This window comes from Hyla sarda, chromosome 3 (genome assembly GCF_029499605.1).
Source record: "Hyla sarda isolate aHylSar1 chromosome 3, aHylSar1.hap1, whole genome shotgun sequence".
NCBI classification, from domain to species: domain Eukaryota; kingdom Metazoa; phylum Chordata; class Amphibia; order Anura; family Hylidae; genus Hyla; species Hyla sarda.
The window spans coordinates 165,174,562-165,318,740 of NC_079191.1; the positions used below are offsets into that span (position 1 = coordinate 165,174,562).

At 43.4% G+C, this 144,179-nt stretch overlaps 2 protein-coding genes across 3 annotated transcripts in view; one reads left to right on the forward strand and one right to left on the reverse strand.

The window, feature by feature from the left end:
• Positions 1-2,887, forward strand: part of UTS2B (urotensin 2B) — a 48,088-nt gene extending 45,201 nt beyond the window's left edge. For both annotated transcript variants that reach the window (XM_056563215.1, XM_056563214.1), the window contains exons 4-5: positions 1,690-1,783; positions 2,524-2,887. In XM_056563215.1, coding sequence (XP_056419190.1) covers positions 1,690-1,783; positions 2,524-2,549 — 120 coding nt within the window. In that variant the 3' untranslated portion in view covers positions 2,550-2,887. The remainder of the gene's footprint in view (positions 1-1,689; positions 1,784-2,523) is intronic.
• Positions 2,888-10,502: 7,615 nt separating this feature from the next.
• On the reverse strand, positions 10,503-111,406 carry OSTN (osteocrin). Its single transcript, XM_056563216.1, has 5 exons — positions 111,355-111,406; positions 43,067-43,153; positions 42,766-42,980; positions 12,664-12,760; positions 10,503-10,627 (listed from the first exon to the last, which is right to left on the reverse strand). Exons 2-4 carry the CDS (start codon positions 43,151-43,153, stop codon positions 12,676-12,678), a joined length of 387 nt encoding a protein of 128 aa, XP_056419191.1. The 5' UTR covers positions 111,355-111,406; the 3' UTR covers positions 10,503-10,627; positions 12,664-12,675.
• Positions 111,407-144,179: the final 32,773 nt, after the last annotated feature.

Below are 144,179 nucleotides of genomic sequence, written 5' to 3' on the forward strand. Positions count from 1 at the left end.
GAGCAGGGTTTGGGGTAGCGCCATGGCCATAAAGTTTTGGTTTTCAACACAGGCTGCCTCCAGATGTTTCACCACTACAACTCCCAGCATGCCATGACAGCCAATAGATGTCAGGGCAAGCTGAGAGTTGTAGTGGTGAAACAGCTGGAGGCACCCTATATAGGTAAACTAAGGGCGGAAGTGTCGGCCCCAGCAGGCATCAGTGACGTTGCACCTGGGGAAGTCTGCCTGGTAGTGAGCACACTACCAGGCAGACAAAAAGGCATTTCTACCATAGTAAAAAATTAAAGGCAGGGAGGGGGTTAGGGATAGATGGGCAGTAGGCAGGGACAGAAAAAAAAAAGGATGGTGGGAGCTACTCTTTAAGTTATTTGTATTTCACAGGATAGGGGATAACAAGCTGATTGATGGGGTCTCACTGCTGGAACCCCCACAGATTAAAGAAAGGGATGACATTGTCCTGGAATCAATGGCACACATGTATGGAGCTACTGGACCCTTCTGAGCATTGAACTGTTGAGTGGCCTCATAGTGATAAAATGGACCTCTGGCAGACACCCATGGTGATCTTCATTTATTCTGGGGACAATTTTTTCCTTGTTTTCATGATCTGAGGTCAGCTTGTTGTCCCCTATAATGTGGATAGAGGACAATGTATGAATAGCTTCATGTGATAGGAATACCCTTTTAAGTAGATTCCTGTGGGTCTGGCAGCTACAATCCTTTGATATTACTCATTTTCTCTGGGGTAATATTTGGGCAGCTACACATTTCTTCTGCAGTGATCACTGAGGAGGAATGTAGCATTGCCTAGTGCCCATTCAGATGGATGATCATCCAAAAGGTGGTCTTGAATCCTCGAAAGTGGGAAACACTCTCTCTACCAGGCTAATAGAGGGAGACATTTTAAGAGCACAGTGCCTGTCTTTGTGACACAAAAGGGTATATGAGCATGGAGATATTTATCACTTTAAACGGGTGGTCTGAGTTTACAGACAATGATCTGCTTGAATTACAAAAGCAGCACAATCGTGTATATGTGTTTTTGTGGTATTGCCGCTCAACTACAATGGTAGTTGTGCTGGTTACAATATTGGTTATAGATCATTAGATTGGTCTCAATTGAGGGATTTATTTAGAATCAGTGTTTAGGAAAAGTGTTCTCTACCTCATGGAGTTTTTTTTGCCATCAACTAGATACAAAGTGGAGGATAGAAGGCTGAACTGGATGGACATATGTATTTCATCAGCCTTCCAAACTATGTTATGTTACTATTTTTGGAAACAAACAGCCCCTTTACTTCTATTATCAGAAAACCTCATACATAGTGATATTGTTTAATTATTAGTGGGCAAAAACACAATTCTACTCTCTACAGAATTGTTCTGAAAGTATACTGCTCATAGCTATAACTAAGTAATACAATTGCATGACTTTAGACTTATCTCAATTTGAAACCTTGTTTAAGGGGTTTTCTAATACAGTACATGAAAGATCTTATTTTAATTATATCTGTATTGATGCCATCCATTTGGCACCCATATCATCTCTCTGGAGCACCTAGTATAGGAAAGTAAAATTAGAAGGTTTTAATTAGTTTTTTCTTCTTCTTCAAATAATCTTTGTCACCCTAGCCATTACCATATACAACTCGATTAAATATACTTAAAATTTTGTTTTACAAACAGCTAGAAAAATTGAAAGAACAACTTTTGGAAGAGAAGTCTGGTGATATATCATACACTATGGACAGGCTCTCACCTTCACATCCAAACAAGCGAGGTATGCATTATGTGAAAATATGGGCTCAGCTCCAATGGGAGCATAATGGATGAAGCTGCTCAATCCGGATCTGAGGGTCTGCATTTATCAGGGCATGCTGGGAGGTGTATTTTTTCCCAATCTGTGGATCCTAACATACTTACCTCAATCTGGTACAATTGTGGCTGATACTGTACTAAACAGTTTCAGTCACGAATTGGAACTCAACAAGTAGTGTCCTATGTAGCAGCTCCCCTGCTCTCTTATGCTCATTGGCCCACAAGCTAAAAGAAGGGAGGGATCAGTGTCCTTCTTTTTATTATGGTCGGCTACATTTTTAGTTCCCTGCCCTCACACATAAATGGATCCCTGTTTAAAAATGTATACAAATTTCGTCATAAAAAATATGAATTTTGTTAATTAATTTTTTTCCCATCCCTTTTGGTACCCAACAAAATTTGAAATAACGTCAAAGGGGCCAAAAATACAATTTCCACTCAAAGGCAATAAACACCAGAAAAAATGCAAGCAAAAAAAAAAAAAAAAGCCAAACACAGGAAAATGCTGTGGTGTTTTTTCTGGCATTTTTTTTCTTGCGTTTTTTTGGGGACACAAAAAAAAAAACAAGTAGAAACTTAGCCTAAAAAATTTTGACAGCAAAAAAAATGTGGGTGGTTGCCTGACATTATACAATAGGTTTTTTATCACTCGGCAATGTGCATTTTAGCATTTTTATGTGTCTTTTTCTTGTCTTTTCACAGCCTGCTTCTGGAAATACTGTGTGTGAAGATTACACTGCAGGAAAGAGCATATTACGATTCTTACCACAGCTTCGGCATATAGACCAAAATTTTGCAACAATGAAAAACTGTGAAGTTATATTTTTATGCAATGTTTGTAATTTATTTGTGTAGTTTGGTGTTCTACATATGAGACATTACTTAGCCTTTTATTCCCCTGAGCTTTACAAGCCCACAATGCATTAAGAATATTGCATCACTTGACCCATAAGAAGTTATGAGCTGGATTTACTATTGTGTTTTCAAATGTCAGCTGCTATCCATTACATACTTTTATTTTTATTGGACTATGTATTTGATTCCTTATATTATAACCAGATACTCATTTTTGCATTGATTGAATAAAGATGTATCAATTATATGTAAGCTGTTCTCATAGTAGTGTACTTGGTAATCATGTACAGCAATAGAGGGTGGGAAACTACTCAGCACAACCCTTTATGAGCCAGAACAGAGAGTCGCACTGGCAAACTGAAGCTGCCCGTATAGTATGTGCATGACCCCTTGTCTGAAGAACTAACATGTAACACTGCAAGAACGACAGGCTTAAGTTTCCCATATATTATAAAGATGGCCATTTGTGTCTAGGGATGACTTGACCTGACAAAATCTGTCGTCCAGGAGCCAGACTTGGTAGCTGCTCCAGTATGGGAGGGATTGTCTGTGATGGGACAACCAATGTTAATTTTGGACAAAGGAAGCAAAGTCCAGCGCAGTCTCAAAGCAATGCGTGTAGTTTATTCAGCAATCAGCCAACATGGAGAACAGGTGACGCGTTTCGGCCACAATAGGTAGCCTTAGTCATACCTTAGTAAAACGTGTCACCTGTTCTTCATGTTGGCTGATTGCTGAATAAACTACACACATTGCTTTGAGACTGTGCTGGACTTTGCTTCCTTTGTCCATTATCGTCAGGATAGCTGGTTCCGGTCTCGTCCGGGTCGCGGTTTAGATGGGATGGCGAACTGTACCTATTAGCTTCGGTCAATGTTAATTTTGGTTTATAATACATCATTTACAATTACAATGCGGATTATAAAGTACTGAAAATCCACTGATCTGCCTTACCATAAAATAAAGGTAAAGTGAATAACACTGGTTATCCTTTAACAATGGTACTTGTCGAGGAGTGAGATATATTAGACAGCAAGTCAATAGTCAGTTCTTAAAGTTTTAGTGCTGGAAGCAGCAAAATGGGTGTCAGGAGTGATGACTATCAGGCTTTGTGGGGTGTTCCCACTTTATACTCATTAATACCTAGAGAAAATTGTCTAAGTAAGAGGAACTGGAGAGCTGGTGGAGGGTCTTAAGTGTTTAAAGCTTAATGATGGACAATGGGAGCAAAGATTAGCCCATCTGGTCCAAACCAACAGAAGAGCTACTGCAGCACAAATTGCAGAAAAGAATTATGCAAGCTATGATAGAAAGATGTCAGACCACAAAGGCCCAGATCAATCTTTTCAAGACAAAAACTAGAAAGATTTTGCCCATAGTGACCAGTCACAACTCAAATGTTATTTTATTTGCTAAGATATGAAACTTAAGCTGGGATTGGTTGAAATGGGCAAATCTCTCCAGTTGGACAAATTAATAAATATGGTCCACAGTGTTTTATAGATTTCTATGTGTGGGGATGTATAACCGCAGACCTGTCAGGGTGCCCATGCTAACCCCTGTCCACTGTCAAACCACCTTCAATGGGCACCTGAGCATCAGAACTGGGCCCTGGGGTGATGAATAAAGGTGGCCTGGTCTAATTAATCACATGTTCTTATATTTCCTATGGATACCTTGGTGCATTTACATCACTTACTAGGGAAATATGTAACAATTGACAGGATGCATTATAGGACAGAAGAAAGGCTAGCAGAGGCCAAGTAATGTTGTGCTGTATCCTAGCATTCATGTGGATGTTACTTAAAAACGTAGTTACCACCTACCTTAACATTGTTGTAGACCAAGTACACACCTTCATGGATATGGATTTTCCCAGTGGTATTTTTCCTTTTCAGCAGGATATTTTCCCTGCCACACCACACGTATTACAGTATATCATTGTTTATAATTGTATTTTAAAGGTATGCATATGTAAAAAAGCATTTGCTTTTTTTATTCCTGGAAAATCCTTTTAGAGTGTTTTCACACATACAGTATCCAGTGCATCAAATATTTGAAGCTGCAGATTTAAAGCTACAGATTTCAAGTAAACTAAATGACTGAACACAGATTTAAATCTCCAGCTTCAAGTCCCTGGCATCAAATATGCGTAGGATACTGTACGTGTGATTAGACAGTGAATATGACAACCCCTTCAAGCTTGACGATGGACCAGCTATAAGTGAATAGCTGCAGCCTTCTTGATGGCCGGCAATCTGGACAGTCATACATTTCCACTACAGCTACTGCTATATCAGAAATTTAGTATTACATGGTGGTTATTCAATATATGACTGAGCTGAGTTTGCCAGAGTGAGCACTTTTGTTCACCTTGGCTTCAATCTGGCTAAAAGTAGCAAAGTAGATTTTCCCCTCTACATCATCCTTAAACTCTAAAAGGGGATGGATTTGGAATAGAGTTGTTTGAATATAACAACTCTTTTAACTTTTAAGGGTATTTGATTTATTGGGCAAGTACATGATAGAAAAACATACAAAAAATTATTTTCATAATTCAGTTTTATTTCAAACAATTTTTTTTTTTTTTTAAGTCTAACAGTAGTAAAAAGGCTGAAGGGTGTGTCAGTATATATGTATACACATAGAAAATGAACAGAACAGTGCTCCCATAGTATACTGCCAGCATGAAACAAGTGACAACAGTTCATGGTATTGGGACTGTGGCTTTATCACAGTGGTATTAAAAGTGAGTTAACATTCCAATGTAATTGGATTACAACAGAAAATGATAATAGAAGAGGTCCAAATGAAAATCTAATTTATATCACCAATGCACTGTATATATGCATGTTTTGTTTTTATATATATTTTGTTATCCATCTCCAGATTACTTTATAGGTTTACACACATCCTCCACATTGTTTGCAATTTTAGAATGCCATTTAAATGTCATTAATACAGGGTATTTATCTTCACCTACATAAATCATATTTCTTGGACAAGCTGTAGATATACAGTATGAAACCAAGAAAAGAAATAAACCTAAAGATGCACATTCCCTTATACAGAAATGGCTTAGGGAAAGGACAGTACAGTCAGTTTTGTCACATATTACTGTAGACTGTGCTACAGCCAACACAGTTGAATTACATTGCCCTGCAATGTGTTCCTTGTTACCACCCTCATAGTAACAGTATTTTATGAAACATGAAATAGGAATACAGTATTCTGTCTACATAAATACTAATCTAAAATCTGTTACATACACCAAAATATAGTGGTAAAACAATATTAATATCGCTTCCATCTAGCATTCAACAAGAATGAGTGTCAAAGGTATTAGTAACTACTACAGCTATGATTCATTCCTGATAGGGAATATGTAGTCAAATATGTTGTAAGATGTTACATGAAAGCATTGGTAAATCTATGATAATTCTATAACATAGAAAGGAGCTGCCTTGGAAACTAATAGGAAAGTCTGGCAACACTTTGTACTAAACAATTTCCAGCCATACATACTATTCCAGATGTCCTCTAAATTCTCAATTGACTTTATGTTACTATAGAAGTCAAATTTTCGACTAGGCAGTATTGTTTGGTTTATATATCATCATTCCTCCTGGATATAGTTGGTCATCCAAAGTTACTGAAAAATGTAAAATGTATCTTCTGATGGGCTAATTCCAGCTGAAAATGTTGACTGTAGTATGGTATGTTTACGGAGAATCAGTTGTTTTTTGTTAAATAGTGGACATCTGAATCTGGTCATCCATATTTATCTCTGAATTAATCACTAGAATGAGCCAGGTGAAGCACAAGGCTTTGTGCTTCACTCTCCATCCAGTTGCATGAGACAAGCTCCATGTATTTATAATGATCATCTCCTGCAACTGGACAAAAATTGCTGAGAGCTGGGATTTATTCTGATGTGATATTTGGAGTTAGAATGATACAGGGCAATTGACATCAGGCTCATATTTTTTTTTTCTTTCCTTCTGGATCAGCACAACAGAGAGACAATTGGAATATAAGTTGAACTTGATGGACTCGTCATTTTTTTTTACTATGCTTCTATATCCATTGCCAGTCCATATGGTAGTAACTCAAAACTCCTAAGATGAGACACATAGCAATATCTGATGTGGCTCGCAAGTCAATGATTTATAGTATATTTTTCAGTTTGGGCCTTTATCTGAAAATTATGTAATACTATCAAAAATATAGCTACAAACAAACACAGTTCACATACATAATGTGGATATTGATAGCTTGAAAAAATGGCACCCATGCTGTGATTAGTTATATTTCCCAAATGTTTTCTTTGCGGCAAGTCTTAGAATGACTGATGCCAGTGACCTGTCACATAGGTCAAGTAAACTAAAATTCTAAGCATTGCACAATGTTTAATAAATGAGGGTGGTCCAGCCACTTCATGTGCATAGTCTAGCTACCTTGGTTCTACAGTACCTGTACTTAACAAAATAAAAATGCATGGAGTATTATTGTTATAAAAAATAACATGGGACATATAATATAATATATATATATATATATATATATATATATATATATATCTGTATATCTGTATGTGCTGTCACTAATATGCGTTGGTCACATTTAATAATATAATGCACAATAAAGGAATTATGTGAGTAATGGAAATTCTCCAGCTACAAAGAAAAAGGAAAAAGAATTGCTACATTTAGGCTACAATGCAATCTTACGGTCTTCACAAATAAAATTCATGTGAAGTTGTCACAGTCTCCCATAATCTTGTTTCCCTTTAGAAAATGTAGTGTTGCGGTTATCACTTTTATTACAGCACTTTTTGGAAAATGCTATGTCACTGTGTAGTCCTGCCTTTAAAGTGGTACTCCGGACCTAAGACATCTTATCCCCTATCCCACCGCTGGGGACCCTCACAATCTCTTATGCAGCACCCACCTGTTTCAGCTACACAAAGCGATGATTGCTCCGCGTCTGAAGACTCACAACGCTGGGGCCGGAGTATCGTGACATCATGACTCTGCCCCCTTGTGTTATCACACCCCGCCCCTCAATGCAAGTCTATGGGAGGGGGCATGATGGCCCTTTAAATCTATTGATCATACAAAGGCATGGTTTTCATGGTTGGACCATATACTCATTTAACACACAGTAAATGTATAAATCTAATATTACTTTAGATGAGATACCATTACCCATAGGGGGTGAGATTTACATGAATGCCTTTTTTTATACAATGCCGCATGATGTACTGGAACGGCATAAAACCAGAATAATATCTGGAATTTGTGGCTGTCAGTTTCTGGGATTTTAAGAAAGTTCCCAATGAGATTGATCTGGAGAAAAATTAATACAAATTTTTTTTAACATACAGTAAGCCGGTGATTCTCCGGTTTCCCCTGTCATTTACTGGCCTTAGTGGTACATGCTGCACATGCAAGCTAAGACCTCTGAGACCTGTGACTAGCTACAGTGTCACATGAACAATGTGTATGCGATGTCACTGTTGTAAGCCCAGCGTGAAACACCAGAGTGGTGTTTTTTTTTTGGATGGTGGCATATTTACATTGGTGTCAGCACACAGGCAATTTCCTAAACATCACAAAAAAGCCTTAAACTACTGTCTTGATTTCTTCTGAACAAATATTAAGGGCCCATTCACACTATGTATTTTCTAAGCAGGATTCTGCTCAGAAATTACTGTGCAGCTAACTCCCATTATTTTCAATGGGGTTCTTCCGCACCATTCACACTACGGAATTTCAGCATTGGACATTGTGCCACAGAAATTTTAGATCCCAGACTCTGCTGAAAGAATCAACATGTTCACTCTTTCAGCTGAATTTGTTCTGGCAACATCATGATGTGCTTTAAACAATTTTAGCTTTTGTGTTTGTACATCATATGTATTTTTTAAATGTGTAAAAAACAGCTTTCATGTATTTTTGCCATAAAGTGCATGCACACAGGATTATAGGTTTTAATTTATTCTACAAAAAGACAAACATTATTATCTTTTTTAATGGGCATTCTGCAGAACGTTTTCCATATTACTGTGCTCTGGGTGCAGTTCAAGAGCAGAAAATCATATACTTACCATCCTTGTTCCACTGCCGCCACTATGGTCACTATGTCAGTTTTCACTGTGAAGCACTTCCTTGTGTCAGTGTTGGCACAAGCACTTGCCTGCTCAGTGTCTGAGGTGGGGCACAATTGCAGTCAATGATTGGCAGAAAGAGGGTCCCTGTGCCAACACCAACATAATAGGGTAGGTAAGTATAGGTTTTTTTGCTTTTTAAAGTAGTATTTCTGCATAGAAAAAAAAAAAAAAAAAAAAAATATATATATATATATATATATATATATATATATATATATATATACCGTATTTATCGGGGTATACAACGCACTGGCCTATAACATGCACCCTCATTTTACCAAGGATATTTGGGTAAAAAAGTTGCCCAAATATCCATGGTAAAATGAGGGTGCGTGTGTGCGCGTGTATACCCCGATATACCCCAGGAAAGGCAGGGGGAGAGAGGCCGTCGCTGCCCGCTTCTCTCCCCCTGCCTTTCCTGGGGTCTAGAGCCCTGCTGCCGGCCCTTCTCTTCCCCTGGCTATCGGCGCCGCTGCCCGTTCTGTCCCCCTGACTATCGGTGCCGGCGCCGCATTGCTGGCGCCGATACCCAGGGGGAAAGAAGCGGCACCCATTGCCGGCGCCGCTGCCCCGTTGCCTCCCCCATCCCCGGTGGCATAATTACCTGGGTCGGGTCCACGCTGCTGCAGGCCTCCGGCGCGCGTCCCCTGCGTCGTTGCTATGCGCTGCACGGCGCGGCACATGATGTCAGTCTCACCCAGTAATTGGCTGAGTAGGCAGATCCTGCTCAGAGTGCCAGTCTGAAGAGACAAGAATTGTGGGACTGGAAGCAGAAGAACCAAAGCTGCAGCAGTTCCAGCGGAGAGGCAGGTAAGTATAGCTTTTTGTTTCTATTTTTATATGGTCCCTTCATAGCATTATATATAAATTTTTAATGCTGGAATACCCCTTTAATTCACCCAGTGCAGATTAAGATAGTAAAAATTATGTTTGTGTTAATGGTATTTTATAAAACCTCATCCACAGCAATGTAGCAGGGATTGCTGAGTTATGTTATGATTGTCCCATGCATATTAATGGGACTTGAAAAAATGAATGCGCTGAAAACAACTCCATTGCTACTCCAAATTTACCACCTTTAAATATATCCTTTGACCAGGTTTGCAATAATATTTTAGTTAGTATTTGGCCCTCATTTTGATCAGTAGTTTTAGCCAAAGCTAGGAGTGAACCCCCAGAGTAAAATTAGAACGGAAAGATTTTCGCCTTTTCTGTGTTTTGGGCCCAATTCTGTCTTTCTCTCTTTGGCGTTCACTACCTTAGTTCTGTATCATGCCCACAGGATACAAGATGCATGTAGGTATAAAGTAGATAGTCTTGTCTCGAATGGTCCAAAATATTTTACTATAACATATTTAATATGATTATAGTCTTGTAGACTACAAAATGAGTATAAGTTGTGCTTTTAGTAAAGTAGGCAGGAAATGTATTGGCTTGGTAAAGTTTTGCTGCTAGAAGTGCAGTAGATTCATCTGCAGAATATATTTCTTCTGCTCAGTACAAAATGTTGCTATTTCATGATGAAACACAAAACCTACTGTCACAAACCAATGTAGGATTGTACATACATCCCGCACCCTGAACATACACACCCTGGCTGTGACGCTGCCCATCTGATGGATTGGATCTATTATTGTTTTGACAGTGGACATGAAATAGATTTATAGATGGTCAGTTCATCAATCAATGTAACATAAATCAGGATCCGGAGCTCTGTAAGGTATTAGTGGGTTTTGGTGATGTTCGAGATGTATTATATATCATCCAGGGTGTATTTACCTGCAAAGATGGAAAAAAAAAGAATGTTCTTTTAGACAAGACATGTACTAACCAGCATCCTGTTTCTACTCCACAAAAATGGGCTGGAAACATTTATTGGTGCTGAAATGCTGATTGTCTATGCTTACACAACTTTATGACTTATTGAACCTTCTATAAACCGTCAATTTGCTTAAAAAGGAATGTGATTTAAACCATAAGAAATAGATACTTATACTAAGTAATTGTCTCCTAAGAAATCTACAAATGGGGACATTTTTACTGCTGGACTTTTAGGGCAGTTATTCTTTAGGCATTGGTTCATTAGAGGATCTTCTCATACCCTGGTGGGCTTTCAACTTGTCATTTCAATGCATGAGATATCAGAATGGGTTAAGACCTATCAGACTCAGCAAACATTTTCATTTTGGACCAAGACATTGCCATTCTGAAACAGGGCAAGGCTTTCTCCACACTGTTGCCTCGTAATTAAAAGCATACATAACAGAACAATAACAATGTTTAGAAACCATAATAATATTCAGTAAAAAAATTTAAAATATATTTTACCCATGCCCTCACTACTAATAGATACTATACTAATAACTGTTAAACCAGTAGTCCAATATAGACAACAATGTTATCACGGTGCTACCATAAACATGTACACAAACTTTACAGATCTATAGATATTGTAAAGCTGACCATACATTTCAGATGTAGTGAAGCCAACATCATTATCAATCCCCACATACATGTACACACTCACCCCAGCCTGGAGAGGGAAGAAAGCTGATTTTTTCTGACAGCTGCTTATCTTCCCAATAACAAGAGGATCTGGTGTGTCAAAATGCAACATGCCTGACTTTTCTCTCCCCAACACCTGCCAGTGGGAGAGAATCTGGAAGTCCCAGTCAGTGGGTGCAGATGACTTTAGTGTGTCTAGCCAGCTTAGGTTTCCATAAAAATACTTAGTGATTTAGGGGTGCATACTAAAATGAATGTATTGTGACACTGAGGCAGTGAAAGAGTGCTTCTGTGAAGTTGGAATAGAAGACTCTCCCACTGGTGGCCTGATTAATAGGGAGGGAGCTAATTTGGCAAGACCAGGAAGCGTAGTCTGGATTCTATTTATGACAGCAAGCTGGCTGGGAGGGGAAGGCAAGGGTCCTTGTGCAGGAGACACAGCAGGGGGCTGTGAGTGACCCATACACTGTGGATGGTGATAAGTGTGGCCACACGGGCAGTACTCTTTTCCCAGTGCTAGGAACAGTTGGATGGGCCAGCTGAGGAGTATATATACTGCAGTATGAACAGTGAGTAAAGATTGCAGGAACATGTATTTTTAACTGGCAGGGATCAGTCCACCAGTTAGCAGACAGGAACTGTATTGTGTAGTCAGTGGCTAGACGGCCTAGCTTTTATTTTGGTTGCTATGTTTTTGTTTTGTATCCTGCAACCTGTGTAAATAAACCTGGCAAGGAGCCAATTTGCATGAAGCTGTTGGTGGGGACCTGCTGTAGTAAAGTGAAATGTGTCCTTTTGGCTGTGGCGAATAGCGATCCCAGAATATAACTCACAGTATATAGTGTCTTTTTTCAGATGTCCCTTTTGATCCTGGCCTGAATATTTCTAGATTTTACATGGCTAAAGAAAAATTGATCAAGTACCTTAGGATTTTTACATTTGTATCCAGATTTTAGCCTCTAGCACTATATTAAATGTTTGTTTTGATTTTAGGCATTTATTTCATATTCTCAAAAGTGCAGGTCTAACCTGTAGGATCCTAACTTATTAGAAGAACCTTCAGGATTCCCAGAAGAGAAGGAACATGTACCTATCAAGTACTTATGATATGCCGTCAGGATATGCCATAAATAATTAGATAGCAGTAGGTTTATTTTTAAACACGTTAAATCCTTTTAAATTTCACCAGATAAATAATAAATTTGGTTGTAATTCTATATTTCAGCAACTTTGATCAACGTGTATGGACATCTCAAGATGGAGACTTAATATAAAGCAAAATAGGATTTTGTAGATAATAAATTACTCACTATAGGTATCTGTTAACCTCTGGTATTGGCAAGGCGATTCATGCCAATCCTGTCAAGGGGAATTCCAAATCTTCTTTTGGGAAGATCTGCTACTTTCCTGTAAAGACAAAAGCAAATGTATCAGGTCTTAAGCGAGTTTAACATCACAAATATCAGAATGTGATCCACGGTATACAGAGCTAAACATGACACTTTATATTATATAAAAGCTATATTCTATTATTATTCTACACATTAAAAAGAAAATTGGAGGAAAATATAGTAATGCTTTAAAACTTAAGTAATGCAATAAACTGTGTAAAGCTTAATTCCCTGTATAATTGACTATTTTGTACCCATTATGGATATTAGGGATGACTCATCCGAATTCGTTGTGAATTTCAGGAAAAATTCACTTCGCAAAGAATGCCAATATCACTTCATTAAACTCCATTTAGTGCAGTCCAGGCTCCAGGGCATCTAAGATGGCAGCTCCACATGTCAGGATATGGGGCAAGGAATGCTGGGAAGGCGGGAACAAGGGTAGGCGGGATTACCCGTAATCCCATGCAGAATGCAGCCTATCAGAAGCCAGCCACCCCTGTGATGTCACAGCCCTATACAATCGGCAGCCATCTTGCGGCCACTCACATCAGCGTTCTATTGCAGAGAGAGAGAGAGAGAGAGGGGGGACAGAGAGCAGTGTGTGTCACACTGAATCAGGAGTCACAGCGAGAGGCCTGAGCTCCTTGTATCAGTTGGCAGTCGTGTTCCGACTAGCAACCTATCTGCTGTCATTGACTGGTTAACTCAGTCATCCACTTCCTCACAAGTGACATCTGACACCGCTAGTCAACAGTTGGTGTGGCCCAGGAGCAGTCCCTGTCTTCCAATTGCCTCTGTCCTATTCTGTTCCCTCCCCCATAGAAGTATCCTATGCTGTGGGTTCAGCTCCACTTTTTAGTCAGGATGAACTACTAGAGACAGTAAGCATATACTGCCCTGCCAAGAAGGGGAGGAGACATTCCCCACTTCCTTCGCTAGGCGGGCAAGAAGTGATGAGGAGAGTAGAGTGGTAGGTGGTGTTGGGAACGTTCTGCCTCCAGAAGCACACACTGTGGAGGAACCTGAGGAGCACATCCGTGACGTGCAGACACAACTCGATGATGATGAAGCCGCACTTGGGAGGCCCTTTGGTCTGGTCAGGCTGCCACCACCTCCAGGCTGTGTCATTCTGTCACCATATGGTCTCCTCTTGCTGCTGCCATCTCCAGGCTTGGTCATTCTGCCACAGTTTGGTCTCCTCATACTGGTGCCACCTCCAGGCTGTGTCATTGTGCCGCCATGAGGTCTCCTCATGCTGCTGGCACATTACATAAAAATTTTTGTTAATCTTTTTAAAATCTTCAATTTAAATTTGAAAATATATCTTTATTCTTTTCAATTGTGAGGCCCTATGGTGTCCTCATGCTGCTGGCACAGTACATACATTTTTTATGGTAATCTATTTAAAATCTTCAATTTAAATTTAAAAATATATCTTTAACCTTTTCAATTGTGAGGCCTTATGGTCTCCTCATGTTAATGGCACATTACATAAAAAAATTATGGTAATCTATTTAAATTATTCAATTCAAATTTGAAAATATATCTTTAATCTTTTCAATTGTGAGGCCCTATGGTCTCCTCTTGCTGCTGCCACCTCCGGGCTTGGTCATTCTGCCACTTTATGGTTTCCTTATGCTCCTGCCACCTCCAGGCTGTGTCATTGTGCCTCCATGTGGTTTCCTCATGCTGCTGGCACATTACATAAAAATCATGGTGACTGACAACGGGAAGAACATCTTGTCTGTGCTGCTTCAAGGAAGCCTGAGCGGTGTGCCCTGCATGGCACATGTGTTCAATTTGGTTGACAAGTGATTCCTGAAGTGTTCCCCCCATCTGCAAGACATCCTAACAATGGGAAGGAAACTTTGCATGCACTTCAGCCACTTGTACACTGCAAAGCACACCCTCCTTGAGCTGCAGTGTCAGAATGGCATCCCCCAACATAGTGTGATTTGTGATGTTTCCACACGTTGGAATTCCCCCCTCCATATGTTGGACCGATTATACGAAAAGAGAAAAGCCATCACCGATTTCTTCATGATCAAAGTGGATAGGGGGACTCCCCTGTGTAACTTCAATGTGAACCAGTGGAAGCTCATACATGACATCTGCTGTTTGCTCAGGCCCTTTGAAGAACCAACATTATTAGTCAGTTGCCAGGATTATGGGATGAACCACGACATTCCATTGCTTCATATCCTACAACACGAGTTGGAAACAATGGCTGGTCAGGGCACTGGAGACATGGCGCCTACATCTCAAGGCCACATGAGCCCTGTGGGGGCTGAACTGGAGAAGGAGGGGGAGGGGACAGTGAAGCACAGACAAGGTTTGGCAAAATGGGTATTTTTTATAGTCATCTAACAGGAGAGGAGGAACAGGAGCAGGCTGTGGAGCTACAAGGTGATGAGGAAGACGAGACAGAGGACCCAGATACACTGTGGCTATGTGGTCTCCTCATGCTGCTGGCACATTAATTAAAAAATGTTACATTAATCTATTTGAAATCTTCAATTAAAATTTAAAAAAATATATTTAATCTTTTCGATTATGAGGCCATATGGTCTTGTCAGGCTGTTGCCATCTCCAGGCTGGGTAATTTTGCCACTATATGGTCTCCTCTTGCTATCGCCAATTCCAGGCTGTGTCATTCTGCAACATTATGGTCTCCTCATGCTGCTGCAACCTCTAGGCTTTGTCATTGAGCCACAATACGGTCTCCTCGTGCTGTTGACACCTCAAATTAAACTTTTAAAATTTTCATCTATCTAAAATCTTCAATTGAAATTTTACAAAATATCTTTCATCTTTTCTATTGTGAGGCCCTATGGTCTTGTCGGGCTGCTGCCACCTCTAGGCTCTCATAGCGCCATCATGTGACTCCTTGTTAGATTGGGTTTTGTGGTCATACAGTATTAGTTCAAAGTAAACGCTTCGAGCCCCAGGGACATTAAACTTGTGAATCTAATCAAAATCTTAAATTTAATTTTTAAAAAATCTATGTAATCTTTTCAAGACTGAGGCCCTATAGCCATCAACATCATATATTACCTGTGGAATTACCACAAGAATCAAATGAAACAGGTTGGAGCGATAACAATGAACCCTAACTGATTAAACATTGGCACTTTCACAGTCGGGGGGTGCTGAGAGGCAAGGGCTGAAACAGGTGGTAGCTCGCCTGGCGGGGGAACCGCCAGCTCTATTTTAAGATACAGGTACAAGCTTTTTCTATTCTGTAGATCTGCCACAGCTGTTGCTGCCTAGTGGCCATCCCTGGCTACTGCAGCTCAGCTCCAGTTAACATTTACACCAAGTTTAAGTTGTATGTCAACAATATACATTGGGATGCTGATAAAAATGCATGTATAGCGCAACAAGCCTACAGCTGGCCCATTGACTACATTTAGTCTATTTTCTAAACATATATTTTTACTTTATGAGCCTCAGAAGTTTAGACTGTTATGCTTTTGAGCCCTGTGGTAAATAGACCAAACTTAGTTCCTAGCAGACTACTTTTGGTGCATTAAAGTCAATGGGCCTGCTGCTGGAAGACAGGCCTCTAAGGCATTGTTCACATCACTGCTGAGCTCTGCTAAATGGAGCTCAGTTACTAAAAGACAGGAGTTGAGTGGAGAAAGAAAGTACTGCATATTAGGAAAAAAATTTCTGCTCAACTCACCTACAATAACGTACACCCAAAGGACCTCATTCAAGTCAATGGGATCCGTTGGGACCAGACAGTTTCAGCTGTGCTCCAACCCATTAAGTGTCTGTTTGGCACAAAATAAGGAGCTGAACGGACCTTCAATACGATGAAAATGATGTGAACTTAGACTAAGATTGTAAAAACTCTAAGAAAGCTGGGGACAGCCTTAATAAGGTCAACATTGGGAGCCATATTGGTTCACATTTATCTGTCTAAATGTAAAATAAACTAGGAAATGGTTAAAAACTACTGTTAACAGGACAACACAAAAGTTAATACTCAATGGTAATTTTTTAGGGTCATTTTAGGGTCATCGTTTACAGGAAATGTACGTTTAGCATTCTTAAGATGACTGGACTATCAAACATTTTATTTAGGTAGCTATTTCATGCTAGGCAGCTGCTTCCTCTTGTTTGATGATTTTACCTCACTTAGGTGTGAATTGCAGAATACTAGCTGTGTCTCAAACCAAACAGTGTGTAAGTAATTATAGTTAACATAAACACTGACGTCCGCAGGCTGTTTATTTTTGTGTGTTAATAAAGAAGTGATTCTGGAATATGTGCTGTAAAAATTCCTCTGCTTGGAAGTGTTATTTCTGTGATAGTTCTATATCTTGTGGAGAAGACAGGGAAAATATTGGACTCCACCTTTGCTTTTACCTAAAATATTAATCATCATGTCAGTACAAGGACAAATTCTCCTGGCACCCAAGGCCAAGATGGCAAAATATAGTTTTACTATGTCCGTGATGAGAACTCATTACTGCCATGCTCCTTCTTCACTTAAAAAATATAATTAATTTATTCAGAAAGTATTAAAAATAGAAAAAAAAGCTTCTTGCATATATGTCACGCAACAGACTTTTCCAGCACTTCCTTTTCCTGGTCATAGTCTACATATAATTGGACATACAATGTAGGTGTTACTGTATTGCCAGACAAGCCAAGACTCTCTGCAACATTCTGTGAGCATACCAATAATCAGAGATTCCTAACTAATTGTCCACCATATATCCAGGTCCAGGCAAAAAGTCATTTAGTGTCCTGGCGCTGCCCGTTAGGTCATCAGAATAAGAGAAGGAAGGCTAGTAATAGACTTCAAACAAAACTTTATTTCTAAATGATAAAAATAATAAAAGTGTGGATGATGCGTTTCGAGGGGGGGCTCCCCTCTTCCTCAGATACACACATGATCTGAGAAAGAGAGGAGCCCCCCAACGAAACGCGTCATCCACACTTTTATTATTTTTTAGTATTTTTGCCTGCACCTGGATATACTCTTCTGGATAAGCATATGCTTGTTTCCTGGGACCTCCCGGCACAGCAGCTCCGTGGACATCAGTGAGTACCCCATTTACGGGGTGATATGCACTTATTCTAATATTATCTGGTGAGCACCCACCTATATGACCTGTGGATTCCCCCCACATTATTTGTCTCTCCTTATTTGAAGGGTAATACGCAAGGCGCAGCTTTCGGCTTTTTTAATTTCTTTTCTCACATAATTGTCCACCATGGCATTTTTTTCCTGTGGTAGCAGACATGGCACCATGTTGAAATTCACCAATAAAACAAATGTATTTTCCACAAAAGCTACATAATTAAATCTTCCCTCAGCCATCAAGATCCCTTTCATAGAAATAAATGGAGGGGGCATGGCATGTCCTCACGACCATAGGTGCCTGAAGGCGATGTTCTGTTCAGAATGCCGGTGTGAGGTGGTTTTTTGCGCCCCCGTAGATCCATGCGTCCGCTCCTCCCCCAGCTCTCCGAACATTTCCGAAGCTAGAGCTCAGGGAGGGCAGAGCAAGGGGAGGGAGGAGGTTCATGCCCCCTCCCTCATCTCCCCTCCCTGAGCTCGGCTGGACGCAGATCTCTACAACACACCCCCTCCCTGAGGACATAGATCGCCACGGCAGGTCCCCTCCCTCATCTCCCCTCCCTGAGGACGTAAATCTCCACGGCAGGTCCCCTCCCTCATCTCCCCTCCCTGAGGACGTAAATCTCCACGGCAGGTCCCCTCCCTCATCTCCACTCCCTGAGGACATAGATCTCCACGGCAGGTCCCCTCCCTCATCTCCCCGATCTGAGGACGTAAATCTCCACGGCAGGTCCCCACTCTCATCTCTTCTCCCTGAGGACGTAGAGCAGTGCTCCCAATGAGCTCTATGTGTAAAGGGGGACATTTGGCCCGGGCAGTATGTCCCCCTTTACACATAGAGCTCATTGGGAGCACTGCTCTATGTCCTCAGCTCGGGGAGAGGAGGGAGGGGACCTGCCGTGGCCATCTATGTCCTCAGGAACGGGGCGTGCCGTAGAGATCTGCGTCCAGCCGAGCTCAGGGAGGGGAGATGAGGGAGGGGGCGTGAACCTCCTCCCTCCCCTTGCTCTGCCCTCCCCGAGCTCTAGCTTCGGAAATGTTCGGAGAGCTGGGGGAGGAGCGGACGCATGGATCTACGGGGGCGCAAAAAACCACCTCACACCGGGGTGCCAGCCTAGCGATTGCAGGGGTCCCAGCGTCTGGCCCCCCGCGATCAGACATCTTATTCCCTTTCATTTGGATAGGGGATAAGATGTCTAGGTGGTGAAAGTACCCCTTTAAATTGTCATAGTGAACTTCTGTATCTTCATAAAAAAAATTATGTTTGTCCTTCATGATGATATGCGTCGTTTCGAATATACACATGTGTGAAAAGGTGACAGCGAATAAGAGTTTTTTTTTTTTTTTGTTTTTGTTGATTTTACCTCACTGTATTATCTCTTCCTGTTTACATTTGCATTCAGGATTTAACTGTAGTCATTCCAGTTCTTACCAGGTTAATATTTACTAATCTGTATCTGTGTTTGTATGTTGTATTCATCAGGTGTTTCACTGTCTTTGTTTGATGATTGGAAACACTGGCGGAGATTCTCAAAAACTGCTGTAATTTCTGTTCCGGTGATATTATTCGCACCTTTTTTTTTCTCCTCACATTTTCAAAGTTCTTTTGTGATGCTTTGAAAACATGAAAATATGTGAAAATTGTTTTTTGCGCCACTTAGTTTTTTTCGTGCCCCCAATTTTTTTTTGCAGCCATATTGGATTTTTTGTCGGCAAAACTGCCGATTTTTGCACCAAATTTTACATTCCAAAAGATTCTGGCTGAAACACCTCACAAATTATCCCATGGTTACTAGTGTCCAGACAAGCGATAACTGTATAAATAAAACATTTCTGAGCTTAAATGTGAGTGCAGCTGCAGTGACTAAGAAAAAAATACAATAAAAAATATATTTTTTAACAACATTTTTCAATAATAATAATTTCTTTTTTTTTATAATTACTTAAATAACACCTTTTCCCAAAAAACAATAAAACTACAACCATTTCTGCAATTTCTGAATCAAAAAGCTGGTGTGAAATATATGATGTAAACTGGACTCTCACCCCTTTGAAAATATCATGTAAAACAGACAATATACGTGGACACGCCCACTTTTACAAAACTGACGTGAACAGTGTAAACCGCGGCACAAAATGTGGTCGATAATTTTCGTGCCATTTTTGACACAAAATTATTTGAGAATCTCCCCCTCTGTATTTGTGGCTCAGTCCCTAAATACACAGGATATCACAGGATATCCTGTGACTTTTTAGTTGTGTAGTGTTTTTTCTGGCACCTTTTTTCCTTTATTTGTACGTGTATCTTTTGTACTCATATGTTCTTGTATTGTGATATTGTTTATATGTAGCCATGGCAACCTTCACTGAGGCCTTTTTAAACATGCCTTCTGACTATCTATGTAGTAGGGGCCTGATGAAGCGCAAGAAACGCAACTTGGTTCCATAGCCTGTGAATACCTATCCCTATACTGTGACATCGCAGTGTATATTATCCCTGTACTGTAACATCACTCTGTATATTATGACAAACTTTAGGAATGAGATCTCTGCAGCACACGTCATAGATCCAACATAACTTTATTTTCAGCACATGCAGCACACAAGCCTGTGTGCTGCAGACATCTCGTTCCTAAAGTTTGTCTTATTGGATCTATTGCGGTCTGAGCCGTGCACCGCCTGGATCCCGGAGCAATTACCCGTGAGTCTGATCACTCCTTACCCTGAAGACTCAGAACTCAGTAGTGCCAGCATACTTTCTATATGCACTCCGTATATTATCCCTGTACTGTGACATCACTGTATATATTATTCCTGTACTGTAACATTACTCTGTATATTATGCCTGTACTATGACATTACTGTGTGTTTTATCCCTGTACTGTGACATCTCTGTGTATTATCCCTGTACTGTGACATCACTGTGTATATTATCCCTGTAGTGTAACATTAATCTGTATATTATCCCTGTACTGTGACATCACTGTGTATATTATCCCTGTACTGTAACATTACTCTGTATATTATCCCTGTACTATGACATTACTGTGCGTTTTATCCCTGTATTGTAATATTACTGTATATTATCCCTGTACTATGACATTACTGTGTGTTTTATCCCTGTACTGTGACATCACTGTGTATATTATCCCTATACTATAACATTACTCTGTATATTTTCCTTGTACTATAACATTACTGTGTGTTTTATCCCTGTACTGTGACATCACTGTGTATATTATCCCTGTACTGTAACATTAATTTGTATATTATCCCTGTACTATGACTTACTGTGTTTTATCCCTGTAATGTAATATTACTCTGTATATTATCCCTGTAATGTAATATTACTCTGTATATTAGCCCTGTACTATGACATTACTGTGTGTTTTATCCCTGTACTGTGACATCACTGTGTATATTATCCCTGTACTGTAAACATTAATTTGTATATTATCCCTGTACTATGACATTACTGTGTGTTTTATCCCTGTAATGTAATATTATTCTGTATATTAGCCCTGTACTATGACATTACTGTGTGTTTTATCCCTGTACTGTGACATCACTGTTTATATTATCCCTGTACTGTAACATTAATCTGTATATTATCCCTGTACTCTGACTGTCACGATGCCGGCTGGCAGGAGGTGGATCCTCTGTGCCAGAGAGGGATTGGCGTGGACCGTGCTAGTGGACCGGTTCTAAGTCACTACTGGTTTTCACCAGAGCCCGCCGCAAAGCGGGATGGTCTTGCTGCGGCGGTAGTGACCAGGTCGTATCCACTAGCAACGGCTCAACCTCTCTGACTGCTGAAGATAGGCGCGGTACAAGGGAGTAGACAGAAGCAAGGTCGGACGTAGCAGAAGGTCGGGGCAGGCAGCAAGGATCGTAGTCAGGGGCAACGGCAGGAGGTCTGGAACACAGGCTAGGAACACACAAGGAAACGCTTTCACTGGCACAATGGCAACAAGATCCGGCGAGGGAGTGCAGGGGAAGTGAGGTATAAATAGGGAGTGCACAGGTGAACACACTAATTAGAACCACTGCGCCAATCAGCGGCGCAGTGGCCCTTTAAATCGCAGAGACCCGGCGCGCGCGCGCCCTAGGGAGCGGGGCCGCGCGCGCCGGGACAGGACCGACGGAGAGCGAGTCAGGTACGGGAGCCGGGGTGCGCATCGCGAGCGGGCGCCACCCGCATCGCGAATCGCATCCCGGCTGGAGGCGGTATCGCAGCGCACCGGGTCAGTGGATCTGACCGGAGCGCTGCAGTAGCGAGAGTGTAGCGAGCGCTCCGGGGAGGAGCGGGGACCCGGAGCGCTCGGCGTAACAGTACCCCCCCCCTTGGGTCTCCCCCTCTTCTTAGAGCCTGAGAACCTGAGGAGCAGACTTTTGTCTAGGATATTGTCCTCAGGTTCCCAGGATCTCTCTTCAGGCCCACAACCCTCCCAATCGACTAAAAAAAAAGTTTTCCCTCTGACCTTCTTGGAGGCCAGTATCTCCTTTACGGAGAAGATGTCCGAGGAGCCGGAAACAGGAGTGGGAGAAACAAGTTTGGGAGAGAAACGGTTGATGATGAGTGGTTTAAGAAGAGAAACGTGAAAGGCATTAGGAATACGAAGAGAAGGAGGAAGAAGAAGTTTGTAAGAGACAGGATTAATCTGGCACAAAATTTTGAAAGGACCAAGATAGCGTGGTCCCAATTTGTAGCTAGGGACACGGAAGCGGACATATTTAGCGGAGAGCCATACCTTGTCTCCAGGAGAAAAAATGGGGGGAGCTCTTCTTTTCTTATCAGCAAACTTCTTCATGCGTGATGAAGCCTGTAAGAGAGAATTTTGGGTCTCTTTCCATATGGTGGAAAGATCACAAGATATTTCATCCACAGCGGGCAAACCAGAGGGCAAGGGAGTAGGGAGGGGGGGAAGAGGGTGACGGCCGTACACCACGAAAAATGGGGATTTGGAGGAAGATTCAGAGACTCTGAAGTTATACGAGAATTCGGCCCATGGTAGAAGATCTGCCCAGTCATCCTGGCGGGAGGAAACAAAATGCCGTAAATAGTCACCCAGGACCTGGTTAATTCTTTCTACTTGCCCATTGGATTGAGAATGATATGCAGAAGAAAAGTTTAATTTAATCTTGAGTTGTTTACAGAGAGCCCTCCAGAATTTTGACACGAATTGGACGCCTCTATCCGAGACGATCTGCGTGGGCAACCCGTGAAGACGAAAAATGTGTACAAAAAATTGTTTTGCCAACTGAGGCGCTGAAGGAAGACCAGGAAGAGGGATGAAATGTGCCATCTTGGAGAATCGATCAACGACCACCCAAACAACAGTGTTGCCACGGGATGGGGGTAAGTCTGTAATAAAGTCCATACCAATCAGAGACCAAGGCTGTTCGGGGACAGGCAGAGGATGAAGGAGACCAGCAGGCTTCTGGCGAGGAGTCTTATCCCGGGCACAGACAGTGCAGGCTCGCACAAAATCCACAACATCCGTCTCCAGAGTCGGCCACCAATAGAAACGAGAGATGAGTTGCACGGATTTCTTGATGCCCGCATGACCTGCGAGATGGGAGGAGTGACCCCATTTGAGGATTCCGAGGCGTTGGCGTGGAGAGACGAAGGTCTTCCCTGGAGGAGTTTGCCTGATGGAGGCTGGAGAAGTGGAGATCAGGCAGTCAGGAGGAATGATGTGTTGCGGAGAGAGCTCTACTTCCGAGGCATCCGAGGAACGAGAGAGAGCATCGGCCCTAATGTTCTTATCGGCAGGCCGAAAGTGAATTTCAAAATTAAATCGGGCAAAGAACAGAGACCACCTGGCCTGGCGAGGATTGAGCCGTTGGGCAGACTGGAGATAGGAGAGGTTCTTGTGATCGGTGTAAATAATAACTGGAAATCTTGATCCCTCCAGCAGATGCCTCCATTCCTCAAGTGCTAATTTAATGGCTAGAAGCTCTCGAACCCCGATGGAGTAGTTCCTCTCCGCCGGAGAGAAGGTCCTAGAAAAAAAACCACAAGTAACAGCATGCCCGGAAGAATTTTTTTGTAGAAGGACCGCTCCAGCTCCCACTGAGGAGGCATCAACCTCCAATAGGAAGGGTTTAGATGGGTCAGGTCTGGAGAGCACGGGAGCAGAAGAAAAGGCAGACTTGAGCTGTTTAAAGGCGTCTTCCGCTTGAGGAGGCCATGACTTAGGATTGGCATTCTTTTTGGTTAAAGCCACGATAGGAGCCACTATGGTGGAAAAATGTGGAATAAATTGTCTGTAATAATTGGCGAACCCCAAAAAACGTTGGATAGCACGGAGTCCGGAGGGGCGTGGCCAATCTAAGACGGCAGAGAGTTTGTCTGGATCCATTTGTAGTCCCTGGCCAGAGACCAAGTATCCTAGGAAAGGAAGAGATTGACATTCAAACAGACATTTCTCCATTTTGGCATAAAGTTGATTGTCACGAAGTCTCTGAAGAACCATGCGGACATGCTGGCGGTGTTCTTCTAGATTGGCAGAAAAAAATCAGGATATCGTCCAGATATACAACAACACAGGAATATAAGAGATCACGAAAAATTTCGTTAACAAAGTCTTGGAAGACGGCAGGGGCGTTGCACAGGCCAAAGGGCATGACCAGATACTCAAAGTGTCCATCTCTAGTGTTAAATGCCGTTTTCCATTCATCCCCCTCTCTGATGCGGATGAGATTATAAGCACCTCTTAAGTCCAGTTTGGTAAAGATGTGGGCACCTTGGAGGCGATCAAAGAGTTCAGAGATGAGAGGTAGGGGGTAGCGGTTCTTTACCGTGATTTTATTAAGACCGCGGTAGTCAATGCAAGGACGTAGGGAGCCATCTTTTTTGGACACAAAGAAAAATCCTGCTCCGGCAGGAGAGGAGGATTTGCGGATAAAGCCCTTTTTTAAATTTTCCTGGATGTACTCAGACATAGCAAGAGTCTCTGGGGCAGAGAGAGGATAAATTCTGCCCCGGGGTGGAGTAGTGCCCGGGAGGAGGTCAATAGGACAGTCATAAGGCCTGTGAGGAGGTAGAGTCTCAGCTTGTTTTTTGCAAAAAACATCCGCAAAGTCCATATAGACCTTAGGGAGACCGGTTACAGGGGGAACCACAGAGTCACGGCAAGGAGTACTGGGAACCGGTTTAAGGCAGTCCTTGAAACAAGAGGGGCCCCAACTCTTGATCTCCCCAGTGGACCAATCCAGGGTTGGGGAATGGTGTTGAAGCCAGGGTAGTCCAAGGAGAATTTCGGAAGTGCAATTGGGGAGGACCAAAAACTCAATTTTCTCGTGATGAGGTCCGATGCACATTAGGAGGGGCTCCGTGCGGAAACGTATGGTACAGTCCAATCTTTCATTGTTAACACAATTGATGTAGAGGGGTCTGGCGAGACTGGTCACCGGGATGTTGAACCTGTTGACGAGAGAGGCCAAAATAAAATTTCCTGCAGATCCGGAATCCAAGAAGGCCATAGTAGAGAAGGAGAAGGTAGAGGCAGATATCCGCACAGGCACAGTAAGACGTGGAGAAGCAGAGTTGACATCAAGGACTGTCTCACCTTCGTGCGGAGTCAGCGTACGTCTTTCCAGGCGGGGAGGACGGATAGGACAATCCTTCAGGAAGTGTTCGGTACCGGCACAGTACAGGCAGAGATTCTCCATGCGGCGTCGTGTCCTCTCTTGAGGTGTCAGGCGAGACCGGTCGACCTGCATAGCCTCCACGGCGGGAGGCACAGGAACGGATTGCAGGGGACCAGAGGAGAGAGGAGCCGGGGAGAAAAAACGCCTTGTGCGAACAAAGTCCATATCCTGGCGGAGCTCCTGACGCCTTTCGGAAAAACGCATGTCAATGCGAGTGGCTAGATGAATGAGTTCATGTAGGTTAGCAGGAATTTCTCGTGCGGCCAGAACATCTTTAATGTTGCTGGATAGGCCTTTTTTAAAGGTCGCGCAGAGGGCCTCATTATTCCAGGATAGTTCTGAAGCAAGAGTACGGAACTGTACGGCGTACTCGCCAACGGAAGAATTACCCTGGACCAGGTTCAACAGGGCAGTCTCAGCAGAAGAGGCTCGGGCAGGTTCCTCAAAGACACTTCGAATTTCCGAGAAGAAGGAGTGTACAGAGGCAGTGACGGGGTCATTGCGGTCCCAGAGCGGTGTGGCCCATGACAGAGCTTTTCCAGACAGAAGGCTGACTACGAAAGCCACCTTAAACCTTTCAGTAGGAAACTGGTCCGACATCATCTCCAGGTGCAGGGAACATTGAGAAAGAAAGCCACGGCAAAATTTAGAGTCCCCATCAAATTTATCCGGCAAGGATAGTCGTAGGCCTGAAGCGGCCACTCGCTGCGGAGGAGGTGCAGGAGCTGGCGGAGGAGATGATTGCTGAAGCTGTGGTAGTAGCTGCTGTAGCATCACGGTCAGTTGAGACAGCTGGTGGCCTTGTTGCGCTATCTGTTGTGACTGCTGGGCGACCACCGTGGAGAGGTCGGCGACAACTGGCAGAGGAACTTCAGCGGGATCCATTGCCGGATCTACTGTCACAAGCGGGGACCCGGAGCGCTCGGCGTAACACTGACATTACTGTGTGTTTTATCCCTGTATTATAATATTACTCTGTATATTATCCCTGTACTATGACATTACTGTGTGTTTTATCCCTGTATTGTAATATTTCTCTGCATATTATCCCTGTACTATGACATTACTGTGTGTTTTTGTCACATACCGGCAGGACTGGTAGTGGATCCTCTGGACCAGTGAGGCGATGACGCGAGTTGTACCAGAGGACCGGTTCTAAGTGGTTACTGGTTTTCACCAGACCCCGCCGCAAGTCGGGATGGACTTGCTGCGGCGGTAACCACCAGGTCGTATCCTTCAGTAGCAACTCGACCGCACTGGTAGCTGATATGGCGTGGTACACAAGGACTAGGCAGAGGCGAGGTCAGACGTTGCAGAAGGTCAGGGCAGGCAGCAAGGTTCGTAGTCAGGGGCAACAGCAGTAGGTCTGGGTACACAGGCTAGGGAACACACTATAAGCTTTCTCAGGGCACAAAGCAACAAGATCCGGCAGGGATAGGAAGGGGAAGTGAGTTTATATAGGGTAGGGAGGTGATTGAACTCATTGGGCCAGACACCAATTAGCGGTGCGCTGGCCCTTTCAATCTTAGAAAGCCGGCCCGCGCGCGCCCAAGGGAGCAGGGGCCGCGCGCACCGGGACGAGACAGACGGAGGAGGAGGGTGAGTGGAACGGGGTGCGATCCGTGAGCGGGCCTGACCCGCCACACGGATCGCGTCCCCGCCGGTATGAACACATCAGCGCTCGCGGTCATAGTCAGAGACCGGAGCGCTGCTATTAACAAGACGCCGCGAGCGCTCCGGGGAAGCCGCGGGACCCGGAGCGCTCGGCGTTACAGTTTTATCCCTGTATTGTAACATTACTCTGTATATTATCCCTGTACTATGACATTACTGTGTATTTTATCCCTGTACTGTGACATCTCTGTGTATTATCCCTGTACTGTGACATCATTGTGTGTATAATCCCTGTACAGTAAAGTCACTGTGCATATTAACCCTGTAATGTGACATTACTGTGTAAATTAACCCTAGCAAGGTTGTGGGTCAGATTTTGGCCCGCCACCAGCGCAAGTCCTTAGGCAGTGGCCTAAGTAGCCTAATGAAAGAGCTGCTTCTGGGGGGGGGGGGGGGGGGGCTATTATATAGAGAGCCTTGTGCACATCCTCGAAGCCCAAACCTGATACTTTTTACAGAGAATGGACAAACAGTTGAGTCTCTAGGTGTGCAAGGCTGGTAGAGACATACCGAAAAATACTTTCAGTTGTTATTGCAGTGAAAGGTGGTTCTCCCAAGTATTGACCTATGCATCCAATAGATGCTAACTTTTTTGTTCTTATTTTTTGCTTCTGTGACAACAAAAGATATTTTACACTTATACTGTACTACTAAAGAATTATGCATGATGTGTAAGTCAAATGGTAAAAGTCTATTTAAATCTATTTGAATTCCAGTTTGTAACAATAGCAAAATGGGCAAAAAAGTTCAAGGGGGTGAATACTTATGCAGGACACTGTACGTCATATGATGCTTCATATAGCTTACTGCCCTGTAGTAAGGAGTCAGAAGGACTCAGTACTAATAGTAAGTCATATTACCCAAGGCTTGTATACTTGAGAGTGCACATGACATATATGTCATGGTGTGAAGCTTCTTATAGTGATGTATATTTATATGTAATGTAGTCTAAACACTAATTTACATTAATTTATCTATTTATGTATATTTAGCATTCTATTTTAGTACATTTATGTATATATTTATGCATTTTTTATCATATATTTTTTTTAGGGAAAATGTATATTCTTTAACAAGTTTATACATAAGTGAAGCAATCCAATGAAAGAAATCCAGTGTTACCATTAACGGTTTCATTGCTCTCTCTACTGGCAGAATCTTAAAAGTACAGCTTTACACTTGAATGGTCTGAACTGTATACAGATTTTTATTTAGCTTCAAGGATGAAAAGAATGAGATCGCACTCACCAGTCTTCTTTATTGTGCTTTCATTTCATGTGAATGAGGTGTACAATTCAGCGGGTGCAGGAGAGAGCGACACGTGTTTCACGCTATTCAGCCCATCGTCTGGCTCTACTTACCTGACACCACACCTCTCCTTAAATAGCGGCCTTCTAAACTCACCTGATTAATGATTAAGTGCCGGTCCGTTGTGTTTCCTCTGCGCAGGCTCTTTGTCTTCCCCAGGATCCCAGGTAATCCCCGTGCAGCCGCCTCCTCTGACGTCATGTGATCCAACTTATGTGACAGCTAACACTCTTTCCCAGCGCGGAGAAAGTCTCCATCACTGGATCGGCTGCGCCGGTGTCACTGAGGTGTTGAACACGTGATCGGGTTGCATAGTAGTCGGGGACACTATGAGGAGTCTGCGCATTCAACATCAACCTGATTTTGAACCTTGCATTAATGACAAGGTGTATGAGCGGAAATGAAGGGAAAGGGGAGTCTTTTTAAAAAAAGAAAGAAACCCATATTTATTTCTTATACTACCGAAGGAGAGATGTGGATAAGGCAATAACAAAATAATTACAAAGAATTCCGTACAATATGCTCCATGCAATAACCATGGAACAGTGTATGTTCTGATCAGAAATAAAAGAATAAAGGAAGGTATTCATATAATAAAATTAACATCTTTCACAAGTAAATGGACAGATCTGTTGACCTAGGCAAGGAGCCCCTCTTAATAGAATTCATTTGTGAATCATTATCATTTATATTGTCCCATAATGCATTCAGATTCAATGAAAAGTGGTACAATGAAAAGTATGGGGCAATACCTGCATGTTAGTGTAAAAAAAAATCTTTTTTTACACTAACATGCTGGGATATAGCCCAACTTTTCCTTTTCATATGGGGTAAAAGGAAAAAAAGCCCCCAAAGTGCTCCAGAGTACGGAAATACCCCATATGTGGCCCTCAACAGTTTCCTTGAAAAATGACAGGGCTCCGAAGTGAGAGAGCACCATGCACATTTGAGGATTAAATTTGTGATTTGCATAGGGGTGGACTAGGATGCAAGCGCTACAATTGCCTCCACTACCAAAAATATTCTACGCCAGTGATTCCCCAACAGGGTGCCCCCAAAATTTGTAATGCAATTTATGGAGTATGGAAATACCCCATATGTGGACGTAAAATGCTCTGCGGGTGCACAACATGGCTCAGGAGTGAGAGGGCACTATGTAAATGTAAAGCCTAAATTGGTGATTTGCAGAGAGGTGGCTGATTTTATAGCGGTTCTGACATAGATGCAAAAAAATAAATACCCACATTTGACCCATTTTGGAAACTACACCCCTCACAGAACGTGGCAAGGGGTATAATCACAAGGGAAAATAGGAAAAAATCCCACAAAATTTGTAACCCCATTTCTTCTGAGTAAGAACTTACTCCATATGTGGATGTAAAGTGCTCTGCGGGCGGGCTACATTGCTCAGAAGAGAAGGAGCGCCATTGGGCTTTTGGAGAGAAGCTCCAACATTTCAGCAAAATTCATTCTCCAAAATCCCATTGTCGCTCCTTCCCTTCTGAACCCTCTAGTGCTGCCGCAGAACACTTTACATCCAAGTATGAGGTATTTCCTTACTCAAGAGAAATTGGGTTACAAATTTGGGGGGGGTTCTCTCCTTTTACCCCTTATAAAAAATTAAGATGTTGCTGTTATTTTTGTGAAACACCTAAAGGGTTAACACACTTTCTGAATGTCATTTTGAATACTTTGAGGGGTGCAGTTTCTATAATTTCTAGAGTAGTCTGGGCAGAACGGGGGAACCGACGGGGACCGGCGAAGGAGGTCCTCTTACCATCGGCAATCGACAGCGGGCACCAGAGGACGGTGGTGCTGCTTCCTGGTATGGCGATCCTAGCCGGTGAGTAGTGTCCTAGCAACATCTGGAGGGCTACAGTTTTCAGACCACTATACAGTGATCTCTAAACTGTAGCCCTCCAGATGTTGCAAAACTACAACTGCCAGCATGCCCAGACAGCTGTTTGGGCATGCTGGAATTTGCAGTTTTGCAACAGCTGGAGGGCTACAGTTTGTAGATCACTGTGCAGTGGTCTCTAAACTGTAGCCCTCTAGATCTTGCAAAACTTCAACTCCCAGTATGCCCACACAGCAGTTTGCTGTCTGATTATGCTGGGATTTGTAGTTTTGCAACACCTGGAGGGCCACCGCTTTGAGATCACTATGCAGTGGTCTCTAAACTGTGGCCCTTCAGATCTTGCCAAACTACAACTCTCAGCATGCCCAAACAGCAAACAGCTGTCTCCTCATGCTGGGAGTTGTAGTTGCGTACCTCCAGCTGTTGCATAACTACATCTCCTAGCATACCCGTCGGCGATCAGTACAAGCTGGGAGTTGTAGTTTTGCAACAGCTGGAGGCACATTGGTTGGAAAATACTCAGCTAGGTAACAGAACATATCTGAAGGTTTTCCAACCAGTGCACCTCCAGCTGTTGCAAACGTACAACTCCCAGCATGCACAGTCTGTCAGTGTATGCTGGGAATTGTAGTTTTGCAACAGCTGGAGGTTTGCCCTCCCCCCATGTGAATGTACAGGGTAGTTTGAGCTGCGTCAAATTTTCTGCCGCAGCGCAAACTCCTAGCAGGAAACTCACCGTAAACCCCCGCCAGTGAGCATGTATCCTAAAAACACTACAGTACACTACACTAACACAATATGAAGGGTAAAACACTACATATACACCCCCTTATACTGTCCCCCTAAATAAAAATGAAAACGTATCGTACGGCAGTGTTTCCAAAACGGAGCCTCCAGCTGTTGCAAAACAAAAACTCCCAGCATTTCCAGACAGCCACTGATTGTCCAGGCATGCTGAGAGTTTAGCAACAGCTGGAAGCACCCTGTTTGGGAATCACTGGCGTAGAATACCCCTATGTCCACCCCTATGCAATCCCTAATTTAGTCCTCAAATTTAGTCCTCACTCTCTCACTTTGGAGCCCTGTCGTATTTCAAGGAAACAGTTTAAGGCCACATATTGGGTATTTCCGTACTCAGGAGAAATTGAGTTACAAATTTTGGGGGCTATTTTTTCTTTTAACCCTTATGAAAATGAAAAGTTGGTGTCTATCCCATGCCCTATACTTTTTATTTTTACAAAAAGGAAAAAAGGAAAAAAAAAGGAAAGGAAAGGAAAGGAAAAAAAAATGATAATTTGTAACGCAATCTCTCCTGAGTACGGAAATATCCCATATGTGGGGGGAAAATGCTCTGCGGGTGCACAACAAGGCTCAGGAGTGAGAGCACACTATGTACATTTGAGGCCTAAATTGGTTATTTGCACAGGGGTGGCTGATTTTACAGTGGTTCTGACAAACACAAAAAAATAAATACCCACATGTGACCCCATTTTGGAAACTACACCCCTCACAGAACGTAACAAGGGGTATAGTGAGCCTTAACACCCCACAGGTGTTTGACAAATTTTTGTTAAAGTTGGATGGGAAAATTTAAAAAATATATATTTTTTCACTAAAATGCTGGTGTTACCCTAAATTTTTCATTTTCAAAAAGGAAAATAGGAAAAAAAGCCCCCCAAAATTTGTTACCCCATTTGTTCTGAGTAAGAACATACCCCATATGTGGATGTAAAATGCTCTGCTTGTGCACTACAATGCTCAGAAGAGAAGGAGCGCCATTGGGCTTCTGGAGAGGAAATTTGTCCGGAATTGAAGGCCACGTGTGTTTACAAAGCTCCCATAGTGCTAGAACAGTGGACCCCCTCACATGTGACCCCATTTTTGAAACTACACCCCTCACGTAATGTAATAAGGGGTGCAGTGAGCATTTACGCCCCACAGGTGTCTGACAGATTTTTGGAACAGTGGTCCGTGAAAATGAAAAATGTAATTTTCCATTTGCACAGCCCACTTTTCCAAAGATCTGTCAAATGCCAGTGGGGTGTAAATGCTCACTGCACCCCTTATTAAATTCTGTGGGGGGTGTAGTTTCCAAAATGGGGTCTCATGTGTGGGGGGTCCACTGTTCTGGTACCACGGGGGGCTTTGTAAACGCACATGGTCCCAGACTTCCATTCAAAAAAATTCTCTCTTCAAAAGCTCAATGGCGCTCCTCCTCTTCTGAACATTGTAGGGCACCAGCAGAGCACTTGACGTCCACACATGGGGTATTTCCATACTTGTAAAAATGAAAAATTTGGGGAAAAACCAGCATTTTAGTAATACATTTTTTTTTTCATTTACACATCCGAATTTAACAAAAAGTTGTCAAACACCTTTGGGGCTCACTATACCCCTTGTTACGTTTCATGATGGGTGTAGTTTCCAAAATAGTATGCCATGTGTTTTTTTTTCTTGTGTTTCTGGTACCATAGGGGCTTCCTAAATGGGACATGCCCCCCAAAAACCATTTCAGCAAAATTCTCTCTCCAAAATCCCATTGTCGCTCCTTCCCTTCTGAGCCCTCTACTGCACCCACCGAACACTTCACATACACATGTGAGGTATTTCCTTACTCGAGAGAAATTGGGTTACAAATTTCGGGGGCTTTTCCTCCTATTACAACTTGTAAAAATTCAAAAACTGGGTCTACAAGAACATGCGAGTGTGAAACACTAAAGGGTTAACAAACTTTCTGAATGTCATTTTAAATACTTTGAGGGGTGCAGTTTCTATAATTGGGTCATTTATGGGGTATTTTTTATATTAAGGCCCTTCAAATCCACTTCAAAACTGAACTGGTTCTCTGAAAAATTCCGATTTTGAAAATTCTGTGAAAAATTGGAAAATTGCTACTGAACTTTGAAGCCCTCTGATGCAAAAAAATAAAGTAGACACATTGTTTATGTGAATAAAGATATCTTTAATTTGGAATATTCATTTTCCTTACAAGCAGAGAGCTTCAAAGTTAGAAAAATTCTAAATTTTTTTTTTCATACAATTTTGGAATTTTTCACCAAGAAAGGATGCTAGTATCGACAAAATTTTACCACTAACATAAAGTAGAATATGTCACGAAAGAACAATCTCGGAATAAGAATGAAAAGTGAAAGCATCCCAGAGTTATTAATGCTTAAAGTGACAGTGGTCATGGGCTTGGTCCTTAACCCCTTAAGGACGCAGGACGTAAATGTACGTCCTGGTGAGGTGGTACTTAACGCACCAGGACGTACATTTACGTCCTAAGCATAACCGCGGGCATCGGAGCGATGCCCGTGTCATGCGCGGCTGATCCCGGCTGCTGATCGCAGCCAGGGACCCGCCGGCAATGGCCGACGCCCGCGATCTCGCGGGCGTCCGCCATTAACCCCTCAGGTGCCGGGATCAATACAGATCCCGGCATCTACGGCAGTTCGCAATTTAAATGAATGATCGGATCGCCCGCAGCACTGCTGCGGGGATCCGATCATTCATAACGCCGCACGGAGGTCCCCTCTCCTTCCTCCGTGCGGCTCCCGGCGTCTCCTGCTCTGGTCTGTGATCGAGCAGACCAAAGCAGGAGATGACCGATAATACTGATCTGTTCTATGTCCTATACACAGAACAGATCAGTATTAGCAATCATGGTATTGCTATGAATAGTCCCCTATGGGGACTATTCAAGTGTAAAAAAAAATGTAAAAAAATGTAAAAGTAAAAGTAAAAAAAAGTGAAAAATCCCCTCCCCCAATAAAAAAGTAAAACGTCCGTTTTTTACTATTTTACCCCCAAAAAGCGTAAAAAACATTTTTTATAGACATATTTGGTATCGCCGCTTGCGTAAATGTCCGAACTATTAAAATAAAATGTTAATGATCCCGTTTATTAAAAAAAAATTATAAAAAATATATTAAAAGTTTTTTATATGCAAATGTGGTATCAAAAAAAAGTACAGATCATGGCACAAAAAATGAGCCCCCATACCGCCACTTATACGGAAAAATAAAAAAGTTAGAGGTCATCAAAATAAAGGGATTATAAACGTACTAATTTGGTTAAAAAGTTTGTGATTTTTTTAAGCGCAACAAGAATATAAAAGTATGTAATAATGGGTATCATTTTAATCGTATTGACCCTCAGAATAAAGAACACATGTAATTTTTACCATAAATTGTACGGCGTGAAAACAAAACCTTCCAAAATTAGCAAAATTGCGTTTTTCGTTTTAATTTCCCCACAAAAATAGTGTTTTTTGGTTGCGCCATACATTTTATGATATAATGAGTGATGTCATTACAAAGGACAACTGGTCGCGCAAAAAACAAGCCCTCATACTAGTCTGTGGATGAAAATATAAAAGAGTTATGATTTTTAGAAGGCGAGGAGGAAAAAATTTAAACGTAAAAATTTAATTGTCTCAGTCCTTAAGGCCAAAATGGGCTGAGTCCTTAAGGGGTTAAGGGGTTAAAGGGTTACTCCACTGGAATTTATTTTTTTTAATCATTTGGTGCCAGAAAGTTAAACAGATTTGTAAATTACTTCTATTTAAAATTCTTTATCCTTCCAGTACTTATCAGCTGCTATTATGATCCACAGGAAGTTCTTTTCTTTTTGATTTTCCTTTCTGTCTGACCACAGTGCTCTCTGCTGACACCTCTGTCCATTTTAGGAACTGTAAAGTGCAGGATAGGTTTTCTAAGGGGATTTGCTCCTAATCTGGACAGTTCCTATAATGGACATATGTGTCAGCAGAGAGCACTGTGGTCAGACAGAAAGGAAATTAAAAAAGAAAAAAAACTTCCTCTTGAACATAAAGCGGCTGATAAATACTGGAAGGATTACGATTTTTTAATAGATGTAATTTACAAATCTGTTGATTTAAAAAAAAAGTATTTTCCAGTGGAGTACCCCTTTAAGGTGAAAATGAGCTGAGTCCCTAAGGGATTAAACACACTTTTGTTGAAAATTTTTGCCCTACTTTAAAAGTGGTACAATAATTAAAAAGTACATAAACATGTTTTTTTTAACCCCTTAAGGACGGAGCCCATTTTGACCTTAAGTACCAGGCTAAATTTATGTTTTTGAACTTTCGTTTTTCCTTCTCCCCTTCTAAAAATCATAACACTTTTAGTTATGCACCTACAGACCCATATAAGGGCTTGTTTTTTGTGTCACCAATTGTACTTTGTAATGACATTAATCATTTAACCCTTTAAGAACACAGGGCATACAGGTACACCCTGATGTCCTGGTACTTAAGGACACAGGACGTACCTGTACGCCCGTGGGAATTCTGGTCCCTGCCGCTCGCCGGGCGGGGACCAGACTGGGATGCCTGCTGCATTCAGCAGGCACCCCGTGCAAACCCCTGCAGATTTGCAATTTGCAGCGATTCCTGGTCAATCGTGTCCCCGGTGACCCGGAAAAAAGGGTGATAGGTGCCGTCCGAGAAAGCACCTATCATCCTTTAGCAGCAGGAGTGGGATGGTGCCACATCACTGGTGCCACCTCACAAATGTCCTAATTTGTAGGCCGTTACTGGCCGACGAATCAGGATTCCTGCTGTGGGAGTGTCCCTGTTATGCAACAGCAGAAGGTACAACTACAAGTCCCAGCATGCCCTTTGATAGTTTGTACATGCTGAGGGTTGTAGTTATGCTACAGCTGGAGGCACATATTTTCTATGAAAAAAGTACCTCCCAAATGGCATGCTGGGAGTTGCAGTAGTGTGCCTCCAGCTGTTGCATAATTACAAGTCCCAGCATGCCCTTCGGCTGTAGGTGCATGCTGAGAGTTGAAGTTTTGCAACAGCTGAAGGAACACTGGTTGTGAAACACAGTTTTATTTTACCTAACTCACAGACCACACATGCTGGGAGTTGTGGTGTTGGAGGCACACTGGTTGCGAAACACTGAGTTAAGTAACAAACTCCCAGTGTTTTACAACCAGTGTGCCTTCAGCTGTTGCATAACTACAACTCCTAGCATGCCCTTTGGCTGTTACTGCATGTTGAGAGTTGTACCTTTTGCAACAGCTGAAGGCACACTGGTTGCAAAACACTGAGTTTATTACCTAACTCAGTGTTTCGCAACCAGTGTGCCTCAAGCTGTTGCAATCGACATCTTCCAGCATGCACTGATAGACCGTACATGCTGGGAGTTGTAGTTTTGCAACAGCTGGAGGCACACTGGCTGCGAAACACTCAGTGTTTTGCAACCAGGGTGCCTCCAGCTGTTGCATAACTACAACCCCCAGCATGCACGGACAGCCAAAAGGCATGCTGGGAGTTGCAGTTTTGCAACAGCTGGAGGTTTGCAGGGTACATTCACACATGTGGGAGTTTAAGGTGAGTTTCTCGCTGCAAATTTGAGATGCAGCAAATTTTCCACTGGAGCTCAAACTCTTAGTGGGAAACTCACTGTCAACCCCCGCCAGCGTGAATGTACCCTAAAAACACTACACTACACTACACAAAATAAAAAGTAAAGCACTACATATACCCGTACACAGTTACCCCCCCCCCCCCCCCAATAAAAATGAAAAACGTCTGGTACGGCACTGTTTCCAAAATGGAGCCTCCAGCTGTTGCAAAACAACAACTCCCAGCCATTGACTGTCCAGGCATGCTGGGAGTTTTACAACAGCTGGAGGCACCCTGTTTGGGAAAAACTGCCATAGGGTAATTTTGGCGAGAGGCAAGTGTAATTTTTGCATCCGGGTCCATCCCTGTGCAAATCCCTTATTTAGGCCTCAAATGTGCATGGCGCTCTCTCACTTTGGAGCCCTGTCGTATTTCAAGGCAACAGTTTAGGGCCACATATAGGGTATTTCCGTACTCGGGAGAAATTGCCTAACACATTTTGGTGGGCTTTTTCTCCTTTTACCACTTATGAAAAGGTAAAGTTGGGGTCTACTTCAGCATGTTATTGTAAAAAAATTATTTTTTACACTAGCATGCTGGTGTTGCCCCATACTTTTCATTTTCACAAGAGGTAAAATGAAAAAAAGACCCCCAAAATTTGTAACGCGATTTCTCCTGAAATACCCCATATGTGGATGTAAAATGCTCTGCGGGCGCACATCATGGCTCAGGAGTGAGAGCAACATGTACATTTTCTCCTATTACCTCTTGTAAAAATGGTAAATTTGGAGAAAAAAATGCATTTTAGTGAAAAAAATGAAATTAATTTACACATGCGACTTTAACGAAAAGTTGTCAAACACCTATGGGGTGTTAAGATTCACTGTACCCCTTGTCATGTGCCAGGGGGGAGATGTAGTTTCAAAAATAGTATGCCATGTGTTTTTTTTTTTTGCTGTTATTTCACCATAGAGGCTTCCTAAATGCGACATGCCCCCCAAAAATCATTTCAGCAAAATTCACTCTTCAAAATCCCATTGTCGCTCCTTCGCTTCTGAGCCCTCTTCTGCGCCCGGAGAGCACTTTACGTTCACATATGAGGTATTTCCTTACTCGAGAGAATTGGGGTTATACATTTTTGGGGACTTTTTTTTCCTTTTGCCCCTTGTAAAAAAAAATAAAACTGGGTCTACAAGAACATGTTAGTGTAAAACATGGAGATTTTGAATTTTTTTTCTTCACTTTGCTGCTATTCCTGTGAAACATCTATAGGGTTAACACACTTAATGTCAATTTGAATACTTTGAGGGGGTGCAGTTTCTATAATGGGGTAATTTATGGGGTATTTCTAATATGAAGTCCCCTCAAATCAACTTCAAAACAAACTGGTCCCTGAAAAACTCTGATTTTGAAAATGTTGTGAAAAATTGCTGCTGAACTTTGAAGCCCTCTGATATCTTCCAGAACTTCCAAAAAATTATGCAAACATAAAGTAGACATATTGTATATGTGAATTAATATAAAATGTATTTAGTATGTCTATTTTCCTTACAAGCAGAGAGCTTCAAAGTTAGAAAAATTCTACATTTTGGAATTTTTCATGAAATTTTGGAATTTTTACCATTAAATGATGCAAGTATCTTTGAAAATTTACCACTATGTTAAAGTAGAATATGTCACGAAAAAACTGTCTTGGAATCAAATTCATAAGTAAAAGCATCCTAGAGTTATTAATGCTTAACCCCTTGGAGATTCAGCTCATTTTCACCTTCAGTACTCATCTCTTTTTTGCAATTCTGACCACTGTCACTTTAAGCATTAATAACTCTGAGATGATTTTACCTTTTATTCTGATGCCGAGATTGTTTTTTTGTGACAAATTCTACTTTAACATAGTATATTTTCGTCGATACTCGCATCCTTTCTTCGTGAAAAAGCCCAAAATTTCATGAAAATTGACATTCCAAATAAATGATATATTGATTCACAAATACAATATCTCTACTTTATGTTGGCATCATAAAGTTGACATGTTTTTACTTTTTGAAGACATTAGAGGGCTTCAAAGTATAGCAGCAATTTTCTAAATTTTCACGAAAAATTCAAAATCTGAATTTTTCAAGGACCAGTTAAGTTTGAAGTGGATTTGAGGGGCCTTTATGTGAGAAATATCCCATAAATGACCCCATTATAGAAACTGCACCCATCAAAGTATGAAAAATGACATGAAGAAAGTTTGTTAACCCTTTAGGTATTTACACAGGAATATCAGCAAAGTGAAGGAGAAAATTCAAAATCTTCATTTGTAACCTAATTTCTCTCGAATAAGGAAATACCACGGGATTTTGGAGAGTGAATTTTACTGAAATTGTTTTTGGGGGGCATGTCACATTTAATTAAGCCCCTATGGTGCAAGAACAGAAAAAAAAAACACATGGCATACTATATTGGAAACTACACCCCTCAAGGTACGTAACAAGGTGTTTGACAACTTTCATAAAAGTCGGATGTGTAAATGAAATAAAATTTTTCACTAAAATGCTGTTTTTTTTCAAAAAATTTTACATTTTTACAAGATGTAATAGGAGAAAATGCCTCCCAAAATTTGTAACCCCATTTGGAAATACCCCATGGGTGTACGTGGAAGTGCTCTGTGGGCCAACTACAATGCTCAGAAGAGAAGGAGCGCCATTGAGCTTTTGGAGAGAGAATTTGTTTGGAATGGAAGTCAGGGGCCATGTGCGTTTGCAAAGCCCCCATGGTACCAGAAGAGTGGCCCACATGTAACCTTATTTTGGAAAGTACACCCCCCCACAGAAGTTAATAAGGGGTGCAGTGAGCATTTACACCCCACTGGCGTTTGACATATCTTTGGAAAAATGGGCTGTGCAAATTAAAAATTAAATTTTTCATTTTCACGGACCACTGTTCCAAAAATTTGTCAGACACCAGTGGGACATAAATGCTCACTGCACCCCTTATTACATTACGTTAGGGGTGTAGTTTCAAAAATGGGGTCACATGTGGGGGGGTCCACTGTTCTAGCACTATGGGAGCTTTGGAATGACACCCCTAACGTAATGTAATAAGGGGTGCAGTGAGCATTTATGTCCCACTGGTGTCTGACAAATTTTTGGAACAGTGGTCCGTGAAAATGAAAAATTTGGGCTTGGGCCATTGGGCTTTTGGAGAGAAAATTTGTCAGGAATTGAAGTCCATGTGTGTCCATTGTTCTGGCACTATGGGGGCTTTGTAAACACACATGGACTTCAATTCCTGACAAATTTTCTCTCCAAAAGCCCAATGGTGCTCCTTCTCTTCTGAGCATTGTAGCACACCCAAAGAGCACTTTACATCCACATATGGGATATGTTCTTACTTGGAAGAAATGGGGTTACATATTTTGGGGGGATTTTTCCCTACTTTCCCTTGTGAAAATGACAAATTTAGGGTAACACACGCATTTTGGTGAACATTTTTTTTTTTCATTTTCCCATCCAACTTTAATGAAAATTCGTCAAACACCTGTGGGATTTTGAGGCTCACTATACTCCTTATTACGTTCCATGAGGGGTGTATTTTCCAAAATGGGGTCACATGGGGGTATTTATTTTGTGCGTTTATGTCAGAACCACTGTAAAATCAGCCACCCCTGTGTTAATCACCAATTTAGACCTCAAATGTACATAATGCGCTCTCATTCCTGAGCCCTGTTGTGTGCCCGCAGAGCATTTTACGCCCACATATGGGGTATTTTCATACTCAGAAGAAATTGCTTTACAAATTTTGGGGGTCTTTTTTTCCTTTTACCTTTTGTGAAAATGAAAAGTATGGGGCAACACCAGCATGTTAGCGTAAAAATTTTTAATTTTTGTTACAATAACATGCTGGTGTAGACCCCAACTTTACCATTTCATAAGGGGTATAAGGGAAAAAAGCCCACCAAAGCTATTTCTCCCGAGTACGGAAATACCCCATATGTGGCAGTAAACTGTTGCCTTGAAATACGACAAGGCTCCTAAGTAAGAAGGCGCCATGTGCATTTGAGGCCTAAATCAGGGATTTGCATAGGGACAAACCCGGATGCAAGAATTACACTTGCCTCCAATACCAAAATTACCCTATGGCCGTCTTTCCCACACAGGGTGGCTCTAGCATGTAGTGTTTTACTTTTTTTTGTGTAGTGTAGTGTAGTGTTTTTAGGGTACATTTACATGGACGGGGGTTTACAGCGAGTTTTCCCGCTGGGAGTTTGAGCTGCAGCGGAAAATTTGCTGCATCTCAAACTTGCAGTGAGAAACTCACTGTAAACCCCCGCCCGTGTGAAGGTACAAACCTCCAGCTGTTGCAAAACTACAACTCCCAGCAAGCCCATTGTCTGTCTGTGCATGCTGGGGGTTGTAGTTATGCAGCAGCTGGAGGCCCACTGGTTGCAAAACACTGAGAGTTTGTTACTTAACTCAGTGTTTCGCAACCAGTGGGCCTCCAGATGTTGCAAAACTATAACTCCCAGCATGTACGGTCTATCAGTGCATGCTGGGAGTTGTAGTTTTCAACAGCTGGAGGCCCACTGGTTGCGAAACACTGAGTTAGGTAACAATCTCTGTGTTTTGCAACCAGTGTGCCTTCAGCTGTTGCTAAACTACAAATCTCAGCATGCACTTACAGCCGAAGGCTATGCTGGGAAAGGTATGCTGGGTATGCCGGCACACAACTGCACCTCCCAGCATGCCCTTTGGCTGTCAGTGCATGCTGGTGGTTGTAGTTATACAACAGCTGGAGGCACTGTTCTTCATAGAAAAAATGTGCCTCCAGCTGTTTCATAACTACAGCTCCAAGCATGCACAAAGTACCAAAAGGCACGATGGGAGTTGTAGTTGTGCCTTATGCCCTTTTGTGCATGCTGGGAGTTGTTGCTAAGCAACAGCAGGAGGCACGGCCTTACCTCCCGCTGCTGCACTCTGTCCTCCTGCCTGCCACCGCCACGGACTGCGCTCCAGGGGACCCGAACTCGCTGGGGATCAGGGGCCTGCTTCAGGTACTGGCACTTCATAACTCCCGGCACCCCCTCTCGCCCCCCGGAGTAGGGGAGGAGCAGGTGCCGTTAGGGACACCCCCACAGCAAGAGTCCTGATTCATCAGCCATTACCGGCCGACAAACCAGGAGGATCCTGCTGCTAAAGGGTGATAGGTGCCATCTCAGACGGCACATATCCCCCTTTTTTTCCGGGTCACTAGGGACCCAATTGACCCGGCAATGCTGCAAATCTCTGACATGGGGCATTCTCAGGACGCCCCAGGGGTTTGCACGGGGTGCCTGCTGAACAGGTACACCCTGGGTCCTTAAGGATTGGGGATGCAGGGCGTATGCCTACGCCCTGCGTCCCCAAGAGGTTGACCCCTTAAGGACCCCTTAAAAAAAGTTTTCCACCGGAGTACCCCTTTAAGAACTTCTGTCTAAAAGCAAACAATCATATTACAGTAATATTTTATTTATATAGTGCCAGCATAATCTGCAGCACTTTCTAATTCTAAGGCCAACAAATATAGACAAATTTAAGACGTGACAAAATTACACACTAAGGGCTCATTCACACGGACGGGTCCGCAGCGGATCCGATGACAATGGACCCTACAGTGCTACCTCCTCTGTGCCTACTCATACCGGCCATCCGCCACTATGAGCTGACACGCTGCAATGTGTGAGTTGCCGCACACATGCGCGGCCAAGAGCTGCCGCGATGTGTGCTAGTATACTGCGCATGTGAGCAGCGACTCACACATCGCAGCGTGTCTGCTCGTAGTGGCGGATTGACGCTATGAGCAGGCACAGAAGAGACAGCACTGTAGGGTCCATTGTCAGAGGATGCGCAGTGTAAAATACTGCGGATCCGTCCGTGTGAATGAGCCCTTAATGTTCAAACAAGAGGTGTGAGGACTCTGTTTGTTAGAGCTCACAGTATATGGGGACTATCTATATATAAGATAATAATATAGAAAATCACAATCTTTACAACCTTTCTCCTGTTGTGTGCTATATACACTTACCTTTGCTTTCCCTTTATTTCAGTGGTGCTTGCAGAAATTCTGTCCAGTGGAGATCCAAATCCAGGGAAACTTCTTTTCTTTTTGGTCTCAATTACATCATTTTCCAGAGAAACTAGTTCATCCAAAAGTAAGAGTTTAGCTGCCAGATCTGCCGACTTCTCTTCATTCGAAACTGTTCGTTGACCAACATCCAAAACTAGTGGAGAGTCAAACCTCTGTTCAATAAAATGTAATGTCAATGGTAAAGAAAAATCCCAAACACATAGTCATTTAAATTTTTCTATAGTACTTACTCCCCTACCTGTAAAGATGCCTCAGTAAGACCAGTCCACTTCAATATAGTAACAGCAAGAAAAAGGTAGACACTCACATTGCTCCAGTCCAGCATCTGTACAGAGAATGGCTAATATTAATAATAAATAATATATCAGGTTTTATATATATATATTACATACATAGAAGATAATAGCCCTCATAACAAATGCTATGTCATCATGGTTGTAAGATTGATTACTCTCTTATTTATCCCATGGAGCAGAGAGGAGACTTGGGCTTCTTCTTTATTCCCTATCCTGGAGACTTGCACAGGTTTACAAGTGGAAGAAGGATTTTGTTACTAGAGAAGGACCTCCTCCTACATTCAGCCCCATAGCCTCCACCTTGTTTGTCTCTATGATGTACAGTATGTAGGTAAAAAAATCTATAATCTAAAATATAAACATAGAGGATGAGGCGTACATAGACAGGTAGCCATATAGTACACAAAAGAGTTTTACCACTAAACATTAAATGTTACTGTGTTTTTCCAAAATGTTGTTAATCTTGGAAAAATATATTCTGGAAACATTTTTATAGTCACTGGCTCCAGATCCACATGAAGTGAAAACTTACATCTAATTCTAATATTTGAGGAAGGCATTTGCTGTATTATATTTTACAAACGTATTAACACATCCTCAAACTTTCATAGTGTACAGTGGCACTGCCATTCACCATAAAATATGTGGATTCAGAACGGCATCATTTCTGCGAATAATATAACTAACAATACAATAGTTTAGGAAATTTTAGTTTTCATTAAAGGGGTTGTCCAGTAAAGATGATCTAATCCCCTATCCACAGGATCTCTGGAATGGGACCCCGGGTCTCAATGAGAGTGCATGTGTTACGCCGAGCGCTCCGGGTCCCTGCTCCTCCCCGGTGCGCTTGCGGCATTCTCCTCTCTGCAGCGCTCCGGTCAGACCCGCTGACTGGGAACGCTGCACTGACACTGCCGACAGGGATGCGATTCGCATAGCGGGACGCGCCCGCTTGCGGATCTCATCTCAATCCACCTACCTGTCCCGGTCCCCGGCTGTCACGTCCTGGCGCGCGCGGCTCCGCTCTCTAGGGCGCGCGCGCCAGCTCTCTAAGATTTAAAGGGCCAGTGCACCACTAATTGGTGCCTGGCCCAATCAGTGTAATTAGCTCCCACCTGTTCCACGCCTTTATAACCTCCCTTCCCCTACCCAGCATTGCCGGATCTTGTTGCCCTTGTGCCTAGTGAAAGCGTTTCCTGTGATTGCCTTACCAGTGTTTCCAGACCTTCTGCCGTTACCATTGACTACGAACCTTGCCGCCTGCCCTGACCTTTTGCTACGTCTGACCTCGCCTCTGTCTAGTCCTTCTGTCCCACGTCTTCTCAGCAGTCAGCGAGGTTGAGCCGTTACCGGTGGATACGACCTGGTTGCTACCGCCGCAGCAAGACCATCCCGCTTTGCGGCGGGCTCTGGTGAATACCAGTAGCAACTTAGACCCGGTCCACCGGTACGGTCCACGCCAATCCCTCGCTGACACAGAGGATCCACATCCAGCCTGCCGAATCCTAACAGCATGCTGTAGATGGCACACGCCCTGTTTATTTGTATGGGAGCGCCAGAGATGCACGAGGGCTGGACTCTGGTGCTCCTATACAAATGAATTGTGTGTGTGCCGTCTACAGCATGCACTCTCATTGAGAGCTGGGATTCTGTACTGGAAATCGCTGGGGGTCCCAGCAGTTGGACACTCCATGATCAGATTCTTTTCACTTATTCTGTGAATAGAGGACGAGATCATTTTCATCGAACAACCCCTTTAACAGTTTTAGAAACAAAAATGTTTAAATACCATTACATACCCTTGCTTAGTAATGTCTAGGTTTATTCTGAAGGGTGGAATTTCATTATCACTATCATTTAAAAATGTTTTGTCATAGAGACATGTCAAAATGGGAGTCTATGGGAGGGGGCGTGACACTGTAACGCCCCCTCCTATAAACTTGCATTGATGGGGCGTGGCTGTGACGTCACAAGCGTCCGACGCTGAACCTGACACTCTAAAGGAACGCCAGGTGCAGCACAGAGTTCACGGGGGTCCCCAGCAGCGGGACCCCTGCGATCAGATATCTTATCTTATCCTTATCTTTATCTTATCCCCTATCTTATCCTTTGAATAGGGGTTAAGATGCCTACTCACCAGTCCTGAACAGTGAAACCACCTCTCTATAACAGAAATAGGTAGCCAGTGGTACGATGAAAAATTCTGTTTATTCAGATCCCATAAAACCGCATGCAAGCGGGACTTAGCCAGGTAACAAACAACCAATGATCAGCGTGGACGCGTTTCGGGTATGCACCCTTTGTCTCAGCACACCCTTTGTCTTATTACATAGGTACGTAAAAATTACTTTTCCATACACCTATTTCTATGTTTTTGTTTTATATGTGTCATGCTAGGAACATTTATTTTGCTGTTGTCGTTTTTTGTGTATTGGATGAAAATTCTTAACTTATACAAAAAAAAGACTTTACAAAAAAAAAGATTACTTTTTCAACCTAGATAATTCTTTTTAAAATGTCATTTTAGAAATAAATTCAGCTATTTTTGATGTTAGAAAACAAAGCAGTTTGTAGTCAGATTGTGTGATTCTAAAGTCATAATTGAAGATTTTCATGTCTTCCCATAAACCATCAGTAGAGGAGATTAAAGGGGTACTTCCCTGGAAAACCTTTTTTTTTTTTTTTTTTATCAACTGGTGCCAGAAAGTTAAACAGATTTGTAAATTACTTCTATTTAAAAATCTTAATCCTTCCAGCTATGTGCTCCACAGGAAGTTCTTTTTTTAATTTCCTTTCTGTCTGACCACAGTGCTCTCTGCTGACACCTCTGTCCATTTTAGGAACTGTCCAGAGCAGGAGCAAATCCCTATAGCAAACCTCTCCTACTCTGGAAATGAACAGAGGTGTCAGAAGAGAGCACTGTGGTCAGACAGAAAGGAAATTCAAAAAGAAAATAACTTTTTGTGGAGCACATGGCAGCTGATAAGTACTGGAAGGATTAATATTTTTAAATAGAAGTAATTAACAAATCTGTTTAACTTTCTGGCACCAATTGATTTAAAAATATATATGTTTTCCAGGTGAGTACTCCTTTAACATCTTGATCTGTTGCTCTGTTAAAACTTGCAGGATTAGTTTTGTAAACTTTTCCATATTAGTTCATTGAAGTTTTCAGATCACCAGCAGCTGTTAAGTGATAATGGTTTCCCCTTATATTTAGTTCTCTTGATTGGTGGAGAAGAGACTCTGAATCCAACAAGCATAAAATGATGGCATATTCTAGCGATATACCCTGGTGTACAAGAGGGCAGTTTCAAGGTTTTTACTGCCACTTGAGCTACTTTCATCTGTATACAGGGGGGGGGGGGGGGGATGTTTCTGAAGGGGGGCACTTTAGTTCTCTTTTTTTCTTTTGCAATGTAATTTGCTTTTTTTTTTTTTAAATTAAAGATTACCTGTCATCAACTAAACTTTCCCTGATCCCCCTCCCCATCTGTCCCTTACTCTAACTATGCCTATCCCTGTGTTTATTGAGGTTTAACCACTACAATGTGAGCGGGCTCAGCAACATCAATTAGAAGAGGGGTGCTGCTATACGTATCAATTGTAGTACAGTATCCAGAAAGAAAAAGAAACACGCAAAACAGCGCACACCCTTAAATATCAAAAAGTACTCTTTATTAATACATGAATCAAAAAAACAGACAAGATTCTTAAAAACATTTAAAACAGGCCTAAAGCGGCCAAAGCACAAAACAGGGTGAGCCCCCTCAACAAAGGAACCCCACCCAGGGCACCTGCCTATTACAGTACATCAATATCGTCACTATGTCATACAAATAAGCTACCGCATAACACTATATTCATCACAACAGCCCATATACAACCTGTATTCTCATGTAGCAAGTGATGATGAAGTGACACAGGACGGTTAGTGGAGGTGTTACCAGGCAAGTGCCCCCCTAAAGACCCCACGCGTTCCGTTGCCCGTCGGCAACTTCCTCAGGGGTGTTGTGCTTCTATTTCCTTACATCTGTAATGTTTATTGAGGTTTAAAACGCTGTAAGAAATACCTTTTTTTTTATCCCTCTTCATTAGCTCAGGAGCACTGTCTTTCTGAGGGGTGGAAGGAGGCGGGTCCCGGCAGGCATGATGTCACATGAAGCCTGGCTGGGACTCTGCTTTTGCCAGTCTTCCTGTATGCTGCTCTCCCTCTGCAGCAGTGTTTCCCAACCAGGGTACCTCCGGCTGTTGCAATACTACAACTCCAAGCATGCCCAGACAGCCAACAGCTGTCCGGGCATGCTGGGAGTTGTAGTTTTGCAACAGCTGGAGGCACCCTGGTTCGGAAACACTGCTCTTCAGTGTGCATACAAAACTAAGTAAGGGGAGGGACAGCAGCCTCTGTCTCTCTCTCTCCTGTGTCTCTCTGCACTAAAAAGTCAATGCTGAAAACCAGGGGCGGTGGGAGCAATTACAGAGACAGTAATTAAGATGAATGTCAGGGGGGGGGGGGGGGGGCACAGAGCAGGGAGTGCAGTGAGATAATGCAATGTATAAGATAATGTGTGGTGAGGGGCAGGGAGAACACAGAGCAGGGGGGAGGGGGAGCTTGTAGCTCACAGTGCTGCTCCAGGCTGGGAGCGAGTCCTGAGCTGAGAGTACTGAACATCCTGTGGAAGGACCAAAGCCCTTTCAGCATTAGTCCTAAAAGCTGTACACTTACTATGAAAAGCATAGGAAGCTGCCTGCAGACCAGGCATAGAAGAGAGACCCCTAGTGGCCAAAAGTATAAAAAACAACTGGTATAAATATGAATATTTTTTTAATGAAGATATATTACAATATGTCTTCATTAATGATTATGAACAACATATTAAAAGTTTTTGTTGATGAAAGGTACTCTTTAAGTATATTTTACTATATTTAAAGGAAAACAGTCAGCAGAGTCACCCACACTAACCAGTGATACTGTCTGGTATTGCGGGTGATACTGATAAAAACGATGTCTACCATGCCCGCATCCATTGCTCTGTTATCCTCATTTTTCAAAATATGCAAATGAGCAACAATTGGCATGGCCAGAGTTACAATCCTTCTCTAGAGCACTGTGACATCAGCTCTGTTTGTTCAGCGCTCGGGCCGGCTGATCAGTATTCATTGCCTTCCTCTGCCTCTCCCCGCTCTGTATTATCATCTACTGCGCATGTACAGCTTCCTGGGTACACCCGGAAGCGGCCTCAGCGTAGCTTCATAGTGGGTCTTAAAGTGTGTCTCCAGCTGTTGAAAAACTACAACTCCCAGCATGCCCAGACAGCCAAATGCTGTCCGGACATGCTGGGAGTTGTAGCTTTGCAAAAGCTAGATACGCACTGTTTGGTAGAGATACATACATAAACACATAGGGGGACATTTATCATTGGGTTTACACCACTTCAATGTACTATGGTAAATGTCCCTGCAAATTTTGCGCAATAGCATTTTTTTGCGCAATTTTTGTAGAACATCTTTTAAAGTTATCTACTGTTTGGTGCACTGTACCCCACTTTTTGCAGGAGAGATGTATTTATTATTTGCGTAAATTAAATTTAGAAGTGTTTTTTTTTTTTTTTTTGCGCAAACCTACACCACCTAATAGGACAGGTTTAAAAAGTCTCAGATGCCAGAGCACAAAGCTTAAACCTAAAATTTATCGAGTCCTGTGCACCCTTTTGGTAAATTTTGAACAACTGTGCAAACAATACACCAAGCAAACAGGGGTAAAATCTTTACTACCTTACACCAACATTGATAAATGTCCCCAATACAGTACACGGTAGACTAAAATACAGAGCACTCTGGAGGCAAAGGAAGGCAATGAATATAGATTAGCCTGGCCGAGCGCTGAACAATCGCTGAGCGCTGATGTCACAAGGATCGTAATACCGCCCATGCCACTTGCTGCTCACTTGAATATTCTGAAAAATTCAAATATTGGAAGAAAGGAGCGACAGATCCGGGCATGGTGGACTTCTTTTTAATCAGAGTCACCCGCACTACCAGCCAGTACCACTGGTTAGTGTGGGTGACTCTGCTGACAGTTTTCCTTTAACTACAGTTAAAGGAAACCTGTCATCAGTTTTATGCTGCCCAAACCACAGGTAGTATAAAGCTGGTGCAGTCATTGCGTTTGTGGGACACTATGAATTACATTGAGACACCCAGGTGTTTCAGAGTAATTATAATTTTAAAATGCCGCCATGACCCAGGTACTAGTCCTTAGGGTGGGTCCTGTGACTTGTTACCCTGGTCCTTGTGCAAAATATAGCTGGGAAAATAGTGGGGAAACAAAAAAACATATTTAAACAACCACCTCTCAAAATCTGAAACATTGTGCTGGTTGTTTAAAAAATAAATCCTTTTTTTCCCCCCAAACTTCCTAGATTCAAAATAAATTTGTTAAAAATACTCCACTATTTTACGTGTTCAGTTGGTTAAGATGTTGGGCTGGAATGGTTTGGAAGGGAGAATGGCTGGGGGGGAGGGGGGTCTAAATGTATGTATGGTGTGTATATGTATGATGTGGAGGGGGGGCAGGTGTATGTATGATATGTGTATGCATGATGTGTGTATGTATCATGTGTGCATGTAGGTATGCTGTGTGTTTGTAGGATGTGTGTATGTATGATGTATATAATGTATGTATAAGGCTTCTTTCACACTGCCCCATTGCTCCGTCATGAACGGCCATCAAACTGTCTTTTTTTGCAACTTTGACAGCCATCAAACAGTGGGTCCCGAAGGACTCATTATAGTCAATGGGGTCTGTCGGTCTCCGCTGTTTTTCAGCAAGAGTAGTGGGAGGAGAAAACATTGCATGATGTATTTTTACTCCCGCTATTTTCCCCGGCAGCCCCAACAGCCCAGACAGCTGTCACACTGCCGCGTGACAACGGTAGTGTGAAAGGGGCCTAATAGATGTGTGTATGTATGATGTGTGTATGTTTGCATTTATGTAATGCATGTATAATAGATGTGTTTGTGCTAGATGTATGTATGCTTGAATAATGTGTGCATGTATGTATTATGTGCGTAAATGTATGATGTGTGTGTATGTATGATGTGTGTATGTCTGTATGATAGATGTGCGTATGTATGATAAATGTGTGTGGGGGCTGCAACTATATACTGGGGACTTCAACTTAATAAAGGGGGGCAGCCATCTACAATGGGACCTACCTACAGGGAGTAACCCCTACTTATAGGAGGCTGCTACTGCCTACTGGGAGTAAATACTAACAGGTATCTACATAGGGACCTACCTACAGGCACTTACCTACTCGGGGCACCTCGGTAATGGGGGAAAGGGTGTGAAGGGATCTTCTTAATGGGAGATACCTACCTACTCTTTCCCCAATTCCCATATCTACTTACTCTACTGTGTGAGAATCCAAGGGTTTATTATTACTGTATGGAGTGCTATAGGTGCTTAAAGAGAAGGATCCTAAAATGTTTGTCTGGCAGGTTCTGTGGAGACAAACTGTGGATGGAAGAATCGGCATGATAGTCTGGGCCAGATGGAGAAAAAAAAAGGGAAAGTGAATGACTCAGATCACAGACTACGTCACCTGGTGTAACTGTATGTTATCACTCATATGGTCTGTAGAGCCGAGGTCACTACTATATCGTCACTGTATGGGGGGATATTAGTCTGTTTACAGTGGTTTTATTCAGTATCAGTATGGTAATATTATCCTAACATTATATGGTGGTAATGGTCATTTTGTTGCAGCATTATTTGTCCCTTTTATAGTGGTATTATTGGCGATAATGCTCTGTGTATAGTGGTTTTATTGGCGATTCTGGTCTGTGTACAGTGGTTTTATTCAGTATCAGTATGGTAATATTATCCCGTCATTATATGGTGGTAATGGTAGTGGTCATATTATGGCGGTATTATTTGTCCCTTTTATAGTGGTATTATTGGCGATAACGCTCTGTGTATAGTGGTTTTATTGGTGATCCTGTTCTGTGTACAGTGGTTTATTTAGAATCAGTATGCTGGTATTATCTCATCACTTTATGGTGGTAATGATGGTGGTCATGGTGTGGTGCCCCTTGTATAGTGGTGATAATGGTCTCTGTATAGTGCTTTTTAGTCATATTATCCCGTCATTATATGGTGGTAATGGTCATAGTGTGGCGGTATTATCTGTCCCTTGTATAGTAGTGTCAATTGGTGATAGTAGTCTGTGTACAGTGATAGTAGTGGTGTTAATGGTGATATTGGTCTAACATCTTATCCCCTATCCTTTGCATAGGGGATAAGATGTGTGCAGCAGAGTACTTCTTTAACTTCTTAAGGACCCAGGACGTATGAGTACGTCCTGGGTCCCGGTCCTGCGATATAACGCGGGGTCACACGGTGACCCCGCATCATATCGCGGCGGGCCCGGCGTCATAGTGAAGCCGGGACCCGCCTCTAATAGCGCGCGCCACTGATCGCTGTGCCGCGCGCTATTAACCCTTTAGCCGCGCGCTCAAAGCTGAGCCGCGCGGCTAAAAACGAAAGTGAAAGTTGCCGGTTAGCTCAGGGAGCTGTTCGGGATCGCCGCGGTATAATCGCGGCATCCTGAACAGCCGTAGCACAGGAGGAGGTCTTCTTACCTTCTCCTGTGCTGTCCGATCGCTGAATGAATGCTTCAAGCCTGAGATCCAGGCTTGAGCATTCAATCGCCGAAAACACTGATTGATCCATTCCTATGGAGATGGATCAATCAGTGTAAAAGATCAGTACATGCAATGTTATAGCCCCCTATAGGAGCTATAATATTGCATTAAAAAAGTGTAAAAAAATCATTAACTCTTTCAATTATCCCTTCCCCTAATAAAAGTGTGAATCACCCGGCATTTCCAAAAATACAAAAAACATTATGTAAATAATAATAAAAATAAACATATGTGGTATCGCCGCGTGCGGAAATGTCCTAATTATAAAAATATACTGCTTTTTAAACCGCTCGTTCAATGGCGTACGCGCAAAAAAATTCCAAAGTCCAAAATAGAGCATTTTTGATCAGTTTTTATACCACAAAAAAAGTGAATAAAAAGTGATCAAAAAGTCTGATCAGAACAAAAATGGTACTAATAAAAACTTCAGATGACGGCGCAAAAAATGAGTCCTCAAAGCGCCCTGAACACAGAAAAATAAAAAAGTTATAGGGGTCAAAAGATGACCATTTTAAACGTATAAATTTTCCTGCATGTATTCATGATTTTTTTCGGAAGTGATACAAATTCAAACCTATACAAGTAGGGTATCATTTTAACCGTATGGACCTACAGAATAAAGATAAGGTATTATTTTTGACAAAAAATGTACTGCGTAAAAACAGAAGCCCCCAAAACTTACAAAATAGTGTTATTTCATCAATTTTGTCGCACATTGATTTTTTTTCCCGTTTCACCGTAGATTTTTGGGTAAAATGACTAATGTCATTACAAAGTAGAATTAATTACGCAAAAATTAAGCCATTATATATAATTTTAGGTGCATTTTTTTAAGTTAAGGAGGAAAAATTTAAAATGAAAAAAACGGAAAAAGCCCGGGTCCTTAAGGGGTTAAAGAGGCAGGGATTTTTCATTTTTGCACTTTAGTTTTTTTCCTCCTAGCCTTTTAATGTTTTGAATTACCCACCTACCCATATGGGGCTGGTTTTTCCCACCAACAATTGCACTTTGTAATGACTTCACGCGTAATAGATGGGAAAAAAGTAAGGGGGTGTTAGAAAAGTGTGGAGACTAAGCTGTTTGTCTCTCGTTCTTGAGAGATTAGTTGTGGTTGGAAGAAATCATCCTGGCGGTCTTTGCTAGGTGGACATGCTAAAGGGAAAGTCATTAACTTCAATCAGAGAAGATGTCGCAGGATGTAACTGCACTGTAATCGCTTAGACGGTCTGCAGAGACCTTGGTATTTACCACTATATGGGGAAATATCGGTCTGTGTATATAGTGTATTTGTTAAAAGGGTACTCCGCTTGAAAAGTTTTTTTTATCGAAGTCAACTGGTGCCAGAAAGTTAGACAGATTTGTAAATTACTTCTATTAAAAAATCTTAACCCTTCCAGTACTTATCAGCTGCTGTATGCTCCACAAGAAGTTATTTTCTTTTCGAATTTCCTTTCTGTCTGACCACAGTGCTCTCTGCTGACACCTCTGTCCATGTTCGGATCTGTCCAGAGCAGGATAGGTTTGTTATGGGGATTTGATACTACTCTGGATGGTTCCTAAAATGGACAGAGGTGTCAGCAGAGTGCACTGTGGTCAGGCAGAAAGGAAATTAAAAAAGAAAAGAACTTCCTGTGGAGCATACAGCATCTGATAAGTACTGGAATGATTAAGATTTTTTAATAGAAGTCATTTACAAATCTGTTTAACTTTCTGGCACCAGTTGATAAAAAAAAAAGAAAAAAAGAAGAAGACATTTTTCCAGTGGAGTACCCCTATAAGTAGTAATATAATGATATGTGGTCATGCTGAGAGGTAATTGTTTATTTTTTTATTTTTATATTTTTTAAATAAAATAACTTCAATCAATCTTAATGACAAAGTTAACTTGTTGTGATCAGTGTTATAAGTTCTAATAAGTTTAAATACTATGTAACCCCTTAAGGACATATGACACACAGTTATGGAATGGTAACTGTAATGTCAGTGCTCCGGTCAGACACGCTGGCCGTGAGCGCTCTCCTGTCATGTCCCTGCTGTTGATGGGTCTGGGATTCGAATCGCGGAACACACCCGCATGCGAGTCCCAGCCTGTCACTCTCCTCCCTGGTCTTCCGTGTTCTCAGCCCCAGTGTGTGTGCCCCCGCCACCTAGGGTGGGCATGCGTCGGAGCTCTTACATTTAAAGGGCCAGTACTCCCTTCATTAGTGAATTCACCTGCACCTTCTCTTATAAGTATCAGTTCCTTCCATGACTCACTGGTAGATCTTTGTTGCCCTATTGCCTGAGAGAAAGCTTCTGTGTTCCATTGTTCCTGTTATCCGTGTACCTTACCCTAGTTCCATGTCCTTACCCTGCTACTGTGCCACCAGTCCTGTCCACCAGTTATCCTGACCACATCTTGTCTGTATCCTTCTGTGCCATGCTTCATCCCAGCAACCTGTGTGGATGGGTCATGCCAGGGGTTGCGACCTGGGTGCCGCCTGCTGCAGCAAAACCATCCCGCTTTGAGGCGGGTTCTGTTGAAAACCAGCGGCACCATAAACTCCGCTCTCTGGCATGGCTCACGTCATCATCCCCACAGGCCCAGGGGATCCACCACCTGTCGTGACCCTAACAGTAACCTTGGCCTTAGCGATCCGTGCAGTAAGGCTATGTTCACACAATAGAATGTCCACACGGAGAATCTCCAGGCGGACATTCTGCAAACTGGAACCGCACGAAGAATGAACAGGTTTATTCTATGTGCAGACACAGAAGATTGAATTTCCGTGCTGGAAACATCTGGCATGGAAATTTTGCCATGTGCACAGTGCAGCACAATCCTGTTGAATTCAACTGGACTCTGCTGCAGTGGAATTTCCATGTGGACATACCAAGAGAAATTCCCCAAGGAAATTTCAACATGTGAACATAGCCTTACTGTACATCACGCAGTTACTGTTACACAGGAGCTGAGCTCCCTTCATAGACGGTGAGTGTCAGCTGCCAACACTTGCTCTCAATGAATGACATCAGCTATCATGCTGGTTCATTTAACCCTTAAATGCCATGATCGATAGCCATGTTTCAATTTGTTCAGACTGATGTAAAATGACTTTAGTGATTCTGTATGGCGGCATAAAAACTACAGCTCCCAGTACAAAAAAATAGCTCTCACACAGGTCTGTAGGTAGAAAAATAAAAAAGTTATAAAGGTCAGAATATGGCAATTGTAAGCAAAGTTTTACTTTTTCTTTAAGTAGTAAAATAAAACAAAAGCTATAGAAATCATTGTTATTGTATTGACCCACAAATTAAAGGTAACATGTTAATTTTACTGTACAGTGCCCTGCGTAAAACAGATCCATAAACAACTAAGCTTGCAGGACTACGCTGTTTGTGCAACCCCCATTAAAGTTAGACAAATTGTGTAACTTACCCGCTACAGCTGTTTACTTTTAATAAGACAGGACGAGACTGTAACAAAACAAGAAATCTTACTAAAGTTTTTCTAGCTTTTATCACAGTAGAGTCCAGTCATTTTTTTTAAACAGCTGAGAATGTTTTAAAATAAAATCCTGCCCATCCCTACTCTCTTGCTACTTTGAATATGTGGACATGTGACCACAGTAGCAAAATCAATGGAGGAATGTCAAATATAGCACATTGATACAGCATCTTGGGTCATAAGAAATACTGCGTAAGGCCATGTGTAACTTTGTATGTGGAGCAGGGACTCTTGTCAAAATCTGACAGTAAATCCCTGTCCCACTTACTGTAAGTACATTTGCTTGTCTAGGCGTTGGCAATCTGGCAGGCTTTTACTTGTGCCTCACCAGATACAGCCACGGGCCTGGGGAGTCCTCAAAAATAGCAATGATTCTCTGTGCAAAACCCCATGACCAGAGAGTCTGCTAACATTGTCCCAGCCCCTATTTCTCCTTTCAAAGCACACTAAGCTGATAGCATTTGTTTGTGTCATTGTGACTTATATAAAGTAAATCTCTTAACTGCTGTTCATCACTTAGAGATGCCGCAAGATAGCTGTCCCCATAATTCCAGAATAAAATGAAAATAAAAAAATAAATGTAAAAATAAAATTAAATATCAGAAAATGTAAATGAGTTCAAGAGAAGAATATGAAAAATCATAGCTTTACAGATGAGTCAGGAACCAGGTATAAAGTAAAGCCAGCTCTCTTGCCAGATTCTCTGGGCTTTGCTGACAGGTCGTGCCCTATGTGTGTACAGAGAGAGACCGGTCAATCAAGACCAGCTCCGCGGCATTGGCTTGATTGACGGATTTCTCCCAATGGGTGTATCGAGAGTGATGTATCAGTCAGAAGCTGACAGAGAGCTATCTCCTTGACTGTATCCTTGGTGAATAAAGAATAACTATATATATATATATATATATATATATATATATATATATATATATAGCTGCTGGCAGATGCTGGCAGATATTTGTAATCTAAAACAGTGTGTAGAATGCCTTATTATGTAATGCCTATGTACACTATAAACCCAATGTTAACCAGTGTGTGCCTGGTCATCAGTGAGTTCACCTAAAAGCATGCCCTTATGTGTGTTTAGCTTTGGTGTGTCTGATTCTTACTTATGCTCTGCTTCTTCCTACAATAGACGATCCGTGAATAGCTTTATAATACGCCTGTATGCATGTAGCAGTATAAAGAGACTCTATCACCCCTCCGATAACCACATCCTGATTATTTGGACGTGAGGATGTAAAAATAAACGGCTGCCTAAATACACACATTTAATATGGCTTAATGTGCTTGCTTGGGTTTATTCATCCAAAAGACTGAACCTCTAAAAATAGGATATGGTATACTAACAAAAATAAACCATAGCACCTGCCTTACAAAAGACACTTGATTAAGTGGTTGAAATTAGACTCGTGCAGCATTTGGAAGTGGTATCATTTGCTGCCTCCTACTTCCTCACCCTGGCGCCCAAAACAAAATGACGAGGTTAAAGGTGATTTAGGGGAAAGCTATTTTAAGCCTTTGAGGCAATTTTTGGAATTTTTGGGGAGATCCAACCTTGTGACCTCCCTTGACTTTTTCTGGGACGATGTATTGACACATTCCGTTCTGCCAGTTGTTACTCACATATGCAAGCACTCCTATGGCAGACTGTGTAGAGTTTGATTACATTACCCAAACACCTAATTCTGGAAGATTTAGGTTGCGTTGACACAATTCCTTTTTGATACTGTTACTGCGCAGTTTGTTCCAACTAAAGATAAGATTTGATTCAAATCAAATCTTTTTTTATTATCTGATTGTTGTGTAAGTCTGTTGTGTAAGACTTTTTTTTCTGATAAGATGCAGATACTGAAATACGTTTTTTCTAATCCTCTTTTATTTTATAATTGTTTCTTATTTAATTATTAGTACATTATTGTCTGAGCTATCTTTAAAGGGGTACTCCAGTGGAAAATGTTTTTTTTTTTTTTTTTATCAACTGATGCCAGAAAGTTAAACAGATTTGTAAATTACTTCTATTAAAAAAATATTAATCCTTCCAGTACTTATTAGCTGCTGAATACTACAGAGGAAATTATTTTCTTTTTGGAACATAGAGCAGAGAGCTGACATCATTAGCACAGTGCTCTCTGCTGACATCTCTGTCCATTTTAGGAACTGTCCAGAGCAGCATATGTTTGCTATGGGGATTTTCTCCTACTCTGGACAGTGACAGAGATATCAGCAGAGAGCACTGTGCTCGTGATGTCAGCAGAGAGCTCTGTGTTCCAAAAAGAAAATAATTTCTTCTGTAGTATTCCGCAGCTAATAAGTACTGGAAAGATTAAGATTTTTTTGACAGAAGTAATTTAGAAATCTGTTTAACTTTCTGGCACCAGTTGATAAGAAAAAAAAAATTTAAAAGTTTTTCACCAGAGTGCCCCTTTAACAGCATTTAGAGATACATTTTACAGCAAGCTACATGGAGGGGACCCTATTCACTTGCATTGAAAAAAATGTAAAGAATGATCTGAGACCTGTGCAGAGGTCAATGTCCAGGTAAGGGGTAGAGGCTGAGCTCTAAACATCACCTACTGTGAAGGAACTGATCCTATCTTATCTATGTGTTGGTGTAAACTTTAATTATAATCTGTACAGAAGAGGAAGTCTTGGCTTATTATAAGACTTAGTGGCCATAATAAAAATATGTCACTTTTATTTTTGATAATACAGACAGTGTAATAGAAAATTAGAAAAAAAAATCACCCAAAAAATTCTTCAAAAATATATTTAACATAAAAATTGGATTAAAATAATAGGTCATGTTCTGCGAACAGATTCTCTTTAAGTGCTTGGCTATTTCCAGTATATACAGGTTAATTTATTATTGTCTAGACTCATTACATTTACTTTTTATAGACATCCAGATATAAAATGTTGCACAATAGGTATAATGTGTGCAATTCAATCTACAAGATAAATTAATTCCCATTATGGATTTAGGACAACATATCCACAGCACCAGGATTCCTTGGATAACATTGTCTGTTGACAGCTTATATTACTATTACTGAATTACTCTCCTGTGTATATTACATTAGATTAAATGTTCCTTTTAAGAGAGAGAGGACATTTATGGCTCAGTCTTAATCGTCATTTATGTGTCAAGCCTTTATTGCTTTTCCAGCTAAAGCAGAAACACAAGGAAACAGGATCACATATTTCTTCCATAACAAGGCACAATAAATTTTAATTCTCAAAAATGGTAGCAGTAAAGGGGTTTCGAGGTCATAAAATGTGGAAGTTTAAGGGAAAAGCTGAATATTTCAGAATAAACATAAAGAAAAAGAAAAAAAATGCTGCCAGGGTTGTTCAAATTGGTTTGTCTATTTCCTGGCAATCAGCTTTTACATGTTAAGTGTTATAGGTTGCACTTAATGAAGACCTTATGCTTGTCCTTTCCCTCTGAACAAACTGCATCCCCTTTAACCCCTATGTGTATGTAAAACTGTTATAAAGGATTATTGACAGACCCCACCAAGCTACGGGTTTTGAAAATGTATGTGCAGGCTAACAAAGAAGTGTCAGGATAGGAAACTCAAAGCAACATTCCATCAAAAAAAGTAAACTTACAGTTGAACAAATCTAAAAGGAGTAGAAACAAGAGTCAAAATTTATGACAATGCTTAATAATATACTAAATCAAATGCCATTTACATAGAATATAAAGAAAAATATAAAGAATCCAGCATAAGCATCTATCCAGAAGAAAACAAAGTTACAGTGGTCAAAAGAGAAATTATCTTGAAGTGTGGAAGATTGTCTAAAAGTGATATTTTGTGGTGAGTCACCAATCTGCATTGGTCAAGGAAATTATGTTAGAGTGTTTGTCTGTGTGGTTCTATTTAGAGATTAAAGGGTTTTTGAAAAATTTGATTCGGCCGATTCGCTGAATTTTCCGAAAAAAATCTGTATTAAAAACTACTATATCTGGCATACAATAGGGATGTAGAACACTTTGCCATGCTGTAACACGCATAGGGTGTGTACTGGGTTAGTGAAATAATACTGTTATTCAGTATGACATGCAGGTTAGAGGCGTCGCTATTATAATCACTGTCGCAGCATGAGGAGACAATATAGTGGTTGAATGACACAGCCTGGAGGTGGTGGAAGCATTAGGAGACCATTTAGTTGCAGAATGGGACAGCTTGGAGGTGGCAGCGGCATGAGGAGAACATATGGTGATAGAATGAGACAACCTGGAGCTTGCATCAGCATGAGGAGAACATATGGTGGCAGTATGAGACAGCCTGGAGCTGGCATCAGCAGCATCAGGAGTCCTGAAAGTGACCCGATGACATAGTGGGTGGCAATACCAGTACCCAGTGACGAAGGTGGGTGAAAAAAGGAGAACTTGGCATCAGATGTGTGGCATCAGGTGGGTGGCAGGATCAGAATAGTAGCTGAGGCAGGTAGGCAGAAGAAAACTGTATCTTTTGTAAAAGTGTTAGTGTTAGTATTGAGGATATGCATTACGTAAAAAATGAACTTTTAATAATATTCTTAGGATAAAATATATGTACCCCAAATTTTTTTGAAATCCAACAAAAGGAAAGGTGTGCAAAAAACACATTGTGCCACCTACACCACCAAGTATCGATGTGATGCAAAGACCTCTAAAAGGTGGAAGGGAACAACGAATGGTCCATTGTAACTGGTGGGGGGTAAAAACTTCCCCTATAAGGCCCGCCTCTCGCATTATTAATTGCTTTCTTGGCAAGTGTTACTCACCCTAAAAATGGTGGCCCCACAAAGGAACCTCTCCCTATTTCCACCTGCAAACACTGCCATTTCCCAGGGTTTTTAATGTGGAAATAGGGAGATGTTCCTGTGTGGGGCCGCCCTTTTAAGACATGTAACACTTTCCTTGAAAAGGTGGAAGGGAGCAACCTATTGTCCATTGTAGCAGGTAGGGGTAAAAATATTCCCCTGTAAGGCCCTACTTTCGCCCTTTTAATTCCCTTCTTGGCAGGGTTTACTCGTCCTAAAAAGGGCGGCCCCACTTAGGAAACTCTCCGTATTCCACCGAAAAACCCTGTGAAAGGCAGTGTTTGTAGGTTGAAATAGGGATAGGTTCCTGTGTGGGGCCACCCTTTTTAGGGCAAGTAACACTTGCCAAGAAGAGAATTAATAATGCGAGAGTAGGGCCTTACAGGGGAATTTTTTTTTTACCCCAACCAGTTACAATGGACCATACATTGTTCCCTTCCACCTTTTAGAGATCTTTGCATCACATCAATATTTGGTGGTATAGGTGGCACATGGAGTTTTTTGCACACCTTTCTTTTGTTTGATTTCAAAATAATTTTGGGTACATATATTTTATCCTAAGAAAAGTTACGTTTTAGCTAATGCATATCCTCAATACTTTCTTGTGGTCTGATGCCGAGGAATGTCTGTAACTGGGGAGCAGCACTATAAATATGTTTTGCACTATCCATTTTTGTGAAGTGTTGGTGTGGCCCCATGGTCAATATACTCTGATGCATCAGGCATTGGTGGGTGGAAATCCTGGCTGATTCATATTCACAAAGGTCAGTCTCTCCACATTTTTCATGGACAGATGAGTTCTCCTTGGGGTTACTATGGCCCCCACTGCACTAAACACCCGCTCTGATGGCACACTATTGGCCGGGCAGGACAGATTTTCCAAGGCAAACTCTGCTAGTTGAGGCCACAAATCAAGTTTGGATGCCCAGAGGTCCAGTGGAGGTGTGTAGGCATGGTCATGTTAAGGTATGCCACCACCTGCTGGTTCTGGTCCTGCTCCAGTACTACCTTCTGCTGATGAGTTGCTTCACTATGCGGGTGAAGAAAGCTACGCATCCGTGACTGTAGACTCAGGCTGCTGCTGATGGAGCTGGTACTGCTCCTACCACTCCACCCCTCCCCAGCAGCCATGGCAGTTGAAGATGAGCACAGAGGGCCCCCCCGAGTCAGACCTACGAGAGGATGGATGATGCGCAGATAGGCATCGGCCAACTGACTACATAGGATGTCTCTGTAGTAGGTCAGTTTGTCCTCCCTCTCAGTGGGTGTAAAAAAGGCCCCCATTTTCTGCCAGTAGCGAGGGTCCAAAAAGGTGGGGAGCCAGAAGTCATCCCGCTGACTAATGGTGACAATTCAGCGGTCACTACGCAAGCAAGTGAGCATGCATCGTACCATTTGTTCAAGTGACTCAGAAGGACTACCTGTCTCCATCTCCACTGCATACTGCGCGATGGGTCTGGGTCCTCTGTCTCACCTTCCTCATAACCCTCTAGCTCCTCCTGCTCCTCCTCTGCTGTCAGATGACTAGAAAAACCAACCATCTTGCAAAACCTAAACTGTGCTCCACTGTGCCCCTCCCCCTCCTTCTTCTCCAGTTCAGCCCCCACAGTGCTCATGTGGCCGTGAGATGTAGGCGCCACGTCTTCGGTGCCCTGACCAGCCATCGTTTCCAACACTTGTTGTAGGATATGAAGCAGTGGAATGACATTGTTCATCCCGTAATCTTGGCGACTGAATAATAAGGTGGCTTCCTCAAAGGGCCTGAGCAAACGGCAGGTGACACGTATGAGCTGCCACTGGTTTACATTTAAGTTACCTAGTGGAGTCCCCCTATCCGCTTGGATCATCAAGAAATCGGTGATGGCTTTCCTCTCTTAATATAGTTGGTCCAACATATGGAGGGTGGAATTCCAATTTGTAGAAACGTTGCAAATCATATTATGTTGGGTAATTTCGTTCTTACACACAGCCCAAAGAGGGTGTGCATTACGGTGTTCAAGTGGCTGAAGTGCATGCAATGTTTCCTTCCCATAGTTAGGATGTCTTGCAGATGGGGAAACACTTCAGGAACTACTTGTCAAACAAATTGAACATGTGTGCCATGCAGGCCGCATGGCTCAAGCTTCCTTAAAGCAGCGCAGACAAAATGTTCTTCCCGTTGTCAGTAACCATGGTTCCCATTTCCAGTTTTTGCTGAGTAAGCCATGATTTGATTCCTTGATTAATGACTTTTAGCAGTACCTCCCCTGTGTGACTCTGTTTGCCAAGGCAAGACATGTGAAGAACAGCGTGACACCTCCATGTCCAGCACACATGTTATGCTGGGGGGCACTGAGACTTTTCCGTGCAGTGGAGGCTGAAGACACGGTGGAGGATGAGGAGGCGGAGTCGCACACTGTCACAGGATCAATGGCCTGAGAGTGTGGAAGCGGAAGCGGCGTGACTTTTCCAAGTTGCTGTTGTGACTGTGCAGGAACCACATTCACCCAGTGGGCCTTAAAGGACATATATTGTACCTGACTCTAGTTACAGCTCCACAAGTCGGCGCTGCCATGCACTTTGGGGCACACCAAAAGGCTCAAGGTCTGGTCCACCTTCTGTTCCACAAAATTGTGCAGGGCTGGTACTGCCTTCTCCTCAGAGAAATAACGGCTTGGGACTCTCCACCTCGGCTCGGCACAAGTCATCAGTTCTTTGAAAGGTGCAGAGTCCACCAATTGAAAAGGGAGGGACTGCAGCACCAGCAACTTGGACAGGAGCACATTCAGCTTCTGTGCCGTTGGATGAGTGGTCGCATACTTTTGTCTCTTGGACATGGCTTTGCCGATGGATTGCTGGCGGATTGACTGACTCGAAGTAGGAGGAGCAGGAGCATCTGGAGCGACAGAAGATGGGTATGACACACAGCTCCCTTTGGCTGACGTGGTGGTGCCTTGGCTGGCTGAAACAGGGAGCGACATACCACTGGGTGATGCAGCAGGCTGGACCACTACATCAGAGCCACGGTTCTCCCAGGCCGCTTTATGGTGACTGCATATGTTGACATAGGTCTGTGGTGCCAACATTGGAACCCTGGCCACGCTTCCCCTTCTGCCGACACATCTTGCATGTGGCCAGGTTGACATCCTCCGGATGCTTGATGAAAAACTGCCACACCACCGAGTAGCTGATTTTCTCACCAACAGTCTGCACTGATTTACTGCTACTGCTGTATTCTCCAGGAACCCCTGTTCCACTATCTCCTGGGAAGGTAGGCTGCCGTGAAGCAGGTGGTCTACCCAGGGTACTTTTGGCTCCAAAATTTCCACTTCTGCCACCATGCTGACTGCCAACCATGCTACCACCTTGATGGCTCAGCTACTGCCTCATGGGCAACCTGCAACCCTCAACTCCTGATGATGATGAAGCCCCTTCTGCACCCGGCTCCTTAGTACGATCGGCTTCATCATTATCAAGTTGTGTCTGCACGCCACTGATGTCCTCCTCAGGTTCCTCAACAGTGTCTGCTTTAGGAGCCTGAACGCTTGCAACACCACCTCCCACGCTACTCCCCTCATCACTACTTGCCCACCTAGTGGAGAAAGCGGTGGATGTCTCCTCCACTTCTTAGCTGGGCAGTAGCTGCTGACTGTCCTCTAGATCGTCCTTAGAGTTGGAGTTGAATCCATAAGCATAAGAGCATAAGATACTTCTGTGGGGGAGGGAACAGGATAGGACAGAGGCAATGGGATGACAGGGATTTCTCCCGGGCCATGCCAAATGAGGGTTGTTTCTGAGGAACCCACCTACTGTTGACTGGGGGTGTCAAATGTCACTTGTGATGAAGTGGATGACTGTGTTAACCAATCGATGACGGCAGATGGGTTGCTGTTGATACACGACCGCTAGCTGATACCGGGAACTCAGGCCTCTCGCTGCAACTCCTGCAGCCACTCACCCATAGTCTGCTGCAACCTTTGCCTGATGAATTTAGGCCACTCCTCTGTGCACGTACTGGCAAGTCTCTGCCTGACATACTTAGTGCGCATATGAGGGGAGTACTATACGTTTCACTACCCTTAAAACAGTATTTGTCTACAACACCACCAGGTTTGTACTTTTGACTGGCCTTTCACAGTATTTAGGCCCTTAAGACATTAACAGGAACAAAAGGGTACATCACTTAGATGTATGTATGTGGTATGCACTTATGAGGGGAGGACAATGCACTCCAGTACGCTTAAAACAGTATTTTTCTTCAACACCAGCAGGTGTGTACTTTTTTATGGCCTTTCACAGTATCTAGGCCCTTAAGACTTTAACAGGAAAAAATGCTACACCACTTAGATGCATGTATGTGGTATGCACTTGTGAGGGGAGGACAATGCGCTCCAGTATGCTTAAAACAGTATTTGTCTACAAAACCAGCAGGTGTGTACCTTTGGCTCACCTTTCACAGTATTTAGGCCCTTAAGACTTTAACAAGCTGGATTTGGGCTTGAGGTGAATCGCTGCTGTAAAATAGTTTTTCTGTGCAACACACACGGCTCTCTGTCCTCTGTAATAGAACTCTGATGTGACTGGGAGGTGAATCACTGCTGTAAAAATGTCTTTCTTTGCAACACACACTGCTCTCTGTCCCTCTTTCTCTGTAATAGAATGCTGATGTGACTGGCCACAAGATAGCTGCCGATTATATAGGGCTGTGACATCACAGGGGTGGCTGGCTGCTGATAGGCTGCAAGCTGTATGTGATTCAGGGTCATCCCGCCAACCCTTGTTCCCGCCTTCCCAGGATTCCTTGCCCCATGTCCTCACATGTGGATCCGCCATTTTAGATGCCTGGCCCCTGGAGCCTTGATCGCACTAAATGGAGTTTAGTGAAGTGATTTGCACGATCGAATCACAGCAATATTCGCATTCCTTATGAATCACATTTTTCCTGAAATTCGTTACGAATTCAGATTCGTCAGATTCAATTCGCTCATCCCTAGTTCTAATAAAATATCTAAAAATAACACCTAAAGAAAACAATCACATTTCCCTACTCATTTACGAAGTTGTTTACCATGTCAAGTTAAGGAATTTAGGAAATGGCATTCATTACATCCACAGATAATTTGTAATAACATTGCTGCAATGTCACAGACATGATTTTGTGTGATGCAAATTTCTTAGTGAGAGGCATATAAGTTTGGTGGTTATGGGGAATAGTTTTTTTTTAACCTTAAAACAAACTTTATATTTTCCCTGGTGCCTGGAGACACATTTTAGGTCTTCTAGATAAGGGTTAGGCTTCCAACACTTTGAGTAAACTAGAGTGCAGTTCTGGAACATCTGCTCTACTAAGTTTACATTCACAGTTCTTTATAACAAACCACCTCTTTGCAGAATGACACTTTAAGGCTATGTTCACATCACATTTTTTTCTGTTGTTCTGCTTAGTCTAAAAGCAATGACCGTGAGAGATCCCTTATATGTTAGGCACCAATACAACCTGACAAATCCCATAGACTTTATAGGGGTTTGTCAAGTTTCTGTTCTTGTTTCTGACATACACCAGAAACAAAAATTGCATGGGATTTTTGACAGAATCTTTACAGGTGTGAATGAAGTAATTGCCATGCAACAACAGTGCCAATTTAAAAATAAACAATCAATTTTGATGCTTGCACTGTCTTAAGAAGAGAGTGGACCATATCTCTCTCGCTCTCTGTGATCTTAGGGCTTGGCTTCAGCTTTAAAGGTGCAAAAAGCCAGACACCTATGAAGGGCATACAGAGTCTCCTTTGAGGAATTCCCTAAAAAAATTCACCAAGTTTTCATATTCCCTCACTCGCACAGGGAGGCTGCTGACAATTACTTAGCCTCTGATCCTGTCAGGCTGTAAATGGTATTGGGATCATTCACAGAATCTTATGTGCATTTAGCTCTTAGTCAGGATATGTCAAAAGATTATGTAAATAGCAGTAACCCTTTAACATGTTATATAGCTATCATAGCTCACTCGGTCTCATCTTGGATTGTATAGGTTTAGGTAGGACCCGACCAGTGTTTCTGTGAGTTCTAATTTTTTTTAATTCTTTTGATTATTTTTATCTGTGATGTAATAAAGATGTAATTGATTATGATACTTTAGGTGTGTGCATGTTTTTTTGGGCATAAATGTTATTATTATATACAGTACATAGTCTATTTTTATTCCTGCATGTTATACTGTCTTAATCATTTTGCGACTGTCAAGAAAATATCTTAAACATTTCGGAAGATAATGGAAAAACCTTTCTACAATATGCAACATTTACAAGAGAAACATGAAAAAGCACTAAAGTCTCTCCCGGTGATGTACCTACCATGTTTCCATTGACTGTAAAGGAATGAGTCACACTGAGGTGAAAAAACCACAAAATATTTATTCCCTAAGTCTGAACATCAGTAAAGACTCAGGAAAAGAAACACATTTTATACAGTTATACAACATAAAAGTTGCTGGTTAGATTTACTGCCTTTGTATACATTTAAAATTGTAGAAATATATTTTTCTTTACATACAAATTTTAAAAGTTTTGTTCTAAGAGTCAAACAAAGTACATAAAAGAAATAAATGTTACTAAAGAATGACAAGCCTCTGGTCTTTCTTTGTGATACCTCCAGGAAAGTTAGAAGTTACTTTGTTGCAAGAAACGTGTGATACAGTTACAAGAAAGAGTAAGTGAACCCTTTATATTGACCTGGATTTGTGCACTGAATACTAATAAAACAGTTGTCTTATTGTTAACTAAGTTACAATTTGCAATCTAACTGAATTACAATCAAACTAAACTAATCATTTTATTCATTCACTTATTGAGCATATTAGGTAAACATCCACAGTGTAAGCAGAAAAGGAAAAGTGTTCATGACTTCTTAAAAACCTAAACAAAATGTATTTAAGTTCTGCAGATGAGATTGAAAGTCTGGATTTCACCGGTGCTTTGTCCATTAAATAAAGACACACAAAGCCTGGTTCCTCTGAAGAAAGGTTGGCTATTGTAAACCATGCACCAGTAAACATAACTTTCAAACCTCATGGTCAGCTGGAAGGCAGGAAGGAACGTGGTGGCAGGAAGCTAGGTAGGCTTCCCTCTACCTCGTGGACCACGCTAAAGCTATGCTGAGGGATCTAACGCCGGCTGCACCGGCAGAATGAGCTAAACCCTATAACCTCCCAAATTGGACTTTCTAGCCCCTCAAGGCCCTTAAACAGTATTCCGGAACGCACCTTGCTGGGAGAGGACGAGGGAGAGGATGCCTGTACCGCCTGTGCCAGGGTGCAGCGAGGACCGGAGCGCAGCAGTGGAGGGAGTACGGAGCTCAGTGAGAGTTGCTGGCAGTGAAGCATGGTGCGGGTGACTCTGGAGTGCAGAGATGGTTGTTGGAAAGGCACTGATGCGTGCAGAGTCCCAGGGTCAGCGTGGAGCTGAAGAGGGGTTGGTGAACAAGTGGCAGAGAGAGTGAATATTCACCCCAGCCATGGTGAGAGCACAGGGGGAAGAGAAGCCGACTAAAGTCTGGAGTCTGCAAGATGGGTGAGACCGCTCCGTTTTTTCACTAATAATAAGAGGCTGACTGCTTCCCTAAAACTCCTCTTTCTTCTTCTTCCTTTTTGGAAAAGTGACAAATTGATTAAAATATCAATAGTGAAGAAGCTGCTTTGTATTAACTATGCATTAAGTATTAATTATGCACTAAATCTACAACCAATATACTAACCATTTATTAACATGATAACCTACTAACACTAATAAATTGTGCCAAGGTTAAAGGGGATACGTTAAGAACAAGTTCAATTGGAAGGACTTATGCCGGGTTGTGGAAAGAACAGAACAATCCAACCTTGTGTATATGGGCATTTTTTTTTTATATATATAACCATGTATTAATTGGGAAAGTGGAGGATAGAATAATTAAATGATGTTTGTAACAACGGGGTAATATTTGTGTATGTTACTTCTACTAATTAACTGATTAACTTTGCGGTAAAGCTTGGTACAATATAAAGTCAGAAAGAGGTGGAGGATTTATTACCGCTGTTCATATAATTAAAATGCCACCCAAAAGGAAGTCCACAAGCCCGGTAAAGGATAGTAGGAACACAGGGAGAATGGATAAATATGTGGCATATTAAAACAATGACATGGAAAAATAAACCGGGAAAGCAAAATGTACAGGAAAATTTAATAGAGGCGGAAGAAGAGGGTTCAACAGTAACAATGAAAGTGATATTGGAGGCATGAGCTTCTATTGAGGGATGAGCTGGCCAGATAGGAAGTATAGGGTCAGATGTGACACTGATAAGAGATGACATGAGGAAACTTAGGGAAAAATGTAATGAAATGGAGGAAAGAGTGTCAGATCTGCAGGATGAAATGGAGATAATGAGAAAAAAGATGGAAACAAGTGAGTCTGAGAATAGAATTCTAACTCAGAAAATAATAGAGTTGGAAGATAGACCTAGAAGAGGAAATTTAAGGTTGTTGGGCTTCCCAGAGGGGACGGAGGGGAAGGATCCAGTGGGCTCCCTACAAAGATACATAACTAAGGAATGTGGGGAGGGAAAATTGTCTCCCACATTCGGTATTGTGAGAGCCCACAGGGTCCCGATGCGACCGCTCGCACCGGGTTGTAGGCCCAGAATGATACTGATAAAGTTAATAAATGAAGGAGACAGGGAAAGGATTATACATGCATTGAGCGAGAAAAACAGTCATGTGCAACAATAATAGAATAATGGAATTTCCTGACTATTCATTTGAAACACAAAATTAAAACCTATATGTCGTTCATAGAAGTTAGAAAAAGAATGCACTTGTTATGGTCACGGCAGGTTGTGGGTCCTCTGGGCCTGTGTGGATGATAATGTGAGCCGTGCCAGGCCCACCGCAAAGCGGGATGGTCTTGCTTCAGCAGACGACACCCAGGTCGCTACCCCTGGCACGACTCGTCGTCACAGGTAGCTGGGTGGTGGTGTGGCACAGGAGACTGGCAAGATGTGGCAAGATGGCAGTAAGTCAGGGCAGGAACACAGGTGCAAGATAGGAAGGTAGCAAGGAACAGGTACATGGTAACAGAGACACAGAACTTTTACTATGGCAATAGACAACCAAAGATCAGTCAGGGAACCAAGGGAAGAGCTGATATTTCAGGACCAGGGTGCAGGTGTAGACACTTGATTAAATGAGTACTGGCCCTTTAAGAGTGAGAGCTCCGGCGCGTGCGCACCCTAGGAGGCGGGGGCATGCTCACCGGGGCTCTGAGGACACTGAGATGTGGGAGGTGAGTGATGGGCTGGGATTCGCATGCGTTTGTAAAAAGACCACCGCCGTACACATCCGATGTTCTTAAAATTGTAATTAGGTTTTGGCAAGAGAAGAGTGAATGTCCGTTATTCATTCAAGGAGATATAAACTGCGTGATGAATGAAAATGTAGGTAGGTTAAGAATGGAAAATGTAAGAAAGAACTATGGACATACCCCTTTGAAGAATTTTTTTGAGGAAGTAGGATTAATAGATATAAGGAGAGCTCGTAATCCATGGAAGAACATATATTTGTGTTGGAATAAAACCAGTAAAACGATGTCCCGCATAGATTTGTGTCTGGGTGATAAGTCGGGGAGTGTAAAGATTAGAAAGATTAATTATTGTACTCGATGTGTTTCTGATCATTCCCCGATAAGTATTAAGATTGACACGGGTATGGGAAATACAGTGAGGGCATGCAGAATTAATGCATATTGGTTTCAATTACTTGACAACGAGGTAATAAAACAACAGTTGACTGAATTCTTTGACAGGAACTGGGATACAGCTTCAGATCAAACTGTGTGGGAAATGGGAAAAGCATTCTTACAGGGGGAAATAATATATGCAATTGAAAAATAGAAAAAATAATTTATTATGATAGAAAAAGATTTAGCGTGTGCAGTAAGAAAAGCAGAGGAAAAATTTATTATAGACAAATTTATTATAGATGAAAATAGAAAAGATTGGGATGATAAACAAGAAAAATTTGAAACCCACTTGAATGAGAAAAGTAGAAAAAAGCTAATTTTAAAGGTCAACAGAGATTTATGAAAATGGGAAACCTAATAAAAAGTTAATGGCCCTAATTAATAATCAACAGGGGAGTAGAACTATTCATTGTCACGATTCGGCTGGCAGGAGGTGGATCCTCTGTGCCAGAGAGGGATTGGCGTGGACCGTGCTAGTGGACCGGTTCTAAGCTGCTACTGGTTTTCACCAGAGCCCGCCGCAAAGCGGGATGGTCTTGCAGCGGCGGTAGCAACCAGGTCGTATCCACTAGCAACGGCTCAACCTCTCTGACTGCTGAAGATAGGCGCGGTACAAGGGAGTAGACAAGAGCAAGGTCGGACGTAGCAGAAGGTCGGGGCAGGCAGCAAGGATCGTAGTCAGGGGCAACGGCAGGAGGTCTGGAACACAGGCTAGGAACACACTGGGAAACGCTTTCACTGGCACGATGGCAACAAGATCCGGCAAGGAAGGGAAGGGGAAGTGAGGTTATATAGGGAAGTGCACAGGTGAATACACTAATTAAACCAACTGCGCCAATCAGCGGCGCAGTGGCCCTTTAAATCGTAGAGACCCGGCGCGCGCGCGCCGGGACAGGACCGACGGAGAGCGAATCAGGTACGGGAGCCGGGGTGCGCATCGCGAGCGGGCGCCACCCGCATCGCGAATCACATCCCGGCTGGAAGAGGTATCGCAGCGCACCCGGTCAGCAGGTCTGACCGGGGCGCTGCGATTGCGAGGATGTTGCGAGCGCTCCGGGGAGGAGCGGGGACCCGGAGCGCTCAGCGTAACAGTTCCCCCCCCCTTGGGTCTCCCCCTCTTCTTGGAGCCTGAGAACCTGAGGACCAGACTTTTGTCTAGGATGTTGTCCTCAGGTTCCCAGGATCTCTCTTCAGGACCACAGCCCTCCCAATCTACCAAAAAAAAACTTTTTCCTCTGACCGTCTTGGAGGCCAGTATCTCCTTTACGGAGAAGTTGTCAGAAGAACCGGAAACAGGAGTGGGAGAAACAAGTTTGGGAGAGAAACGGTTGATGATGAGTGGTTTAAGGAGAGAGACATGGAAGGCATTGGGAATATGAAGAGAAGGAGGAAGAAGGAGTTTGTAAGAGACAGGATTAATCTGGCACAAGACTTTGAAAGGACCAAGATAGCGTGGTCCCAGTTTGTAACTGGGGACACGAAAGCGGACATATTTAGCGGAGAGCCATACCTTGTCTCCGGGAGCAAAAATGGGGGGGGTTCTTCTTTTCTTATCGGCAAACCTTTTCATGCGGGATGAAGCCTGTAAAAGAGAATTTTGGGTCTCTTTCCATATGGTGGAAAGATCACGAGTTACTTCATCCACAGCGGGCAAACCAGAGGGCAAGGGAGTAGGGAGGGGGGGAAGAGGGTGACGGCCGTACACCACGAAAAATGGGGACTTAGCAGAAGATTCAGAGACTCTGAAGTTGTATGAGAATTCGGCCCATGGTAGAAGATCTGCCCAGTCATCCTGGCGGGAGGAAACAAAATGCCGTAAATAGTCACCCAGGACCTGGTTAATTCTTTCTACTTGCCCATTGGATTGGGGATGATAAGAAGAAGAGAAGTTTAATTTAATCTTGAGCTGTTTACAGAGAGCCCTCCAGAATTTAGACACGAATTGGACGCCTCTATCCGAGACGATCTGCGTGGGCAAACCGTGAAGACGAAAAATGTGTACAAAAAATTGTTTTGCCAACTGAGGCGCTGAAGGAAGACCAGGAAGAGGAATAAAATGTGCCATCTTGGAAAATCGATCAATGACCACCCAAACAACAGTGTTGCCACGGGATGGGGGTAGGTCAGTAATAAAGTCCATACCAATCAGTGACCAAGGCTGTTCGGGGACAGGCAGAGGATGAAGGAGACCAGCAGGCTTCTGGCGAGGAGTCTTATCCCGGGCACAGACAGTACAGGCCCGCACAAAATCAACAACATCCGTCTCCAGAGTCGGCCACCAATAGAAACGAGAGATGAGTTGCAGGGACTTTTTGATGCCCCCATGGCCTGCGAGGTGGGAGGAGTGACCCCATCTGAGAATCCCGAGACGTTGGCGTGGAGAAACGAAGGTCTTCCCTGGAGGAGTTTGCCTGATGGAGGCTGGGGAAGTGGAGATCAGACAGTCAGGAGGAATGATGTGTTGCGGAGAGACCTCTGCTTCCGAGGCATCCGAGGAACGAGAGAGGGCATCGGCCCTAATGTTCTTGTCGGCAGGGCGAAAATGAATTTCAAAGTTAAAACGGGCAAAGAACAACGGCCACCTGGCCTGGCGAGGGTTCAGCCGTTGGGCAGACTGGAGATAGGAGAGATTCTTGTGATCGGTGTTCTTCTAAGTTGGCAGAAAAAATCAGAATATCGTCCAGATACACAAAAACACAGGAATATAAGAGATCACGAAAAATTTAATTAACAAAGTCTTGGAAGACGGCAGGGGCGTTGCACAGGCCAAAGGGCATGACCAGATACTCAAAGTGTCCATCTCTGGTGTTAAATGCAGTCTTCCATTCGTCCCCCTCCCTGATGCGGATGAGATTATAAGCACCTCTTAAGTCCAGTTTGGTAAAGATGTGGGCACCTTGAAAGCGATCAAAGAGTTCTGAGATAAGAGGTAGAGGGTAGCGGTTCTTTACCGTGATTTTATTAAGTCCGCGGTAATCAATGCAAGGACGCAGGGAGCCATCTTTTTTGGACACAAAAAAAATCCAGCTCCGGCAGGAGAGGAGGATTTGCGGATAAACCCCTTTTTTAAATTTTCCTGGATGTATTCAGACATAGCAAGAGTCTCTGGAGCAGACAGAGGATAAATTCTGCCCCGGGGTGGAGTAGTGCCCGGGAGGAGGTCAATAGGACAGTCATAAGGCCTGTGAGGAGGTAAAGTCTCAGCTTGCTTTTTGCAAAATACGTCAGCATAGTCCATATAAGCCTTAGGGAGACCGGTTACAGGGGGAACCACAGGGTCACGGCAGGGAGTACTGGGAACCGGTTTAAGACAGTCCTTGAAACAAGAAGTACCCCAGCTCTTGATTTCTCCTGTGGACCAATCAAGGGTTGGGGAATGGCGTTGAAGCCACGGTAATCCAAGGAGAATTTCGGAAGTGCAATTGGAGAGGACCAAAAACTCAATTTTTTCGTGATGAGGTCCGATGCACATTAGGAGGGGTTCCGTGCGGTAACGCACGGTACAGTCCAATCTTTGATTGTTAACACAATTGATGTAGAGGGGTCTGGCAAGACTGGTCACCGGGATGTTGAACCTGTTGATGAGAGAGGCCAAAATAAAATTTCCTGCAGATCCGGAGTCCAAGAAGGCCATAGTAGAGAAGGAGAAGATGGAGGAAGATATCCGCACAGGCACAGTAAGGCGTGGAGAAGCAGAGTAGACATCAAGAACTGTCTCCCCTTTGTGCGGAGTCAGCGTACGTCTTTCCAGGCGGGGAGGACGGATAGGACAATCCTTCAGGAAGTGTTCGGTACCGGCACAGTACAGGCACAGATTCTCCATGCGGCGTCGTGTCCTCTCTTGAGGTGTCAAGCGAGACCGGTCAACTTGCATAGCCTCCACGGCGGGAGGCACAGGAACGGATTGCAGAGGACCAGAGGAGAGAGGAGCCGGGGAGAAAGGACGCCTCGTACGAACAAAGTCCATATCCTGGCGGAGCTCCTGACGCCTTTCGGAAAAACGCATGTCAATGCGAGTGGCTAGATGAATAAGTTCATGCAGGTTAGCAGGAATTTCTTGTGCGGCCAGAACATCTTTAATGTTGCTGGATAGGCCTTTTTTAAAGGTCGCGCAGAGGGCCTCATTATTCCAAGATAATTCGGAAGCAAGAGCACGGAATTGGATGGCGTACTCGCCAACGGAAGAATTACCCTGGACCAGGTTCAGCAGGGCAGTCTCAGCAGAAGAGGCTCGGGCAGGTTCCTCAAAGACACTTCGAATCTCCGTGAAGAAGGAATGTACAGAGGCAGTGATGGGGTCATTGCGGTCCCAGAGCGGTGTGGCCCATGACAGAGCTTTTCCGGAGAGAAGGCTGACTACGAAAGCCACCTTAGACCTTTCAGTAGGAAACTGGTCCGACATCATCTCCAAGTGCAGGGAACATTGTGAAAGAAAGCCACGGCAAAACTTAGAGTCCCCATCAAATTTATCCGGCAAGGATAGTCGTAGGCCGGAAGCGGCCACTCGCTGCGGAGGAGGTGCAGGAGCTGGCGGAGGAGATGATTGCTGGAGCTGTGGTAGTAGCTGCTGTAGCATCACGGTCAGTTGAGACAGCTGGTGGCCTTGTTGCGCTATCTGTTGCGACTGCTGGGCGACCACCGTGGTGAGGTCGGCGACAACTGGCAGTGGAACTTCAGCGGGATCCATGGCCGGATCTACTGTCACGATTCGGCTGGCAGGAGGTGGATCCTCTGTGCCAGAGAGGGATTGGCGTGGACCGTGCTAGTGGACCGGTTCTAAGCTGCTACTGGTTTTCACCAGAGCCCGCCGCAAAGCGGGATTGTCTTGCAGCGGCGGTAGCAACCAGGTCGTATCCACTAGCAACGGCTCAACCTCTCTGACTGCTGAAGATAGGCGCGGTACAAGGGAGTAGACAAGAGCAAGGTCGGACGTAGCAGAAGGTCGGGGCAGGCAGCAAGGATCGTAGTCAGGGGCAACGGCAGGAGGTCTGGAACACAGGCTAGGAACACACTGGGAAACGCTTTCACTGGCACGATGGCAACAAGATCCGGCAAGGAAGGGAAGGGGAAGTGAGGTTATATAGGGAAGTGCACAGGTGAATACACTAATTAAACCAACTGCGCCAATCAGCGGCGCAGTGGCCCTTTAAATCGTAGAGACCCGGCGCGCGCGCGCCCTAAGGAGCGGGGCCGCGCGCGCCGGGACAGGACCGACGGAGAGCGAGTCAGGTACGGGAGCCGGGGTGCGCATCGCGAGCGGGCGCCACCCGCATCGCGAATCGCATCCCGGCTGGAAGAGGTATCGCAGCGCACCCGGTCAGCAGGTCTGACCGGGGCGCTGCGATTGCGAGGATGTTGCGAGCGCTCCGGGGAGGAGCGGGGACCCGGAGCGCTCGGCGTAACATTCATAGCATCGAATATAGGAAAGGGGAGATGGAGAATAACCCTGATATTCTAATCCAAGAATTTGACAGATACTTTGAGCTACTATATAAAACGGAATCTTAATTTAGTCAAGAGGAATTAAAAGATTATTTAGATAAAATTGAATTGCCTTGAATTCCAGAAGAAGAATTGGAGGAACTCAATGGTCCATTGACAGCTAATGAGTAGTATAAGAACATATGCATTAATAGCAGGATTTGGAGCCAGAGGGGGAAGAGGGGAGACAATTACAATGTATGCAGATGATATTCTGTTATTTCTCGAGGATCCAAAGCAATCTCTGTCAAGAGTAATCTATATACACAAAACTCAATGGGGGAGATATATCAAATTCTGTCCAGAGGAAAAGCTGCTGAGTTGCCCATAGCAACCAATCAGATTGCTTCTTTCATTTTTGAAAAGGCCTCTGAAAAATGAAAGAAGCAATCTGATTTGTTGCTATGGGCAAGCCATCAACTTTTCCTCTGGACAGGTTTTGATAAATCTCCCCCAATGTGTGTATGTATGTGTGTGTGTTCCACAAAAACGTCTCAATGGCTAAAGATATTAACATGAAACTTGGCACACATGTTACTTATATGTCAACAACAAACATAGGATAGGTAATTTAACCCTTACTCACCCCCATTTGCCAGGGGTGGGGTTTATGTTTAAAGTCCCATACAAGTCAATGGGAAATATATGTTACTGCATAACTTCCAAACGGCTGGAGATATTTCGATAATACTTGGTCACGTGTTACTTATATGTCCACTTAAAATATAGGATAGTTAATTTAACCCTTAACTACCCCAGTTGTGAGTGTCGGGGTTTTTGTTTAAAGGCCCATGCAAATCATTGGGAAATGTATGTTCTCACATAACTTCTGTACGGCTGGAGATATTTCAATACCTGGTACACATATTACGGGTTGGGATAGGAGGTCGGGATAGGAGGTCGGGATAGGAGATCTAGATAGGAGGTTGGGATAGATGGACTGGAAAGGAGGAGGGGATAGGAGGTCAGGATAGGAGGACGGGATAGGAGGTCGGGATAGGATGTCGGGAAAAGGAGCTCAGGATAGGAGGTCGGGATAGGAGGTCAGGATAGGAGGTCGGGATAGGAGGTCGAGATAGGAGGACGGGATAGGAGGATGGGATAGGAGGACAGGATAGAAGGTCAGAATATGAGGACGGGATATATGGGGTTGGGATATGACAACAATATATGAGGACAGGCTGTGAAGTCAAAAGCGTCCTCCTTATTTTATTTTCCTCCCCAACAAGGATTAGAAAGGAAAAACCGGGCAACGCCGGGTATTAAGCTAGTAGAAATAATAAACTGGTCAAAATCGGTCATTATGCCATTGGGAGAGGAAAATATAAAATAGGAAAGACTTATGGATTAAAGGTAATAAATAAAGGAGAAACATTTAGATATTTAGGGATATATTTATCTAGGGAGATGGGGAAATACCATCAGATAAACCCTTTAAAATTAATTAAGGAAATAGAAAGAAAGGCGAATATATGAAATGATTTAAATCTATCAAAAGCAGAAAAGATAACATTAATAAAGTCAGTAATGATGCCAAATATTTTGTATGTATTTGGATCTGCACCAATTTGGTGTGAGATGAAGTTGTTTAAAAAAAATCATCTCAATATTCAGCTCATTGATTTGGGGTAGAAAAAGAACGAGAATCAAATTGGAATATTTGTGTCAAACAAAGGAAAATGGAGGGGTAGATTTTCTGGATATTTACCGGTATTTAAAAAGTATTTTTTGGCAGGACAAATTTATTTTTTGACTGACTGGGAAAAATTATGCAAAGGGACAGAGAAGGAGAGGGAAGAAAAGAAGAAAAGGGGGAGAAAAGAAGGATAGGGGGGAGAGATGAATGATGAATGAAATAAAAAGGTAGATCAGACTGTATGTTTAAAAAATTTACAATTTACAGAATGTATTAAACAGAAGAGGGTGCGCTAGGCCCTAGCGACCACCTACCTAAAAACACCTCAATACAAATAAAATAAATTTAGAAAGATAAAAATAGGGATAAAAAGGTAATAATAATCATTATGAGAATGTTACAAACATTCAGTGGTAAGAATAAAATGTAGTATATGACTACTGGGTAAAAATATTCAATAGTTATCCCTGTATTAATGGTAACTGTTTATAACATGTAGTGTTGTGTAACCTGTGAGTATATTAACCACAAACAATACTATAGCAGTAATATAAAAATTATATATGGTTTCCAATATGGTGATCGAGTCTTAGCAATGCGTGCTCCCTGTAAATAAAGGCAGCAAAGATCACGATGTTCAATAGTCAATTTCACCGCTATGCAGTGAGGGGCACATAAATGCAAGTGGCGGTGCCTCTATAGTTCCTTGAGTGCTGGGCACTCTCCTGAAAAAAGAAGTTAGGTCGGTATGATGCATGGGGATAACATTTTTTTCAATTTTATTAGTACATGTTGTTGTAATTTAAATATGGAAATAAAGATATTGGAAAAAAAAAAACATGTCAGTTTGTGTAATAGGGGAACATAGTTAGATTTGCATAATAAAGTGAGGGATTTAGGCAGTTGTAAGCCCAAATATTTCATAGACCTTGTGGACCACAGAAAAGGGGCAAGTGCATCCAAGTCTGTAGCTGTTTTAGCAGCTAGGGAAATATTTAGGATTTCAGATTTAGAGTAGTATACTTAGAAGTTAGACACTTTTGCCATATGTTGCCAGAGCCCTGAGACCACTGGGTAGGGATCTCTGAGGATTTGTAAGCAGAAGCAAAATATAATCTGGAAATGCCGCTGCTAGGAGTGTGCGTGAACCCACTTTCAATCCAGTGATCTCAGGGTCCTGCCGAGGCTCTGTAAGAGCCTCTCGACTGTCAGGACAAATAAAGAGGTTGAGAGAAATAAGTAAAGGGGGTGTTAAGGAAAAGGGGTGGTAGGGTACCGTTGCGCATGCTCAGACATGCTTCATCAGACTGAGGGTCACAACGGCTGTCACCCAGTGATGTCCTGTATTATTTCCTATGTCCACATGTATGGAATATTTTAACCTGCACTGAAGAAAATAAAGAACAGTATCTTTTACACATGGATCCGGTGAGTGTTGCCCATTCATTCCTACAGCTATAGGGGATTGCTGGAATTTTGTTTCATTGGGATTGTTGCGATACTGATTATCAACTACCTCAACTATTGGTGTGCCTTATGGTGGTGGTGGGGGGGTTGTAGGGAGAGAGGGTGGAGGAGCAAGACATGTCGTACAGCCTTTTTTATTGTACGAGACTGGGTAGAGTCTTGATGAAGTGAAAAATCAAGCTGGTCTCATTGGACACCAGTAGTATTTGCTTAAGAATCTTGTTCTGCTAGTGGCAGTGTCTCAACAGTATTCAGTAATGTACTTGTTTGCGGTGGCCACTAGGCGGCAGATTAGGATAGAGAGTTGTGAGTGAGAGTTATGAGGGAAACAGTTTCACTTTTTCAGCACAGTGTTATGTTTAGAAATAATGTATTTACAGTGGGATAAATGAGGAGGTGAGATAATAAAAGGTGAAACTTTCTCTCCTGCTTTGCATAGAGATACCAAGAGCAGTTAAAGGGGTACTCCTGTGGAAAATAAAAATTCAAATCAACTGGCTCCAGAAAGTTAAACAGATTTGTAAATTACTTCTATTTAAAAATATCAACCCTTCCAGTACTTATCAGCTGTGTAACCTACAGAGAAATTTGTGAAGTTATTTTCAGTCTGACAACAGTGCTCTCTGCTGACACCTATGTCCGTGTTAGGAACTGTCCAGAGCAGGAGAGGTTTTAAATGGGGATTTGCTTCTAATCTTGACAGTTCCTGACACAGACAGAAGTGTCAGCAGAGAGCAGGTCAGACTGAAAAGAACTTCACAAATTCCCCTGTAGTATACAGCAGCTGATAAGTACTGGAAGACCAGATTTTTTTAATAGAAGTAATTTACAAATCTGTTTAACTTTCTGGCACCAATTGATTTGTAAACATGTTCCACTTGTTTCCACTTGAGTTCCCCTTTAAGGAGGCACTCCAGCTTAGGTGGAATAAAGTTGAAATAAATTCAAGTTGAGCTTGTTAGTGTGGCTTCTACCTGTGTCACTTCTCTGTAGAGCCCTGTATCCCCAGGTAACTGAGGTGGCTGGCTATTCTGCTATTCATAAATATGCAGTGTCCTCTGTAGGCTGGCTGAGACACCCAGGGGCTAAGTACAACTCTGGCCATTATGAAGTGAGGTCCCACCACAGTGTCCCTCTGCAGCACAAGATGGTGCCTATCGCAGCGGGGTGAGGGTGGCAGGCACAGCAGGGACTAGTTCTAGCAGGAGATGGCAGCTGTGAGCAGGTAGGAGAGCAGGTAGGAGAGCAGAGGATCTTACTCAGAGGGGCTGCAGGGCTAACAGTCCCATGTCTCCCTTCTGTTTGAGTGCCGGCCAAACATAGGCCGCTGGCCGCAGTCTGATAAGCGAGGGGGAAGGAGAGGGGAGACGATATTGCCTACCCTATTCCTCTGCGCTGGGACCGTGAGTATGCTCTAGCGTCTGATCTCCAGCTCCCTGACGAATATCGGAGCGAGTTCGGCACCAAAATTATCCTGGTGGTCCTGAGGAATGTGTCCGTTCTGGTCATTGGCTGGCTCAGCCCCTACAATACCATAATTTAAGCTTTGTACCATGTCTGTCCTCATGTCTTCCAGGGACAGATAACAACAGATACTAGGATTACTAAGATCAATTACCTCCCATCTCTCACCTCATTCCCACCCCCTTCTTAATGTTAAAAACCAGAGGGAAGAAGGAAATACAAAGGAAGAAGAGAAGAGAGAAAAACAACAGCAACAAAAAAAAAAAAAAAAACTCTCCTTTTTCTCCATATCGTTTTCCACAATTCCTCCTCTTTTTTATTCCAACCATATTTCTTATTGGTGTCACTGTATACATAATCAGAATTATCAACTGCATATTTTCCTTGCTCCCCTTGCCGAGAGGAAATTATAACTCTTGACTCCATTCCTCTTGACTTTCTCTTGATCAACTGCAGACCTGTCTATAACATGTCTCCAGGATCAAGCTCAGGGGATAGAAACCATATAAATATAAATCCAGAAATGCCTATGTGCAATACACACCACACACTTAAAAAAAAAAAAAAACTCTCCTTAAGTGCAGGTTTCTCAGTGGTGCTAGCAAGATGTTGAGGTTTAATGGACTGGTGACTATGCCTTCATGATGTTGGAGTGTGTGCTGAAAATTCCTGATGATTGACAGCAGTTACTTTCAAATCTGTTTCTAGGAAAAGGTTCAAAACAGTCTTCAGAGAATAGATGGCTAATAAATGGTTGTGTATTGTCGAGGCTAGATGCATTTTGGGACCCCTCATGAACCCACCTCAGTAGCAACAATAGTATAAGTATAATGGTTTATCCTAAGATTCTTGGTTCTCATATAAAGGAAACAAAAATCTAAGACTACACCATTATAATGTTGTAGCAACTGAGAAAGTGACCAAGGGCATCCAAAATGCATCTAGCCTGTATAGTATACTGCCCTATTTTAGCCATCCATACTCTAAATACTGTTTTCAACCTTTCCCAAGTGCCATATTTAAAAGTAACTGCTGTCAATCATCAGGAATTTTGAGCACAAGCTCCAACACCATAAAGACACAGCAACTGGGCCATTACAACTCTCCAACATCATGCCAATGCAAAATGGTATTCCACAAGGGTGCCCCTGTCCCCACTAGTTTTTATTCTGTGCATTAAACTTTTGGAGAGAAGAGTTGCTTCTGAACTTTTTTGGAACCGGAAAAGGGCCAAGGGGCAAAATATATTTTTATTTCTTATTGGCAAAGATGGGGGGACAGCTGTTCTGTATTAGGCAACTTACAACATAGCTGCCATTTTAGGCCACATCTGTTATTTGTGGTATCCCTCAGAACAGCAATTATAGTCCTTGCTAGAACAATCTATCCACCCCAACTTGTCACTGAAGTCCTTATTAGAGGAATATAAAGGAATACTTAACCCCTAAGGATGCAGGATCTTTCATTTTGCACGTTTGTTTTTTGCTCCTCTTCTTCTTATAACAAAAATTAACATATGTGCGATATGACTAATATTATTTTATTTAAAAAAAAAAAAAAAAAGAAAAAAAGGGGGGGGGGGTTTCAAACTTTTATTATTGATTCTTTTTAACAATACATTTAACAATACACAATTTTTTCCCACATTTTTTTAAACTTTTTTTTTTTTTTAATTCCCCATAGGGGACTATTACATACAATTTTGGCGTTGCATAAACTGAAAAATGTTGTGCAATAGCACAGAATTATTCATTGTTATAGGCACAGTATTAGTGCAGGCTGCTGAGGCTGCCTGCACTATTGGAGAACAGAGTGAATGAGCCAAGGGAAGGTATGGACCTTCTGCCCAGCCGATGAGCTGATCGGAAGACTGCGATTCCACAGCGGTAGTTCCGATTAGCTTTCCCGAGTTAACTGCACTGTATTGTTACACATTTAGGTGATAGTGGCGTCTGACAATAAATATGGTTAAAAGGGAAGAGGAACTTGAGACTACCTATTGTGTGACACAATTGGAGTTTGCCTTGCATTGGCCGTGAATAAACTTCTAACTATATTAATTACTTGGTACTGATGAAAAGGATACTAACATGTTGGTACTCCAACTTGATTATCACGTGTATTGGGTATGAGGTATTCCATACTATGTTGGAGAGGTTATCATCAGATATACAACTGAACATGTGATGCATGTTTAGAATTGGGTTTAAACCTATTGAGTGATCTTATAGGTTCTTCACTACAGAGCTTCCCAACCTTGGCTGTAAAAGAACTTGATCTAGACCACATTGTAAGAAAAATGAGAACACCATTCCATCATATCCTAATTGTGACCTGACTTAGTATTGGTGCTGATTGGAAGTTTCCGGCTTCTCCCACCCTTTCAGAGGTTATGCCTATAGGGATAGCAATGCCCACACGGTCACAGATTCCTCAGTCTAAACCCAGACTAATACTCTGGATGTTAGGCAATCGTGGACATTCTCTTCCTATTATGTATAATTGTTATGACAGGCCAGATCTTACTGTTAGTAATTACGGCAGGTGAACAGCAGGTGGTGGATTCTGTGGGCCTGTGTGGATAGAGACTTGAGCCGTGACAGGGAGCGGGTCTAAGGTGCCACTGGTTTTCACCAGAGCCTGCCACAAAGTGGGATGGTATTGCTGCAGCAGGTGGCACCCAGGTCGCTACCCCTGGCACGACTCGTCCACACAGGTAGCTGGGGGTGACGTAACACAGACAGAGACAGGCAGGATGTGGCTGGCAGGACGTGGTGGGCAGGACATGGCTGGCAGGGCAGAAAGACAACAGGAACACAGGAACAGGACAGACGGGAACTAGGGCCAGGTACACAGACTCAGGAACAGGACTTCACTCTGGAACAGGACTTGACTCAGGCTAGGGCAAACAAAGACTAAAACAGACAACCAAGATCTGGCCCAGGGAGCAGGGAAGAGCATATACTTTTGGACCAGAGGACAGGTGCAAGCACTTAAACTAATTGGGTACTGGCACTTTAAGAAAGTGAGCTCCAGCACGCGCACGCCCTAAGGGCCAGAGGCACACATGCAAGAGCTGTGGGACATCAGGGAGCAAGGACACAGGATGGTAAGTGACAACGGGCTGAGATTCGGATGCGGGTGTGTCCCGTGATGCTAATCTCAGCCCTGCCGGCAGCAGGGACAGAAAGCGCTCACGGCCGGTGAGTCCGGCCGGTGCGCAACTGTAACAATAATCTAATGACCTTTGTCATATTGTTTTATTTTTGTTTATTATTTGCTCTCTTGGTTTCCTCGCCTTACAAAGGGGTTGTTGTTTGTAATAAAAGAAAAGTTTGAAAATGTTTGAAAAAATTGTATTAAAAAAAAAGTGGTTTGTCTGAACTTTGTCTAAGTACACTGATAGAATTTTTTTTTTGAAGAAATGCACAATGCTTTACTAGGAGTAAAAAGAACACAGCACATAATCCCAACTGTGATGTATAGTGGAGGGTACATCATGGTTTAGGGCTTTTTCATCTTCTTAGGAAATAGATGATCTGCAATTGTTGCAGGAACAATTAATTCAAAGGTATATCTAAACATATTTGGGCGAGCATATGTATGGGTATCAGTCCATGACCTAAAGATGGAACGACATTGGGTAATGCAAAAAGACAAAGATGCCGGGCAGTCAATTAAATTGGCTATGGTTAGTGTGACTTTCTAGCTTACTAGAAAGCTAGACACTCATTCTGAGATTTTGTGGCATGACATATATATATATATATATATATATATATTTATATTTAGTGATCCAAGCTTGCCCTCATCAAGAAATACATTCAAAGTGTTGATCATGAAAACAGTTGCCACAATATACATAGAATGTGTATGCTTTGCTATTTTATGTAACGTTTTACTGTGATTAAAATAATCATGATTTATTTTTAGTACACTGGGATACCATATTGCTGAAAACCCCAATGAATAAATAATCTGAATTCCTGAATTAGAGAAGACTGCTTAACACAACTGTTCTCACTCCCGTAAGTGAAAGGCTATTTCCTATATTTCTGAAATTCCAACTAACCTTTTTTTTCAAGAGTTAAAGGGAATGACTATTCTTTATCTTTATATAAAGCTGTCGAAGGATTTTGGCACTATTATTAGCTATATATATATATATATATATATATATATATATATATATATATAAATAAAATAATTCTAACCTTATCTTACACTCATACACTACTGTCAAAAGCTCTGTTGAACTCTTCAGCAGCAGATCAGTTAAATAGCTGTGCTATTCTTCATATCAAAATAGTGCAAAATCCCCACAGACAATGATGGCAGTGTAAACAAAGTCAGAGCTATAGCTCCTGTACTGCAAATACAGTTTTCGGCTATGTGCACACATACAGTGGGGCAGAAAAGTATTTAGTAAGCCACCAATTGTGCAAGTTCTCCCACTTAAAAAGATAAGAGTGGCCTGTAATTTTCACCATAGGTATACCACAACTATGAGATATATAATGAGGAAAGAAAATCCATAAAATCCCTTTGTCTGATTTTTAAAGAATTTATTTGCAAATTATGGTGCAAAATAAGTATTTGGTCAATAACAAAAGTTAATCTCAATACTTTGTTATATACCCTTTGTTGGCAATGACAGAGGTCAAACATTTTCTATAAGTCTTCACAAGGTTTTCACACACTGTTGCTGGTATTTTGGCCCATTCCTCCTTGCAGATCTCCTCTAGAGCAGTAATGTTTATGGGCTGTCGCTGGGCTACACAGACTTTCAACTCCCTCCAAAGGTTTTCTATGGGATTGAGATCTGGAGACTGGCTAGGCCACTTCACGACCTTGAAATGCTTCTAACAAATCCACTCCTTCATTGTCGTGGCGGTGTGTTGTTTGGAATCATTGTCATGCTGAAAGATCCAGCCACATTTCATCTTCAATGCCCTTGCTGATGGAAGGAGGTTTTCACTCAAAATCTCATGATACATGGCCCCATTCATTCTTTCCTTTACACTGATCAGTGGTCCTGGTCCCTTAGCAGAAAAACAGCCCCAAAGCAGGATGTTTCCACCCCCATGCTTCACAGTAGGTATGGTGTTCTTTGAATGTGCCTCAGCATTCTTTCTCCTCCAAACATGGCGAGTTCTACTTTGGTTTCATCTGACCACTTGACATTCTCCCAATACTCTTCTGGATCATCCAAATGCTCTCTAGAAAACTTCAGATGGGCCCAGACATGTACTGGCTTAAGCAGGGGGACACATCTGGCACTGCATGATTTGAGTTCCTGACGCGTAGTGGGTTACTGATGGTAGCCTTTGTTACTTTGGTCCCAGATCTCTGCAGGTCATTCACTAGGTCCCTCCCGTGTGTTTCTGGGATTTTTGCTCACCGTTCTTCTGATCATTTTGACTCTACGCAGTGAGATCTTGCGCAGAGCCCGAGATTGAGGGACATTATCAGTGGTCTTGTATGTCCGTATCAGGAACTGTCCTGAGTAAGATAGGTTTGCTATGGGAATTGCTCCTGCTTTGGACAGTTCCTGAAATGGACAGATGTGTCAGCATAGAGCACCGTGGACAGAAAAAAAAAAGAAATCCAAAAAGAAAAGAGCTTTATCTGTAGTATATAGCAGCTAATAAGTACTGGAAGGATAAATATTTTTTTTTTTCAACAGTAGAAGTTTATTGTAAATATTCAGTACAAACAATACGAACACTGTGTAAGGCACATGTATAGTCTAACACACAGGATAAGATAAGCAGGAAATATGTGCGTGCCACGAACTGTAAAAAGAATCCTAATCATATGTAATGAAATGAGATGAAATGAAAGCTCCACCGTAAAGGTAGCGAGGGGCTGTCCTAGCTAGGTCTCAACTGAGTAGGTACAATGGAGCGCAGTAACAAAGAGTTAAAGAGGGGGGCAGAAAGAAAAGGAAGGTGGGGTAGAAGGAAAGATAGGTAGGCAAGTGAGAAGAAAGCGAGAGTAGAAGGCAGCAGATGAGAGCGAGGAACCAAGGTATAGGGAGGAGAGGGCTTACCTCACAACAGGGTGCACAGGCTGAGACTCTCTGACATGGCGTGTCGGTATCAGGTAGGCATTAGATGTTGAGGAAGAGAAGGGCGTGAGTATCCCGGATAAAGATTTTTTAATAGAAGTAATTTACAAATCTGTTTAACTTTCTGGCACCAGTTGATTAAAAAAAAAAGTTTTCCACCAGAGTGCCCCTTTAAAATAGGCCATATAACAGAATAATTGCTGCCTACATTGATCCCTAAGAAAATCCAGGCTCAACTACCTTATAAAGTTTTATTTACATCTGGAGTTTATAACAGTAATATTTTTTCCTAATTTGAGTTTCACTGACTTTCACAGTATGACAATACCAGCAGCAAATGACTGAATTAGATATGGAAGGAAGGAATAATATTAATCATCTTGCTTCGAGTGGCTTAAACCATGTTAGGAAAATGCCATAAAAGTTATTGTTCACGTTTAAGATACAGATACAGAGTTACAGATAAGCCACAATACCTCAGAATGCCTACAAGGCTATAGTTGAGGCTATGTTCACACAATGTTTTTCAGTTGTCTTTTGCATTAAATAAAAATACAGTTTTAGTTGCTCATTTTACAAAAAATTGCCAGTTAATAAACTCTATGTAAAAACCACTGGTGGTGCACACACTGGCCCAGATTTCTGGGCGGACATTCCGCAGACAGTGGGTCTAGCAGAATATGTCGACACTAGAACAAAATCCTTAACCTCTTAACCCCTTAAGGACCCAGCCATTTTACACCTCAGGACCCGGCCTTTTTTTGCACATCTGACCACTGTCACTTTAAACATTAATAACTCTGGGATGCTTTTAGTTATCATTCTGATTCCGAGATTGTTTTTTCGTGACATATTCTACTTTAACATAGTGGTAAAATTTTGTGGTAACTTGCATCCTTTCTTGGTGAAAAATCCCCAAATTTTATGAAAAATTTGAAAATGTTGCATTTTTCTAACTTTGAAGCTCTCTGCTTGTAAGGAAAATGGATATTCCGAATAATTTTTTTTTTTATTCACATATACAATATGTCTACTTTATATTTGCATCATAAAATTGACGTGTTTTTACTTTTGGAAGACACCAGAGGGCTTCAAAGTTCAGCAGCAATTTTCCAATTTTTCACAAAATTTCCAAACTCACAATTTTTCATGGACCAGTTCAGGTTTGAAGTGGATTTGAAGGGTCTTCATTTTAGAAATACCCCACAAATGACCCCATTATAAAAACTGCACCCCCCAAAGTATTGAAAATGACAATCAGTCCGCGTTTTAACCCTTTAGGTGTTTCACAGGAATAACAGCAAAGTGAAGGAGAAAATTCACAATCTCCATTTTTTACACTCGCATGTTCTTGTAGACCCAATTTTTGAATTTTTACAAGGGGAAAAAGGAGAAAATGTATACTTATATTTGTAGCCCAATTTCTTTCGAGTAAGCACATACCTCATATGTCTATGTAAAGTGTTCGGCGGGCGCAGTAGAGGGCTCGGAAGCGAAGGAGCGACAAGGGGATTTTGGAGAGTACGTTTTTTTGAAATGGTTTTTGGGGGGCATGTTGCATTTAGGAAGCCCCTATGGTGCCAGAACAGCAAAAATTCCCCACATGGCATACCATTTTGGAAACTAGACCCTTTGAGGTACGTAACAAGGAATAAAGTGAGCCTTAATACCCCACAGGGGTTTCACGACTTTTGCATATGTAAAAAAATAAAAATAAAATTTCACTAAAATGTGTGTTTCCCCCCAAATTTCACATTTTTGCAAGGGTTAATAGCAGAAAATACCCCCCAAACATTGTAACCCCATCTCTTCTGAGTATGAAGGTACCCCATAAGTTGACCTGAGGTGTACTATGGGTGAACTACAATGCTCAGAAGAGAAGGAGTCATATTTGGCTTTTTGAGAGCAAATTTTGCTCGGGGGCATGTCGCATTTAGGAAGCCCCTATGGTGCCAGGACAGCAAAAAAAAACACATGGCATACTATTTTGGAAACTAGACCTCTCGGGGAACGTAACAAGAAATAAAGTGAGCCTTAATACCCCACAGGGGTTTCACGACTTTTGCATACGTAAAAAAAAAATTAAAAAAAATCACTAAAAGGTGTGTTTCCCCCCCAAATTTCACATTTTTGCAAGGGTTAATAGCAGAAAATACCCCCCAAAATTTGTAACCACATCTCTTCTGAGTATGGAGGTACCCCAAAAGTTGACCTGAAGTGCACTACGGGCGAACTACAATGCTCAGAAGAGAAGGAGTCATATTTGGCTTTTTGAGAGCAAATTTTGCTCGGGGGGCATGTCGCATTTAGGAAGCCCCTATGGTGCCAGGACAGCAAAATAACCCCCACATGGCATACCCTTTTGGAAACTAGACCCCTTGAGGAACATAAGAAGGCGTAAAGTGAGCATTTACCCCCCACTGGTGTCTGTCATATCTTTGGAACAGTGGGCTGTACAACATTTTTAATTTGCACAGCCCACTCTTCCAAAGATCTGTCAGACACCAGGGGGGTGTAAATTCTCACTGCACCCCTCATTACATTCCGCGATGGGTGTAGTTTCCGAAATGTTTTTTTTTTTTTTTTTTTTGCGTTTGTCAAAACCGCTGTAACAATCAGCCACCCCTGTGCAAATCACCTCAAATGTACATGGCGCACTCTCCCTTCTGGGCCTTGTTGTGCGCCCCCAGAGCAGTTTGTGCCCACATATGGGGTATCTCCGTACTCGGGAGAAATTGCGTTACAAATTTTGGGGGGCTTTTTTCCCCTTTACCTCTTGTCAAAATGAAAAGTATAGGGCAACACCAGCATGTTAGTGTAAAAAGTTTATTTTTTTTACACTAACATGCTGGTGTAGACCCCAACTTCACCTTTTCATAAGGGGTGAAAGGAGAAAAAGCCCCCCAAGATTTGTTAGTCAATTTCTCCCGAGTACGGCGATACCCCATATGTGACCCTAAACTGTTGCCTTGAAATACGACAGGGCTCCAAAGTGAGCGCCATGCGCATTTGAGGCCTGAATTAGGGATTTGCATAGGGGTGGACATAGGGGTATTCTACGCCAGTGATTCCCAAACAGGGTGCCTCCAGCTGTTGCAAAACTCCCAGCATGCCTGGACAGTCAACGGCTGTCCGGCAATACTGGGAGTTGTTGTTTTGCAACAGCTGGAGGCTCCATTTTGGAAAGAGTGGCGTACCAGGCGTTTTTCATTTTTATTGGGGAGGGAGGGGGGCTGTGTAGGGGTATGTGTATATGTAGTGTTTTTTACTTTTTATTTTATTTTGTGGTAGTGTAGTGTAGTGTTTTTAGGGTACAGTCACACGGGCGGGGGGGTTACAGCGAGTTTGAGCTGCCGCGCAAAATTTGCTGCATTGCAAACTTGCAGCCCGATACTCACTGTAAGCCGCCTGCCCATGTGAGTGTACCCTGTACATTCACAGGGGGGGGGGACCTCCAGCTGTTGCAAAACTACTACTCCCAGCATGCCTGAGAATGTTTGGGAGTTGTGGTTTTGCAACAACTGGAGGCACACGGGTTGGGAAACACTGAGTTAGGAAACAATGTTTCCCAACCAGTGTGCCTCCAGCTGTTGCAAAACCACAACTCCCAAACATTCTCAGGCATGCTGGGAGTAGTAGTTCGGCAACATCTTTAGAGCCAGATGTTGCCGAACTACAACTCCCAGCATGCTTGGAGTTGTAGTTTTGCAACATCTGGAGGACTACAGTTTGCAGACCACTAATACAGTGGTTCCCAATCTGTGCCCTTCCAGATGTTGCAAAACTACAACTCCCAGTATGCCAAAACTGTCCAGGCATGCTGGGAGTTGTAGTTCTGCAACATCTGAAGGGCCAGATGTTACAGAACTACAACTCCCAGCATGCCTGGACAGTAAGGGCATGCTGAGGATGTGTAGTTTTGCAACATTTGGAAGGGCACAGTGGTCCAAAAACTGTGGACCTCCAGATGTTGCAAAACTGCAACTCCCAGCATGCCCAGACGCCATAGGCTGTCTGGGCATGCTGGGAGTTGTAGTTTACAGGGTCCTATTACAGCAATGCATGTCGCTTTACGGCGACGTGCATTGCTGTAAAGGGCCCGACCGCGGCTGAAGATCTACTCACCTGTCGCCGCCGCCGCCATCTTCACCGCCGGGATCCGGGTCTTCAGGGACGAGGTAAGTACCGGGGCCGGGCCCCAGCACTCCCCCGTCCTCCGGTCTTCCTCCCGTCCTGTCCCGACTTTCAGGGGCCGGGCAGGACGGGAGGAAGTAACCGCCCCCCCCCCCTCCTGCGATTGGTCGGTTCACTAACCGACAGATCGCAGGGGATCGGAGGAGATGGCAGGCTTGCCACCTCGCTCCGATACTTCAGCATGGTCCTGGCTGTCTGTGACAGCCGGGATCATGCGAAATTACCGGGCGGTCGGGTCCCAGAGACCCGATCAGCCCGGTATCGCCGCAGATCGCAAGGGCGATTTCCCTTGCGATTTGCGGCGTTTGCCCTCGGCGTTTGCCCTGGATGCCTGCTGAAGGATTTCAGCAGGCATCCAGTTCCGATCTCTGCCCTTCGAGCGGCAGAGACCGGAAAACGCCAGGACGTCTTGGGTCCTTAAGGCCCAGGGTGCGGGGACGTCCCCGTACGTTCTGGGTCCTTAAGAGGTTAAGGACATAGGACGTTCTCTAATGTCCCCACTACCTGGGCTTTAATGCCCAAGGACGTTAGAGAACGTCCTGTTGTATTTCCGTCTCTGCCGCTCGCCGGGCAGAGATCGGAAGCGGATGCCTGCTGAAATCCTTCAGCAGGCATCCAGGGCAAACGCCGAAGGGGGCCATGTAGGCCCCCCATGTCGGCGATCGCCGCAAATTGCAAGGGAAATCGCCCTTGCGATCTGCGGTGATACCGGGCTGATCGGGTCTCTGGGACCCGACCGCCCGGTAATTTTGCATGATCCCGGCTGTCACAGAAAGCAAGGACCATGCTGAAGACTAGGAGCGAGGTGGCAGGCCTGCCACCTCCTCCGATCCCCTGCGATCCGTCGGTTAACTAACCGACCAATCGCAAGGGGGGGGGGGGGGTTACTTCCTCCCATCCTGCCCGGCCCCTTGAAGTCCGGAGAGGATGGGAGGAAGACCGGAGGACGCGGCGGGGGACGGGGGAGTGCTGGGGACCGGCCCCGGTACTTACCTCGTCCCTGAAGACCCGGATCCTGGACGATCCAGCAGCGGCAGGTGAGTTGATCTTCAGCCGCGGTCGGGCCCTTTACAGCAATGCACGTCGCCGTAAAGCGTGGGCGTCTGGCCATGCTGGGAGTTGCAGTTTTGCAACATCTGGAGGTCCACAGTTTGGAGACCACTGTGCCCTTCCAGATGTTGCAATCCTCAGCATGCCCTTACTGTCCAGGCATGCTGGGAGTTGTAGTTCTGTAACATCTGGCCCTTCAGATGTTGCAGAACTACAACTCCCAGCATGCCTGGACAGTTTTGGCATACTGGGAGTTGCAGTTTTGCAACATCTGGAAGGGTACAGATTGGTAACCACTGATGTTCAAAAAACGCTCCGGTCCTAAGGTGTAAAATGGCCTGGTCCTTAAGGGGTTAAAGGGGTAGTTCAGTATAAAAAAAAATTCAAATTCAAATCAACTGGTGACAGAAAGTTAAATATATTTGTAAATGACTTCTGTTTAAAAATCTTAATCCTTCCAGCACTTATCAGCTGCTGTATACTACATAGGAAGTTGTATTTCTTTCTTGAGTTCTTTTCTGTCTGACCACAGTGCTCTCTGCTGACAACTCTATCCATATCAGGAACTGTCCTGAGCAGGAGAGGTTTGCTATGGGGATTTGCTCATACTCTGGACAGTTCCTGATATGGACAGATGTGTTAGCAGAGAGCACTGTGGTCAGACTGAAAAGAACTCCACAAAGAAATACAACTTCCTGTGGAGCATACAACAGCTGATAAGTACTGGAAGGATTAAGATATTAAAATAGAAGTAATTTACTTTCTGGATCCAGTTGATTTGAAAAAAAAATATATAAAAAATAATGTTTTCCACCGGGGTGACCCTTTAACCCCTTAAGGGCACATGGTTTTAACGTATTTGCACTTTAGTTTTTTTTCCAATCACCTTCTAAAAATCATAACGCTTTCAATTTTGCATATACAGACCCACATGAGTTTTTTTTTTGTTCCACCAATTGTACTTTATTATGACATCAATCATTTCACCACAAAATTCACGGCGGAACCTGAAAAAAAATATTTATGGGGCAAAATTGGGAAAAAAACACAATTTTGTAATTTTTAGGGGCTCCCAATTCTATGCAGTGCACTTTTTGGTAAAAATGACACCATATCTTTTTTCTGTAGGCCCATGGGGTTACAGGAATACCTAATTTATATATATCCAAAGTAAACTGCGGCACTCGATGGATAAGGTGCAAAAGGTTGTGGTTTATTCCATACTAATACAAAGCGAAGAGAAACGCTGCATGGCAGCTGAAACGTTGGTTGCTTTGTATTAGTATGGAATAAACCACAACCTTTTGCACCTTATCCATTGAGTGCCGCGGTTTACTTTGGATGTGTGAATTGCCTTGACCGGGCTCCTTTACCGCTGGCACCCCCCAGATCCACATGGTGTGCTGTTCCTTTGGAATTTGCTTGGGAGTATATATATATATATATATATATATATATATATATATATATATATATAGAGAGAGAGAGATATATATATATATATATATATATATATATATATATATATATATGTTTTATTTTATTTTACTACTTAAAAAAACTTATAATTAAATGCACCAAAATTAGTATGTGTAAAATTGACATCTTTTGACCCCTATAACTTTTTTATTTTTCCATATACAGGGATGTTTGAGGGCTAAGTTTTTGCACCTTGATCTTTTCATCTGTACTATTTTAGTTTGATGGGACTTTTTGAATGCTTTTTATACTTTTTATTAGGGAATACAAAGTGACCAAAAATACACAATTTTGGCCTTTGGAATTTTTTTACGTGTACACCATTGACTGTGCAGTTTAAGTAATATAATATTTTTTTATAGTTCGGACATTTACGCATGCAGCGATACCACACTTTTAGTCACTTTTAGGAGGAATCAGTAGATTCCTCATACAGATTAAAGGGGTATTCCGGGCAAAAACATCTTACCCCCTATTGAAAGGATAGGGGATAAGATGTCTGGGACCCCCCGTAATTTCCCTGCAGCAACACGCATTCTATGCGTAGCTGCGTCTGATGTTTGGGAAACCTCCGGGCTTCCGAGATGGGGACATGACATCACGCCAACGGGGCGTTTCGGCCGTTAAGCCCCCTCCCATAGAAATTAATGGAAGGGGCGTGGCGTGACGTCACGTCCCCGTCTCGGAAGCCCAGCAGTTTCCATAATTTCAGACACAGCTACGCATAGAATGCGGGCTGCTGCAGGGAGATCGTGGGGGTCCCAGCGGCAGGCCCCCCACGATCAGACATCTTATCCCCAATCCTTTCGATAGGGGATAAGATGTTTTTGCCTGGAATACCCCTTTAATGTGGTTCCATAGAACCACATTGATCTGTGTGCTCTGCACTCTATTCATAAAGCCTGGTCCTGCCAGGCTTTATCATTATCAGAGCCGTAGCAACCACAGGATGTGAGGTAAGCCCTCTGGCTACATCAGCAGTGGATGCCCCCCCCCCCCCCCCCCCCCACACAGGACCACCAGGGATGGTTTAAATGTCCCTTTAGATGCCGCTGCCAACTTTGACAGCAGCAATCTAAAGGGTTAATAGCCACGGCAATCGCCACATGTCGGCTATTAACGCCAGCCCTCAGCTACAGGAATCAGCTCAGGGCTGGCTCCCGACTCAACCCTGCACCATACACCGTTTGCTGTCTCAAAAATAAAAATAAACATGTGGTATCGACGCGTTCAGAAATGTCCAAACTATAAAAATATATGGTTAATTAAACAGCAAGGTCAATGGCATATGCGCAAAAAAATTCAAAAGTCCAAAATAGTGTATTTTTGGTCACTTTTTATGTCATGAAAAAATTTATAAAAAGCAATCAAAAAGTCTGATCAATACAATAATGGTACCGCTAAATATGTCAGATCACCGCCCCATACGCAGAAAAATAAAAAAGTTATAGGGGTCAAAAGATGACAATTTTAAACGTATTCATTTTCATGCATTTTACTCGTATGGACCTAGAGAATAAAGAAAAGGTGTAATGTTTACAAAAAAAATGCACTGCATAGAAACGGAAGCCGCCAAAATTTACAAAATGACATTTTTTCTTCAATTTTGTCTCACAATAATTTTTTTTCCTTTTTCGCTGTGGATTTTTTGGTAAAATGACTAATGTCACTGCAAAGTAGAATTGGTGGGCAAAACATAAGCCATAATATTTAATTTTAGGTGCAATATTGAAAGGGTTATGATTTTTAAAAAGGTGCAAAAACGGAAAACCCTGAGCCCTTAAGAGGTTAATATTTGTTGCACACCCTTTTGAAAAAATAACTGAAATCAGTCGCTTTCTATAGCCATCAATAAGCTTTTTACACCTCTCAGCCGGAATGTTGGATAACTCTTTCTTTGCAAACTGCTCCAGGTCTCTCTTATTGGAAGGATGCCTTCTCCCAACAGCAATTTTAAGATCTCTCCACAGGTGTTTAATAGGATTTAGATCTGGACTCATTGCTGGCCACTTCAGAACTCTCCAGCACTTTGTTGCCATCCATTTCTGGGTGCTTTTTGATATATGTTTGGGATCATTGTCCTGCTGGAAGACCAAAGATCTCAGACACAAACCCAGATTTCTGACACTGAGCTCTACAGTGCGACCCAAAATACGTTGGTAATCCTCAGATTTAATGATGCCCTGCACACATTCAAGGCACCCAGTGCCAGGGGCAGCAAAACAACCCCAAAACATTATTGAACCTCCACCATATTTCACTGTATGTACTGTGTACTTTTCTTTGTAGGCCTCATTCTGTTTTCGGTAAACAGTAGAATGATGTTCTTTACCAAAAAGCTCTATCTTGGTTTCATCTGTTTACAATACGTTTTCCAAGAAGGATTTTTGACTTACTCAAGTTCATTTTGGCAAAATGTAGTCTTGCTATTTTATGTCTCTGTGTGAGCAGTGGGGGTCTTCTTGGGTCTCCTGCCATAGCATTTCATTTCATTTAAATGTTGATGGATAGTTTGCGCTGACACGTATGCTCCATGAGCCTGCAGGACAGCTTGAATATCTTTGGAACTTGTTTGGGGCTGCTTATCCACCATCCGGAATATCCTGCATTGACACCTTTCATACATTTTTCTCTTCCGTCCATGCCAAGGGGGATTAACTACAGTGCCATGGGTTGCAAACTTCTTGATAATGTTGCACACTGTGGACAAAGGCAAATCTAGATTTTTGGTGATGGACTTGTAACCTTGACATTGTTGATATTTGTCCACAATTTTGGTTCTCAGCCAGTTCTCTTTTCCTCTTTCTATTGTCCATGCTTAGTGTGGCACACACAGACACATAATGCAAAGACTAAGTGGACTTCTCTCCTTTTTATCTGCTTTCAGGTGTGATTTTTATATTGCCCACACCTGTCACTTGTCCCAGGTGAGTTTAAAGGAGCATCACATGCTTGAAACTATCTTATTTTTCCACAATTATTGAAAATAATTTTGTCCAGCCCATTTTTGGAGTTTGGTGTGACATTATTTCCAATCTGCTTTTTTTCCTCCCTTGTTTGGTTTAGTTCCAATACACACAAAGGAAATAAACATGTGTATAGCAAAACATGTGTTACTGCAATCCTTTTCTGTGAGAAATACTTCATTTTCTAGAAAGATTTCAGGGGTGCCAACATTTACGGCAATGACTGTATAACAAGGGGGCATCCTCTACGTCTTGAGGAAAGAAGATTTCTACATCAGCACAGACAGGGGTTATTTACTCTAAGAGCAGTGAGACTATGGAACTCTCTGCCAGAGGAGGTGGTCATGGTGAACTCTGTAAAAGAGTTCAAAAGGGGTCTGGATGCATTTTTGCAGAATAATAACATTGCTGGTTATGTATACTAGGTTTATAGGGACAGAACGTTGATCCAGGGATTTATTCTGACTGCCATATTTGGAGTTGGGAAGGAATTTTTACCTTTAGTATAAGGCTAAGTTTCCACTGCAGATTTTGACCCAAAGGCAGAAGTGGATCCATAAGGGAGGAGAAGTCCTTCCTTTATGTGTCCTATTCCTTTTGATTATACTTCTGGCTTTGGCTCAAAAACTGTAGTGGCAGTATTCCAAAAACTGCCAGATAAAAAAACAAGTGGAAGCTTAGCCTGAGAGTTTTTTGCCTTCCTCTGGATCAATTCAGTAGTGACTGATTAGGGATATAGGTTGAACTTGGTGGACTCTGGTCTTTTTTTCAATCTTATGAACTATGTTACAGTTAAGTGAAGCCTTTAAATTACTTTAAAGAGTACCTGTCATCAACAAAAACTTTTAATATGTTGTTCATAATCATTAATGAAGAGATATTGTAATATTGTCACGATGCCGGCTGGCAGGAGGTGGATCCTCTGTGCCAGAGAGGGATTGCGTGGACCGTGCTAGTGGACCGGTTCTAAGTCACTACTGGTTTTCACCAGAGCCCGCCGCAAAGCGGGATGGTCTTGCTGCGGCGGTAGTGACCAGGTCGTATCCACTAGCAACGGCTCACCTCTCTGGCTGCTGAAGATAGGCGCGGTACAAGGGAGTAGACAGAAGCAAGGTCGGACGTAGCAGAAGGTCGGGGCAGGCAGCAAGGATCGTAGTCAGGGGCAACGGCAGGAGGTCTGGAACACAGGCTAGGAACACACAAGGAAACGCTTTCACTGGCACGATGGCAACAAGATCCGGCAAGGAAGTGCAGGGGAAGTGAGGTGATATAGGGAAGTGCACAGGTGATCAGACTAATTGGAACCACTGCGCCAATCAGCGGCGCAGTGGCCCTTTAAATCGCAAAGACCCGGCGCGCGCGCGCCCTAAGGAGCGGGGCCGCGCGCGCCGGGACAGGACCGACGGGGAGCGAGTCAGGTACGGGAGCCGGGGTGCGCATCGCGAGCGGGCGCTACCCGCATCGCGAATCGCATCCCGGCTGGAGGCGGTATCGCAGCGCCCCGGGTAAGTGGATTTGACCGGAGCGCTGCAGTGAGGAGAGTGTAGCGAGCGCTCCGGGGAGGAGCGGGGACCCGGAGCGCTCGGCGTAACAGTACCCCCCCCCTTGGGTCTCCCCCTCTTCTTAGAGCCTGAGAACCTGAGGAGCAGACTTTTGTCTAGGATATTGTCCTCAGGTTCCCAGGATCTCTCTTCTGGACCACAACCCTCCCAATCCACTAAAAAAAAGGTTTTCCCTCTGACCTTTTTGGATGCCAGAATTTCTTTGACGGAGAAGATGTCCGAGGAGCCGGAAACAGGAGTGGGAGGAACAGATTTGGGAGAGAAACGGTTGATGATAAGTGGTTTAAGAAGAGAAACGTGAAAGGCATTAGGAATACGAAGAGAAGGAGGAAGAAGAAGTTTGTAAGAGACAGGATTAATCTGGCACAAAATTTTGAAAGGACCAAGATAGCGTGGTCCCAACTTGTAGCTAGGGACACGGAAGCGGACATATTTAGCGGAGAGCCATACCTTGTCTCCAGGGGAAAAAATGGGAGGAGCTCTTCTTTTCTTATCCGCGAACTTCTTCATGCGTGATGAAGCCTGTAAGAGAGAATTTTGGGTCTCTCTCCATATGATGGAAAGGTCACGAGAAATTTCATCCACAGCGGGCAGACCAGAGGGCAACGGGGTAGGGAGGGGGGGAAGAGGGTGACGGCCGTACACCACGAAAAATGGGGATTTGGAGGAAGATTCAGAGACTCTGAAGTTATACGAGAATTCGGCCCATGGAAGAAGATCTGCCCAGTCATCCTGGCGGGAGGAAACAAAATGTCGTAAATAATCACCCAAGACCTGGTTAACTCTTTCTACTTGTCCATTGGATTGAGGATGATATGCAGAAGAAAAATTTAATTTAATCTTGAGTTGTTTACAGAGAGCCCTCCAGAATTTAGACACGAATTGGACGCCTCTATCCGAGACGATCTGCGTAGGCAACCCGTGAAGACGAAAAATGTGTACAAAAAATTGTTTAGCCAACTGAGGCGCTGAAGGAAGACCAGGAAGAGGGATGAAATGTGCCATTTTGGAGAATCGATCAACGACCACCCAAATAACAGTGTTGCCACGGGAAGAGGGTAAATCAGTAATAAAATCCATACCAATCAGAGACCAAGGCTGTTCGGGGACAGGCAGAGGATGAAGAAAACCAGCGGGCTTCTGGCGAGGAGTCTTATCCCGGGCACAGATAGTGCAGGCTCGCACAAAGTCCACAACATCCGTCTCCAGAGTCGGCCACCAATAGAAGCGAGAGATGAGTTGCACAGATTTCTTGATGCCTGCATGACCTGCGAGATGGGAGGAGTGACCCCATTTGAGGATTCCGAGGCGTTGGCGTGGAGAAACAAAGGTCTTTCCTGGAGGAGTTTACCTGATGGAGGCTGGAGAAGTGGAAATCAGGCAGTCAGGAGGAATGATGTGTTGCGGAGAGAGTTCAACTTCAGAAGCATCCGAGGAACGAGAGAGAGCATCGGCCCTAATGTTCTTATCGGCAGGCCGAAAGTGAATTTCAAAATTAAATCGGGCAAAGAACAGAGACCACCTGGCCTGGCGAGGATTCAGCCGTTGGGCAGACTGGAGGTAGGAGAGGTTCTTGTGATCGGTGTAAATAATAACTGGAAATCTTGATCCCTCCAGCAGATGCCTCCATTCCTCAAGTGCTAATTTAATGGCTAGAAGCTCTCGATCCCCGATGGAGTAGTTCCTCTCCGCCGGAGAGAAGGTCCTAGAAAAAAAACCACAAGTAACAGCATGCCCGGAAGAATTTTTTTGTAGAAGGACAGCTCCAGCTCCCACTGAGGAGGCATCAACCTCCAATAGGAAGGGTTTGGAAGGGTCAGGTCTGGAGAGCACGGGAGCCGAAGAAAAGGCAGACTTGAGCCGTTTAAAGGCGTCTTCCGCTTGAGGAGGCCAAGACTTGGGATCGGCATTTTTTTTGGTTAAAGCCACGATAGGAGCCACAACGGTAGAAAAATGTGGAATAAATTGCCTGTAATAATTGGCGAACCCCAAAAAGCGTTGAATAGCACGGAGTCCGGAGGGGCGTGGCCAATCTAAGACGGCAGAGAGTTTGTCTGGATCCATTTGTAGTCCCTGGCCAGAGACCAAGTATCCTAGGAAAGGAAGAGATTGGCATTCAAACAGACATTTCTCTATTTTGGCATAGAGTTGATTGTCACGAAGTCTCTGAAGAACCATACGGACATGCTGGCGGTGTTCTTCTAGATTGGCAGAAAAAATCAGGATATCGTCCAGATATACAACAACACAGGAGTATAAAAGATCACGAAAAATTTCATTAACAAAGTCTTGGAAGACGGCAGGGGCGTTGCACAGGCCAAAGGGCATGACCAGATACTCAAAGTGTCCATCTCTGGTGTTAAATGCCGTTTTCCACTCATCCCCCTCTCTGATGCGGATGAGATTATAAGCACCTCTTAAGTCCAGTTTGGTAAAGATGTGGGCACCTTGGAGGCGATCAAAGAGTTCAGAGATGAGGGGTAGGGGGTAGCGGTTCTTAACCGTGATTTTATTAAGACCGCGGTAGTCAATGCAAGGACGTAGGGAGCCATCTTTTTTGGACACAAAGAAAAATCCGGCTCCGGCAGGAGAGGAGGATTTACGGATAAAGCCCTTTTTTAAATTTTCCTGGACGTATTCAGACATGGCAAGAGTCTCTGGGGCGGATAGAGGATAAATTCTGCCCCGGGGTGGAGTAGTGCCCGGGAGGAGGTCGATAGGACAATCATAAGGCCTGTGAGGAGGTAGAGTCTCAGCTTGTTTTTTGCAAAAAACATCCGCAAAGTCCATATAGGCCTTAGGGAGACCGGTCACAGGAGGAACCACAGAGTCACGGCAAGGGTTACTGGGAACCGGTTTTAGGCAGTCCTTGGAACAAGAGGGCCCCCAACTCTTGATCTCCCCAGTGGACCAATCCAGGGTTGGGGAATGAAGTTGAAGCCAGGGAAGTCCAAGGAGAATTTCAGAAGTGCAATTGGGGAGGACCAAAAGTTCAATCCTCTCGTGGTGAGATCCGATGCACATTAGAAGGGGCTCCGTGCGGAAACGTATGGTACAGTCCAATCTTTCATTGTTTACACAATTGATGTAGAGGGGTCTGGCGAGACTGGTCACTGGGATGTTGAACCTGTTGACGAGAGAGGCCAAAATAAAATTTCCTGCAGATCCGGAGTCCAAGAAGGCCATAGTAGAGAAGGAGAAGGCAGAGGCAGACATCCGCACAGGCACAGTAAGACGTGGAGAAGCAGAGTAGACATCAAGGACTGTCTCACCTTTGTGCGGAGTCAGCGTACGTCTTTCCAGGCGGGGAGGACGGATAGGACAATCCTTCAGGAAGTGTTCGGTACTAGCACAGTACAGGCAGAGGTTCTCCATGCGGCGTCGTGTCCTCTCTTGAGGTGTCAGGCGAGACCGGTCGACCTGCATAGCCTCCACGGCGGGAGGCACAGGAACGGATTGCAGGGGACCAGAGGAGAGAGGAGCCGAGGAGAAGAAACGCCTCGTGCGAACAGAGTCCATATCCTGGCGGAGCTCCTGACGCCTTTCGGAAAAACGCATGTCAATGCGAGTGGCTAGGTGAATGAGTTCATGTAGATTAGCAGGGATTTCTCGTGCGGCCAGAACATCTTTAATGTTGCTGGATAGGCCTTTTTTAAAGGTCGCGCAGAGGGCCTCATTATTCCAGGATAATTCTGAAGCAAGAGTACGGAATTGTACGGCATACTCGCCAACGGAAGAATTACCCTGGACCAGGTTCAACAGGGCAGTCTCAGCAGAAGAGGCTCGGGCAGGTTCCTCAAAGACACTTCGGATTTCCGAGAAGAAGGAGTGTACAGAGGCAGTGACGGGGTCATTGCGGTCCCAGAGCGGTGTGGCCCAAGACAGGGCTTTTCCAGACAGAAGGCTGACTACGAAAGCCACCTTAGACCTTTCAGTGGGAAACTGGTCCGTCATCATCTCCAAGTGCAGGGAGCATTGGGAAAGAAAGCCACGGCAAAACTTAGAGTCCCCATCAAATTTATCCGGCAAGGATAGGCGTAAACCAGAAGCGGCCACTCGCTGCGGAGGAGGTGCAGGAGCTGGCGGAGGAGATGATTGCTGAAGCTGTGGTAGTAACTGCTGTAGCATAACGGTCAGTTGAGACAGCTGTTGGCCTTGTTGCGCTATCTGTTGCGACTGCTGGGCGACCACCGTGGTGAGGTCAGCGACAACTGGCAGAGGAACTTCAGCGGGATCCATGGCCGGATCTACTGTCACGATGCCGGCTGGCAGGAGGTGGATCCTCTGTGCCAGAGAGGGATTGCGTGGACCGTGCTAGTGGACCGGTTCTAAGTCACTACTGGTTTTCACCAGAGCCCGCCGCAAAGCGGGATGGTCTTGCTGCGGCGGTAGTGACCAGGTCGTATCCACTAGCAACGGCTCACCTCTCTGGCTGCTGAAGATAGGCGCGGTACAAGGGAGTAGACAGAAGCAATGTCGGACGTAGCAGAAGGTCGGGGCAGGCAGCAAGGATCGTAGTCAGGGGCAACGGCAGGAGGTCTGGAACACAGGCTAGGAACACACAAGGAAACGCTTTCACTGGCACGATGGCAACAAGATCCGGCAAGGAAGTGCAGGGGAAGTGAGGTGATATAGGGAAGTGCACAGGTGATCAGACTAATTGGAACCACTGCGCCAATCAGCGGCGCAGTGGCCCTTTAAATCGCAAAGACCCGGCGCGCGCGCGCCCTAAGGAGCGGGGCCGCGCGCGCCGGGACAGGATCGACGGGGAGCGAGTCAGGTACGGGAGCCGGGGTGCGCATCGCGAGCGGGCGCTACCCGCATCGCGAATCGCATCCCGGCTGGAGGCGGTATCGCAGCGCCCCGGGTCAGTGGATCTGACCGGAGCGCTGCAGTGAGGAGAGTGTAGCGAGCGCTCCGGGGAGGAGCGGGGACCCGGAGCGCTCGGCGTAACAAATATATCTTCATTAAAAAATATTAATATTTATACCAGTTTTTTCATTTTATACTTTTGGCCACTAGGGGTCACTCTTCTATGACTGGTCTGCAAGCAGCATCCTATGCTTTTCATAGTAAGTGTACTGCTTTTAGGACTAATGCTGAAAGGGCTCTGGTCCTTCCACCGGAAGTTCAGTACTCTCAGCTAAGGACTCGCACCTAGCCTGTGAGCTACAAGCCTGCACATGCCTCTCATATAACAGCCAGTCACCTCCCCCTCCCCCCTGCTCTGTGTTCTCCCTGCCCCTCACCACACGTTATCTTATACATTGTATTATCTCACTGCACTCCCTGCTCTGTGCCCCCCCCCCCCCCCATTATCTTAATCACTACCTCTGTAATTGCTCCCTCAGCCCCTGGTTCTCAGCATTGACTTTTTAGTGCAGAGAGACACAGAGAAGAGAGAGAGAGACAGAGACAGAGACAGAGAGACAGAGAGACAGAGAGACAGAGAGACAGAGAGAGAGAGAGAGAGAGAGAGAGAGAGAGAGGCTGCCATCCCTCCCCTGTACTTAGTCTGTATGCACACTGCAGAGCAGTGTTTCCCAACCAGGGTGCCTCCAGCTGTTGCAAAACTACAACTCCCAGCATGTCTGGACAGCTGTTGGCTGTCTGGGCATGCTGGGAGTTGTAGTTTTGCAACAGCTGGAGGTGCCCTGGTTGGGAAACACTGCTGCAGAGGGAGAGCAGCATACAAGAAGACTGGCAGAAGCAGAGTCCCAGCCAAGCTTCATGTGACATCATGCCTGCCGGGACCCGCCTCCTTCCACCCCTCAGAAAGACAGTGCTCCTGAGCTAATGAAGAGGGATAAAAAAAAGGTATTTCCACAGCGTTTTAAACCTCAATAAACACAGGGATAGGCATAGTTAGAGAAAGGGACAGATGGGGAGGGGGATCAGGGAAAGTTTAGATGATGACAGGTACTCTTTAACTTTATAAACTACTAGACCAATTTCTAGACATATTCCTACCTCATTCTATATCTTTTGAAAGTGAAGTTTTAACTCCATCCCATAGACTTATGGAATGGGTCGGGCAAGGGAGTATGGTGCGGGTATTGTTGGAATCAAATTACCTGTAGAATATATTCAGCATGTCAGTTTTACCATTCAGTGAACTTCGAAAAAAACTTATTGACCCACAAAACTGTGCAATTCTACTTTCCTTTTTAAATAATTTGCCCTACAAATAAATTTTCTGTGACTTTTTAATACAAAATATGGTAGAAGTAAAAAGTACAATTTGTCTTGCAAAAGAAAATCTAAATTTAAAGTAAATGAAAACTTTACATTGCAATCAAAGTTCTAATGCAATCTAAGTTCTACATCTATATATATATATATAAAACTCAACGTGTGTGCATGTATGTATGTATGTATGTTCCACAAAAACTTTCAAACGGCTAAAGATATTAACATGAAACTGGGCACACATGTTATTATATGTCAACAACAAACATAGGATAGGTAATTTAACCCTTACTCACCCCCATTTGCCAGGGGCAGGGTTTATGTTTAAAGTTGCATGCAAGTCAATGGGAAATATATGTTACTGCATAACTTCCAAATGGCTGGAGATATTTCGATAATACTTGGTCACATGTTACTTATATGTTCACTTAAAATATAGGACAGTTAATTTAACCCTTAACTACCCCCATTTGTGAGTATCTGGGTTTTTGTTTAAAGTCCCATGCAAATCAATGGGAAATGTATGTTCTCACATAACTTCTGTACGGCTGGAGATATTTCAATACCTGGTACACATATTACGGGTCGGGATATGAGGATGGGATGGGAGGTCGAGAGAGGAGGTCGAGATAGGAGGTCCAGATAGGAGGACGGGATGGTCGGGATAGGAGGTCGGGATAGGAGGTCGAGATAGGAGGTCAGGATAGGAGGGCGGGATAGGAGGACGGGATAGGAGGTTGGGATTAGGAGGTCGAGATAGGTTGGGATAGGAGGACTGGATAGGAGGACGGGATAGGAGGTCGGGAAAGGAGGACGGGATAGGAGGAAGGGATAGGAGGACTGGATAGGAGATCGGGATAGGAGGTCGGGGTATGAGGACGGGATATGGGGTTGGGATATGACAACAATATATGGGGATGGGATATGAAGTCAAAAGCTTCCTCCTTTGTTGATTTTCCTCCCCAACAAGGATGAGGAAGGAAAAAACGGGCAGCGTGGGGTACTCCGCTAGTATATCTATATACCGTATTTATCGGCGTATAACACGCAGTTTTTAGGCTAAAATTTTTAGCCTAAAGTCTGTGTGCGTGTTATACGCCGATACACCCCCAGGAAAGGCAGGGGGAGAGAGACCGTCGCTGCCCGCTTCTCTCCCCCTGCCTTTCCTGGGGTCTAGAGCGCTGCTGTCGGCCCTTTTCACCCCCTGGTTAGGGGCCGATAGCCAGGGAGAGAGAAGCGGCGCCGACAGCCAGGGGGAGAGAAGGGGCAGCGGCACCCATTGCCGGCGCCGCTGCCCCGTTGCCTCCCCCCATCCCCGGTGGCATAATTACCTGAGTCCGGTCCGCGCTGCTCCGCTGCTCCAGGCCTCCGTCGTGCGTCCCCGGCGTCATTGCTATGCGCTGAACGGCGCGGCGCATGACGTCAGAGCGCCGCGCCGTGCATAGCAACGACGCTGGGGACGCACGACGGAGGCCTGGAGCAGCGCGGACCGGACTCAGGTAATTATGCCACTGGGGATGGGGGGAGGCAACGGGGCAGCGGCGCCGGCAATGGGTGCCGCTGCCCCTTCTCTCCCCCTGGCTGTCGGCGCCGCTTCTCTCTCCCTGGCTATCGGCGCCGGCACCGATAGTCAGGGGGACAGAACGGGCAGTAGCGCCGATAACCAGGGGGTGAGAAGGGCCGACAGCAGCGCTCTAGATCCCAGGAAAGGCAGGGGGAGAGAAGCGGGCAGCGACGGCCTCTCTCCCCCTGCCTTTCCTGGGGGTATATCGGGGTATACACGCGCACACACGCACCCTCATTTTTTCATGGATATTTGGGTAAAAAACTTTTTTTACCCAAATATCCGTGGTAAAATGAGGGTGCGTGTTATAGGCCGGTGCGTGGTATACCCCGATAAATACGGTATATAAAACTCAACATGTGTGTGTATGTATGTGTGTATGTATGTGTGTATGTTCCACAAAAACTTCCAAACGGCTAAAGATATTAAAATGAAACTTGGCACACATGTTACTTATATGTCAACAACAAACATAGGATAGGTGATTTAACCCTTACTCACCCCCATTTGCCAGGGGCGGGGTTTATGTTTAAAGTCCCATACAAGTCAATGGGAAATATATGTTACTGCATAACTTCCAAACGGCTGGAGATATTTCGATACTATTTGGTCACATGTTACTTATACGTCCACTTAAAATATAGGATAGTTAATTTAAGCCTTAACTACCCCCATTTGTGAGTGTTGGGGTTTTTGTTTAAAGTCCCATACAAATCAATGGGAAATGTATGTTCTCACATAACTTCCGTACGGCTGGAGATATTTCAATACCTGGTACATATATTACAGGTCGGGCTAAGAGGTCGGGATAGGAGGTCGGGATAGGAAGATGGGATAGGAGGACGGGATAGGAGGACGGGATAGGAGGACTGGGATAGGAGGACCAATATAGGAGGTCGGGATAGAAGGTCGGGATAGGAGGACTCGATAGGAGGACAGGATAGGAGGTCAGGATAGGAGGTTGGGATAGATGGACTGGATAGGAGGACTGGATAGGAGGACTGGATAGGAGAACGGGATAGGAGAACGGGATAGGAGGATAGGAGGTCGTGATAGGAGGTCGGGATAGATAGACGGGATAGGAGGACAGGATAGGAGGACAGGATAGGAGGTCGGGATAGGAGGACGGGATAGGAGGATGGGATAGGAGGTCGGGATAGGAGGACGGGATAGGAGGACGGGATAGGAGGACGGGATAGGAGGTCGAGATAGGAGGACTGGATAGGAGGACGGGATAGGAGGATGGGATATGAGGACGGGATATGTGGATGGGATATGAGGCCGGGATATGATGACGGGATTTGAGGTCAGGATATGAGGACCGGATATGGGGTTTGGGATATGAAAACAATATATGAGGACGGGATATGAAGTCAAAAGCTTCCTCCTTTGCTTATTTTCCTCCCCAACAAGGATTAGAAAGGAAAAACCGGGCAACACCGGGTACTCAGCTAGTATATATATAAAACTCAATGGGGGAGATTTATCAAAACCTGTGCAGAGGAAAACTTGCCCAGTTGCCCATAGCAACCAATCAGATTGCTTCTTTCATTTTTCACAGGCCTTCATAAAAATGAAAGAAGCAAACTGATTGGTTGCTATGGGCAACTGGGCAAGTTTTCCTCGGCACAGGTTTTGATAAATCTCCCCCAATGTGTGTATGTGTGTATGTATGTGTGTATGTGTGTTTGTGTGTATGTTCCAGCATCACGTCCAAACGGCTAAAGATATTAACATGAAACTTGGCACACATGTTACTTTTATGTCAACAACAAACATAGGATAGGTAATTTAACCCTTACTCACCCCTATTTGCCAGGGTTGGGGTTTTTGTTTAAAGTCCCATACAATTCTATGGGAAATATATGTTACTGCATAACTTCCAAACAGCTGGAGATATTTTGATAATACTTCGTCACATGTTACTTATATGTCCACTTAAAATATAGGATAGTTAATTTAACCCTTAACTACCCCCATTTGTGAGGGTCGGGGTTTTTGTTTAAAGTCCCATGCAAATCAATGGGAAATGTATGTTCCCACATAACTTCCGTACGGCTGGAGATATTTCAATACCTGGTACACATATTACGGGTCGCGATATGAGGTCGGGATAGGAGGTCGGGATAGGAGGACGGGATAGGAGGAAGGGATAGGAGGACGGGATAGGAGGATAGGAGGACGGGATAGGAGGTCGAGATAGGAGGTTGAGATAGGACGGGATAGGAGGAAAGGATAGGAGGACGGGATAGGAGGTAGGGATAGAAGGTCGGGATAGGAGGTCAGGATAGGAGGTCAGGATAGCAGGTCGAGATAGGAGGACGGGATAGGAGGTCTGGATAGGAGGTTGAGATAGGAGGTCGAGATAGGAGGACGGGATAGGAGGTCAGGATGGGAGGTCAAGACGGGACAGGACGGAACAGGAGGACGGGACAGGAAGTCGGGACAGGAGGTCGAGATAGGAAAACAGGATAGGAGGACGGGATAGGAGGACGGGATAGGAGGTCGAGATAGGAGGACGGGATATGAGGACGGGATATGAAGTCAAAAGCTTCCTCTGTTGATTTTCCTCCACAACAGGGATTAGGAAGGAAAAACCGGGCAATGCTGGGTACTCAGCTAGTATATATATAAATACTAATGCAGCCCTCCGATATGCAAAAAAGTGGGTTTGTTTGCTTAGATCATTGCAACGTTTCCGTCCTTTCATGGGACCATTTTCAAGTTTGAAAATGGTCCTATGGAATGACAGAAACATTGCTGTGATGTCAGACATTAATTCATCAGGTCTGGGGAGCAGACACCACATTTATGGAATCTGATTTGTAGTGCTGCAATGCGATAGTTCTGCATATATATATATATATATATATATATATATATTTATATATACAGTACAGACCAAAAGTTTGGACACACCTTCTCATTCAGAGTTTTATTTAGTTTCATGACTATGAAAATTGTAGATTCACACTGAAGGCATCAAAACTAGGAATTAACACATGTGGAATTGCATACATAACAAAAAGTGTGAAAATATGTCATATTCTAGGTTCTAGCCACCTTTTGCTTTGATTACTGCTTTGCACACTCTTGGCATTCTCTTGATGAGCTTCAAGAGATAGTCACCTGAAATGGTCTTCCAACAGTCTTGAAGGAGTTCCCAGAGATGCTTAGCACTTGTTGGCCCTTTTTGCCTTCACTCTGTGGTCCAGCTCACCTCAAACCATTTTGATTGGGTTCAGGTCTAGTGACTGTGGAGGCCAAGTCATCTGGCGCAGCACCCCATCACTCTCCTTCTTGGTCAAATAGCCCTTACACAGCCTGGAGGTCTGTTTGGGGTCATTGTCCTGTTGAAAATAAATGATGGTCCAACTAAACACAAACCGGATGGAATAGCATGGTGCGGCAAGATGCTGTGGTAGCCATGCTGGTTCAGTATGAATAAATTCCCAACAGTGTCACTAGCAAAGCACCCCCACACCATCACACCTCCTCCACACCAGCACACCTGTGAAGTGAAAACCATTTCAGGTGACTACCCCTTGAATCTCAACAAGAGAATGCCAAGAGTGTGTAAAGCAGTAATCAAAGCAAAAGGTGGCTACTTTGAAGAACCTAGAATATGACATATTTTCAGTTGTTTCACACTTTTTTGTTATGTATATAATTCCACATTCATAGTTTTAATGCCTTCAATGGGAATCTACAATTTTCATTTTCATGAAAATAAAGAAAACTCTTAATGAGAAGGTGTGTCCAAACTTTTGGTCTGTACTGTATATGGATATTTATCAAAACCTGTCCAGAGGAAAAGTTGTCCAGTTGCCCATGGCAACCAATCAGCTCGCTTCTTTCATTTTTAATAAGGCCTCCATAAAATGAAAGAAGTAATCTGATTGGCTGCTATGAGCAACTGGGCAGCTTTCCCTTTGCACAGGTTTTGATAAATCTCCCCCATAGTGATTAAACAAAAAATGATTTAATGTAAATAGGATGGAGCGTTAGTCCCTTTGCTGTCTCTGTAAAGAAGAATCATGAGTGTTTAATGTTAACTTGCCCAATCCATTGTCCCCTTTGAGATAACCCACTGCTCGAGAGGTCTGGAATCATCTTATTCCTTTTGCCCTATTGAAGTTAACATGCCTAATTTGACATAATATCATCGGGAAACCCCTTTAATAAAATCTTGTACTGATTGGGCTTTAACTACATCCTTGATGTTATTCTGTTTTATGTTTAGAAAGTATTAATATAATATATTAACCACATTGTTTAGTGAAACAGAATAATGCATACCTTACTCTAGCTGCCTATGGCATTTAGAAATATCACCACGCACATGGAGTCAGTACATGTATGTAGAGTATTGCCCCCCCCCCCCCCCATACTAGTTTACAAGCATTCATATGTATTACTGCATAATCTGATAATCTGATATATGGTCTGGAGGACAATCAATTGCACCCTCTATCTTTTTACAATATGTATCTACATCACCGCTATAAATGAGGACTACGCATCCAAGAGGTATAATAGAGCTTGGAATTTTATCCTTCTTGTACATTGGAAGCCTTTGCCGGCAAGGTCCTTTCCCCTTCTACCAGTTCACAAGTTAATCTGTGTCACTTTCATTGTTCCTACATTTGTATTATGTACTTTTACCCTTATCAAATGTAAAGTACACTGGAATTAAGGGCACTATATCAATAAACAATAATAAAAATAAAAATTTGAGCTGGAAGTTTTTTTTTCTTACATCTATTGTGATTGATTATTATTATTATTATTCTGTCAAAATAAAGGACATGTGTCATACAGACATCTCTTTAGGTTATAACAAATTTAACTATAGACATTTATCACATAAAGGATAAAAGAATGTGGATCCGTTGCCCGTAGCAGCCAATTAGATCCTAGTTTCTATTAAAGCAGTAATCTAACTGGATACATCGGGGAACTGCTTTACTTCCAATTGTTTTGAAGTACCACAGAATTGTCATACGACCAAATCTATTGAGACATGACCCCTATTTTTAGACCATAATATTCATGTGCAATAAATATTATCATTGTGAATTCTCAAGAATAAGTATTAATTATATGATACTACTATAGGAGACGAGTGGAGTAGCGACGATACCAGGTATCATTGCTACTCCACTCGTCTCGTATATTTCTAAGCTCAACATGGTACATAGATAATATATAAAGTGTAGCTATTATTATAATTGTTACAATAATAATAATAATGTGTGATAACAGAGTATTAGATTATTTAAGATACAAACTGTAAACAAATATACATATATATATATTATATATATATATATATATATATATATTAAAAAAGTTAACTACAAAAAAAAATGTTCCATTTTTTTTAAGAAACTGTTCATTTTTCCCCCTTCACATAAACTATACTGATTTAAATGTATTTATTCATATATAACAAACCATAAGAAATACTAAAATTTAAAAATGTTCTTATTTGTTGCAGAAGAACCAAATAAATTAATGTTTTAAGTTTGCTATATGATATGTTTGTAAATATACAGTATAATAATCAAAATGATTATATCAACATTTATCACTTTTATTACTATACATTTGATCTAAATTGTTATTTAAAATGATGAAAGGAGGGAGGTATTGCTGTATTGCTGTACTTTGTAAGCTGTCTATACCTTGTGTTGCCAAATACTTGTATTGCCAAGACCGAAATACCTGTACACACATAAACGGTAAATTCTATATATATGTCACTTTTTAGCTGAATAGGACCGGGGCACAGAAGAGGAAGCCCCAACTATCAGTTATTTATGGTATATTATGCTAAGAAAAAAAAAAAAAAAAACATCAGACTAAATATCTTAGAAAATAATGTTAACAGAAACTATTACATTTTTTAAGAATACATTTTAATTTAGATGGCTTCAAAAATCAGAGAGACTTAACCAGTTAAAAGACAGTAAAGCTTAAGCTTTCTAGGAATCTGACATAGAGCAAAATATTTTTTCTTCTTTTTTTTCAATCAAAATAAAAACATAGAAAATTCTATAAAACACCATCTCTTATGTATATGACTTATTATTAAAATATAACATATTAAGCCACACAATTGTGTTCCCAGCTTATTTTTAATATTTTGATAATCCATACTTCTATAGTCTTTATTATCAGAAATATCATAATAATTAAACTGATAAACCATGAATGATACAAAACGTAATTAGTTTGTCTTCTAATAATAATATAATACATAATAAATAAAGTCATGCAATTGATAGGCATGTCTTAAAGAACATAAGATCATGCGGCACGTTGCTAATCCCTTTCCTGCTTACCTTGAATAGAATTCAACTGATTGAAAGTTTCTGTCTGCTCGGTATGTTTCTGTCTCCTCCTCCTCCTCCTGTCTAATCCTTGTTTCTTGAGCTTGTTCTGGGAGAGATTTTATAGACCCTGCTCCAGCCTCCGCACTCCAATCCCTGCCTAGGTTTCTCTTACATCATTTTTAGAGATTTTCCACTGATCTTTATTTTAAGACTGTACTTCCTCTATGTAACTAACTATCTTTGTTACCTTTGTTGCTGTCTTATTGCAGGCGCTAGTTGACAAGTTTTAAAAGGCAAAGTGAATAATATAATGAGCTAAATACATCATGAGAAGGTGGATAGAGAGAGAGAGAGAGAGAGATAGAAAGAGGCAGATAGATAGATAGAAATGTACAGTAAATACATATGTTGAATTACTTTACTCCGCATTAGATAAAAGTATAATAAACAGTGCTACTGTAGATTTTAGTAACAATTTTCCAAAGAAGACAGAGAATTAAATAGAGAAAAATAAGATATATTTGTGTACAAAAAAGCAGTAATTTTGTACTTTCTTCCTGATAATTCTTTACCCTTGCAAGAGAGTTTTGTCCAATAATACAAAATATTTAATAACTATTAGGTACTATGGACACCAGATTAAAAGAATGTGTCTATACATGAATACTGAGTGGACAAGAAGCTGAATATGTACACAATCATCTTTACTAGCCAATTTACCTGGCTAAAAGGAGGATAGTTTACCTCAGTTATCCAAATCTTCTGAACGGAATGGTTGGACCTACGCCTGGAAGACAATAAACACTGGATATTTTATTTTCTAAATGGATTATATTTGGATTAAATCAATAAGAATCTAGATTTTAAATGCAATTAATGAATATAAAGCCAGAAACAAATTATATTTACAGTTTTGCATTTAGTAGTTGCAATTAAATATCTAAATGTAAACACTATGACCCCTGAAAAAAATGCGTAGATCCTACGCCAAAACATATTAGATACATGGAAAAAGAAGCTTATACAGATATAATGAAAAATAGGCAAAATCTTATTAACATGTAAATCCAAAATCCAAATACATACATTTAAAACCAAGTATAATACATATATAGATATATGAATGTATAGATTGCAGATACAGCTGCAGATCCGCGGCCACAGAGGCACAGAAAATAAGAGGTGGTCAGGTGGGACTCAAATGCTACCATAGGCGTGACTAAAATAATATAGGGAGACACCAACAACAAATGCCCATAAGAAAATAGCAATATATAATAATATAGGGAGGCAAACAAAAATAGAATCCCCCACAGACACAGTGGTCAAATAAACAGTGAAGTAGGTATATAAGAGGCAAAATAAGAGAGTCACAGCAAAGAGTACCAAGCACAAATAACACAATATACAGGTATAGTTACCAAAAGAGTGACACACGTGCACCAGACCACCCTCACCCAATGTTTCACCAATGAGGCTTCTTCGGGGCGTAATCAGGGTGAATAGGTGGTTATGTTTTATATAGATAAACAACCAATCAAGGCTCTGAATGATGGTCATGAGGTCTAACTAAGAGTGGAATCACTTCCGGGCTTACCTACGTATCAGGGCGGGATGTGTGCGCTGAAGAATTAATACGACCAGCTGATATGTCTGTAGCGATGGCGCATTGTGCCGCAAGCAGCGGCGCATGCGCATCACAACCACCTCGTACTGACTGATCGTGCCGTTGTTAGATAAATCTAAATGTGTAAACACACTCTCTTAGTAAAAATAAAGCAATTTACCCTAAGGACCATAATTTAGGTGACTAAAACAAAAAGAAAGGTAAGAAGTGGTGTGCCTATTATCTCAGCCTGTCCACAACTCCTACTCTAGGTAACAGTATCAACGTTACAATGTTCAAAGAACACAAGAAAAACATGACAGGGAAATGTTTGGGCTGTGATCTGGAACGGGTACAAATGTCAAGGTTCTTGTGGAACGCATTAGCAGTTCAGGTAACATGTGCATTGCTGCTTATGATGTTTTTGTGATTATAGCTACCAATTTTTTTTTTCTGTGCAGTTAAGAGGATACTTTCAGTCCTCCTGTCCCCAAACATCATATATATCTGAATTTTCTTCATAATTTTCTTTAATATTGCACAGTTAGCACATCAGCTATTTCCACAGATGTAATGTCCACACGCTCCAGCCTTGCATCATACTCCCATTGACTTCAATGGGATTTTAGTGACTCTGTTCCTTGTAGACATTTCAGTGAAATAGGGGAGATTTAGCAAGCTGTGTGAGAAAAAAAGTGGAGAGATTTTCCCACAGTGACCAATCAGAGCTCAGCTGACAAGCTGTGGTAAAGTGAAAGCTGAGCTGTGATTGGTTGATGTGGGAAAATCACTCCACTTTTTCTCTCACAGTTTGATAAATCTCCCCCTTCATTTTCATTCTATAGTGAAATCTGTAGTGAAAGGCAATTAAGTAAATGTTGTGCAAAATTCTGCGGCCAATTCAGTGTAAAATAGGCACCAGTTTCATAAAATATTTTGCTCTATTTTACCATGAAGCAAAAAAATAAATAAAAAATAAGGATTTCAACGATTAAATTTCCTAGAGGAAAATTTCCTTTCTCAACAGTTCCTGACATGGACAGAGGTGTCAGCAGAGTGCACTGTGGTCAGACAGAAAAGAACAACTCAACTTCCCCTGTAGTATACAGCAGCTGATAAGTACTGCAAGGATTAAGATTTTTTAATAGAAGTAATTTACAAATCTGTTTTACTTTCTGGGGCCAGTTAATATGGAAAAAAAATAGTTTTCCTTCGGAGTACCCCTTTAATCGCTCAGCATTCTTGTTCTGGTTAAATGAAAACTTAGCCCTGCTTGGCTACTATGGGCAAATCAGACAGTTTGTGTTTTAAATTGATAAATCTGGCCATTGGTTTTAAAATCTATAGTTGCAGAATTTGCTTTGGATCTGCAGTAAAATCTACAATATTGCATTATTTTTCGATTTTGTCATTAAAATGCTACAGGAATTTACATACTACGGATTTCTAAATCTTGCTCCACATGTCATTTCTCATATTGAAATTTTCAACAGCATTTGGATGGGATTTTTTAAATTTGTCAAGCATACAATTTGGGTCCAGAGAGCTCAAAATGAAAAAAAAAAATGACATTCAGCTCTAAATGCTTAGAAACACTGTAGATTACTGCTGACATAAACTCAAACACATGACATCATCGTAACAACTTACTGCTATAACACAAACAGATTTTGTTTTGTGATTATAATTTGATTCTCACTAACTGAATTAGCTGCAGATGACAGAAACTGCAATGATGGTGTATGTGAAAGAGCTTACATACATATATAAAATCACATAGAAGAGGCCATATTCAGTTGTTACCAGGTACAAAACCTATTCCCACCATCATCAGAGCAGTAACAATAATATAGAAGGGAGGTGACATAGGTGCAAAATACAAAATAGACTCCCCTAGTTGCTGCACAATTAAAGTGCTCTGAACAGTCCTTTTTTTTCTTATTCCAGGAATGTTCTACAGGATTAAAGGGGTACTCCGGTGGAAAAACAAGTTTTTTTTCTTTTTTAAATCAACTAGTGCCAGAAAGTTAAACATATTTGTAAATTATAATAGTAACAAAGAAATGGGGTCCGGCAACTCACGGTTTTGACGCTAGCTGCTAATAGGCTTGAAGTCCGTCCATGGGGCAGAGGTAAGTGCGGGAAGCTCAGGAGGCGATTAACCGGTTGATTTCGTGCAAAAGCACTTCGTCCGGCCTCGTCGGACGAAGTGCTTTTGCACGAAATCAACCGGTTAATCGCCTCCTGAGCTTCCCGCACTTACCTCTGCCCCATGGACGGACTTCAAGCCTATTAGCGACTAGCATCAAAACCGTGAGTTGCCGGACCCCCTTTCTTTGTTACTATTAGTTTGCATTGGTTCTGTCCTGGCACCACTGTCACACAGGACATTTAGAATGTACATGGAATACCACTATAGCCTGCTATTTGTGGGACCTCTATAATAGACATTCTGCATTTTTTTGATGGCATAAACATCTTCATCCATTTGCGGTACGTATGAAAAGTCCCTTGGGGGAAAACAAATAAATTAAAAAAGAAGAGCCAACTAAGACTGCTTTCACACTATAAAATTAATTATCCATTTTAACCTGTTATAGCCCGTTATTAATAAGGGACGTTATTTTGTGACGGAAGATAGTAACGGGAGAAATAGTGCATGCACTATTTCTTCCATTCATTCGGGCTTTAAATGGGCACTGTCATGTTAAGTACTACAACATATCTCTAATATAGTTTAATTAAAAAAAGTGATTTTAAACCAGTTTAAAATCACTTTTAAATTCGGCCACTAGGGGTCGCCCTCCTAGTGGCCGAATGCATTCGGCAGTGACGTCACTACAGAATTTCGTCTCATTTGAGCCTGGCAAATGAGTCGAAATTCCAGTCACTGCGGTGCTCGCTCCCGCCTGTCAATCAAACAGGCGAGAGCGAGCACAGTGAAATCCAGGGCTGCGCATTGGCTCCCTGGACTCACACACTGGCCGCCTCCCTGCTGCATATTCTCCCTGCAGCAGGGAGGCACATGGCTCTTACCTCTGCTTACAGCCCCGGCTCCAGTGGGGATACGCCGCCTCCTCACTGCTCCTTGCAGCTGTGTACTGTCATTGCCGGGGGGAGCACGTTATATGGAGCAACAAGTGTATGCCCGGCTTCCTGTCATGCTCCTACACTCTGGTAACTCTCTCTATGGTTCTGGAGGACTTTCAATCCTCCAGAAACATAGAGACAGTTTCCAGAGTGTACGGGCATGACAGGAAGCCGGGCATACACTTGTTGCTTGCTACGGACCCCCGCTCATGGTCCGGCACAGGTGAGGGGGAGGGGGGAGGGGGGAGGGGGGGATGCGATATTGGTCAGGGGCTGGGTGTCTTCCAACACAGGGTGCCTCCAGTTGTTTCCCCACTACAACTCCCAGCATGCCCTGACAGCAAATAGATGTCAGGGCATGCTGGGAGTTATGGTGGTGAAACAGCTGGAGGCACCCTGTCCTGAGAACTATGGGCGGAACTCGGCCCCCAGCAGGCATCAGTGACGTGGTGCCTGCTGGGGAAGTCTGCCTGGTAGTGAGCACACTACCAGGCAGACAAAATGCCATTTTTAAGATAATAAAAAAAAAAATAAAGGCAGGGAGGGGGTTAGGGATAGATGGGCAATAGGCAGGGACAGAAAAAAAAAAAAAAGAGGATGGTGGGAGCTACCCTTTAACGGGTTAAAACGAATAATGTAAAAATCCCTTAGACTATAATGGGATTTTCTAATGGCCGTACAGGATTTTGTAATGGCCGTTTAACGGACGATTTTCAGGGTTTTTATAACGGAACATTGAACGGATGTTTAAAACGAATACATTTTATAGTGTGAAAGCAGCCTAAGTGCTCATCACTTATCCTACAGCATAAAGAGTTGTATCAATGTCACAGGTCTCTTTTTAAAATATCACAAAAGTCCTGAGCATATGTATAAATCCAAACACTCTCTTCAGCAACCACAAAGTGTTATAATGAGTAGTCAAAGTTCCACATGAACAATTGGCGAGGTAAATCTATGTCTAGCTATCTATGCATTTATCCTTCTTTATCCCTCTATATTTATTTTTTATCTGACCCAGGGGTGGATCCAGAGTCTAGTCTCAGGAGGGGCACAATCAGAGTATCGTGTGGTAGTCGACCCGCCCTCTCCAATAGACTTGCATTGAGGAGGCATGGCGTGATGTCACGTCCACACCCCTCTTGACGTCACGCCACACTCCCTAAATTCAAGTCTATGGGAGGAGGCGTGTCAACCCCCCGCAGCCCGCACCCAGCATTCAAAACAAAATGCTCTGACTGCTGAAGCAGGTGACTACCCCTTTAAGTATGCAGCATAGTTCCCCCCACATTTGATTGGCAGCACAGTTCTCCCACATTAGGTTGGCAGTATAGTTCCCCCACATTAGATTGGCAGTAAAGTCCCCCACATTAGGTTGGTAGTATAGTTCCCCCACATTAGGTTGGCAGTATAGTTCTCTTACATTAGTTTGGCAGTATAGTCCCCCCACATTAGGTTGGCAGTATTGTTCCACCAAATTAGGTTGGTAGTATAGTTCCCCCACATTAGTTGACAGTGGCCCTCACAGACATACAGCCTCCAGCCATATACAGTGTATGCTTGGAGTCTGTATGTCCTGTGTGGCTGTGTGTACTGCCCCACCTCAGTGCTCCGACCTCCGGTCAGGGTCACGATCTACTGCTATGTGCTATGGCCTATAGGCCATAGCAGCAGGTCCTAAGACCGTAGGAGCGGTGGTCAGAGCACTGAAGCTGACATGCCCCTGGTAACTTACTATGCCGGCAAGAGCGCGTCTTCCTGCTCGATGCTCCGCTCCTATGGGCGCATGCACAGGACGTCAGTGATGTCCCTGCGTGCGCTACCTCCCGGCGGCCTCTATGTTTTTAAAGTTAACACGGGCCGCAGAGAGTTAACCAGGTCATCATTGTGTCCCAAAAAGAACTTTCGGCACACACGGATGTCCTTAAAGCTTACCCGTCAGATCCAACTAAAATTTTTTTTTTTAATATATCACTCAGTACCTAATCCTGACCATGTACATCTAATTTTTATGTGTCTAGCACCTTTATTTTTTATTTTAATTACACTTTTAATTTAGCTCACTAATCTGAATTCCTCTCAAAGGGAGGGGGCATGGCCTCACTGTGCAGGTCTCCGCCCCCTCCCTCAGTATAGTGTTTGCTCACATCTCCCCTAGAAAAACTACAACTCCCAGCTTGTCCTCACTGAGAGTAGCGGGATACAAGCTGACAGTTGTCAATCAAGGAAGTGTGTCCATGACATACGTAATGACACATGGACACCGCAGGTTTAGTATGTGTCCAAGCAGACAGGGGGGGGGGGGGGCAGTTGTTTGACTGGCTTTTTCAGTGTAAAATACAGAAAATGCAATTGCAAAACCTATTGGTATGCTTTACAACATATCAAAAGTTTTTGTATCTGAAAGTGCCCATTTAATACTGATGGGGGAAATTAATCTGGGGGGGCAATTGCCCCATTGCCCCCCCTGGATCCCCACTGATCTGACCTATGGTGCATGTCTTCTGCAGAAATAGTGATGAGCGGCAGGGGCCATAATCGAATTTGCGATATTTAGCGAATATATGAATGAATATTCATCCCATGTTCGCAAAATTCGCATATTCGCTATGTTCATTTTTGTCATGCAAAAATTTGCATGAAATTCGCATAGTGCACATGCACAATTATATCTTTCACCTAAAAGAAGGGAGGAATCAGTGTCCTCTGTATATGCCAATATTCATGAATAATTGTATATTCGCAAATATTTGCATACCTTTGCATATTCGAAAAAAGCGAATATTCGTCATTACAAATATATATCCCTTTATTCTAAATATTCACGAAATTGCGAAATGCCAATATTCACTGTAAAAATTTGCATTTCAAATATTCACGCTATGCAGGAATGTAAATAGCCTATTGATAGAAGAAGGCTAACAATAAAATAAAAGCCAAAATAAAATGGTGACGGGAAGTAACTATTGTTACTAGGCACAACATAATAATATCTATCCAAAGATATCTGTAAGCAGTAGCAGTAGCGCATTTTATTGGCCCTTGTTCAGCTGCCATAGACCATTGTCTAAGGAGTAAGATTACTTTGACTCTCACTGTGAGTAACAAAAGTACATGTGCTTCTCCTCTTTACTTTCATAGTCCAAGCAGAGATTTTGACATTTCAGCATTAAGCAGCTGTTATTTCCACTACACAAATTTTCCCACACCAGAAAATATTATATCACCTTTCATTTATTTAGATTTTTAGTGCCAGAGATTGGGAGATAAAATCTCTGGATCAGCGCTGTAAAAAGTGGAAGCTACAGCTTTTGTATCACTCTCAGGTAGATTTCATTATCTCATGTCTCAAATATTTCCTTTAGTTTGTTTTAAAAATAAATATGGAAAGATTGATGGACTGGTGTGGTATATCCATAGTACTGGGATAAACTGCTACTGAACAAAACAGATGTATTAGATAGATCACTGGCAACTGAGACAGTATTCCTGATCTTGCTGACTTTACAGGGTTTTCCAACCTTGTACCAAATTTAGCCAGTGGTGGGATGTAGCAAAAGACACCATCTTTGGGGGGACAATGCATCAATGTCCGAAACCACAAAGCTAGTGTAAAAAAGTGGCAGCCTCTTGCACAAGCCTTATTTCTGCCCAAAAAATGTGCAACTCTTTCAGTGTGTATTTAACCCAAGTTGTGCACATACCAGATCACTTGCTCTACTTACATTATTCTAACTCTTTCAGTGTTTGTGCAAAAATGTGTGTCTTTGTATGATAGTTTTCCTGTGTCAAGAATTCATAAATCTCCCCTTTGGCTTGAAAATCTGATCTCAAACGTCAGTCAGTCAATACATGGCCCCATGCTAAGTGGGTATGTGCTTAGTGCATCAGTTTTTTAAGTTTGAAAAACATAGTAAAGAGGTGAAGCAACAGAATTGTGCTTTTCGTTACCACTGATATTATTTTCTTGCAGAAAATTGACCATAACATTAGAGGTACACATTAATAAAAATTAAAAAGTACACAATAAAACAATTCAAAAAGTGCCACCAGAGGAAAAAAAGGGCTACAATTTGACCTAACCAATTTGGCCAGTGATTTAACAGCAAAGCCTCAAGCCACTATCTTTGCTCCTACTCTCTAATGTACCCTCTCTGCCTTTGAAAGTTGACCATTCTTTTGTTCTCTTCCCATGGCATCACAGACTTGACTATATAATCATTGTCTCTCACAGTCCCGTTAACTCTCCCACTCACTGTTGGAGTTTTTAAAGGCTCTGTTCTGAGGACCCTCTGGTTCTACATTTCTACTTTTGGCCTGACAGATGATAGAATCCCTGGGGTTAAAAAAAAATGTTATGCTGATTTACCTCTTTGGTTACCTTTTTGCTATCAAGGATCCCAGAGTGTCTATAAGACATATATTTCATCTTCTTTTTTCACTGTCTAAAACTCGGTATGGAGAAAAAAGACTTCATTATCTTTTTGATCAACTCCCTAACTTTATCTATGAATTATGGTGAATGATTCCACTCTCTCCACAGTCCCACAAGTCTGCTACCTTGGTAAAATTATTCTCTGTCTTTTAAACCACACATCCAAGTCTTCAGCACCTCCTACTGACCTTTTCTCAACTTTCAATCCACAAAAATGCTAGTTCATGTCCTCTTCATCTCCCGCGTCTGCAATATCCTTCTCTGTGGCCTTCCATCTAACAATCTCCTCCAATCCACCCTCAACTCCACTGCTGGGGTAATGTACCTCTCCTCTTTCTCTTGCTTAGCCTCTCCCCCTGCCAATCCCTTCATTGACTTTACATTGTTCAGCGAATTCAGCTTAATTTAACAATGACATAAATGCTGTCTACAATTTCCATACATGTCTGATCTAATCTACCAATACATCCCATCACCTTATCTCTGATCCTCAAAAGATCTCTATCAGTGCTTTACCTTGTCTGCTTCTCACACAACCATCCCCAAGGTGTGACAGTGCTTCCCTTATCCTCTGGAACTCACTACCACAACAAAATCAGACACTTACCCCAAATCAAAAACTTCAAAAGCAACTTAAAAACCCATCTTTTCAGAAAAGCCTATAACTAGAGATGAGTGAATCGAACTTGACGAACCCGAATTCATTACGAATTTCATGAAAAATTCGATTCACAACGAATATGAATATTGCCGCTATTCTATCGTGCGAATTGCTTAATTAAACTCCATTTTACAGCGTTCCAGGCTATTGGAGACCTAAGATGGCGGATCCACATGTGAGTACATGGGGCAGGGGATTATGGGAGGGCGGGAATGAAGGTAGGCGGGCTGACCCTGAATCACATGTGAGATGCAGCCTATCAGTGTTCACTGACCCCTGTGATGTCACAGCCCCTATATAATCGGCAGACATCTTGCCTCTCTTCATTTCATCTATGCACTCAGATGGAGAGGACGGGACTGCGTGTGTGTGAATAGCTCATACCACAGCGTTACACTGCAACTGCTAGTCACATCAGCATTAGGGAAAGACAGGAATGAAGTGCTGTGCTGTAACACTGAGAAGGATCATTGATTGCTAAAACTCCCATTCACGTTATTGAGCATTGCAGCAGAGAGGGGTAGATAGCTGTCAGCTGCCTCATACAGATCTCCAAGCTGCCTGAACTTTCTGAAGCATCTTATCTCCCCATTTCTCAGCCCAATTGAGTTTATTTTTATTTGCTCCACAAATCTTCTGCTGCTCACAATTGTGTGACAGAGTGCAATTTAGGGTTTAATCCCTGGTTTTTATTTTGTGGTGCTGCACTCTTGGGCCCTGCTGCTGTTCAGAAATACGTGATTGTTCAGTGGACTGTAGTGCATTTGTACCATTTTATACCTGTTAATCTGTCAAGGGGCTCGCTACATACTGTGCAAGTCCAAACAATACTATTCACTGGCTGTTTAAAAAAAAAAAAAAATTATAACTGCCCTCATCAGTGCATACCGCATAGGTACATCCAAGTATTGTACCATTTAGTACCTGTTAATCTGTCAAGGGCCTACATAGTGTTAAAGGACAGCCTTAAGTAATCACCTGCTGCTGTTCTAGATAAATACTGTTTAAAGAGTAGTGTAGCATATTGTAATACCCTCATAAACGCACTAAGTATGTCAGGCAGAGAAGTGCCAGGAGGTGCACAGAGGAGTGGCAGAGGCCTAAATACTTCAGGAAGAGTTGGCAGCAGACTTGGGGCGAGTGGCAGCAGGAGTCGCAGCGAGAGGCCTGAGCTCCCGATATCAGCCAGCGGTCGTGTCTCCACCAGCAACCCATCTGCCGTCGTGGATTGGTTAACACGCTCATCCACATCATCACAAGTGACATCTGACACCCCCAGTCAACAGTTGGTGGGTTCCTCAGACACAACCCTCAGTTGGCATGGCCCGGGAGCAGTCCGTGTCCTCCCATTGCCTTTGTCCTATGCTGTTCCCTCTCCTAACGAAGTATCTTATGCTGTGGATTCAGCTCCACTATTTACTGAGGATGATCTAATAGAGGACAGTCAGCAGCTACTGGACAGCCAAAAAGGGGAGGAGACATGCGCCGCTTGCTCCGCTAGGCGCCAAGTAGTGATGCAGAGAGTGACGTGGGAGGCGGTATTGTAAGTGTTCAGGATCCTGAAGCAGACACTGTTGGGGAACCTGAGGAGGACATCAGTGACGTGCACTCAACTGTTGATGATGATGAAGCCGATCACAATTGGGAGCCAGGTGCAGAAGGGGCTTCATCATCATCAGGAGAAGAGAGTTGCAGGTTGCCCTTGAGGCAGCAAGGCGGTAGCACGGTTGGCAGTCAGCATGGTGGCAGTAGTGCTAATTCAGGAGCCAAACGTGCCCGGGGGAGACCACCTGCTTCGCAGCAGCCTACCTTTCCGGGAGGTAGTGGAACAGGGGTTCCTGGTGATGGCGCCAGTAGCAATCAATTAGTGCGGACTGCGGGTGGGAAAATTAGCTACTCGGCAGTGTGGAAGTTTTTCATAAGTCATCCGGAGGAGGTTCACGTAGCCACATGCAAGATCTGTCGGCAGAAGGTGAAGCGTGGCCAGGGTCCCAATGTCGGCACCACGGCCCTACGTCAACACATGCTTCGCCACCATAAAGCAGCCTGGGAGAACCGTGGCTCCGATGTAGTGGTCCAGCCTGCTGCATCACCCAGTGGCCATCCGCTCCCTCCTTCATCCAGCCAAGGCTCCACCACCTCAGCCGAAGGGAGCTGTGTGTCAAACCCTCTTTCTGTCGCTCCTGCTTCTCCCGCTTTTAGTCAGCCATTCCACCAACAATCCAGTGGCGAAGCCATGTCCAAGAGACAACAGTATGTGCCAACAGCGCAGAAGTTGAATGTGCTCCTGTCCAAGTTGCTGGTGTTGCAGTCCCTCCCTTTTCAAGTGGTGGACTCTGCACCTTTCAGAGAATTGATGGCTTGTGCCGAGCCGAGGTGGAGAGTCTCAAGCTGTCATTTCTTTGCAAAGAAGGCAGTACCAGCCCTGCATAAGTTTGTACAAGAGAAGGTGGGCCAGTCCTTGAGCCTGTCGGTGTGTTCAAAAGTGCACGGCAGCGCCGACGTGTGGAACTGTAACTACGGGCAGGGACAATACTTGTCTTTTACGGCTCACTGGGTAAATGTGGTTCCTGCACAGCCACAACAGCAACTTGGACAGGTCACACCGCTTCCTCCTCCACACTCTCGCTCCCAGGCAGTTGGTCCTGTTACAGTGTGCGACGCCGCCTCCTCATCCTCCACCGTGTCCTCGGCCTCCACTGCGCGGCCAAATCTCGGTGGCCCTTCATCGTACCATGTGTGTAGGACACGGCGGTGTCAAGCTGTTCTTCACATGGTTTGCCTTGGCGAACGGAGTCACACAGGGGAGGAACTGCTAAAGTTCATTCGTAAAGAAATCCGAGTATGGCTTACTGCACGAAATCTGGAAATGGGAACCATGGTGACCAACAACGGGAAGAACATCATATCCGTGCTGCGACAAGGAAGTGTGAAACATGCGCCCTGCATGGCTCACGTGTCGAATCTGGTTGTCAAGCACTTCCTCAAGTCTTCACCCCATTTGCAAAACATCCTGAAAATGGCAAGGAAACTGTGCATGCACTTCAGCCACTCGTACACCGCCAAGCAAACCTTCCTTGAGCTGCAGCGTCAGAACGGTATCCCACAACATAGTCTTATTTGTGATGTTGCCACACGTTGGAATTCCACCCTCCATATGTTGGACAGACTATACGAACAAAGAAAAGCCATCACCGATTTCTTGATGATCCAAGCAGATAGGAGTACTCCCCTGTGTAACTTCAATGTGAACCAGTGGCAGCTCATACATGACACCTGCTGTTTGCTGAGGCCCTTTGAGGAAGCCACATTATTTGTGAGTCACCTGGATTACGCCATGAACGACGTAATTCCACTCCTACATTTCCTACAACAAATTTTGGATGTTTTGCAGTAGCTAAATACATGCTTAATGCAAATTTCAACATTCATCTTTAAATGTAAGGGGTTGGTTATGAAACCCTCTTGGGTACTGCTCCTGACTCATTCTGTGTCTTTCAGGAAATAATTGCCTCCCTGATCCCTATCGCGAACGGGGTTCCCCCGCACCTGTCGGTGAAAGATAGACACACGCTGGTCCGTTCAGTGTAGCGCGCGTGCAGCCCCAGACATCTGAGGGCATAACACACCTGTTATTGCAAGATCTCGCGAGTGATCGTGCAATGTAAGGGGTTATTAAAGCCTCTTAGGTACTGCTGATGCTTACACCTGACTGCTCCTGTGTCTTTCAGGAACTACTTGACTTCATGATGCTTCTGGGCTTGGGCCTTTAATTTTAGGATTTTTGAAATACATACATACATGCTTAATTTAAATTTCAACATTTATGGTGCAATGTATGGGGTTATTAAACACTCTTGGGTAGTGTTTTTTTCAAATTTTCTGATAATTATCACAGTAATAAACTTGAATTTTCCACAATAATAACCATTACACCATTGAACGATTGTTGCGTGTGATTTTTTAAGTAAAATTTTCAAAAAAAATATACAGAGGGATGAACTCTGCTTCTTTATTTCATAAAAAATTATTTTATAGAAGAATGTCTTTTGGTGGTCCACCGTCCTGCATTATAGAGTCTTCTGGACTCTTGGATATGCGCTTGTTCTTAAACAAAGGTATAAAAACCAAAAATGCCGGTCAGGGCTATGGAGACGTTGCGCCTACATCTTACGGCCACATGAGCCCTGTGGGTGCTTGTGAGATTATGTCCTTTGTACCCACACGGCAGGGTCCAGGACACAAATTTTGATTTAAATTTCAAATAAAAAAATCACACATTTCAATGGTCTCCTCATGCTGCAGCCAACTCCAGGCTGCATCATTCTGGTAATATATAGAGAGCACTCGCTGTCCTAAATTTTCGTTCAAATTTTTAGTCAAAAATGTTTGTCATTTTTATTAGGGATTGTGAAGCTTTGGTGCATACTCATGCATCAGCCAACTCCAGCCTGTGTCATTCAGGCAATATGTGGTTTACTGATGGTGCTGCTGGGCCTGGGTCTGGGAATTTCAAATTTTCTCATAGGTAGCACCCACTATCCATAAGTCTTCTTCATACATTTCTACAATTGTTGTGTTTTTTTGGAGGGATTGTGAAGCCCTAGTGTGTACTCATGCATCAGCCAACTCCAGGGTGTGTCATTCATGCAACATATAGGTAGCACCCGCTGTCCTAAATATTCTTAATTTTTTTTATTTTTAATTGTTGTTTTTTCTTTGGGATTCTGAAGCCCTGGTGTGTACTGTGTCTTAAGCCTCCACTGCCCGGACAAGTCTCAGTGGCCTTTCAGCATACCATGTGTGCAGGTCACGGCGGTGTCACGCTGTTCTTCACATGGTTTGCCTTGGCGAGAAGTCTTGGAAACAATGGCCGGTTAGGGCAATGGAGACGTTTCGTCTAAATCTCACAGCCACATGAGCCCTGTGGGGGCTTGTTGGATTTGGTCCTTCGTACCCACACACTGGGGTCAGGGACACGCAAAGGTTGTTTTAAATTTCAAATCAAAAAATGATGGCGCTGCTGGGTCTGGGAATTTCTAATTTTTTCATGGGTAGCACCCGCTATCCAAAATCTTTTTCAAAAATTTCAAAAAATGTGGTGTTTTTTTGGGGGGGGGATTGTGAAGCCCTGGTGTGAACTCGTGCATCAGCCAACTCCAGGCTGTGTCATTCAGGCAATATATGGGTTACTGATGCTGCTGTGGAGCCTGGGTCTGTTAATTTCAAATTTTCTCATGGGTAACACCCGCTATCCAAAATCTTTTTCAAAAATTTCTAAAATTGTGGTGTTTTGCCCCCCCCCCCCCCCCAAAAACACCACAATTTTAGAATTTTTTTAAAAAGATTTTGGATAGCGGGTGCTACCGATGAGATTGTGAAGCCCTGCTGTGTACTCGTGAATCAGCCAACTCCAGGCTGTGTCATTCAGGCAATATATGGGTTACTGATGCCGCTGTGGGGCCTGGGTCTGGTAATTTCAAATTTTCTCATAGTTAGCACCCGCTATCCAAAATCTTTTTCAAAAATGTCTAAAATTGTGGTGTTTTGGGGGGGGAATTATGAAGCCCTGCTGTGTACTCGTGAATCAGCCAACTCCAGGCTGTGTCATTCAGGCAATATATGGGATACTGATGCCGCTGTGGGGCCTGGGTCTGGTAATTTCAAATTTTCTCATAGCACCCGCTATCCAAAATCTTCGGTTTAAATTTCTTAATTCATTTTTTAATCTTAGGGATTGTGAAGGCCTAGTGCCTACTCATGCTGCTGGCAACTCCGGGCTGTGCCATTCATCCACTATATGGTCTCCTCATGCTGCCAACACCTCCATGCTGTGTCATTCAGTCACTATATGGTCTCCTCATGCTGACAACATGTCCATGCTGTGTCATTCAGCCACTATATGGTGTCCTCATGCTGCCAACACCTCCACACTGTGCCATTCAGCCACTATATGGTGTCCTCATGCTGCCAACACCTCCATTCTGTGTTATTCAGCCACTATATGGTGTCCTCATGCTTCAGCTTCATCCAAGCTGTGTCATTCAGCCACTATATGGTGTCCTAATGCTGCCAACACCTCCACGCTGTGCCATTCAGCCACTATATGAACTCCTCATGCTGCCAACACCTCCACACTGTGTCATTCAGCCACTATATGGTGTCCTCATGCTTCAGCTTCATCCAAGCTGTGTCATTCAGCCACTATATGGTGTCCTCATGCTGCCAACACCTCCACACTGTGCCATTCAGCCACTATATGGTGTCCTCATGCTGCCAACAACTCCAGACTGTGCCATTCAGCCACTATATGGTGTCCTCATGCTGCCAACACCTCCATTCTGTGTCATTCAGCCACTATATGGTGTCCTCATGCTTCAGCCTCATCCAAGCTGTGTCATTCAGCCACTATATGGTGTCCTCATGCTGCCAACACCTCCACGCTGTGCCATTCAGCCACTATATGGTCTCCTCATGCTGCCAACACCTCCACGCTGTGTCATTCAGCCACTATATGGTGTCCTCATGCTTCAGCTTCATCCAAGCTGTGTCATTCAGCCACTATATGGTGTCCTCATGCTGCCAACACCTCCACACTGTGCCATTCAGCCACTATATGGTGTCCTCATGCTGCCAATACCTCCATTCTGTGTCATTCAGCCACTATACGGTGTCCTCATGCTTCAGCCTCATCCAAGCTGTGTCATTCAGCCACTACATGGTGTCCTCATGCTGCCAACACCTCCATGCTGTGCCATTCAGCCACTAAATGGTCTCCTCATGCTGCCAACACCTCCACGCTATGTTATTCAGTCACTATATGGTCTCCTGACACTGATGCCACCACCAGGCTCTGTCATTGTGCTGCTGTGCGACAGTGATTCTAAAAGCGATGCCGGTAATCTGCATGTTATTATGAATAACAGTATTATTTCACTACCCCAGCACTCTCCATATGCGTTTTAGAACACAGCAAAGTATTCTATACCCCTATAGAGGCTGTATGTAGGCTAGAAATTGCCTTTTTTAATATAGATTTGCCGCAAAAAAATTTGGATCGAAAAAAACTTTTTCGGAAAATTCGGCGAATCGGACGAATCAAATTTTGGAAAAGTTCGCTCATCTCTACCTATGACCTACAATAACCCTGCTCATCTTGTAGATTGTAAGTCTTTGCGGGCAGGGTCCTTTCTCCCTCTCCACTGCCATTTACTTCACTTCATTCATGTTTATTGTACTTGCATTTGTGCTTTGTATTTTAACCTTTGTATTTTAATTATGTTAACAGTGTCCTGGAATTAATGGTACATGGTAATAATCACAATCCCCTGACAAGAAAAGTTTATGTACCATGCAAGACAGTAAATGCACACCCTTACTGGCATTCCTTTGCTATATATAGGTTCCTGTATGAAGATGTTTGTAATCTGTTTTCTTCATGAGTAAATTGATGTGATCCACATGTTTGTGTTTAATATACATATATTTGAAACTAAAATGACGCACAGAAACATTCTCCCTTCCTCCCTTTCTTCCATGATGTCTCATATGCACCAAACATATGATGTTATGATTATGTAATGATTGACAGTTCCAGTTCCAGCTTTTCTGCTGCCTGAGGAGAAAATTGAAATTACGTCACCCCACACCCCCTTGATAACATCAATAATAAAGGTCTGCATGTAGAAAACATGAAGGGTATAACAGTGTCATCAAACTATACTGTATACCTTTATTCTGAATACCTCTAAATAATAGTCCATACATTACCATATACCACTATACAAGGAACAAATTCCATCACCATTCTGTCACAGCCCAGTATAACAAAGCTAACATAACCAATAATAACACTATACAAAGGACAAATAATACCGCCACATCCTAATTAACACTGTCTACTATTTGAATGATAGCGTCATAATGTTGTTGAAAAAAACACTATACACAGGCTATCATTACCAAATACAGTGACCATATAGTGGATTAAATCACAGGTGATGTTGTCTCCGATCAGAATGGTTCTCTTTCTTTTTCCATCCATCCCAGAACAGCATGACGACTTCTCACAGTCACAACTGAAAGACACACTTTATAGCTCATTTTCCTTTTGTGCCCCACATTTAAAAAAATGCCCTTCAAACAGTAATTGTGTCCTCTTTGTACCGCTCAAACTGTAGTAAGTGTCATGTATGGGCAAGGAAAATGTCTGCACTAGCCCGCAACACTGTGTCCCTTCATATTGCATATCTTCCCTATTTTTTATGACCATAATTCATAATTGAGTTATTACTCCATGACAAAAACCATGAAGACGGTCCCTCGGTCAAAAGGTCAGGGAATGTCAGGAATACAAAAAGGTAAATACACACAATACAATAATTAGGGGAGACAAACAAACAGGATAGTCAACACATCAAGTCAGAAGCCAAGGGGACAAATATAAGCCAAGACTAAAACACTAAAAGAGCCACCGGTCTGAACACAGACCAAGAGCAAGATACACACTAGATACAGGAAACTGAACAAACTATAGGAGAAACCTAGACAACACTAACAGGATAGACTAATCCCGACCAGGTACACAAAGTAACAGAATATCAGAAAATTGAACAAGGCTAAATGTAGTACAGGACAGGATGCCAAGGCAAACCCAAAACACACAGAAAAGGTGAGACTAAAACTTAGATCAATCCAGCAGAGGGGATAGGCTAGGGTGTCACCACAGCAACTAACTCAGAAAACAATGACATTAAAAGAGACATCCCTCTTACAGTAAGCCCCCTTAATAGTTTGCCCACAATCTAGTAAGCTCTTCTAATATTTCTGACACACAGGAGCTCCCTGATATTGCCCCTACACAGCAGATAGTGCCAATAATAGTGTCCCCACACAGTAGATAGCACCATAAATTGTGCCTCCACAAAGGACAAAGCATCACTTATTCATGGATCTTTAGCATGTAGCCCTGGATTCTTGGAGAAAGGGCTGTTGGAGCCTGAGGCAAGATACTCATCTTGTTTCATGGCAGATGTGGCCCTTATCAGTTCTTATGCAGAAATGGCATGCAAGACTTATTGACACGCAAGAATTATAAATATTAATGACTTTTATAAACAGTTCTTTAGTATAATCTTACAAAAAGGTCTGCAGTGGATTTTATTAGCACTAGTTAACCTCTTAAAGAGTACCTATCATCATCCTAACTCTCCCTAATTCCCCATCCCCATCTGTCCCTAACACTAACTAAATCTATCCCTGTCCTTTTTTTTGCTCAAAACCCCCTAAAGATACCTTTTTATTGATGGCTTCTGTAGCTCAGTAGGCTGCCCTGTGCCAGTAGAGGAAGTGGGCGTGTCCCGGCAGGCGCAACTTCATCTGATGCCTGCCGGGGCTCGCAAGGCAGTCCCGATCCATGAGCAGCACTCCACTGACTCGGGGCTTGCTCTCACAGGCTCTCCTTGTCAGGGGGCAGAGCCTGAGGACGCGGCCTGCTGGCCAAGTCAGGAGCAAGCCCTGTCGATGAACGAGCACAGCGCTCGTTCCTGCCTGTCTCATTGACAGACGGGGAGCTGCGCTGAGCTCGCCTATATCTTGCCTGCAGTCTGCAATTTTAGACTCATGCTAGCATGAGTCCGAAATCATTACATAGACTTGTTAGTGACTTGTCTTTTTTAATAGTAATAATAAAAAAAGGATGCTAAATTTTTAATACAAACCAATTGGAAATTGCGGCATCCCAAACAGCTGGAGCACACAAAGAGAGCCCCAACCTTCCTCCTGTGTGTCCGATCGCCGAATTACTGCTCTGTACCTGAGATCCAGGCATGAGCAGTCAAGCGGCAGAATCATTGATCAATGTTATCCCATGGGATAACAATGATCAATGTAAAAGATCAGTGTGTGCAATGTTATAGCCCCCTATGGGAGCTATAACATTGCAGAAAAAAAAGTGGAAAAAAAAGGTAATTAAGGTCATTTAATCCCTTCCCTAATAAAAGTTTGAATCACCCCCCTTTTCCCATTAAAAAAAACAAAAAAAAACAGTGTAAATAAAAATAAACATATGTGGTATCGCCGCTTGCAGAAATGTCCGAATTATTAATATATATCGTTAATTAAACCACACGGTCAATGGCGTACGCCCTCATACCGCCCCATATGCAGAAAAATGTTGATTATTGCCAAGAGGTCCCTAGGGTCTATTTAGACATTAGACTATTTGTGAAGATCTGGCCAAAGATTGGTAACACTGGTTGACTTTAAAACTTGTTTTTGGACTGTATATCATGTTCTTCAAGGCTATGTTTACTCTACGGAATTTCTGTCTGGAAAATCCTATCTGGAGATTTCGAGTGTGGCTAGCAGCAACCGAGAACATTGCCATACCTGTAGAAGGCAATGTTTTCTAGGTGGATTCCATTGAAAGAATGAGCAAGATGATTCTTTCAGCAGCAGCTGAAATTTGTAGTGTGCACCGTGCAGCGGAATCCCATTGCCAGCAATGGGATATTGCTGTACAAACATTTCCAAGTGGAATTTCAAATCGGAATTAAACTCAGAAATTCTGTAGTGTGAACCTAGCTATGGGCTGTCCAGGCATGCTGGGAGTTGTAGTTTTGAAACCTCTGGATGTCCGCAGGTTGAAGACCACTGCGGCCTTCATCATCATTCAGCCCCCCCCTTTTGTTTTGTACTCACCTCCCCTCAGCAGAAAGTTAGGGTGAGCTGGTCCGGGCCAACTATGCTGCAGGGACCGTCCGGTGGGGATGGTTAGTCGTTGCGGGCTGTCCATTGGGGGGGCTCTTCTCCTTGCTTCGGGCCCGGACTATTGACATTGCCTTGACGATGACGCACAGGGATGTTGCGCATGCTGGGAGTTGTAGTTTTGAAACATCTGGAGATCCGCAGGTTGAAGACCACTGATGAAGGGATTGACAGGCGGTGATGATGAAGGGGGGGGGGGGGGGGGATGATGACGAAGGCCGCAGTGGTCTTCAACCTGCGGACCTCCAGAGGTTTCAAAACTACAACTCCCAGCATGCCTGGAAGGGATTGACAGGCAGAGAGTTCACTCGAGTATAAGCCGAAAAACTCTGGCAAAAAGTTCTGGTTCTGACAGAACTTGCTCTGTCTGATCCTGTAATTCACCAATAGCCCGGAAATGTGTGTATAACACTGCCTAAGAGCCATAAAATCCCTGTATTAAGATGGTTAGGTCTTCTAGGAGTGTGTCTATGTTCTTCTAAGGTGTTTTTAAGGCAAAGTTAATTTCTAATTTTATGGTAACATGAAGAAAGAAGGAATGGCTTTTTCCAAGTGGTCCAAAAATTATTATTATTGTGAAGAAGCTGTAAAAAATGATTCCTTTCCTGGCATCCTAGAAATCACACAAAAATGAAACAATGTCCTCTATGCACATTTTCACAATTGGTGTAAAACAAAAATCTGTCACACTTAACTTTCAATTAAAACATATTTTGCACTGAACAGAGCAAGAATGCTCTCTGCTGTGCTGCTTTACTACAATTATTATATACGTGTGGTCCTATTCCTATCTGTGTTAACTGCTTAGTGTCCCTCACAGAGATCTTCACCTAAAGCCTGCTGTCTCTAAAATGGCTGTTGAAACTAGGTGCCTGGGATTTTATATTGGCTTTGAAATCATTCCAAACCTGTCTCCCTATTGGGTGGAAGAGCTGTTCTAAAGGCATTATGGATTTTTTGAGGTAATGTGAGTCTTCCTCCTTCTCCTTTCTGCCATGTGCCTGATGTAGTTTCAGAGTTTTTGCCAAACTGAACTTTCAGCAAAGTTCTGACAGAACTTGGGTTCTACAGGTTCGGTTCACTCACTTAAATTCCAGATAATACAAATGGAGATTCCTGGGAAAACACCCCATGCAAAGTGTAATGTACAGCTGCCAAAAAGGGAGATGCCAGAGTTCCATACAAAAGTCCCTGATGTGATAGTGGATGGAGTCTCGCTGTCTTACCATCTAAATTGGGGATGGATACAAAGCATTCTGGAGAGCAAATTTTTTCAGATCATGGCAGCAGGGGGAGTGAGCAGTGTAAGTATACCTTTTTTCTTTTTTTTACCTACCAGAGCAAACAAAATGTATTCCTTGAACTACCTCTTTAAAATGTCTGATGCACTAAAAGATGAAAATGTGTTGTATACAATGATGTTTGTTAAATATTAAACAGCAGTTATTTGACAGCTGTAATGTTATTCCAGGTTGCTGCCCAACAAGCATTGAACTTATGACTAGAGATGTAGCCAGCAAAGAAATTTGTACTGTAGATTCTTATGTAACCAGAGACAGTAAGCCAGCGCTGCTTTACCTTGTGCTGGCTTATAGGCTGAACTTTTGCTAAGTGCCAACAGATTTCCAGGGGCAAAAAGCAAAAGGTGCACCAGATCTTAGCACATGACTCAGATCATGTGCTAAATTCTGATTGACCTTTTTCTTTTGCCCAGGAAACCTTGTAGCAGTAAGGACAGACAACTCTAGGCCATGGAAAGTAACAGTAAGCGTTATTTTTTTTGTTTACTTTTTTAAAATCCTTCTGGACAGGTCCAATATTGAAGAAAGTATAAGTGACTTTAAGCTTTACTTTGAAGGTCGGTACGACTATGATGATACCTAATTTAAATACATTCCTATGGCTTATGATATTTATTTCCTAACAATTTTTTTTTGCTAAAATGTTTTTTGTGTATTACTTTAAAAAAAATCTTTTTAGCACCGTGAGGGCTTTTTTTAAATTTATTTATTTTTTATTCTTTGAAGGATCAGTTCAGGTTTTAAGTGGTACCATTTTGGGGTACATGTTAAGATTTGATCACTTTTTATTTCATAGGCAGGATTACCAAAAATTTGTGATTTTTTATATTTTTGTATCATGTTCACCTTCAGGTATAAATTATATGTTAATTTTATTCTGCATGCTTATGGTGATATGCAATTCATGTTATATTTTGTATGGTTTATAATATTTACACTTTTAGGGTATGTTCACACGTATGCAGGTTTGATGTGCAGGATTTGATGCACAGGATTTTTTGCTGCAGATATCAATGTAAACTAAATGACTGAGCACAGCTTCTAATCTGCAGTTACAAATCCTACGCATCAAATATGCGCAGGATCCTGTATGTGTATGCGTATGCATACACCCATGGGAATTTCGGTCCCCGTGCAAATGCCCCATGTTGAATTCACACTTGTGATTTGCGCCGATTCCGGGTCATACGGGGCCATGGTGACCCGGTGACCCGGAATATAAGGGGGATCTCGGTTGTCTAAGACACACACGATCCCCCTGAAGGGATAGGAGTGAGGTGGCAGGGATGCCACCCCTCCTATCCCTGCTATTGGTGGTCTAGACGCAACCACCAATAGCAGATCGGGGGCAGGGGGCTTTACTTTCGTTTTCCCCATCCTGCCCACCCACAATAGGGGGGCCAGAACGGGGAAAATGAATGGGACCGGCGCTGGAGTCCACTTACCCATCCGGAGGCAGCGGAGCGACGGTCATCGGCGGGCCGCAGAAGAGGAAGGCTCCCTGGATCCGACGGAAGCCAGTAAGTTGCCTAGCAACATCTAGAGGGCTACAGTCTGGGACCTATAGTGGTCTCTAGACTGTAGCCCTCCAGATGTTGCAAAACTACAACTCCCAGAATGCCCAGGCAGCTGTTTGGGCATGCTGGGATTTGTAGTTTTGCAACAGCTGGAGGTCTACAGTTTAGAGACCACTGCACAGTGATCTCTATACGTTAGCCCTCCAGATCTTGCAAAACTACAACTCATAGCATGCCCACACAGCTGTTTGTTGTCTGGGCATGCAGGGATTTGTAGTTTTGAAACATCTGGAGGTCCACAGTTTGGAGATCACTGTTCAGTGGTCTCTAAATTGTAGCCCCCCCAGATGTTGCAAAACTGAGAATCCCAGCATGCCCAAACAGCAAACAGCTGTCTCGGCATAGTGGGAGTTGTAGTTGCGTACCTCCAGCTGTTGCATAACTACATCTCCAAGCATCAGTACATGCTGGGAATTGTAGTTTTGCAACAGCTGGAGGCACAATGGTTAGAAAATGCTGAGTTAGGTAACAGAACCTAACTGAAGATTTTCCAACCATTGTGCCTCCAGCTGTTGCAAAACTACAACTCCCAGCATGCCTGGTCTGTCAGTACATGCTGGGAGTTGTAGTTTTGCAACAGCTGGAGGCACACTGGTAGGAAAATACTGAGTTAGGTAACAGAACCTAACTGAAGGTTTTCCAACCAGTGTGCCTCCAGCTGTTGCAAAACTACAACTCCCAGCATGCACGGTCTGTCAGTACATGCTGGGAGTTGTAGTTTTGAAATAGCTGGAGGTTTGCCCCCATGTGAACGTACAGGGTACATTCACACAGGCAGGTTTACAGTAAGTTTACTGCTTCAAGTATGAGCTGCGGCAAATTTTTCACTGCAGCGCAAATTCCTAGCGGGAAACTCACTGTAACCCGCCAGTGCGAATGTACCCTAAAAACCCTACACTACACTAATACCTAATAAAGAGTAAAACACTACATATACACCTTCTTACACTGTGTCCCCCCCCCCAATAAAAATGAAAAACGTATTCTACGGCAGTGTTTCCAAAACGGAATCTCCAGCTGTTGCAAAACAACAACTCCACGCATTTCCGGACAGCCACTGACTGTCCAGGCATGCTGGGAGTTTAGCAACAGCTGGAGGCACCCTGTTTGGGAATCACAGGCGTAGAATACCTCTATGTCCACCCCTATGCAATTCCTAATTTAGTCCTCAAATGCGCATGGCGCTCTCTCACTTCGGAGCCCTGTCGTATTTCAAGGAAACAGTTTAGTGCCACATATGGAGTATTTTCGTACTCAGGAAAAATTGCACTACAAATTTTGGGGGGCTTTTTCTCCTTTTACCCCTTATGAAAGTGAAAAGTTGGGGTCTACAGCAGCCTGTTAGTGTAAAAAAAAATTGCCCTTTACTTTTTATTTTCAGAAGAGCTAAAAGGAAAAAAGACCCCCAAAATTTGTAACGCAATTTCTCCTGAGTACGGAAATACCCCATATGTGGGTGTAAAATGCTCTGCTAGCGCACAACAAGGCTCAGGAGTGAGAGCGCACTATGTACATTTGAGGCCTAAATTGGTGATTTGCACAGGGGTGGCTGATTTTACAGCGGTTCTGACATAAACGCAAAAAAATAAATACCCACATGTGACCCCATTTTGGAAACTACACCCCTCATGGAATGTAACAAGGGGTATAGTGAGCCTTAACACCCCACAGGTGTTTGACGAATTTTTATTAAAGTTGAATGGGAAAATAATAAAATAAAAAAATGTAAAAAAAAATTCACTAAAATGCTTGTGTTACCCTAAATTTTTCATATTCACAAGAGAAAATTGGAAAAAAAGACCCCCCAAATTTTTAACCCCAATTCTTCAGAGTATATAAATACCCCATATGTGGATGTAAAGTGCTCTATGGGCGAACTACAATGCTCAGAAGAGAAGGAGCGCCATTGGGCTTTTGGAGAGAAAATCTGTCTGGAATTGAGTGTGACCCCATTTTAGAAACTACACCCCTGACGGAATGTCATAAGGGGTACAGTGAGCATTTACGCCCCACAGGTGTCTGACAGATTTTTGGAACAGTGGTCAGTGAAAATGAAAAATGTAATTTTTTGTTTGCACAGTCCACTCTTCCAAAGATCTGTCAAACGTCAGTAGGGTGTAAATGCTCACTGTACCCCTTATTACATTCTGTGAGGTGTGTAGTTTCCAAAATGGGGTCACATGTGGGAGGGTCCACTGTTCTGGCACCATGGGGGCTTTGTAAATGCACATTGCCCCCGACTTCCATCCCAAACATATTATCTCTCTAAAAGCTCAATTGCGCTCCTTCTCTTCTGAGCATTGTAGTTCGGCAGCAGAGCACTTGACATCCATACTTGGGGTATTTCCATACTCAGAAGAAATGGAGTTACAAATTTTGTGGGGCAGTTTCTCCTATTGCCCGTTGTAAAAAAGTAAAATTTGGGGAAAAAACTGCATTTTTGTGAAAAAAAAAATGTTTTTCATTTACACATCCAACTTTAACAAAAAGTTGTCAAACACCTCTGGGGTGTTAAGGCTCACCGTACCCCTTGTTACATTCCTTGAGGGGTGTAGTTTCCATAATAGTGTGCCATGTGGGGGAGGTTTTGCTGTCCTGGCACCATAGGGGCTTCCTAAATGTGACATGACCCCCAAAAACCATTTCAGAAAAACTAACTCTCCAAAATCCCATTGTTGCTCCTTCCCTTCTGAACCCTTTTTATATTCTGGAGTTCTCCTTTAATATGGACCATGCATGGTTCTCTTCCACCTTTTAGAGGTCTTTGTATCACATCAATACTGGGTGGTGTAGGTGGCACATGGTGTTTTTTGCACAACTTTCCTTTTCTTAGATATATATATATATATATATATATATATATATATATATATATATATATAAAAAACTTGGGTTCCATATGTTTTATCCTAACAAAAGTTAAGCTTTAGCTAATTCATACTCTCAATACCTACTTGTTGTCTAATGCGGAGGAATTTCTTTAACTGGGGAGCAGATTTGTGAAGTGTTGGTGTGGCACCATGGTCAATCTACTCTGATTCATCAGGCATTGGTGGGTGGAAATCCTGGCTGATCCATGCCTGATTCATTCACAAAGGTCAGTCTCTCCACAGTTTTGGCGGACAGACGAGTTCTCCTTGGGGTTACTATTTGAGATGAGCGAACTTTAGAAAAATTAGATTCGGCCGATTCGCTGAATTTATTTGCGGCGAATCTGTATTTAAAATGGCTATTTCTGGCCTACAGAGTGCCTCAATAGGGGTGTAGAATAGTTTGCTTTGTTCTAATACGCAAAGGGAGTGTGCTGTGTTACTGAAATACTACTGTTATTCAGTATGACATGCAGATTACAGGCATCGCTATTAGAATCACTGCGGCATAGCGTCTGAATGTAGCAGCAGGGAGACCATATGGTATAAAAATTTAAGAGAGTAAATAGATTTTTTTTTTTGCAATTTTTATCAAATTTAATTTGAATGTATTTAAATTTTTGAATACCCATTCCAGTGAGCATCGAACTGGCGGTTCGCTGCGAGGTGAGCTACCACCTTTTCCAGACTGTTCCTCCCACCGCGCCCAGCCCCCACCTCCCTCCGACTGTCTTACTCTTTTGCGGAACTGCAAATGTTTCATTTAATCAATAATTGTTCATTGTGATTGCTCCAACCTGTTTCATTGGATTCTTGTGCTAATGCCACAGCTACTATATGACGTTGACAACCATAGGGCCTCAGTCTTGAAAAGATTACATCGATTTTTTTAAATTGAAATGTAAGATTTTGAAATTGAAATTTAAGATTTTGAAATAGAAACTTAAGATTACATTCCAAAGTTTTAATGTCCAGGCCCCGGTGTCACATGTCACATGGCGGCACAATGACAGAGCCTGAAGTTGGCATCAGTATAAGGAGACCATCTAGTGGCTGAATGACCACCTGGAGTTGGCAGGAGCATGAGTAGAACATATAATGGCTGAATGGCACAGCCTGGAGTTTGTGGCAGCATGAAGAGACCATATAGTGGCTGAATGGCACAACCTGGAGGTGGTGAAGCATGAGTAGATCATATAGTGCCTAGATGGAACAGCCTAGAGTTGGCTGAAGCATGAGGAGACCATATAGTGGCCAAATGGCACAGCCTGGAGTTGGCTGAAGCATGAGGAGACCATATAGTGGCTGAATGGCACAGCCTGAAGTTGGCGGCAGCATCAGTAGAACATATAGTGGCTGAATGGCACAGCCTGGAGTTTGTGGCAGCATGAGGAGACCATATAGTGTCTAAATGGCACAGTCTGGAGGTGGCTAAAGAATGAGGAGACCATATAGTGGCTGAATGGCACAGCCTGGAGTTGGCGGCAGCATGAGTAGAACATATAGTGGCTGAATGGCACAGCCTGGAGTTTGTGGCAGCATGAGGAGACCATAAAGTGACTGAATGGCACAGCCTGGAGGTGGCTGAATCATGAGGAGACCATATAGTGGCTAAAGGAAACAGCCTGGAGGTGGAGAGCACGAGGAGACCATATATTGGCCAAGTGGCACAGCCTGGAGGTAGTGAAGCATGAGGAGGCCATGTATTGGCTATATTGTTCCCTTCCACCTTTTAGAGGTCTTTGCATCGCATGAATTCTTGGTGCTAATGGTGGCATATGGTGTTTTTTTGGAACACCCTTCCTTTTGTTTGATTTTTGAAAAAATTGGGTCTTATATTTTGTTCTAAGAAAAGTAAAGTTTTACGTAATGCATATCCTCAATACTTACTTGTTGTCACGATGCCGGCTGGCGGGTAGTGGATCCTCTGTGCCAGAGAGGGATTGGCGTGGACCGTGCTAGTGGATCGGTTCTAAGCCACTACTGGTTTTCACCAGAGCCCGCCGCAAAGCGGGATGGTCTTGCTGCGGCGGTAGTGACCAGGTCGTATCCACTAGCAACGGCTCAACCTCTCTGGCTGCTGAAGATAGGCGCGGTACAAGGGAGTAGACAGAAGCAAGGTCGGACGTAGCAGAAGGTCGGGGCAGGCAGCAAGGATCGTAGTCAGGGGCAACGGCAGGAGGTCTGGAACACAGGCTAGGAACATACAAGGAACGCTTTCACTGGCACAATGGCAACAAGATCCGGCAGGGAAGTGCAGGGGAAGTGAGGTGATATAGGGAAGTGCACAGGTGAAGACACTAATTGGAATCACTGCGCCAATCAGCGGCGCAGTGGCCCTTTAAATCGCAAAGACCCGGCGCGCGCGCGCCCTAGGGAGCGGGGCCGCGCGCGCCGGGACAGGACCGAGGGAGAGCGAGTCAGGTACGGGAGCCGGGGTGCGCATCGCGAGCGGGCGCTACCCGCATCGCGAATCGCATCCCGGCTGGAAGCAGAATCGCAGCGCCCCGGGTCAGTGGATCTGACCGGAGCGCTGCAGCGGAGAGAGTGTAGCGAGCGCTCCGGGGAGGAGCGGGGACCCGGAGCGCTCGGCGTAACAGTACCCCCCCCCTTGGGTCTCCCCCTCTTTTTAGGGCCTGAGAACCTGAGGAGCAGACTTTTATCTAGGATGTTGTCCTCAGGTTCCCAGGATCTCTCTTCAGGACCACAACCCTCCCAGTCCACTAGAAAAAAAGTTTTCCCTCTGACCTTTTTAGAGGCTAAGATCTCTTTGACAGAGAAGATGTCCGAGGAGCCGGAAACAGGAGTGGGAGGAACAGATTTGGGAGAAAAACGGTTGAGGATGAGTGGTTTAAGAAGAGAGACGTGAAAGGCATTAGGGATACGAAGAGAAGGGGGAAGAAGAAGTTTGTAAGAGACAGGATTAATTTGACACAGAATTTTGAAAGGACCAAGATAGCGTGGTCCCAACTTGTAGCTAGGGACACGGAAGCGGACATATTTAGCGGAGAGCCATACCTTGTCTCCAGGGGAAAAAACGGGAGGAGCTCTTCTTTTCTTATCCGCGAACCTCTTCATGCGTGATGAAGCCTGTAGGAGAGAATTTTGGGTCTCTCTCCATATAATGAAAAGGTCACGAGAAATTTCATCCACAGCGGGCAGACCAGAGGGCAAGGGGGTAGGGAGGGGGGGAAGAGGGTGACGGCCGTACACCACGAAAAATGGGGATTTGGAGGAAGATTCAGAGACTCTGAAGTTATACGAGAATTCGGCCCATGGAAGGAGATCTGCCCAGTCATCCTGGCGGGAGGAAACAAAATGTCGCAAATAATCACCCAAGACTTGGTTAATTCTTTCTACTTGTCCATTGGACTGGGGATGATATGCAGAAGAAAAATTTAATTTAATCTTGAGTTGTTTACAGAGAGCCCTCCAGAATTTAGACACGAATTGGACGCCTCTATCCGAGACGATCTGCGTAGGCAATCCGTGAAGACGAAAAATGTGTACAAAAAATTGTTTAGCCAACTGAGGCGCTGAAGGAAGACCAGGAAGAGGGATGAAATGTGCCATTTTGGAGAATCGATCAACGACCACCCAAATAACAGTGTTGCCACGGGAAGGGGGTAAATCAGTAATAAAATCCATACCAATCAGAGACCAAGGCTGTTCGGGGACAGGCAGGGGATGAAGAAAACCAGCGGGCTTCTGGCGAGGAGTCTTATCCCGGGCACAGATAGTGCAGGCTCGCACAAAGTCCACAACATCCGTCTCCAGAGTCGGCCACCAATAGAAGCGGGAGATGAGTTGCACAGATTTCTTGATGCCCACATGACCAGCGAGATGGGAGGAGTGACCCCATTTGAGGATTCCGAGGCGTTGGCGTGGAGAAACAAAGGTCTTTCCTGGAGGAGTTTGCCTGATGGAGGCTGGAGAAGTGGAGATCAGGCAGTCAGGTGGAATGATGTGTTGCGGAGAGAGTTCAACTTCTGAGGCATCCGAGGAACGAGAGAGAGCATCGGCCCTAATGTTCTTATCGGCAGGACGAAAGTGAATCTCAAAATTAAATCGGGCAAAGAACAGAGACCACCGGGCCTGGCGAGGATTCAGCCGTTGGGCAGACTGGAGGTAGGAGAGGTTCTTGTGGTCGGTGTAAATAATAACTGGAAATCTTGATCCCTCCAGCAGATGCCTCCATTCCTCAAGTGCTAATTTAATGGCTAGAAGCTCTTGATCCCCGATGGAGTAGTTCCTCTCCGCCGGAGAGAAGGTCCTAGAAAAAAAACCACAAGTGACAGCATGCCCGGAAGAATTTTTTTGTAAAAGAACAGCTCCAGCTCCCACTGAGGAGGCATCAACCTCCAATAGGAAGGGTTTGGAAGGGTCAGGTCTGGAGAGCACGGGAGCCGAAGAAAAGGCAGACTTGAGTCGTTTAAAGGCGTCTTCCGCTTGAGGAGGCCACGACTTGGGATCGGCATTTTTTTTGGTTAAAGCCACGATAGGAGCCACAACGGTAGAAAAATGTGGAATAAATTGCCTGTAATAATTGGCGAACCCCAAAAAGCGTTGGATAGCACGGAGTCCGGAGGGGCGTGGCCAATCTAAGACGGCAGAGAGTTTGTCTGGATCCATTTGTAGTCCCTGGCCAGAGACCAAATATCCTAGAAAAGGAAGAGATTGGCATTCAAACAGACATTTCTCAATTTTGGCATAGAGTTGATTGTCACGAAGTCTCTGAAGAACCATACGGACATGCTGGCGGTGTTCTTCTAGATTGGCAGAGAAAATTAGGATATCGTCCAGATATACAACAACACAGGAGTATAGCAGATCACGAAAAATTTCATTGACAAAGTCTTGGAAGACAGCAGGGGCGTTGCACAGGCCAAAGGGCATGACCAGATACTCAAAGTGTCCATCTCTGGTGTTAAACGCCGTTTTCCACTCATCCCCCTCTCTGATGCGGATGAGGTTATAGGCGCCTCTTAAGTCCAATTTAGTAAAGATGTGGGCACCTTGGAGGCGATCAAAGAGTTCAGAGATGAGGGGTAGGGGGTAGCGGTTCTTAACCGTGATTTTATTAAGACCGCGGTAGTCAATGCAAGGACGTAGGGAGCCATCTTTTTTGGACACAAAGAAAAATCCAGCTCCGGCAGGAGAGGAGGATTTACGGATAAAGCCCTTTTTTAAATTTTCCTGGACATACTCAGACATGGCAAGAGTCTCTGGGGCAGAGAGAGGATAAATTCTGCCCCGGGGTGGAGTAGTACCCGGGAGGAGGTCGATAGGGCAATCATAAGGCCTGTGAGGAGGTAGAGTCTCAGCTTGTTTTTTGCAGAAAACATCCGCGAAGTCCATATAGGCCTTAGGGAGACCGGTTACTGAGGGAACCACAGAGTCACGGCAAGGGTTACTGGGAACCGGTCTTAGACAGTCCTTGGAACAAGAGGGCCCCCAACTCTTGATCTCCCCAGTGGACCAATCCAGGGTTGGGGAATGAAGTTGAAGCCAGGGAAGTCCAAGGAGAATTTCCGAGGTGCAATTGGGGAGGACCAAAAGTTCAATCCTCTCGTGATGAGATCCGATGCTCATTAGAAGGGGCTCCGTGCGGAAGCGTATGGTACAGTCCAATCTTTCATTGTTTACACAATTGATGTAAAGGGGTCTGGCGAGACTGGTCACTGGGATGTTGAACCTGTTGACGAGAGAGGCCAAAATAAAATTTCCTGCAGATCCAGAGTCCAAGAAGGCCACGGTAGAGAAGGAGAAGGCAGAGGCAGACATCCGCACAGGCACAGTAAGACGTGGAGAAGCAGAGTAGACATCAAGGACTGTCTCACCTTTGTGCGGAGTCAGCGTACGTCTTTCCAGGCGGGGAGGACGGATAGGACAATCCCTCAGGAAGTGTTCGGTACTAGCACAGTACAGGCAGAGGTTCTCCATGCGGCGTCGTGTCCTCTCTTGAGGTGTCAGGCGAGACCGGTCGACCTGCATAGCCTCCACGGCGGGAGGCACAGGAACAGATTGCAGGGGACCAGAGGAGAGAGGAGCCGAGGAGAAGAAACGCCTCGTGCGAACAGAGTCCATATCTTGGCGGAGCTCCTGACGCCTTTCGGAAAAACGCATGTCAATGCGAGTGGCTAGGTGAATAAGTTCATGTAGATTAGCAGGAATTTCTCGTGCGGCCAGAACATCTTTAATGTTGCTGGATAGGCCTTTTTTAAAGGTCGCGCAGAGGGCCTCATTATTCCAGGACAATTCTGAAGCAAGAGTACGGAATTGTACGGCATACTCGCCAACGGAAGAATTACCCTGGACCAGGTTCAACAGGGCAGTCTCAGCAGAAGAGGCTCGGGCAGGTTCCTCAAAGACACTTCGGATTTCCGAGAAGAAGGAGTGTACAGAGGCAGTGACGGGGTCATTGCGGTCCCAGAGCGGTGTGGCCCATGACAGGGCTTTTCCGGACAGAAGGCTGACTACGAAAGCCACCTTAGACCTTTCAGTGGGAAACAGGTCCGACATCATCT

Coding starts and splice junctions, on each gene's coding strand:
- OSTN (XM_056563216.1), bottom strand. CDS start 43,153: ATGCTGGACTGGAGCAATGTGAGTGTCTACCTTTTTCTTGCTGTTACT. Junction 42,981..43,066: donor TTACTGAGGCATCTTTACAG/GTAGGGGAGTAA, acceptor TTTATTGAACAG/AGGTTTGACTCTCCACTAGT. Junction 12,761..42,765: donor GAAATAAAGGGAAAGCAAAG/GTAAGTGTATAT, acceptor TTGTCTTTACAG/GAAAGTAGCAGATCTTCCCA.